This window comes from Schistocerca piceifrons, chromosome 8, assembly GCF_021461385.2.
Source record: "Schistocerca piceifrons isolate TAMUIC-IGC-003096 chromosome 8, iqSchPice1.1, whole genome shotgun sequence".
Lineage (NCBI taxonomy): Eukaryota > Metazoa > Arthropoda > Insecta > Orthoptera > Acrididae > Schistocerca > Schistocerca piceifrons.
The window spans coordinates 312,330,811-312,472,728 of record NC_060145.1 but is presented as its reverse complement, the minus strand read 5'-3'; the positions used below and the strand labels follow the sequence as shown (position 1 = coordinate 312,472,728).

General features: G+C 41.4%; 1 protein-coding gene across 3 annotated transcripts; it reads left to right on the top strand.

Moving 5' to 3' along the window:
- The first annotated feature begins 34,418 nt into the window (after positions 1-34,418).
- LOC124711367 (tubulin gamma-1 chain) lies at positions 34,419-112,271 on the top strand. 3 transcript variants are annotated; one of them, XM_047241408.1, is made up of 11 exons: positions 34,447-34,606; positions 34,892-35,004; positions 37,850-37,988; positions 61,147-61,236; positions 61,918-62,064; positions 62,996-63,132; positions 70,386-70,580; positions 81,147-81,258; positions 89,382-89,513; positions 95,691-95,873; positions 111,262-112,271. In XM_047241408.1, exons 2-11 carry the CDS (start codon positions 34,928-34,930, stop codon positions 111,457-111,459), a joined length of 1,410 nt encoding a protein of 469 aa, XP_047097364.1. In that variant the 5' UTR covers positions 34,447-34,606; positions 34,892-34,927; the 3' UTR covers positions 111,460-112,271. The 3 variants fall into 3 exon arrangements, with proteins under 3 accessions (XP_047097365.1, XP_047097364.1, XP_047097366.1); XM_047241409.1 differs by lacking the exon at positions 37,850-37,988 and having other exon boundaries at positions 34,419-34,606; XM_047241410.1 differs by lacking the exons at positions 34,447-34,606; positions 34,892-35,004; positions 37,850-37,988 and adding an exon at positions 38,037-38,072.
- The last annotated feature ends 29,647 nt before the right edge of the window (positions 112,272-141,918 follow it).

Below are 141,918 nucleotides of genomic sequence, written 5' to 3'. Positions count from 1 at the left end.
CAGGAGGAATGTCAGTTCAGGGATTCTATGGAACTGTTTTGACAGATGGTTTCATTGGGATAATGTAGTGGCGTGGAAATTGTGGAAATTTATGAGACTCTTCCAAGGTATTGCAAAGTATGTTCAAGGAACATGAAAATAGATGAACAGGAAAGGAAGATTAGAACCCTTAAGGCTAAACTGAATAATACTACAGAGGAGCTGATGAGTTTAAAAGGAGAGAAAGGCGAATACAATTAGGAAGTGGTAGCATGGAACAGGGCCACTAAGAGAGAGCAGTATCTGACACAAAAATAGATTTGTCATGCTACCTCAGTTCAGTAAGGAAGAGGCCCAAGTAAACATAGTTGTAGTGAATACCCATCACACTTTCATTAGGAAACCAACTATTTAAGAAAAGGAACAAAGTAAGAGCAAAGTTGTGTTGCTGGAGTTTACCCATGGAATAGATGTGGGCCAGATTTCGCAGGAAAAATTACGTTATAGGTACCAGGTCACAAACTTTCTCAATCCCAATGCATACTCTGCCTATCCTCAGTTCCATAAATCAAGCGGCAAAGTTAGGGTCATATGCTGGAGCACGTTCAAACCACCTGAAACGTAAAAACACCTTTAAATGTTAGTATTGTAGAATCAACACCCAGAGTCTATCACCGACACATCCGAATATCACAGATTATCACTGGCAGGTCTGCCTTCTTCCAGAACGAACATCCATGTGTCCAGAATCTCTTACATGAGCTCTTCACTCGACACATCCCAGTCTCCTCTTGACTCCCGTAGTGTTCCACTACTGACTGCTTTTCCATTGTCTGTTGGACGTCCCCTAAAAACTTCATCATTCTTAAGTTGCACAGACAAGATTTTACTCAACTTGATCACTTCCCAAACTAAACTAATATCTTACAACAATATTTAAATAAAGAAATGTTATAGAAGTTTGGTCACACTCAGATCATTCACAATAATTACAAATAAACCTTTGTTCATAAATAAATAAGATAGTGTTTTTATACAAGTGCACTCATATCAAATATCAATGAACTGTCGTTAAATATTGTTTAAACAGTTATGTATGCTTTTTTGATAGAAGCGTCTTTTGGTTCTTTATTCAATTGTGGTGTCTGCTAACACATCTGAGTGACCGCTTTTAAATTATTACAGTCGTTTAATAGTGCATGCAGTCAACATTTAAATAAAGTTACTGTTCATTAAATAACTGCACAAGCATTAAAATATGTATAGTATTCATGCTTTATTCCTTTGCTGTATAACTGGAGAATGCAATGTTCTGACAAGCATCTGCCTAATAAAAAGATAGAAAAGACGTTATAAGTCAACAAATAGAAGAGATACAGGTAAGTGGCTTCCAGAGTTGATAGCTATTGTGCAATGCTGTGATTTAAGATATCGTTTTTTGAAATCCCATGAAGTGTTTAAAAGTTCTTAATTAAGAGGTTCATTGTGAAAATGTTTACTCCTAGTGAAATATTAACTTCTGTAGTTTTAAAGATACAAAAAATTATTGTGTCAATGGATGCACCCCATTTTTCTGTGGTCGCAAATGTATTCAGATTTGCTTTAATACTTGACTGTGGATTACTATAGATCTCAAAGAACTCTGCAAAGCCATCTTTCAGTTCGTCTGACACTTCGCCATTTTTGATGCATCTTCTGCACAATGGCCATGAGGGCAACAGCTGTCCAAATTTTCAGCTTTGGGATTTGCCCATTTCCAATGATAGTGCTCGTCTTTGTACCTGTACACAACTGCACTGGTCACCTAGCCAGACCTGTCATGGCCCTCCCTGAGCCCTGGGCTTGTTAGCATTTAGCTGTACAACAATATCAGCTCCCCTCATACCACCTCCAGGAGGCCAAATCGCTCACTTACATAAACATAACGTTACACACCTCTACTTAATGTGGCACATTAGCTCGTTAACTTGCCACATTACGTCACACCAAATTTGACATACTTATGTAACATAATAAACAGACACATAATAAATAGAATACCCTGCTTGAGTGTCAGAAGAACACTGTAAGTCCCTTTTGGTGGTGTATGGAACAGCAATTATGTCCTAGGATATGTCATAACATCTATTAAGAGCATTAATTTACTAAATCTAACACAAATTATAAAAATTATGGCATGTTAATTAAATGCCCAACTAAACATAAATCACATAAATTTATAGAAAAATTCGAGTCAACTCAAGTTTTACTCATTTGAAATCACATTATGCTTTGAGCTCTTTTTGTAGTACTTCACTAAGTCAAACACTGCTCACAATCAGTGTTCTGCCATCGAAGTTCATATCGCTAACATGCCAGCCACCTCTGCAAAATTCCATGATCGCCTAGGCCATGTACTGCACCGAACATGCATCAATTTGCAGTCACCGCCGGTGCTGAAGGACGATAGCTGTCGAAATATGACTATGGTGGAGTTACCAGTAATCATATAACTTCCTGAATCCCTATAGATCAGGCACTCAACGCCCTTCCCAGTGAAATTTATGGATTCACAAAAACGATAGTAAAGAAAAACTGATTTTATATCATAGGCAAAACACTTGATTCAGCTCGACATTTTAAATGGTATGTTCATGTTCGCACTAGGAAACGCGGCTCTGGTGCTATGAAATTTGTTTAACACCATAAATTAATTAACATTTTGTCAGTTCTCTAAAATTTTACCGCAACTAAGTGGATACTTTAAAACTAATACTACCTTACGCAGAAATCACCCATTTAACTTTCTTTTGAATTTAGCAGATAACTGCATTCTAAATCCACCAATATCCTGATTGCATAACAAAACACTTATCTCTAGGATAATTCTCTCAAACGTAGTAGGAAGTTGTCCCCAAAATTTTACACCAAATCTATTCAAAACCCTTCCAAAATAACACACATCATAGAATTAAACAATGTAATATACCCACAGAACTAAGTTCATACTTAGCATGTAACTACATGTTTTATCCTCAGAAGCAATTAAAATTTTAATGAGATCTGACGACCCAATGCACCAAATTTTGTGCGAACAACGATTACAAGTAAACTTCACATATTACACAAGAAACCCATCCAAAATGCTACAAGTAACACATTTAACCCCTTGAAATTTGTCCCCAAATCTTAATGCACAGTATGATTTATATTTCACTCTCTCATAAATTAAGAAATTAATTATGTTCTGCCGACCTCTGTGCACCAAGAGTTGTGTGGTAAAATATATATACCCCCTTCCTGCACTAAATTGTGCTTCCTTAGTTGACCACATACATCTTATGTTCACCAACTTACTCCTTACATTAAACAGAAATGCCCCCAAGATTCTTAAATCTACAAAAGAAAATACAATTATTTGTACACTTATACTGTCATGTAGAAGAATGTGTAATTAGAGAAATGACGAACATTAACTTCACTTACCGAAGGTCTATTCAGCACTTGCACATACAAGAATGCAGAGCAAGCTGCCTCCGGCCAGAACACATACAGTATATATACAGCTACACAACATTCCAGTACAACGATTCTTGACATTTATGGATACTTCTAGAATGTACTCGAACCGAATATAGACATTAAAATAGTACAGTCCACGTAAGTTTTAAACTTATGACACTCCGTGCTACAGTTTCGTATCATGACAACTACACCACGGTGCTACTGAGCTTCTGCTGCGACATTGTTTCTTCCTTAAGAAAACAGCGTCTCGGTGTTACGACTTCCTAGTCCGGTAACGAGTCACCGGTCCTGCTTACTCCGACTCCTGATAACTGATTCTCGCCCTGGCGGTGATCTTCTTAGAACTTCTTATGCCGCTAAGCTCTTCGTCACCTTTCCGCTTGTTGCCTGTCGCTGGGTTGCAGGATCCTTATAGGGCTTCATTCGAAGGAGGTGGACCGTATCTCTGATCTTTCGTCGTCTTGTGTTGGGTCGAAATCTTCAACTTCATAAGTAACATCAGACAACTGTCTTACAAACTTATAAGGTCCAAAGTAGTGCCTGAGGAGCTTCTCAGAGAGACCAACCTTCTGAACAGGAGTAAAGACCCAGACGAGGTCACCAGGCTGGTAGACAACCTTCGGCCATCGTTTTCTTGAGACTGTAGCGTGCGGAGTCGAGCTAACTGCCGAGCTTCATCAGCTCTGGTTAACACCTGGCCGATGTAGCCATCGTCCACGTCATCAGGATGTAACGGAAACACAGTGTCCATCGTCGTAGTCGCCTCACGTCCATGCACCAGGAAAAATGGCGTAAAGCCTGCGGTGTCTTTTCAGAATGAGATTTTTCACTCTGCAGGAGAGTGTGTGCTGATATGAAACTTCATGGCAGATTAAAACTGTGTGCCGGATGGAGACCTGAACTCGGGACTTTTGCCTGTCACGGGCAAGTGCTCTACCAACTGAGCTACCCAAGCTAGGAGATGAGGTACTGGCAGAAGTAAAGCTGTGAGGACGGGGCCTGAGTCGTGCTTGGGTATCTCAGTTGGTAGGGCACTTGCCCGCGAAAGGCAAAGGTCCCCAGTTCGAGTCTCGGTCCGGCATACAGTTTTAATCTGCCAGGAAGTTCCATGTCAGCGCACACTCCGCTGCAGAGTGAAAATCTCATTCTGGAAACACCCCCAGGCTGTGGCTATGCCATGTCTCCACAATATCCTTTCTTCCAGGAGTGCTAGTTCTGCAAGATTCGCAGGAGAGCTTCTGTAAACTTTGGAAGGTAAGAGACAAGGTACTGGCAGAAGTAAAGCTGTGAGGACGGAGCGTGAGTCGTACTGTGGTGTCTTGTTTGGCTGTGTTGTAGGCAAACGTCACGAATGGTAGCACCTCACCCCAGTTGCTCTGCTCAACATTGATGAACATTGATAGCATGTCGGCCAAGGTCTTATTAAGGCGTTCAATAAGCCCATTAGTTTGCGGATGTGGTAGGCAACCGTCATCTCTGTGACAAGACTCGAGTGAACAACTTCCACTCAATCTTAATTAACGATCTTGTGGCACCGTGTTTTAATACAATCTCTTCCACGATGAATTTGGCTACCTCGAATGCTTCGGCTGTTTTCGCGACTTTTGTAATGGCATAGCATGTCAAATAATCAGTGCACACAATAATCCATCTATTGGCACTAGCAGACGTTGGAAATCGTCCGAGGAGATCAATCTCAACGCGCTGGAAAGCCATTTCGGCTAGTGGAATTGGTTTGAGTCGGCCAGGTGGTTTCTGAGGAACTGCCTTTCTTCTCTGGCACTCTCGGCAGGGCGACACATAGTGACGGACACTCCTAAATAAACCTGGCCAGAAAAATCTCTTGCGGATTCTATCGAATGTCTTAATAAATCCTAAATGTCCAGCCTAAGTTGTGTCATGGAACTTCTATACTGTCGAAATTTGCACATGGCCCAGATCACAAAAAGTCATACTCTTTCTGTAGTTGAGTAGTTTCTCTCCAGTTTTGTAAGTGTCCTAGAAGCATAGGCTGTAACATTCTCTTTTCCTTCCGAAATTTACACCAGAACAGCACCTATCCTATACCTGATGGAATCTGTGTGTAGTTCTGTAGGTGCTCTCTCATCATACAGACAAAGTACAGGGTCAGTCGTCAGAGCTTTTCGCAGCACATCGAAAGAACCTTGTTAAGCACCACCCGAGATAAATTTAGCATCAGCTTTTAACAACTCTTGGAGTATCCTGGCTTTGATACAAAAGTCTTTGATAAAACGATGGTAATACGAACATAATATGGGGAAGCTTCTCACATCTCTAATACTTTTAGGAATAGGAAATTCCGTTATAGATCTCACCTTTTCTGGGTCTGGCCGCACACCTTCGTTTGACACGAGGTGTCCAAGTATTCTGATTTCTTTTGCTCCAAAGAGACACTTTCTTGGATTAAGTTTCAGTCTGCCTTGTTGGAGACACTTAAAAACAGCCCTCAGTCACTTTACATGTTCATCAAATGTCTCTGAGAACACTATAATGTCAGCTAAATAACAAAGACACACTGTCCACTTGAGGTGCCTTAGAAGATTATCCATCATCCGTTCAAAAGTTGCTGGTGCATTGCACAAACCAAACGGCATTACGTTAAACTCATAGAGGTCGTCAGGGGTGATGAATGCAGTTTTCTCACGATCAGCCTCATCTACTTCGATTTGCCTGTATCCCGCGTATATGTCCATGGTTGAGAAAAACGTAGCCCCCTTCAGACAATCTAGTCTATCGTCAATTCGTGGAAGAGGGTAAACGCCCTTTTTATTTATCTTATTAAGCTTCCTGTAATCAACACAAAAGCGCCAACTGACATCCTTTTTCCTGATGAGGACCGCTGGTGACGACCATGGGCTCTGCGAAGGCTGAATGATGTCATTCTTCATCATTTTCTCTAGCTCGTCGCGAATTATTCGACGTTCCGTTGCTGACACACGGTATGCTCTCTGGCTTATTGGCTGATGGTCTCCAGTACTAATCCGGTGCTTCACCATCGATTTGTCTAATTTGCTCTTCACCTGTGGATTGAAGCATTCAGAAAACTCTTGAAGAATGGCAAGTAGCTTCTTCTGTCGTTCCTTAGTGAGATCTGCTGATAGTCGAGCTAGAAGATCTTGTCTCGTAGTGGTAGCGCTAATTACGCCCACAGACTCGGCATGGGAGGTTTCTATGGTGCTCAGCTGCTCTTCAATTAACGGCCCAGCGTTTGCTATGCACATGCGTCTTTGAAAAATCTGCGGTTCTCAGTGACACTGAACTATGTGCAATTCACCGAATCCGTTGTTAAACGACACGACAGAGGCTGGGATGACCAAGTTGTTCTTCAGTGGTATGCTTCTCTTACATTCCACTAAAACATCCATGGGATGATGCGTGGCATGTCACATGACAGTTACCTTTCTAGCACTGACTGCAGGAATGATCACTTCATCCAGCACACATAGTCTCCACACATTCGGATGCACATCTTCCTGTCCACAGTATCTCATCTCGTCTAGCATAATCTTCGAGCGACCACAATCTATAATTGCCTGAGAAGCTTACAGAAAGTCCCATCAGAGAATGACGTCATGACTACAGTCTTGTAAGACGATGAATTCTAAGCGCTATGTATGACCACTTATACCCACACGAATGGCACATCTTCCTGTAGGTGTTACATGTTTCCTATTAGCTATCTTCAGCAGAGATGTTTTGCTGTCGACGAATACGGTTTTCTGCAACTGGCGACGGTACTTCTCCGAAATAAGTGAATATGATGCTCCACAGTCCACAAGAGCTTGGGCTGGTCGGCCATCCATGAGAATATCGACGTAGTTTCCTATCATTTTTGTAGTGATTGACGGAGGAGGATGTTTCTCTTCGGCAGCCACACCTCCAAGGAAGGTCGCACCCTTTAGTTTTCCATGTTGCGGCGGCTAGGTGACCTACGTCGTCCTGCACCCGCATCTTCTTGTTCATCTTCGTCGTCCCGGAGTGCGCGTCGGCTAAGATCGGTCTGCTGTCTTCTGGCGCGGGCGTCATCAAATATCCGTCGCCTTTCTCGACAATAGCGCACCACATGTCCCGGTCGTCAGCAGTGGAAACACACTGCTAGGTTACCCCAGGTCCTCCAGACGCCAGTCTTCCTTGATGCCCAAACAGGTTCCTCATGCGGCATTGTAGGAACATAACTCCGCCTGGGTCTCGACTTTTTCACCGTTTTAAAGGGAAATGAAGGACGAGAGATTAGGTTCAATGTCTGTTCCACTTCTTCCCTTATGACCTCTTGAAGCGTCTCGGTTTTTTGCTCGCCGTGCGATCCAAATGCTTTCTGAACTTCCTTTCTCACTATCTGACGAAGAACACTTGTGAAATCAGTTGCTTCCTCCAACGCAGGCATCGATACGATGTTTGGAAGGCATTAAAAGATCGTGCGTGTAACTCTTTTTTGATGCATTGTCTTGATATACTGGCACCATTTTCTGGACTCGTCTGCTGTCGAAACCTCCTTCAGGAGTAGGGCTTGATACATGTCCTCAGCAACACCCATCATGAGATGTGCAATCTTATCTTCCTCCTTCATTCTAGGATACACTATTTTACAGATCTCCAAGACGTCTTGGATGCTGTAGTTTCTCCTGGACGCTGTGCCCTGCACTTTAATTTATCTTCAGCGTTGCACTTCTGTCGTTGTGTGTCGCCGAAATACTTGCGCAGCTCCGCCTGGAATACTTACCAGCTTGTGAACTTCTCGTTGTTCTCATACCATTGCTTGGCAGTGCCCTCCACGTAGAAAAATACGTTACCAAACACACAGTGTTGTCCCGTTTGTTAAATTTGGCTATACGATCATATACCTTTAGCCACTTGTTTTGGCTATACGATCATATACCTTCAGCCACTTTTTTGGATCTTGGCCATCGTCACCAGAGAAGGATGTCTCGTGGTGGCACACAGATGCTGTCATCGTAGCGTCCTCTTCTTCTTCTGTCTCCGGTAGACTGCGATCTGTTGAATATGGCTCGAACTCGGGTTTCTCACCACATAAACGGCGGCTCTGTCGTGGCCTGATGGGAGCCACTGTGTCGTCGATAATGTGCTCTATCACAAGTTCCAATACCCAGCGTCTCCACCAGAATAATGTCACGTAGAAGAAGGTGTAATTAGATGAATGACGAACACTAACTTCACTTAACGAAGGGGTATTCAGCAGTTGGACAAATAAGAGTGCGGAGCGAACTGCCTCTGACCAGAACACATACAGTATATAAGCTACAAAACATTCCAGTACAATGATTGCTGAGATTTGTAGATACTTCTAGAATTTACTCGAACCGAATATAGAAATTAAAATTGTACAGTCCAGGTGAGTTTTGACCTCACGAGCCTCCATGCAACAGTTTAGTATCATAACCACTGCACCACAGAGCTACTCAGCTTCTTCGCTGACAATATTAATGATGTGTCGACAGAAGTGCCGACACAGTGTGGTTTGAGGAGACCGAAATGCACGCTATAAGCTCACGCAGGATGGCGTGAGGTCTGAAACCGGATACGTAATGAATGCTATAAAGAAAAGTACGTAGCTGCTGGAATACTTAACTTTAATCCATCATTTGTATACATCGTTCTTGATGAGACATGCTTCATACGATAACTATCAATTGCTATGGCGCCTTGCTAGGTCGTAGCCATTGACTTAGCTGAAGGCTATTCTAACTATCTTCTCTGCAAATAAACGAGGCTTCGTCAGTGTTGCATCGCTAGCTAAGTCGTCCGTACAACTGGGGCGAGTGCTAGTAAGTCTCTCGAGACCTGCCGTGTGGTGGCGCTCGGTCTGCGATCACTGACAGTGGCGACACGCGGGTCCGACATGTACTAATGGACCGCGGCCGATTTAAAGCTACCACCTAGCAAGTGTGGTGTCTGGCGGTGACACCACATTCCTCCCCCACAAATCGGCGAACGGTCGTATTATAAGGCTTCCGCCCGCCGTGGGGAGGACCCCATGTTGACGTAGGCGATGAGGTGGGGAGCCTAACAACAGGCGAGACTGTGCCACCCGCACCCGGTCATTCGGTCCGAGGGGAGCTAGGAAACGCCTGAAAACCTAGTCCAGGGTGCACGTCAACATGCGGTGTATGCGCCCGTAAGGAGACAAGAGGGGCCGAAGGGTCGACTTCCATTGCGTCGGGGTACCCGACGCGCGAAGACGCCATGTGGTCCAGAGCGGGCAAGAGTTCCATGGCGGAGGACATCTGGTCACGGGAAGCGATCGGCGGCGCGTGACCCAGGGAGGCGCCAGGCGGTTGCAGCGACGCGTCCACTGCGGGTGGCGCCGGCGGGAGAACAGGCGGCAGCGGCGGCGGCGGCGCGTCGCCATCGGGCAAAATGGAAGGCAGCGTCGGTAACACCTGGGGATGAGGCGAGCCAGTAGATGAGTCCCCAGGGCGCTGACCGGACGGCACCGTCACTGAAAGCAGACGGGGAGCGGCAGAACCCAGGCGACAACAGAGGCGCAGCTGATTGAGATGCCGACGCACCTCACCAGAGGCCCCCAAAACCAAATACATCGCGCGGCCGAGGCAGCGAAGAATGCGCCCTGCGAGCCAACGCCGTGAACCTCGATAGTTGCAATAGAATACAACGTCGCCTGGAGCAAAAGCAGGAGTCTGCCGCTGCACAGGAACCTGATGCGGCGGATGCAGCAAAGACATCAAGGTTCGATGAGGACGACCGTGGAGCAACTCAGCCGGCGAGCGACCATCTCGGGGCTGAGAGCGATACGAAGACAAAAAGAGCAACAACGCGTCCTCCTGAGAATGCGACTATTTCAACTTCAACATCTGTGACTTGAAAGTCCGGACCAATTGTTCAGCGGCACCGTTTGACTGAGGCGAAAACGGCGCGGACGTCAGATGTTGAATACCATTGGCCTTGCAGAATGACTGAAATTCTGCGGACATGAATTGTGGGCCATTGTCGGAAACAATAGTCTGCGGAAGACCTTCAATGCAAACGATAGCAGACAACGCTTGGATGGTGGCAGTTGACGTCGTGGAAGTCATCCGGACAACAAAAGGAAAATTACTGAAAGAATCCACCACAACCAACCATCGAGCATTCCAGAATGGACCAGCAAAATCGATGTGCAAGCGTTGCCAAGGGGAAGTGGCTTTGGGCCATGCAAAGAATTTCCGCGGCGGTGCGGATTGTTGTTCAGCACACGCCATGCAAGAAGAGCACATATTCGTAATCGCAGCATCGATTCCGAACCAAGTACAGTGCTGACGAGCAAGTTGTTTCGTTCGCACTATACCCCAATGTCCTTGGTGAAGAAGCCGTAAAACAGAGGACTGTAACGAACGTGGGACCACGACTCTGGACTGATCATTATCAGAACGCAACAACAAAACACCACGTCGTACAAAAAGTCTCTCCTTGTGAGCAAAAAATCGGCGAACCAGCGGATCCTCAATCCGTGACTTCGACAAGGGCCATTGAGTAGCAACAAAACGCAAAACGGTAGCAAGGACAGGGTCAGCAGCTGTGGCTGTAGCTACACGACGAAAATCAATCGGAAACGATTCGACCACGTCATCGGTTTCCGAATCAATGAACATGCAAGCAAGTTCGGAAGAATCGAATGCTCTATCCTCACATAGACGAGAAACACTGTCTGAAGGCACAGTCTGGTTCACTGATAGTACCTGATTGACTATAGACAAGTTAAACAACTGAAATAAATCTAAACCAAACAAGTTCACTGCAGAAGAAGAACGAAGGACGTAAAATGACACAAGTTTTGTTTGTCCCTTGTATGTTGCACGAAAGCTGCACTGTCCTAACACAGGGATATGCTGTCCTGAATATGTAGTTAGCGTAACATTTGCGGCACCCAACGGAGGAGTGCCCAGTTGGTTGTACATGTCTTTATTGATCAGAGAAACCGCAGCTCCGGTATCGAGCTGGAATGGGATCACGTTGCCATTAATGTCCAAGTCTACAAAAAGTTTATTGTCCTGCTGACGATAAGAGCAACTGTCTCGTGCAACGCGAACTGATACTGGTACAGAAGCACTCGTGACTTGACGGGATTTCCGGGGACGTCGACGCACACTAGTTGTGGGACGAACACAGGCTCTGTTAGAGGAAGTGGCACTGGACGGAGTGGAAGTAACTACATGAATGTCCATGGGCGAAGGTTCACGAGCCTGAGTATTCTTGGTTCGATTCCGGCGCGAAGCAAAGAGCCTGGAAAGGTTGTGATTGTCTGATCTGAGCTTTTTCTGGCAAACACTTTGAACATGTCCTTTCTTATTAGAGAAAAAGCAAATAACTTGGCATGATGGGCAATTGTCACGCGAATGTCTAGTTGCACACTGCGGACATTATTTCACTGCATTGGCGTGCTTGCGTGGCACACCTGGTTGAGAGCGTAGCGGCAGCTGCGCGGACGTGCGCGAGGGCTGTTTACCGTTCCGTGCAGCGCGCCCGGCGGGCCGGTTAATGTGACACACGGCTGGCGAAGTTGCAAATGATTCCTGAGCAAAGTCAAGTGTGTCTTGCCTATCCAATATGTCTATCACTTGTGGAAGGGAGGGATTGACTAGTTTCAAAATCTGTTCCCGTATACGAACATCAGAAACGTTCTGTGCTATTGCATCACGTACCATTGTATCTGAATAAGGGAGGCCACATTCACACTCAAAAGCACAATCCCTAGTAAGGCCTTGCAATGTTGCAACCCACTCCCTATGAGTCTGACCGGCCGTACGTTTTGTACGAAAGAACGCATACCTTTTTGCAACGACATTGACTGTTTCTTTGAAATATGCATCTAATGCAGACAAAATTTCTTCGTAGGACAGAGTTGCTATGTCGCGTCGGGGAAACAATTTCACTATCACATGGTACGTCTGCACCCCTACACACACCAATAAATGAGGCTGCCGCTTGTTACCTTGAATTCTGTAGGCGGCGAGATGAAATCCAAATTGGCGTGACCACTCCGTCCAGATTTCCATCGCCACATCATACGGTCGAAATGGGGGTGCAACAGCATGTTGTGGCTGCGGTAGCGGTGAAGCGGCGGCTGCCGCATCGGTTTGCATTGCACGTTGACCCTGGACGAGCTGTCCAAGGGCATCCAATAACGCCTGCGTCTGCTGATTCTGCAAGCGATAAAATTCGGACAGTACATCTGGAGATTGTGGATAAGCCATGACACAAGTAAATTAGAGCAATACGAACGCGAAATCCTCTTTTAAGCCTCGTCGCCAATATGATGTGTCGACAGAAGTGCCGACACAGTGTGGTTTGAGGAGACCGAAATGCACACTATAAGCTCACGCAGGATGGCGTGAGGTCTGAAACCGGATACGCAATGAATGCTATAAAGAAAAGTACGTAGCTGCTGGAATACTTAACTTTAATCCATCATTTGTATACATCGTTCTTGATGAGACATGCTTCATACGATAACTATCAATTGCTATGGCGCCTTGCTAGGTCGTAGCCATTGACTTAGCTGAAGGCTATTCTAACTATCTTCTCTGCAAATAAACGAGGCTTCGTCAGTGTTGCGTCGCTAGCTAAGTCGTCCATACAACTGGGGCGAGTGCTAGTAAGTCTCTCGAGACCTGCCGTGTGGTGGCGCTCGGTCTGCGATCACTGACAGTGGCGACACGTGGGTCCGACATGTACTAATGGACCGCGGCCGATTTAAAGCTACCACCTAGCAAGTGTGGTGTCTGGCGGTGACACCACAATTAATAGCATTGCCATTCTTCTTTTACAAGGTGGGACTCTGTTCCAATTGCATCATACATTTATCTCACCAGTGAGAACATCTCTTGAATGTCACTTTTTTCTATGTTTTGACCTGCTCAAATTTGAGCTCTCTTTCCTCATTCACCAATGAACTCTTATGTTTACATAGAAAATTTGTGAATACTGTTGGAACAGCATTTTTAAATTCGAGAAATGCACACTATCTTTGTTCATCATCATCGATCATCTCATTTATAGGCTGCACATTTTTAATTTCACCTCTCTCCTAACACTGCTGCCTCAAAAGATCGTCCCTTCTTTTTTCGTCGATATTTATGGTACACACTGCAATTTCAGTACAGCCCTCAATCTCATTATCCATTGCTAGATTCTCTGATCTTCGCTTCCACAAAATGAATTCTCCAGCCCCATATCAGCGTTGCCAAATACCTCTACACATTTTAACATATTTCTTGCTCCCTCTTAATGGTTCTGGTGCTAAAAATTATTCTACATTTTATTTTACTTCTTATAGTCTCCTTCCCCAAATTTTTTAAAGAATAAACATTCATTTGATTGTATATTGTTGCATTTTCATTCTGTACTATCTAGATTTCGGTTTTTATGCCATTATCGAGTACAATGCTAAAAGTTCTTAGGCCATAAACAAGTCATATTGGAGAAGTTAGTATAAAGCACCTGTTTCCATGCCTCTCACGATCGAAGATTACTTGGAATGCCTCCTACCTGCTGAGAATTCTTCTTCTTCTCCACATATGGTACACCAAGTAAGCAGTCGATTATGAGACCATGATGTGCATACTGTCTCGCATCTTAAAATTGACCTCTCATGTCATGTCTCTTCTGTACTCACACTATTTGCTTAAGTGACTGAGTGCGTGAATGGAGTATTTACACTGAAGTTCCACTGAAACTGGTATAGGCGTGTGTATTCAAATACAAATATATGTAAACAGGCAGAATACGGCGCAACAGTCAGCATCGCCTATATAAGACAAAAAGTGTTTGGCGCAGTTCTTAGATTGGTTACTGCTTCCACAATGGCAGGTTATCAAGATTAAAGGGAGTTTCAACACAGTGTTATAGCCGGCGCACGAGAGATGGGACACAGCATCTCTGATGTATCGATGAAGTGGGGATTTTCCCATACGAGTATTTCACGAGTATACCATGAATATCAGGAATTCGGTAAAACATCAAATCTCTGACAGTGTTGCAGCCAGAAAATGATCCTACAAGAATGGGACCAACAACAACTGAATGTAACCCTTATGCAAATTGCTGCAGATTTCAATACTGGGCCATCAACAAGTGTCAGCGTGTGAACCATACAACGAAACGTCATAGATATGAGCTTTCAGAGCCGAAGGCCCACTCATGTACACTTGATGACTGCATGACACAAAGATTTATGCATCGCCTGGGTCTGTCAACACCGACATTGGACTGGTGATGACTGAAAACATGTTGCTTGGTCGGACGAGTCTCATTTCAAATTGTATCGAGTGGATGGACATGTACGGGTAAGGAGACACCCTCATGAATCCATGGATCCTGCATATCAGTGGGGAACTGTTCAAGCTGATGGAGGCTCTGTAATGGTGTGAGGTGTGTGCAGTTGTAATGATATGGGATGCCTGATATGTCTAGATACAACTCTGATAGGTGACACATACATAAGCATCCATTCTGATCACCGGTATCCATTCATGTCCATTGTGCATTCCGACGGCCTTGGGCAATTCCAGCAGGACAATGTGACCCCCCACACGTCCAGAACTGCTACAGAGTGGCTCCAGGAACACTCTTCTGAGTTTAAACACTTCCACTGGCCACCAAACTCCATAAACATGAACATTATTTAGCATATCTGGGATGCTTTGCAACGTGGTGCTCAGAAGAGATCTCCATCCCCTCTTACTCTTACGGATTTATGTACAGCCCTGCATGATTCATGGTGTCAATTCCCTCCAGCTCTATTTCAGACATTAGTCGAGTCCATGCCATGTCATGTTGCGGCTCTTCTGCGTGCTCGTGGCGGTCCTACATGATATTAGGCAGGTGTACCAGTTTCTTCAGCTCTTCAGTGTATGTGTAAATAGTTGGTGTGTACGCAAGTGTGTGTGGAATAGTTGCCTGAATCATTTGTCATAGTTACGTAAACAGGTGCATATATTTTTGGGTGTACGAGGTTTGACGCACATTGTGTGTGCATGTAAAAATGACATATAATCTGAGCATACTATGTACATGGATGACTGTGTGCATATGTGTATATACTGCATATATAGTTATTTCTTCACCTGCAGCTAACATTCCAATATTATTAATATACACTCCTGGAAATGGAAAAAAGAACACATTGACACCGGTGTGTCAGACCCACCATACTTGCTCCGGACACTGCGAGAGGGCTGTACAAGCAATGATCACACGCACGGCACAGCGAACACACCAGGAACCGCGGTGTTGGCCGTCGAATGGCGCTAGCTGCGCAACATTTGTGCACCGCCGCCGTCAGTGTCAGCCAGTTTGCCGTGGCATACGGAGCTCCATCGCAGTCTTTAACACTGGTAGCATGCCGCGACAGCGTGGACGTGAACCGTATGTGCAGTTGACGGACTTTGAGCGAGGGCGTATAGTGGGCATGCGGGAGGCCGGGTGGACGTACCGCCGAAGTGCTCAACACGTGGGGCGTGAGGTCTCCACAGTACATCGATGTTGTCGCCAGTGGTCGGCGGAAGGTGCACGTGCCCGTCGACCTGGGACCGGACCGCAGCGACGCACGGATGCACGCCAAGACCGTAGGATCCTACGCAGTGCCGTAGGGGGCCGGACCGCCACTTCCCAGCAAATTAGGGACACTGTTGCTCCTGGGGTATCGGCGAGGACCATTCGCAACCGTCTCCATAAAGCTGGGCTACGGTCCCGCACACCGTTAGGCCGTCTTCCGCTCACGCCCCAACATCGTGCAGCCCGCCTCCAGTGGTGTCGCGACAGGCGTGAATGGAGGGACGAATGGAGACGTGTCGTCTTCAGCGATGAGAGTCGCTTCTGCCTTGGTGCCAATGATGGTCGTATGCGTGTTTGGCGCCGTGCAGGTGAGCGCCACAATCAGGACTGCATACGACCGAGGCACACAGGGCCAACACCCGGCATCATGGTGTGGGGAGCGATCTCCTACACTGGCCGTACACCACTGGTGATCGTCGAGGGGACACTGAATTGTGCACGGTACATCCAAACCGTCATCGAAACCATCGTTCTACCATTCCTAGACCGGCAAGGGAACTTGCTGTTCCAACAGGACAATGTACGTCCGCATGTATCCCGTGCCACCCAACGTGCTCTAGAAGGTGTAAGTCAACTACCCTGGCCAGCAAGATCTCCGGATCTGTCCCCCATTGAGCATGTTTGGGACTGGATGAAGCGTCGTCTCACGCAGTCTGCACGTCCAGCACGAACGCTGGTCCAACTGAGACGCCAGGTGGAAATGGCATGGCAAGCCGTTCCACAGGACTACATCCAGCATCTCTACGATCGTCTCCATGGGAGAATAGCAGCCTGCATTGCTGCGAAAGGTGGATATGCACTGTACTAGTGCCGACATTGTGCATGCTCTGTTGCCTGTGTCTATGTGCCTGTGGTTCTGTCAGTGTGATCATGTGATGTATCTGACCCCAGGAATGTGTCAATAAAGTTTCCCCTTCCTGGGACAATGAATTCACGGTGTTCTTATTTCAATTTCCAGGAGTGTATATTCTGTTTTACTTGTCTCCCTGGTCAAAGACGATAGATACATCCCAAGGAATCACTAATATTGCATCAAAACATTCTCTCTAATATTGTGAAAGACAGTAACTGCAGTACAATAAGAATCTCTAATATTTTATCAAAAAGATGTGACTGCTGTGGGACACATAGTAGTAATTTCTAGTCATGTAAAATGTATCTCTTTAATATCTACTCATTAAGAAATATGTATACAGTCAACGAGGCATCTACCAAAGAGAAATGTATCTCTGTAATTGCTAGTCAATGCTATGTATTTCTCTCCACCTAAGAATTATTGTACATCTAGTGAAGAAACCAGAAAAAATTGTCAAACATGTAACTCTCACTTGATATTTTTATTTACAAAAGACCTATCACATATTTTCGGTACTTCAAGTGCATGTAAAATGCATAGCTATTATCTAGCTTAGAGTCACTTGGTAATGTAGACACACCCATTTTTCCCCATAGTGCAACTACACATTGCTGACTGCGTTACAACAGCACTGCACCCTTGCTTGATATAAGGTACAAATAATTTTTTACAGTGCATTTACTTTCTCTTTAAATTTTGGATATCATTGTGGAGAATGTAAACATATTTGAGAATGCACACATTTCTTTATCTGCATCAAATAATGATGATGCACCATTCATTAGTCAGCTCTGGAAGAGCATACTAAACATTGCCAAAACATCTATATACATAATTCCACCAACAAACTCTGTCATTTACTGCCCACTGAAATGCTGAACTGGTGTACACCAAGTCTGAATGTCACCACTTGTAAATGTGTGTACTTTAACATATTCTCATCACTGATAATATTAACAGTTTTTGGTTAGCCACTAACACACAGAATGACAAGCTAATAACACAGGGGGTAGAGCTTCATCGTTGAAGAGAGAAGCTGCCTTTGAAAAATTCTCACATAACTGCCACCATTTGTATGATGAAAACATAACATTCTTACCACTAAGCTGAGGATTTTCAAACGCTGTTAACTCACGACCAGAGGACATCACACACCTATACATTTGATATCACTCTCATTTAGCTGTACATAAATGTGAATACAAACATGTTAATGCATGTGTTATGTCACTGTGACCACATGGATGGTGTTACTGATGTAGCTGATACTGGTAACTCATGATCATGGAAGAACAGTTCTTTTACATCGAACAGTGATATGCCAGTAGGGGAACACTGTTGCTGTGTTACAGGCTAAAAGATGGATGAAACAGATGGTGGGAATCTAAAGTCCATAAAACCAGGTAAGTGCAGTGGAAAACCATTTGATTTATATATATCATGCTAGTTGACTGCGTTACCATCAGGCGTTCGCTGCACTGTAAGACAAAGAAATTATTAGTAAATGACAATAATAATAATAACGAGAAACAGTGGAGGAATGAAACAGTTTTCTTCTTTTTATCCTCCTCGGGGTTGGTGAATGATCTCTGATGCTTCATGGTGTTATTGAATTGAGGTACATATTAAGAATTGCAGTTTCAGGATACAGGGGACACTAAGGGACTGTGGGGATGGAGATGGGGGAAGGGCTAATAGAAGCACAGTAGTGGTTGGAGATGGGAGACCCCATTTTTTGGTAAAAAATTACTATCATTAAAATGACAATTACCAGTTTAAGCTAAGATCACTCAAAAACCTGGGTAAACATGAAATTGGGCTACTATCGTATGTTTGGTGTTTATTCTTTCAGACTGCGGGCCTATGGGGTATCGTCTCAGTTGAGCGACTGGATTCGTGATTTACTGTCAGATTTACTGTCAGGAAGGTCGCAGTTCGTAGTAATAGATGGTAAATCATCGAGTAAAACTTAAGTGATATCAGGTGTTCCCCAGGGAAGCGTCCTGGGACCTCTGCTGTTCCTGATCTATATAAATGACCTGGGTGACAATCTGAGCAGTTCTCTTAGGTTGTTCGCAGATGATGCTGTAATTTACCGTCTAGTAAGGTCATTCGAAGACCAGTATCAGTTGCAAAGCGATTTAGAAAAGATTGCTGTATGGTGTGGCAGGTGGCAGTTGACGCTAAATAACGAAAAGTGTAAGGTGATCCACATGAGTTCTAAAGAAATCCGTTGGAATTCGATTACTCAGTAAATAGTACATTTCTCAAGGCTGTCAATTCAACTAAGTACCTGGGTGTTAAAATTACGAACAACTTCAGTTGGAAAGACCACATAGAAAATATTGTGGGGAAGGCGAGCCAAAGGTTGCGTTTCATTGGTAGGACACTTAGAAGATGCAACAAGTCCACTAAAGAGACAGCTTACACTACACTCGTTCGTCCTCTGTTAGAATATTCCTGTGTGGTGTGGGATCCTTACCAGGATGGATTGACAGAGGACATCGAAAGGGTACAAAAAAGAGCAGCTCGTTTTGTATTATCACGTAATAGGGGAGAGAGTGTGGCAGATATGATACGCGAGTTGGGATGAAAGTCATTAAAGCAAAGACGTTTTTCGTCGCGGCGAGATCTATTTACGAAATTTCAGTCACCAACTTTCTCTTCCGATTGCGAAAATATTTTGTTGAGCCCAACCTACATAGGTAGTAATGATCATCAAAATAAAATAAGAGAAATCAGAGCTCGAACAGAAAAGTTTAGGTGTTCGTTTTTCCCGCGCACTGCTCGGGAGTGGAATGGTAGAGAGATAGTATGATTGTGGTTCGAAGAAACCTCTGCCAAGCACTTAAATGTGAATTGCAGAGTAATCATGTAGATGTAGATGTAGATAATTCGATCGTGCAATAGCGCGCACCAAACATTCACCTTTGGACTGTCTCTGGTGCACTCCATGACCTCGGCAGGGGGTTGTGAACCCCAAATGCGCACATTATGGCGATTCACTACTCCACTGACAAAAAAGGTCGCGGAAAAGGCAATTCGTCTGAGATAATCATCATCGTCCTCAATACATGATAGCATTTCTACCGCCAAGTCATATCGACGTGTACTGTCATTGGGCAACAAGACCTGAACGATTTGCACTTTGTATGCACGAAACAATAAGCGTTTGTGTAAAATGTCATGGAGAGAGCTTTTTGGCATCTGTAATTCACATGATGCCCTGCGCACCGATTTTTTCGGTCTTCGCAGAAAAGACTGCCATACAGCTTCCACCCTGTCTGCTGAGGTTCTTGGTCGACCAGACCTCAGAAGGTCAGCAACCGATCCTGTTTTCTTGAACTTCTCGTACCAGGCTTTAATGCTCTTGACATCAGGTGGATTACTTCCAAATGTTGTCTGGAAGTGTCTCTGCATTGTGGTTGGTGATCGTGTTTCATGGTACCATTAGACAAACTGTGCCTTCTCCTGATTTGTTAGCATGGCTTCTTGGGCACTACACCTCATCCACTTCTTATGTACTGCGAACCTAAAACAGAAAAAAGCTTTGATAGTTGTAAACAACTCAACACAAGTTTCATATTTGTATCTTTCTTCTAGCCTGAGTTATCAATTTATGTAATCAGGGAAAGTCTTTTAAGACACCCTGTATAATAAATCTCATTGTAATATTTAATCCGCATATCATTTCGCAGATATAGGCAGAATCCCATTTCCTGTTGCTTATTATAATAAAGTTCTCTTTTTTGAGTAGATTAAGATTTTTATTAAACTATTGTGAGTGTGCACTCCTTATTTTAACAACTAGCAGGGTCCACCGTCATTCCCTTCTGTTACCGTTGTGTGCATAATTAATTAGTTGCTAGATAAGGAGAGGGTCGAGTGCATGTCTCGTTTTCAAGCAAAATTCGTCTGAATTAAAGAGGTACAAACTCTTCTCCACTCCAGCACATCGCAACAGCACATGACATCTTGTTCAGTAAGCGCTATATCTGAACTGACACTGTCGATAAGGTCGGGCCTGTTTATAGCTACAAGGTCTAAAACATTTCCACTGTTTGTGAGCATTCAAACTAGCTGCTCAAGACAGTTTTCGGAAAATGTGCTCGAAAGTACTTCGCAGGACTGCCTGTCCATACCACATACAACGAATACAATCTATACTCGGTAGGTAAAGTTCACTCCAACTACTAATGCATGTTCTGGGTATTTATAGACTACTACTTTCCTTGAATGAGTCTAAAAATGTCATGGCGGAATTGGCCTGTAAAAAATTCGATAATTAACTTGATTTCACCTAGACCTGTTACACATATCCAGCTAACTTCACATTCAGACTCAACTTCGACCTCGATAAAAAAAATACATTTGTGAACTACATTGAAGACTCCCCTCTTATGGCGTCTATTCTGTCTTTTCACTATACATTCCATGCCTCGCTAAATATTTCAGAGCTTCTTACATAGTGTTTTGCCCAGCTCTCATTTACGAGTATATTTTGTGCATGACAGCTTTCCTTGAGGGCAGTAAATTCAGGACTTTTTTTACAAATATTTCCACAACTTATTGTTAACACTTGACTGTCAAAATGTCCTTACTTTGTACATGGTCTGAGTTCGCTCTCTGATTTCGCTCTCTCTGTATCAACTGATGAGTGTTCATCAGAGAGCCTTAAGCTACCACCTAACATAAAAATCTCCATGTGCACTCCACAAGTACTGTGGTACATGATTAGCTGCTTCCTTTGTGTAGTGCACCCCTGATTTGTCAAGGTGAGGCCTATAATTCTCCACCTAATAGCGTCGGTCCAGAAAACTGCAGACTGTCACAGAAGTGGTGGAGCCTTTGATTGAGACCCTACACTTGGCACCAAATCAAAGAGCCTTGATCAGTTCTGGAAACGACGCTGCAAATAGTGAACTCTAGTTTTACCATGCACATGAGTCCAGCAGTCTTCACCACTTTCGCAGCCAACTGTAAGAACTGAGGATGGCTCCAGCATCCATTTGACAGATGTCATTGGCGCTGTCTTTAGCCACAAATTACAGATGATTGCATCCTGTATGCTCGATAGTCACAACAGGGACTCCTTCATATCTTGGATGAGGTCCCCAACAGTCATACCAAATCCATATTGGATTTCTTTCTGCCCTGGTGACTATTTCTCTGAAGTGTTCCATAATATACCTAACGTTGGAGATCCTGATGACTCACACACTCTTCCTCCTGTGTAGTTGTTCAAACCCTGCTGAATGAGCAACCTACTGTTCACTCACAGGGTAAATGGGTGAGGCCAGAGGGGAAGTCTCCACATTGGCTCTCCACCATGAGCAATTCGAATGCAAATGCTTTACATCCACCATTCACCTTGTGGTGAGGCTGGATGCAGCACATTTGTGAGGTAGCATGGCAGCAAAGCCTGTGGGGGAAACATGTGACACCTGAGGTGTCCCATGCAAAGTATGAGAATCTCCACCACTGCTATTCCTCGAGGTATCACCCTGAAGATGGCTGCCCATGGTCAAAAATGTCTTCAGCTGTTTACGAACGGCTGCCAGCCCCTTCTGCATCAGCACGTAGCAACACAATTTCTAACCACTACTAACTTAAAAATTAACTATAAAAATACACAGAGGAAGCTAACTATGTAACGTGCTGCAGTCCTGATATGTCACCTATGGAGGCTGAAACCTTACCAGGTTGTGCAACTGGCCATCCGAAAGAACTGACAACAGTGCAACAGACTGCACAAATCTACACTTTACAGTTACTAAAACGGGAGATTAGACCTCTTAAACAGCAAAATACAAGGAATTTTAGAACTAATCTATGGAAAAAAACACAGAAAAAGCTAAATATGTAACTTTCTGCTGTGTTTGGGTGATACAGGAGGCAGCTGGAACCTTGACTAGGCTGAGACGAATTGTCACTGGGCATTCAAAACAAACACATGACGACTGCACTACAGACTGCGCGAAACTACACTTTACAGTTACTTAAATGCGACATTATACTCTTAAATACAAACACACATAAGGAATTTAAGAATTAAACTATGAGAAAACACAGTAAAAGTTAAATATGTAACTTGCTTCTGTGGTGATGTGATGCAGGAGGCATCTGGAACTTGACTAGACTGAGACGAATGATCACTCACTGTTCAAAAGATACAAATGAAAACTGCGATACAGATTGTACGAAACTGAAGATAAAGGTAAAAGAGTGAAGGTAACAGGGAAGTGTCCTGTCTCTCTCAATTATCATCGGTCAAATAGGCTCTGTGGAGTCTGATGAGTGCCACGTGTAGCTTTGGATATTTGTTGAAACTAATGTACACCAAAGGAACTGGAGGATATAGGACGTCAAGAATATACCATGTTTTTACAAGATTAGCTTGCTGTTTATTTGCTGGTGTACCAACCTCTACCAGAGTCGTGTTGTGTTACTGCAAAGTGTTATCAGGTCATATAAAAGGGATTGCCGAGTATGAATGACTATATAGCACGTGAGAGCCGATAATGTTAACAGGTCGAATATACATGGATGAACTTCGAGTGCACAGTGTGCTGCTAGAGTCCGAACTTTATACAGTATCTAATTAAGAAATATCGACACAAACATGTAACCAAAATAGGTGAAACATTTAAATAAATATGTTACGAAGCAGTTACATATAAAATCCAAAATTTTTCTTTTTTTCCTAGAAAAATAAGTTCACAGGTAGGCTAGTCAAAGATCTTTATTAATTCTTAATCAGTTAACTTCTGAGTACGGAAGTGCAAGTGTCTCCAATTGAAGCACTTAAGTCAGACTTGAACAGAATGCACAATTAATTATAATACATTTTTCCAAATGTTCAGTTGCTGTGCACAGTCTTCTGTCTCACAACATGTTTTTATGGACTGAGAAAGATCGCTCACTTCACAAGAGACCTATGGTGCTGATTTGTGCAAAGGGATTGTGCTAGGAATAATATTCTCAGGGGCTTCTACAATTTCACCATTAAATAAGATAGACAAAATAACAAGCTTCGAATATACAGGGTTCTTATTCAGTATAGATTGCAGTTTATTGGAAACTATACCGCCCACTTCACCTGATACAACACTAACCTTCCGAACTGCCTCTGACATTATTCCTACAGCCTCTTGGAGAGGCATACTTGAAGTCTCCAGCCTTGATACTGATGGGAAGCGACTTGCGATATATGAAACAAAACTGAGCACTTTATAACTCTCGAAAGCTGACAAGGATTTACCCACGGGCACTCCAGGATCAGAAGAAAAGTTCTCCATCGCTGACATCACAATTTAAAGTGCTTACCATAGAAATACACGCCCACCTTGTTCTCACTGGCTCTGCAGGCAGAAGAACATCAGGTAGCTACTCCTTGTAGCGTTGCACACATAAGGACATTCCATGAAAACAATCCTCATTGCTGATATCGGTGTATTTACTTATGAGAACTGATGTCTGACTGTCTCTATCACTTGTTGCAATGCATGAGCTGTACATACAACATGCCCTATGTTTGGATGAAATACAGTAAATGATTTCCCCTATTTCAATATGTGTGGAGCTGCATCTGTATAAGGCAGTAGGATCCTACCTTCTTTTATGCCATCTGGCCATAGTACTTGAAGTCCAACATTAATTAATCTAGCACAACGGTCGTCAAACTGAAGCCTGCATGCGGCCTGAATCAAGTATTCATGTGGCCTGCAGTTCTCAGCTGTGTTTTATGATAATGTGTATCTAGGAACTAACAGCAGAATCAAAAAATGTTAGCTTTAAGAGGTTCTTAAGACTGTATTTTTGATGCTGCGTTAAACAGACTTTGCCACTTAGGGTGAATCTGGGTGCAGTGGCAGAGAGATTTGGAGATTTGTCATTGCAGTTGAGAGGACATGATAGGGAGAATGTTTTCTTGTTCTCCTTCCAGTGCTCATAACTCAGGGTCATGTGTGCCTCATAGCAATCAGCACCATGGTACAAATTTCAATCGTAAGTAAGACAGGTTCATAAATGTACATTATAGAGATGGTCATCTTCAAATACCATGCATATTTGTAACAAGGAATATCAAATTAAATTAAGATGTTTTAATACAAAGCAATGAGTAGAAGGAAAATGAAATTCCAACATTTAGTAAACATTTATGATCCTATCCCATATTACATAATGGATTTAATGGATTTAAATGTAAGTACAATTAGTATTACTAAACAATTAATCATCCACTCACAGAGATAACACAATAACACTTCATCAGGCAATTACATAGTCATAATTTTGGTGTCGCTGAAGGTGGCAACAACCTGAGAGAGGTGAAAGGAAGTGTTTCAAAGAATTCCAGCTTCTAAAAGCCACTACTTGGATGGGAGCAGGCAACGTATTGCACTCTTACTATAGCTAGTCTACTGGGGACTCATTACATATCGATTTATGTAGGCTACCAATTAATGATAAGATCGCTACATATGAGGTCCCAGATGTCATCCCACAATGTCAGTATTGGCTCTTGAACAAAAGAATTTTATGATCACTGATCTAGGGATTATTGAACCTTTTGTCACCATGAAAGGTTTAAAATAAATTAAATACAGCTTAGACGCAGCCTCAGAGTCCAACTTGCCAACAATTAGATTAGGGATGACATGGCTTACAGCATCCATTGTCTCATCAGCAGAAATTTATATAGAAGGTTTGCCAATGTCAACCATGCCTATTTTTCTAATGTGTCAACATAGCAAGAATCCAGATAAGGCTTTCTTGAGAAAGGATTCATCAGGAATGTTGTATTGCAGAATTTCCATAACAAATGCATAGCACAATTCTCTGTAAAACGCACTATTAGTTTATGTAGGCTGTCCCTGCAACTGTGTTAGTAGAACCTGTTTCTTTGAAGAAATCCATCGTTCATTCCTAATATGAAGAGTTTTTTGTTCTTTGTAAAGTTCGTCCGCCAGCCAGTGTGGCCGAGCGGTTCTAGGTGCTTCAGTCTGGAACCGCGCATGACCGCTACAATCGCAGGTTCGAATCCTGCATTGGGCATGGATGTGTGTGATGTCCTTAGGTTGATTAGGCTTAAGTAGTCCTAAGTTATAGGGGACTGATGACCTCAAATGTTAAGTCCTATAGTGCTCAGAGCCATATGAACCATTTAAAGTTCGTCCAGTTTGAGACTTTATCCAACATCCTATATCTTTATCACAAATTTGGCAGAGAACTATTTTATTGTCAGTGGTTAAAGCACTGTCAATAGAAATCTATATTTTAACCTTGATGACAACGAAGACATAACTGGTACCTTGGGTAGCTTAAATGCAGTTGACTGTTACACACTGTGAATCATCTGAGAACAAGAAAACAATGTGTTTAAAATGACTCATTGTTGTCTGCATTAAACTTTTCCATTTTAGCTTTAATTGTATCAAGATTGGCGACCTTATGAGAAACACAATAGTAAAAATTTGATTTTTCTCTTTTATTGCTATGTAACGAAAATATATGGGACTTACAAAAATGCATATTAATACTGCAGTAATATCACATTACCTCAAATTATGTGTATAGTGTGAAATATATATTATACTTCAAAATATGCCGAAATGTGTAATTTAAAATTTTGAAATAAGGATCTCTGTAATGTAATTATAACTCCATATAAAGGAACAGAATATGTAATTACACAAAATCTAGACTCTAGTTATCACTCAGTTATGCATCCCTGTTAATCCTCCAATTGTTGTATCAGGCAATTTGTTCTGACCTCTGTTGCATGAGTGGTTTTTCACCATTTAATTTCTCTTCAGGTAAATTAATGAACTAAGTGTTTATGGATAACCCTTCTGTGAAGAGACAATATAACAGTTCTTATTGTGAGCATCATACATAAATGCCAATAAATTCGTGGGTAGGAATTTAAACTGTTCCAGCTACATAAACAGAAACAAGTAAGACATATTTTGACTAACACATTAAAAATAGAAAATCTCAAAACTTAAAATAAAGATGACAATATGGATGTACAAAAAGAGTCGTTAGATTATCTGCAAGTACTCATCAAGCCTACACAAGCACTTTTCCATATATTTAAATCAAGCAAAACATTAATGCGAACTCTTATATCCCATGGAAGAAAATTGAATTTTCTGGCAGAATAATGTACAACTTTTTGTGCAAGGCTTAGATGTTTTAGATACCCATGTTAATAATTTAGACTTTGTATTGTAATACAATATGTGATATTAGATACAAGAAGAGAATTATTATTAGAGAAAAAACCATCAAAGAAAATAACTATGGGAATATAAAGAAAAATCAAGACACGTTCATAGGATTTATCGATCTGGAAAAATCGTTCGACAATGTAAAAATGCGCAACATGTACGAAATTCAGAAAAAACTAGGGGTAAGGTATAGGGAGAGACAGGTCATATACAATATGTACAACAGCCAAGAGGGAATAATAAGAGTGGACGACCAAAAACGAAGTGTTCATATTAAAATGGGTGTGAGACAAGGATGTAGCCTTTTGCCCCTACTGTTCAATCTGTACATCGAGGGAGCAACGAGGGAAATGAAAGATTCAGGAGTGGAATTAAAATTCAAGGTGAAAGGATACCAATGATACAATTCGCTGATGACATTGATATCTTGAGGGAAAGTGAAGAAGAATTACATGGTCTGCTAAACATAATGGTCTAATGAGTACAAAATACGTAGTGAGAGTAAATCAAAGAAAGTCAAAGGTAATGAGAAGTAGTAGAAATGAGAACAGCGAGAAACTTAAAATGAGGATTGATGGTTACAAAGTAGATGAAGTTAAGGAATTCTGCTACCTAGGCAGTAAACTAAGCAATGATGGATGGAGCAAGGAGGACGTCAAAAGCAGACTAGCAATGGCAAAAAGGGCATTCTCGGCCAAGAGAAGTCTAAAAAAATGGCTCTGAGCACTATGGGACTTAACTTCTGAGGTCATCAGCTGAAGTAAAGCTGTGAGTACTGGGCGTGAGTCGTGCTTCGGTAGCTCAGATGGTAGAGCACTTGCCCGCGAAAGGCAAAGGTCCCGAGTTCGAGTCTCGGTCGGGCACACAGTTTCAATCTGCCAGGAAGTTTCATATCAGCGCACACTCCGCTGCAGAGTGAAAATATTATTCTGGAAACATCCCCCAGGCTGTGGCTAAGCCATGTCTCCGCAGTATCCTTTCTTTCAGGAGTGCTAGTTCTGCAAGATTCGCAGGAGAGCTTCTGTAAAGTTTGGAAAGTAGGAGACAAGATACTGGCAGAAGTAAAGCTGTGAGTACTGGACGTGAGTCGTGCTTCGGTAGCTCAGATGGTAGAGCACTTGCCTGCGAAAGGCAAAGGTCCCGAGTTCGAGTCTCAGTGGGGCACACAGTTTTAATATGCCAGGAAGTTTCATGGCTGAGTGTTCTCACTCACTTCAATTTCTGTCATTGGTTTTGTCGACTGCACTTTTATTCAGACTGTTAGCATAAAAATTGGTTCAATCAGGGCTTTTTAATATTTGCTGTGTGTGATAACTACAAATTACACTGTTTTCCTACTAGTGCTAATGTTGATGGCATCGTTTCAGTTACATGATAACGAGTAAGTTTTCTTCTATGAAAGAACTTTTTAAAAAAGACGCTTTGAAATGGTTAATTTATATTTTTATACTTGTGCCATCAACAAACACTCTGATGTGAATTCGTCAGCAGCGTAATTTGCTGGCAGTATCTTACTGAAACTGTAAGATTTATTGCACACATTAACACATCAAACACAGTTACACAAACTGTTGTATTATACACTCAACAGGAGAAAGAATGATAGTTCAAATGGTTCAAATGGCTCTGAGCACAATGGCACTTAACTTCTAAGGTCATCAGTCCCCTATAACTTAGAACTACTTAAACCTAACTAACCTAAGGAAATCACACACATCCATGCCCGAGGCAGTATTCGAGCCTGCAACTGTAGCGGTCACGCGGGTCCAAACTGAAGCACCTAGAACCACACGGTCACACTGGCCAGCAAAGAATGATAGTGTCCATGGCAAAGCAAAATATATATATACGCAGTCTAGGCATAGATTACTAATTCTCACACTCTACTAGAATCATGCCTACAAAAAAAATCACATTTTCAGTCCAAATTCTTCTAGCAACATATGATGGCGGTACTTTGACACAAGTTATCCCATCATGTATGCCAGCATTTGGTCTGAAGACATGTGCTCCACAGTGACTTGGGTGACTCAATTTTTCTCTTATAAAGTGGTGTCTTGCGTCTGTATGTTTGGTTCCACTCTTGTAGCCACTAGGCTTAGATAAGTCGGCTGCTACTTTGTTTTCACATAATAATTTGATAGGCTCCTTCTTGGGATCTGGAGATATTTCATTGTCTGACTTTTGAAGCCACAGAGCCTTCTGACATGCTGAGGTCAGGGATATATATTCGGCCTCAGTTGTGGATAAGGCTACAGTTGGACATTTTTTACTCTGCTAGGATGTTACTGTCCCTTGAGATTTAAAGAGATATCCAGTTGTTGACTTTCCATCTCCGGAATCTCCATCCCAGTCTGCATCACAATAACCCATTATGCTCCATTCCTCTGCTTTACAAAACAGTATTCTTGGTCTCTTTTAGAAATCAAAGATTCTTTTGACTGTTTGCCAGTGTTGCATGCCTGTATTTTTACAAAAACGACTTACAATTCCGACCGAATAGCGTAGGTCTGGCCTTAATCCTAAACTGAGCATACATTAAACTTCCTCCTGCTTCACGATAGGATGTGTTCTATATAGTTCTTTGTTCCGATTCTGTTCTGAGACTCACGTCATGAGTGAGCATCTGGTTACTGTCCAGTGGCGTGGATATTAGGTTACGCTCTTTCATATTAAATCTGTTGAGAGTCTGTTCAACATAGTGTGTCTGGTCTATCGATAGATAACCTTCATTGCGCTTCCTAGTATTTCGGATACCGACACAATTTGTCGATTCACCAAGACCTTTCAGCTTAAATTTTTCTCTGAAACTGTTTTTCAATCCTTCTTTCTGTTGTAGCATATAATCTACATAAACAGCAACTATTAAAATGTCTGAACCCTGATTTTTTGTAATAGACACAAGAGTCATTGCTGATCTCTTGAAGTTTAGATTTGACAGTATGCTGTCTAATGTCAAGTCTCAGCATCAAACACCTTCCTTTAATTCATATACTGCCATTTTTTAAACTTTTAAAACCAGGATCTACTTCTGGAATTTTCATGTAAAGCTCTTCATGTCAGTTACGTCGTAACAAAGCCATGACAACATGTAGATGATCAACGTGAAGATCATGTTTAGCAGCAATACCAAATAAATAGCTTAATGAGTTACTCATATAACTCATAACTTGTGCATATGTTTCATTATAATGCAGGCCTTGCTTTTCAGCACAAGCTTTTATTCTTGGCCATGCTTTACAGTCTACAATGTGTCCCTTATTATCTTTCTTTCTTTCTTTTAAACCTCTATTTCACATTTTTTGATTTCTTATCAGAAGGTGAAACAGCAGACTCCGATGTGTGGTTCTCTCTGTGCGATTGTACCTCTTCTTGTATTGCATTCAGCCAGTTTTCAGCATTGCCTGACATTATTGCTTCTTCCAGTGACAAAGGATTGGAATTGGATGACTGTTTAGACCGATAAGGTACAAAGTCATGTAGTCTCTTTGGCTTCAGATATCTGGATGACTTTCGTATTGACTCAGGTTGCTGCAGTTGCTCTTCATTATTATTTGCATTATCTGGGTTTGGTTCCTACTATTATTTAATTTGATAGTCTCACATTTGGGTTCAGATGTTTCGACTTCAGTCATTATTTCACTTTGCTTATTTTCCATCAATGGGAAGAACAATCGATCTGGTTGCTGCAACTCAGTTTCTTCTTTATAGTGTTTAGAAGTACTTTCATCAAAAATAAAGTCCCTCGTTTGTGTAAGTCTCTGGCAGTTAGGTTCAAAAAGCCTGTAAGCTTTTGATTCTTCACGTTATCCTACCAAGATACACTGAATATTTTTCTGTTCCATTTTCATCGGTTGGCTTTCGAAATGTGAACATAGGCCTTGCTTCCAAATATTCCGAGATATCGAAGATCTGGCTGCTTGTTTGTCCAAGCTTCTTCTTCAGTCTTCCTTCTTAGTGTCTTAGGCGGAGATCTGTTAATTAAATAGATAGCAGTGGAGACTGCTTCTGCCCAGAATTTATTTGGCAAATTTGCTTCGAAGAAAAGGCGACTTGCATTTTCTACTATTGTATGAATATAATGCTCAGCTACTGCGTTTTGTTCTTGTGTACATTGTGCTGTGGTCTGATATCAGATCCCTACTTGACTGAAAAAATTTATCAGTTTATCATGCACATATTTTGTGCCATAGAGAGCAGATCCTTGTTCCAGTGTGCCTTTCAACTAGATTTTTAAAGTCGCCAATCAGCTGTGGTACATGATTTTTATTTCTGAAAGTATTATAAGGAGGTTGTTTGTGTTGTTGCCCCAGATGATAATTAGACGAAATATTTGACAGAATCTGTAAGCTGTGGGTCCTTGAGGTATGGCAATACGCGAAAACCGAGAAGTAAGTTCAAACAGTTTTATTGACAAACACTGATTATAAAACTAGCACACTACATACACCCATCATCACTGTGCCTGTCATCCTAATTGCGGTCGTATCGAAAGGCTCCATGGTGAGCTAAGAAAAAGAGACATCTTTGCTATGGACGGCGGCCAGTGGCTTACTCCTGCGTCGCACTACGGGCGCACACATGTGTAAAGAAAATTGTCAGCATTCCAGACAGGTCAGCTGGCTAGTGCGTGTTATGTACTGTACGGCTGCATGCAGCCCTTAGACCCTTACAGTATATACAAATAGTCTCTTGGGATAGTCATCTATTAAGTAAGGAAGTATTTGACTACTCCAAATGACAAATTTTGCATCAGCCCACACGATCTGAGTGAACTAGCTCTAGAATTTGGTTGGTTCTTGAGCGAAATCGTGAAAAAGGGAGTCTCGTTTGTTTGCCCTTTAAGCAGATAGCACAAGAAGTAGTAACTGCTCTCTCAAATGAAATTCCAGTAGCCAGGCATTTGCGAAGTGCATGCATAGTTTCAAAATGCAAATGACTTAGTCTTTTAACCCACAAGTCTACACTGTGTGACTGTAGTAGTGATTTTGATTCATAAATTAGATTATTTGGTTGGTCTAGTCGGTACATACCGTTTGCCAATGACGCTCTATCAATCACATTTTTGGATGTGTCGTAGATATGATAACATTGTTTGTTAAATAAAACAAAATGACCTTTTTCTAGTGTTTTACTAACAGGTAGTTGATGTGTGCTCAGCTCAGGCACATACAGTATTTCCTCTGCTTTAATCTTGCCATTCTTTTTGTCTGTGAGAATATACACAAATGATCCTAGATTAGATTACATTAGATTAGTTTTTCGTTCCATAGATCCGTGCTGAGGAGATTCTCGTGGATGTGGAACATGTCATTTTTTTCCTATTCCTTTTACAGGTAAATTATCATTATTTGCTATTACAACTTGCAAGCCTATCGCTGTTTTACATTTAATTTCGTCACATGGATTTTTACACATGTGCGTTGACTCGCCGCAGTCTACATACCAATCTCTCCGTGCATCTTTAGGTGGAGCTGCGTTTGAAAAGAACGTCTGGTAGCTCACTGTCTTGACCAAAGTTTTTCATTCGTTTTAGCTCTTGCTGCGACAGTTTTTCGCCAGATGCCCATATTTGTGTTAGTTGTAGAACCTTCGACCTTTTTGCAACGTAGCATTACTCTTTCTCTTGCTGACAGCGTCCTTGACGATGGTTTATAACAGGTATCGTATATTTCTTGCAGTAGTTAATTTTTTATGTAGTTTCCTATGATTTGCAAGTTTAAATTTTCTAAACTTATAGTTATAGCTTTATATTCGTCCGGTAACCCTGCAAGCAGAATACACTCAGTCCAATTTAAAATTCAAAGCTCATTTAATTTTTATAACGTGGAAATTATCTTTGACGCCTATTCTTCGGCTAACGAACAGTTTTTTAGTCTGGTTGTCAACAGTGTCTTTAGTAAACATATTCGTAGGAGAGACCAGAATCTTTGTAGACTTGCTTTACCTTGCCCCACGCTTTCTTAGCTGTGGACGTATCTTGCAAATGAACATATATTGACGAATGAACGGAGAGTATAATTTTGGCTCTTGCTGTGCAAACTCTAGTGTTTGTATTCTAGATACGTTCGCATACAGAAATAGCACATGCTATAGTTCCTCTTTCCATCAATTTCTTAATCGGAAACAGTGTCTTTGTATTTACAAATCTCATTGTATTAGCTATTACATGGTTCCTGCTGCTAATTTCCCCTATCCAGTGTTCTGGTATATATATATATATATATATTTTAATATTACGCTGAATTGTATAGACTGGGCGTATAACCTGTTGGCACAGTAGTTTGCTGACGGTATTTTATTGATACAGTAAGATTTATGTATTATGCAGTCCACAGAATAAATAATAACAGTGTCCATAACAACACCAAAGATACCTATATACTCAGTCAAAGTTTAGATTCTAAATTCTCTCAGAATTAAATGCATAGTCATTTCATCCACCATTAAATTTATCACGTCTCCGGAATAAAAATAACTAGTAAACCACATCATTCACTTACCTGCGGTTGGTCCAGTTTGACCCATCTATGTTTTGATTTCATGCTACGTTACATGGGGCAAACCTTTTCAAACGCATATTGCCCACCCCAGAAAATAAATGTATAGTTTTAGAGGTTTGTGCATTCTAAAACTGCAAAATATACACACCACTTCAGTAACTGATGAATCTACCACCATAAATGCTACGGTCTTGTTGTTACAACATCTAATTTAGTGTCACTGACTTTGATACTTAAGTCTGAATCAGAGAAGCTGAAGGCTGAATGACGATTCGCACTTATTTCTGCTGACTTATTCCTTTTTTTCAGTTTTGGTTAAAAGATTACCAGTATCCTTATAATTTTGTAATGCTGCAGCTGTTTCTTCATTTTAATGAAGCATTGGTATACCTTCCAAATTTGCTATGTTATGCGCCTTCCATGGAAATATTGGTTGTGCAGCCGTTTTTATGTGGTGTTTCTTTGTGCAACATTTATGAATTTCAGAATGCCAAGGATGAAATATTGTGGAGTCTTCTGAGCTCGCCGGCGTTTTGTTCGCGAAATCGCACCAGTCTCAAAATTACAATACACCCGATGTGTTTATGTGTCGACTATTGTAATGAAACGTAATACGTGTCCTTTAATGTTTCTCGTCAACTATTCAAGTCGGGAAGTATACTGAAACTCACGCATTGCGCAAAATGGCTGGAATACTTAATAAAAGCCAAATGCCTAACTTTTCGTTTTGCGATTTCGTTTTGGCAGAACCGTGATACCAAGGGAATGCATCCAATATACATTTCTGCGTGTGGTAACACTGCTGTCATCAAACTGGAGGGAAATGGGCGGATAGTATTGAAGTAATAGTTTATATTGTAAGCGTGGAAAAAGAATTAATTGTGCCAAAATGCCTTCTGAAATGATCACATTGCAATTGGGACAATGTGGAAATCAAAGTAAGTAATAAGCGTGTTTCTTCTATTGTGTGCTGTGCTAAAGTGTCAGTGAAGTTACTATTAAAAAGAAAAAAAAAAAAAAAAAAAAAAAAAAAAAAAAACAGACGCTACTACTTGTCAGTAAATCATGAAAATTGATTCTGACGGAGGTTGCATGTATTTATGTTAAAGGTATACGAGTGTGTGTTAAGGATACGTAAAGTAATTGTACATTTACATTATTTCTGCAGTTTTATGCAAACTATTGTAGAGTCTGAAATTTAGTGGTGTATGCGTGTGTTCTAGTTGGTTTTGAATTCTGGAAACGCCTTTGTGCTGAACATGGTATTAGCCCCGAAGGAATTCTGGAACCCTTTGCTACTGAAGGAAACGATAGGAAAGATGTTTTCTTCTACCAGGTAAGCACTTGAAGGCTCAGCTCACGCACACTCTACATCTTGTAACAGAACTACTTGTTGTAGCCGCGCGGGATTAGCCGAGCGGTCTCGGGCACTGAAGTCAGGGACTGTGCGGCTAGTCCCGGCGGAGGTTCGAGTCCTCCCTCGGTGTGTGTGTGTGTGTGTGTGTGTGTGTGTGTGTGTGTGTGTGTGCCCTTAGGATAATTTAGGTTAAGTAGTGTGTAAGCTTAGGGACTGATGACCTTAGCAATTAAGTCCCATAAGATTTCACACACATTTGATTTTTACGTGTTGTTAAGCTCAGTGTTTATAAAATAAACACGTTTTATCGTGTTTAATTCAATATTAAACTACTGCGCCATGTGCTTTATCAATGTGTTGACTTAGTAAGTAGCCGTAACTGTTTTTTTAGACAGTTAAGATCAGACAATGAATGTACTTACTGTGGTGTTGAATGTACTTACTGTGGTGTATAATTTTCCTCTGTGTAAGAGGCATGCCATTTGTTGCTAGTTGAGGTCAGGTAGTAGTGCTGAATGAAGGCAAGAGATCAATTTGTGAGTGAGTTACTTTTTGGTGGTGTTCTGTGAGAACAGTTTTGTCTGTACTTCTGAAATAATCATCTGTATTGGTAAATGAAATCTTTTGCCTATACTTTGGCACGTTAGGTGCAAATTTCATATTTTACTGTGATAAGTAATATTGATTCTAACTGATATGAAATACAAATTTCTTTTTCGGCTGCAAGTTTAATCATTGCCGACGTGACACCTGTGTCGTCATCCATGTCCAACTGTATAAAAGTATTTTCATGCATTTCACACACCTGTCTACAGCCTTGATGAATACCTGGCGTGCAGTTCAGATGATTGTTTATATACATTTATAGTGTCATTTTTATTTTATGTTTTGAGGCTTTTTATTTTTGATGTGTTAGTCATATTGGGTTTTGTTTCTGTTGGGCAATTGCAACAGTTTAAATTCCCTCCCATGAATTTATTGGCATTTATACATGACACTAGCAGTAAAGCCTGCCGTAATCGGCACTTCACAAGACTGATATGTAATTGAAGAAGAATAATTGTATTTGAACATCGATAATGTCTTGCGTTGGAGTAGATGAAGTGTAGCCGATTATATCTTCGAAATTAGTCTATAAGCCTAATATATTATTTTATATATTTATTTTTTCAACCTGTTCAATAAGGCCTCTAGTTAATTGAACAGGTGAAGGTGCCTTTATCTTATACTTTGAAGGGAATGTCCTCTCAGAAAAAGTTAGTCATGGCATAGAGGTATGATGTGAATGCTTACGTCCTATCACCCGTGAAGTGCTTCCAATGTTTATGCTTTGGTTATGTGTCATCCTGCTGCGCAGTGGACCCAGAATGTGGCAACTGTGGACGATCACTCTGTGAATATAGTCTTTGTGAACAACCGCCTTGTGTGTCGGTTCCACTGAAATCCACCCTCCACGTTCGCCAGTTTTACCATTCTTCAAGAAGCAAAAGAAAATACTGAAATTAAATCTATTCCCCAGCCGTCATTTTCTGAGGGAAAAAAAAAATTATGACACTGCCCCCCTCGTGGTGGTTTCTGTGCCATTGTCCTCACTTCGTGCACCTAGTTGGAGCAGCAGCTTCGTCTTCCGGCGTCTAACATGACACTTCTCTCTCTCTCTCTCTCTCTCTCTCTCTCTCTCTCTCTCTTTTTTCTCCCCCTCCATCTCTCTGGAACCCTTTCTGTAGTGACTTACAGATCAGAGGCCTGATGCCAATAGCTGAAAGGACTGTGGCTGGCCTGTGGGTCCCAGGGCTGCCTACCTCATTGTAAGTAGGCTCTTGCAAGAATCCCGGCCACCAGAGGCTGTCAAGGACAAGGAGGAGAATCCAGACAAGGCTAATCTGTTGACCCCGAAGGTGCCAGATCCCCCCACACTGTCAGATTCTGACTCGATGCTCATTGAGGTGTTTCCTTCCCCATTGGAGGTACGAAGTGATCCAGGTGTGTGGCCGGTCCTCCTGGCCCCTTCATGCATAACCTGCAGTCCTGCAACATGACCATTCGATGGAGATGTCCGTAATCTGATCATTCAGTGGAAACATAATGGATATATTATCACGTGCTGGAACTAAAATACCTTATTTCTTCCTCTTCTGGAACTAACTTTGCTCTATAACAAATGCACTCCACCAATGACTACTTCCAGCCCTGAGAGGTCATCTAGAGGGGTCTGTACATTGGTTCACACAGATCTTATCAGTGAGTAGATTCCCTTTCCTACCATGCTGGTCTGGGTTGAAACAGCAGCAATTGCCATTGGCAAAATTTATTTACCTACAGACAGGCCACTTGACAGTGAGGTGACCACTTCACTCAAACAGCCCCTCCCCATTTTTGTCATACATGGGGATTTCACTGCACAGCGCCCGAAGTGGAAAGGAGGGGGAGGGGGAGGGGGGGGGGGGCACACCACTTCATCTGGTAGGGACCTTGCACTTGACCAGCTTCTTACTGACCCTGATCTGTGTCCCCTCACTAATGGTACTCCTACCCTCTTCAATGCCACCCATAGAACGTTTTCAGCTATCAACTTAATGAGCTCTTCCCTCAATACTGTGGCTTCACTACATAGGTCACTTTGTGCCAATCTTTGTGTCAGTGACTACTCGCCAGTGCTCCTGTTGCTTCCTTGCCACTGCCACAAAGGGACTACCAGAGGCAACTGGCAGCTGTATGCTTCTGCTTTTACCTTCACCCCCGGTTAGTCATATTCCATACATAAGGCTATGCAAGAAGTCTGCAACGTGAGCACCCACTGGAACATGTATTCCTCTTTTTACAGGTTCTCCCATCGCCAGCCAGTGCCATGGTGGACCAAAGACAGTGCAGTAGCTGTTCAGGATAACAGAAGAACTTTGCAGCGTTTCAGGCAACATCCTTCGCAGACCAAAGTTATCACTTTTGAGCGACTTTATGCTAAGGTTCACTGTCTAATTAAACACAGTAAGAAGGAATGTTAGGAGTGCTACATCTTCTCCCAGGAAATGTGTGCCTCTTCATCCCAGGTGTGGGCCAAGCTTCATAGTCTTCCGGACTGCCAAAGGTCCGTAGCTGTACTTCCTTCATGATGGCTTCTGTACTGATGTGTCAGCTCTAGCTGAGCACATTGCAACCTACTTTATAGCGTCCTCTTCTTACATGACTGCTTCCGGATTCTGAAGTGACGTTGGTGGCATCCCTCTCACCTTCACCCCTTGGCATATTGAATTATATAACAAACCTTTCACTGACTTGAAACTGCTTCAAGCTCTTGCATCCTCCCACAATACAGTCCTCGGGCCTGATTCCATTCACAGCGAGATGATGCTACATTTTAATGTTGCTCAAAGACAGCTTCTACTCAGAAGCTTTAACTGTATTTGGCTCAATCTTGTCTTCCTTTAGCAGTGGCAAGACAGCATCATAATTCTGAACCTTGAGCTAGGTAAAAATCGAAGTCCATTGACAGTTATCAGCCGATTAGCCTTGCCAACATGCTCTGTGTATTGCTTGAAAGGATGGTTGCCTACCGATTATGCTGGGTTCCTGAATCTTCGGACATTTTGACCTCATCGGTGTATTTTCCAGAAGGGACTGTCCCCAACCAACCAAGTGTTTAGATTGGAAACAGCAATCCAACAGGCTTTTTCTCAATGCCAACACCTTATTGGTCTGTTTTGGCATAATGAATATAACACCACCCGGGACTGTCACATTTTACTTATTCACCATGACTGGTACTGTCGATTTTCTCTACCAATTTTTGTTCACCAGTTTTTATCCTACTGCTTGTTCCAGGTTCGAGTTGGTACTTCACTCGGGGCTAGGGGACTCCCTCGGGCCACTGGCCATCCCTGCACTATATGTCGGTGACTTCCACATTTGATGCATTTCCACTCCGTAACCTTGACTGAATGCCAGCTCTAAAGTGCCATGTGACAGGCCTCTGCTTTGGACACGTTCCCATTGTTTCCCATCTTCTCCAATACGGACCATCCCAACTGCAGCTGTATTTGAGTACCCAGAGTTTGTACGTTTTTGCGCAGTCCTGCATTTTGGGACTCCTCTTTGACAAAAAGCAGACTTGGTGGCTCCATATTTGACATTTATGACTAGCTTAATGTGAAAGCTTAATGCTCCCTGCTTCCTTGTTCACACTTCTTTGGGTGCAAATCGGAGTACTCTCTCTATCTACTGGGCTCTTGTCCAATCCCACTTCCACTACCATTGTCAGGTTTATGACTCGGCAGTGCTTTCAGCTTTGAAATTGTCAGACTCAGTTCATAATTGTGGAGTTTGACTGGCCACTGGTACCTTCTGGACTAGTTAGGAAGACAGCCCTCTTGCCAAAGTGGGGATCATCATCTTCAGTTCAGAGGGTACCAACTACTGCTCACCTATGCAGTCGCCATTTGACAGTTACCTGATAATCGGACACTCTCCCTGTTTTCTTGCGTACACCCTGGAGTTGCTACCTGGCTACGAATTAGGTCTGGTATATCTCACAGTTGCCCCCCATGATCCATTGTCATCTGTACCTTTGTTTTTCAGCACTGTCAGTGTGCTACCGCCTTTTACACTGGTTATGCTTTTAAAACATCCACAGATGAGGAACACCATTCATTGCAGGGAACCTGTAGTATTTTATGGTGGAGCTGATTGTCATTAATAGAACCCTCTGTTTTATTAAGTGTGCCACCCTTGACTGCATTTCAGTGTGTAATGAGACAGTGAACTGTCTTCAGACCATTCATCCATGTTACTCCTGTCACCCTGTACTACCTACCATTCATGGCCTTCTCTCTGGGTCTAATCATACTGTATGCTCTGTTGTATTTCTCTGGTTCCCAATTCATGTGGGTATCCCAGGGAATAGATGGCAGGCCATTTGGCTAGCAAAACGATTACTCACCCCATATTAGCTTTCATCCTTTGCAGGTGCAACTAACAAGGGAACCTCCCCACGGCACCCCCCTCAGATTTAGTTATAAGTTGGCACAGTGGATAAGCCTTGAAAAACTGAACACAGATCAATCGAGAAAACAGGAAGAAGTTGTGTGGAACCGTGATAAAAATTAGTAAGATATACAAACTGAGTAGTCCATGTGCAAGATAGGCAATATCAAGGAAAATGTGAGCTCAGGAGCGCCGTGGTCCCCTGGGCTAGCATGAGTAGCTGCAGAACTACAGGTCCTTGGTTCAAGTTTTCCCTCGACTGAAAATTTTACTTTCTTTATTTTCGCAAAGTTGTGATCTGTCCGTTCGTTCATTGACATCTCTGTTCACTGCAATAAGTTTAGTGTCTGTGTTTTGCTACCGCACCGCAAAACCGTGCGATTAGTAGACGAAAGGACGTGCCTCTCTAATGGGAACCGAAAACATTTGATCGCAAGGTCATAGGTCAACTGATTCCTCCACAGGAAAACACGTCTGATATATTCTATAAGACACTGCTGACGGCATGTGCGTCACATGGCAGGAATATGTTGTCGACCCACCTAACTTGTACACTTGGTGAATGGGTAAAAAGATTCTTCTACCTTGCCCGATTTAGGTTTTCTTGTCGATGTGACAATCACTCCCAAAACCGTCATTCGGGAGGACGACGGTTCAATCCCGTCTCCGGCCATCCTGATTTAGGTTTTCCGTGATTTCCCTAAATCGCTTCAGGCAAATGCCGAGATGGTTCCTTTGAAAGGGCACGGCCGACTTCCTTCCCCATCCTTCCTTCATCCGAGCTTGCGCTCCGTCTCTAATGACCTCGTTGTCGACGGGACGTTAAACACTAATCTCTTCCTCCCAAAACAGTGATGAAAACATAAGAGTTTGTCACATAAACTGAAAATAAAAAATTAAACTTTTCACTCGAGGGAAGACTTGAACCTAGGAACTCTCGTTCCGTAGCTGCTCTCGCCAACCACGGGACCACGGCGCTCCTTGGCTCCCAGTCTTCTTGATGTTGCCTATCTTAGCATCGAGTACTCAGTTTGCATATTTTACTAATTTTTTTCATAGCTCCACACAACTTCTTCCTGTTTTATCGATTGATCTGTGTTCAGTTTTTCAAGGCCTATCCACTGTGCCAACTTATAACTAAATCTGAGGGGGGTACGATGGGAGGTTCCCTTGTAAGGTGTCTGTTCACTTGTAGATGGAACAACATGGTGGGCTACAGCCCCATCTAATAACCTCCACAGTATCAAGGAGACTACTGCTGTCACTCCCAGAAAGAATCCACTGTTGTATACTGCGTTTGTGTTGGCCATATCAGACTGACCTATGGTTGAAATTTATGGTACTGAGCCACTCCCACATTGTGTTTGTTGAGCCTTACTGACAGTTGCTCTTATCCTGACGGAATGCCTGCTCCTTCTGGCTTTCCATGCTAAGTATGGTCATCAAATTCGTTGCCTCTCATGTTGCCAGATGACTCGCGGACAATTTTACAGTTCTCTCAGTGAAAGTGACCTTTATTCTCAAACATAACGTTTTAACCTACCTTCGGGGCAGGATAATTGGGATAGGAGCTTTTCCTGCTGCGTGATGGGTTGGGGGACTCTCAACACTGCCTCTTTTGCCTGTTGCCTGTGTCATCCCTCTTTTCCTCTGTTTTAATTGCTTTTACGAGGTCTGCCTCTTTTTTTCTGTTACACCCTTTTTCCTGTTTTAGGAGTTGCTCTCTGTTAATTAATTGGTGCTATGCTCGTCTTTAATACTGTGCCCCTAATTGGTCGTGTCAGTAGAGCTTTAGGGGTCCTGCCCCCTTCGCATGCGGAGTCCTGGCGGATGCCCATGTGCTCCCGTAACTATTTCTCTCATCTTGTTGTATTATTGACAGCCCAACTGATGTCAGTTACATTTTCAGCCTTTTCCCTTTGAGTGTTCTGGGTCTTTAGATTAGAAGGCATCCTTTGTTTTGCAGCTGTCTTTGCCCTCAGGCGCATTGACAGGTGTTAGGTGCGAGAGGGGTCTTTCTTGACACAGCTGAGCTCTGGGATACCACATGTCTGCTCTAACCTATGTACCTATCTAATCCATGTTCTTATACATACATTGTTTTTTCAACTCTTGCATCAATATTTCCTTCACTGCCCCATTTTTATCACACTCACATACTTTCCTCATCTGAGCACATTCCTGGTGGACATTCCTATCTCCAGATGAATGAATCCTTGCCAGAGGGACTAATGACCTCGCTGTTTCATCTCATACCCCAAATGACCATCCAACCATCAAACTTTGCAGAGGATTTATAACATGTGATTATTGATTACCAATTCAAGCTCTGATCAATATGCATACCCAGAAATTTTGAACTATCAGTTCTACAAATATACTGCAGCTTCCCAAGGTAAACTGCACAACTGCTGTGCCAAATATGGGCTTGGAGCATAGGCAGACACTTGTTGCAGTTGATGTAGTGGCATGAAACAGCAAAAGTGCAAGTTAATGCACAAATGGGTTATTCATTCACTATAAAAAGACATATCATAGTGGTTTCTGTGGCGCCTCTTTCATAATTTAACACTGAATTTGGATATTAACATTTTTAATAATGATTAATTTTAGGTAAATAATTTTGGTGAAATTTAGTATTGGAGGGCAGCGTGGAGGGTAAAAATCGTAGAGGGAGACCAAGAGATGAATACACTAAGCAGATTCAGAAGGATGTAGGTTGCAGTAGGTACTGGGAGATGAAAAAGCTTGCACAGGATAGAGTAGCATGGAGAGCTGCATCAAACCAGTCTCAGGACTGAAGACCACAACAACAACAACAATTTTGGTGACCAAAGTATTTCAGTATTGTCAAAGGCAGCATATAATTTGGAGCTAGTAGTTGTGTAACTTGTCCATTTTATCGCAACTAGTAGATCAACATAGTGATGGCAAGCTGGGGACTAGTGTGTTAACACAAGGGGAAATTTTGAAAAAATTGTCAGTTTTTTACATAGTGTAGCTCAAAGAATAAGAGTTGTAAGCTCATGTATTGCTCACCATCTTTTAGCAGAGCCTTTCAGAACAGTTTGATGTATGAACCACAGATTTTGGTCTCTCACTTTTTTCTGAATTGTATTTTGTATTGCAAGTGAAATAAAGCACAATACCTGTTTCAGTTGAACATAATGCTTGTTTCTCTACTTACCCTGAGTTACACTACTGCATCCTAGGTCCGTATTCCTTGTTTCTGATGTTTCATTTTTCCTTTTTCTAGTATTACTTCTTTTTCTTGCCCCTTTGGTGGATTCTGGCAGTTTCCGGTGATTAATTGTGGCAGTGTGGTATTGGTGTGCAAGACTCACACTCCCCCTTGGCTGTCGAACTTACTTGGAGTTACTTCGCCAATCTTCTTTCAGGATAGTCGGCTGAGATATTCTACCCAGCTTCTTCTCTGAAGAATAGATGCTACACTGGAGGAATATATTCTTAAATAACTCGTGCACTCGAGAGTACTTTGAATTCAATCTCGCTATATTTCATAACATGCAACAGTTTTCATACACTAAACATTTCCCATAAGCTCGACACCTTCCGGTCTGACAGAACCTATTACAGTCCTCTATAAGACAAATGTCCCGACTTTACAGCAGTAAATGAGAGAGTGAATGAATAAGTCTCTTCTTTTCTTTCAACAACCTTCAAATGTTTGCACCAATAATGTTTTATATCTCACAGAATACGATGAATTTACTCCATGGGTGGGATGTGTAACTTCTTAGGCAGGCTCGGTGACTACCTGTTCACGCCATCGTACGTCCGATACATGTCCGTCCTGTACACTCATAATTGTGGGGCAGTAGACATAGTTCTGCTTTACCACACTTATCCCTAAAATAACGTGTGTTCGAGACGGTGGAATTAAGAGTGTCTCTAGAACTTACCCTGAACTCTCGAGGCACTACAGGGTTCCAACACTGATTTCTCTTCTGAGAATTCTCTGCAGTTGATGACAAAGATCTGTGTGTATTAGTCCAGCAGGCACTTCCATTAATTCCATAACCTTAAACCTTGACACTGCACCATCATTGGAACATAGCAGAGCATCAATCACACCTATTTTCAAGCATTTGGTGCTACCAGAACAAGTTTTGGTATCCAGTTCTGTATGCAGTAGTTAACTTTCTTTGTTCAGAAAACTACAGAGAACAAAAATTAAAAACTCGATTTTTTGACAGTTACTCATGTACTAGCCCCTTAAGATTGTTCATTTTGTAGAGGCTGGGAATAGATGAACTATCCAGTTAGTGGTGGAACTGGGTTGCCAGTGGTCAGGAAGCCAGTAACTCACTAACCTGGACAGGGGTGCAGTGGAGTGGCAGGTAGGTTTGTCTTTGTTGTCTGATGATTTGTCATGAAAGCAGCATTGTTAAACATCCATTTTATTGCTTAGCAAACTCCAACAGTTTTTCGATGGGGTGTGTTTTCCTACCAGTGGCCCACCCAATCCACTGGTAGGTGGAAATGTAGAGGTCGAAGGGTCCATTGCGGTCCCACGAGCAGCTGGGGAACTAAAGGTCCGCTCAGACAGAGCCCCGCGTGCCTGAGTAAGCCTTATACAACTGGGGTGCGGCAGGTGCTCCAGAGGTTGCCCACTTGCGACTGTTCCACCCCAACAGCCATGCATCTCATAGGCGCGGAGCACACCGTAAGATTGAGGGGTTTTTATAGAGGTTGGCCTTCCTCACAATCCAGGCGGTCAAGCCAAGATTACCATTCCCCGCAGCACACAACATTCCACCGCCGCGCCATACGGTGGTCGCTGAAGCATGTCCGGGGGTTACGGTGACAGGAGACTGGCGGCGCAGACCAGTCCCCAGCTCAGGACCCCGGGGTCGCCAAGCTCGTACTCAGCAAATGGGGGGAGTGGGTTACAGTTCGAGCCCAGGTTATACAACTGCTCAGACACCTTCGCCTGTGCGCCAATCTCTGTTTTCTGCAAAGCATGAGCTGTACTCAGCTAGCGAAGAGGTGCTTAGGTAGGCAAGTGGTCTGTTGCCACCAAAAGTGTCCAGTGTTGCGTGGCCAGGGAACCAATCAAGTCAGTGAGTCGCTAAGACTGCTGACTCGAAGATCATACAGTGGCTCATGCCTGCATCCATACAGACTAGGCGCGGCCACACAGCTCAGGGCAGGGTATGCCGAAGCCTACAGAATCGCACCAAGGACACAGTGTGGATAGGACGGTTCACAGCAGCAGTGTCCACTCATTCAAACGGAAGCAGAAAACAGAGATTGGCGCACAGGCGAAGGTGTCTGAGCAGTTGTATAGCCTGGGCTCGAACTGTAACCCACTCCCCCCATTTGCTGAGTACGGGCTTGGCGACCCCGGGGTCCTGAGCTGGGGACTAGTCTGCGCCGCCAGTCTCCTGTCACCATAACCCCCGGACATGCTTCAGCGACCACCGTATGGCGCGGCGGTGGAATGTGTGTGCTGCGGGGAATGGTAATCTTGGCTTGACCGCCTGGATTGTGAGGAAGGCCAACCTCTATAAAAACCCCTCAATCTTACGGTGTGCTCCGCGCCTATGAGATGCATGGCTGTTGGGGTGGAACAGTCGCAAGTGGGCAACCTCTGGGGCACCTGCCGCACCCCAGTTGTATAAGGCTTACTCAAGCACGCGGGGCTCTGTCTGAGCGGACCTTTAGTTCCCTAGCTGCTCGTGGGACCGCAATGGTCCCTTCGACCTCTACATTTCCCCCTACCATTGGATTGGGTGGGCCACTGGTAGGAAAACACACCCCATCGAAAAAGCGACTTTGTGCTGCGAGTCCTCCAGCTCCTGGTGTTGCTAGAGATTTATCAGACTGTCGTAACAGAGCACATGCTGATAATCAGAATGTATTTTTGATTATTAAACGGAAGGAGGGTAGCTTTGAGAGGGTTTCTCCCTTTTACATCCACAAGGGTCTTGAGGGTATTGCAGGAACACTGAAATCTGTGAAGCGACTGCGCAATGGGACTCTGTTAGTTGAGACTTCTAGTTCCCATCAAGTCGCTTCTCTTCGGAAAGCAACCTGTCTCGGAGAGTACGTTATCGAGACCCGAGATCCACTCCACTTTGAATTATAGTAAGGGTGTTGTGACATGTTGGGACTTGGTGGATATCTCCACAAAAGAGTTAAAATCTGAGTGGGCTGACGAAGGTATTGTTGACGTGCAGCATATTATGAAACGAGTCGATGGGGACCTCGTCAAATCCGACTTGTTTATTCTCACGTTCAGTTGCCCGAGACTCCCAGAGCATGTTAAAGCGGGGTTCTTACGTTTGCCAGTACGGCCATATTTCCCAACCCAATGCGCTGTTTTAACTGTCAGCGCTTTGGGCATACTACGTTGGGGTGCAATGGGATAGCCACTTGCGGTAAATGTGGTCAGCCTGCCCATGAAGGAGCCGATTGTTCATCACCTGTGAAGTGCGTGAATTGCTCTGGGAGTCACCCTGTCTGGAGCCGGGTCTGCCCCATCTATCTCGAAGAACGGAAGATAAAGGAGATCAAAACATCTAAGAGCATCCCCTATGGTGAGGCCAAGAAGCTCTTTAAGGCCATGCAACCTCCTGTGTTTACATCTTTCGCTTCCGCTCTGAAAAAACCGGTACAAATGGCCACTGTTGCTATGGAAACGGAGGTTGCTAGTGTTAGCACTAATACCTGCGTTTGCCAGTGCACTTGTGCTGCTGCGGTTGTTTTGAAACCTGCGGCTCTCTCCGCAACGTCGGACAAGGCCGTGGTTGCTGACATTGGGGTACTTCCTACCTCTTCTCCTATGGCACCTTCTGCCCAGGCGAGTAAAGCTCCAACTGCTGACAAGGCTCTACATTCTAAGCCCCCCCCCAAGACAAAGACGCCGAAGGCGAAGGTTTTGCCACCTGAGGAGACTGGTCAGGGTTGGTCCGATGACGAGGCCATCGTACTGTCTGACATCTCCCGTGGGTCGTCATCGGAGCTGATGGACATTGATGTCGACCGGGGGCGATCTTCTCGCTCCAGGAATAAATCTCCGGCCAGTACGGGCTTTCCTCCAAAACACAGAGGCAGGGTGAAAGTTCAGCCACCCTGATCACTGGCTCCCATATTACAGTGGAACCTGAATGGGTTCAGGACGCATGTGGCCGAATTACAACTCCTTGTACGAGAGTGCCCTTTGTGCTTATGTCTCCAGGAGACACATTTTCGGGCCACTGATGCTCCTTCTTTACGGGGCTATACCGTATATCGGAAAGATGATCTGACAGGGGAAAGGGCAAAGGGTGGTGTTGCGGTTTTTGTCCATGACATGCACCCCTCATCTGAGCTCCCTGTCGTTACAGACTTGCAAGCAGTTGCAGTTGACCTTCTTGTGGGTCGGAGGCTCACAGTCTGTTCACTTTACTTACCACCTCAGGATGCACTAGACTCTGAGGCTCTCACAGACCTTATTAGCCAACTCCCCCACCCCTTTCTTCTTCTGGGGGACTTCAATGCTTATAATGTCTTATGGGGCTCTTCGACTACTTGCCCCAGGGGTCTCATTCTGGAAAACCACATGATGTCTGAAGAACTGTGCATCCTCAACTCTGGTGCTCCCACTCATTTCTGTACTGCTTCTGGGTCGTCATCAGCTATTGACCTTTCCTTTTGCTCTCCAGCACTCGCGGATTCTGCCCTGTGGGAGGTTGCTGCTGACCTCCATTCTAGTGACCACTTCCCCCTTTGGATTCGCCTCCTGGATGGGGCTATGACATTACCAGTGCCGCCCCGGTGGCGCCTCTGCAGAGCTGACTGGCCACTTTTCAGCCAACTGGCTGTTTTGGAACACCGTGCCAGCGTCCACAAATGGGTAGACCATGTTACAGCCGTGATCTCCCATGCTGCTGAATTGTCAATCCCATGATCATCCGGTCTTTCCAAGAGGCGTCCTGTCCCTTGGTGGACCACTGAGTGCCGCTCAGCCATCCGAGCCCGCCGTGCAGCTCTGCGCCGCTTCAAGTGCCGTCCCTCAGCTGACAATCTTGCGGCCTTTCGGGTGGCAAGGGCCAAAGCGCGGCGAGTGATTAAAGAGAGCAAACGACGGTCATGGCAATCGTTCTTGAGCTCCATCTCCCGCTCCACTAGTTCTACGAAAGTATGGGAAGCCATCAGGAGGATTTCCGGAAAACTCGGCCAGCTACCTGTCACGGCATTGCTGCATCAGGGAAGTCTTCTCATGGCGCCGAGAGACATTGCCCAGACACTGGCCATGCATTTTGCGGCATCTACCACCACTGTTAACTGTGATCCAGATTTCTGCCGCTACCGCACTGCCATCGAGAGGGGTCACTTGGACTTCTGGTTTCCAAATTCTGAACTCTACAATTGCCCCTTCACAATGTGGGAACTGGATTCTGTGCAGTCTGTGGCTCATGATACTGCGCCTGGGCATGATCAAATCCGGTACAGCATGCTGCAGCACTTGTTACTGCCTTCCAAGGAAGTTCTCCTGAATTGTTTTAATATGATATGGTTATCCGGCACGTACCCTGACTCGTGGAGGGAGGCGATTTTGATTCCCCTCCTCAAACCGGGGAAGGACCAAACGCATCCCAGTAGTTATCGGAGTATTGCTTTGACGAGCTGTGTCGGGAAGACGTTGTAACGCATGGTCAACCGTCGCCTGGTTTGGCTGCTCGAGACCAGGCAGCTCCTTAGCCCCTCTCAGTGTGGCTTTCAGAGATGTCGTTCCACTGTAGACAACTTGACCCTGCTTGAGGCGGCCATCCAGCAGGCCTTCCGACCTACCCAGCATTGTCTAGGTGTATTCTTTGATATTAATAAGGCGTATGACACTACTTGGCACCGCCTTATCCTCAATCAGCTCCATGAGTGGGGCTTTCGTGGCCGTCTCCCCACCTTCATTCGGTCCTTTCTTTCCCACCGCCTCTTTCGATATCGGGTTGGTACTGTTTTTTTCTGATTTGTACGTGCAGTAGGAAGGTGTTCCTCAGGGAAGTGTTTTAAGTGTCACCCTCTTTGCCGTCGCCATTAACAGTATCACGTCCACTATCCGGAGTCCTGCCCAATGCTCCTTGTTTGTGGACGATTTTGCTGTTTTCTGTTCTTCCTCTAGTCTTTTCACTGCTAGTCGACAGTTGCAGCTTATGATAAAGCGATTAGAGGCATGGACTGCGCAGACGGGTTTTACCTTTTCTGCAGACAAATGTGTGTGTGTTCATTTTAATCGTTCTCGACGTCTTTTTACCTCCCCTGGATTGCGTCTGAGGGACACCATTCTTCCTTTTAGAGACACTGTGAGGTTCCTGGGCATCACTTTTGATTCCAAGTTGTCGTGGTTGCCTCACCTTAAAGACCTCAAGGTGCGGGCCCTGAAGGCACTGAATATTTTGAAGTGTCTGAGCCATCGGTCCTGGGGAGCAGATCGGGCGCGTCTGCTGCAATTTTATAGGGCTTTCGTCCGATCGCGTCTTGACTATGGTTGCACCGTATATGGGTCAGCAAGGCCTTCGTATCTGAAGATTCTTGACGCAGTACACCATGAGGGTATCAGGCTGACCACTGGTGCCTTCCGTACCAGTCCCATCCCCAGCCTGTGTGCTGAGGCAGGGGAACCGCCGCTCGCCATCCGGCGGAAACTACTCATGGTGCGACGGGTGTGTCAATTCCTTGCCTGTCCTACCTCCCCTGCGTACCCTAGCATTGCCCGACCGCCTATGGAACGTCTCTTTTCCAGTCTTCCCAGGACAACGAGACCATTTGGGATTCGTGCCAAGCATTTGCTTGAGTCCCTTGGTGTGGAGCATGTGGCCCCCCCAACGACAAGGTTTTACCTGCCTGCCTCCCTGGTTGCTCCAGAGGCCCAGCGTCCTTTTAGACTTGTCGGAGTACCAGAGGAGCTGCACTCCTGCGTTTGTTTTTACCTCCTTATTTTCCGATATTTTACACCAGCATCCCGACCATGTACCAGTATTTACGGATGGCTCTTAACAGGGGGACTCTGTTGGTTGTGCTGTTGTTTTCCCTGATCACGTCGTCAAGTTGAGACTTCCTGCGGCGTTTACCATCTTTGATGCCAAATTGTTTGCGATCTTGCGGGCTTTGGAGCAGATGAGATGTGTTCCCAGTCTTAAGTTCCTCATCTGTTCTGACTCCCTGAGTGCCCTTCAGACCATGCAACACTTGTACCCAGCGGATACGGTCGTCCAGAACATCCATGATGCCCTACTCCACCTGCAACGGCAGGGGAAGGTGGTTTCTTTCTGCTGGGTGCCGGAGCACGTGGGTATTAGGGGAAACGAACTGGCGGATGTGGCTGTCAAAGATGCATGTTCCCTCCCTCACGTTGTTGAATGTGCTGTCCCCCTCCATGCTGTTACCTCCCTTTTGCGTTTTCGTGTTATGCGTCAATGGGAAGAGGAGTGGCTGGCAGTCGGTGACAATAAGCTGCGTCTGGTCAAGGCCACCACACGGCCATGGCGTACGTCCTACCAGTCATGCAGGCGGGATGAGGTTCTCCTCACTCGCCTCCGCATCGGGCACAGCCCCGTAACACATGGTTTTTTACTCCGGCGGGAGGACCCCCCAATCTGCAGTGCTTGTGGCGTCCAGATTACTGTCTGTCACATTTTACTTGACTGTCTTTTATTCTCTGACCAGAGGGCGGTGGTTTCCTTGCCACCGGATTTGCCCTCTATTTTGCAAGACGACGCAACGACTGTGGTTAAGGTCTTACGGTTTTGTCCTGTCCAATTTGCTGCCTCGGATTTTAGGGAGAGGGTTTTAATGTGCTGCTGGGTGACTGGCTCATCCAGATTTTAGGTAAGAGGTCCGCCAGTCACTATTACCTCCTTCTTCCCCTTCGGTTTCTGTTCTCTCTTCCTTGTGTTTCCTTTCATTTTTTTGTGCGTTTCTTCTCCTTTTGTTTTGCTTCTGTCTGTGAGAATGTGGAACTGCGTCAGGTCTGTGTCTTTTAGCCGTTCTCCTTGTTTGCTGTCCGTCTTAGTCCCTTCACTGCCTCTGTTCCTGTTTTTATGCATTTGGGCGCTGATGACCACGCTGTTTAGCGCCCGTAAACCTCAACACACACACACACACACACACACACACACACACACACACACACACACACACACACACACACTCTGTAACCCACTAGGGTAGGAGACTGGTAGTGACTAGAAGTGAGCCTACTGGAAGTCCAGTGGTGGCAGCTTGACTCATGCTGACTTGAAGACTGGTGTAGATCTCTACTCAAAGCTGGCAGCTATCAGACTGCATACATCTGTCTACAGATAAGTAGTGTTTATATGGGCTTGGCTCATCCCTGTTTTGCCGAGGCATCAATTGCCGTCATGTAAGTCACAACAGAGCCACAGCGGCTGTGCGTTTCTACTGAGTTGCTGGTATTAAGACTCTGACCTTCCTACTGGGCCGGGATATGTACTAACTGCCCCAACATTGCAGAGACGTTACTTCCTAGATCAGTAAGTAGCCCCTGATGTAACCACCCGCAGCTGGCCCCAATGTGATGCACTTATATAGTCCTCATGCTTTAAATGTGGGCAGCATTTTTATTATACTTGTCCACACCAAATAGAATAGCTATGGCAAAACAGTTTATTTGAAGCTATTGGTAACATAAAAGGAAGCAGTATGATTTAACTGCTGGAAAGTAATTTGATCTAACTGCAGTGTCATTATTATTCAGGAAAAAGTAATATCTTGATGTTGTGGTTTTCTAATAGTAATTTGTGCCATATTATGCTGCTGTTAGGTTTTGGAATCAAGAGGTCATTACAGTTCTATAATATTAATCTTTTTATTGTTATGTATTAAAAGTATTGCATGGAGTTCTTTTAGACATGTATCCTTCTAGGTATTACAGTTCGAAAATGTTGTTGCAGCGTCCTTCCAACTTCTGTAAAACACTTGTTAGGTATCAGTGCTTGAAGCACTGATAATGATATTTTCTTCAGCCATTCGTCATTTTGTTGTGAATGGTAACATAATGTGGTTCGAGGGCTCTAACTTTTTTTATTAGAACTTACGTTATTGGTTTATGATGTGTGGTTTTATGATGATATTCTCATAACAAACAGTAATTTTGCTTTCATAGTGATTAACTTTGTCTTGTTTTTCTGTGAATAATTGATAATGCAAACAGCATTAAATTTCTATGGTAATATTTAACTCTGGAACCTGAAAATGAATGTCATTTCTGTATTCTCTGATATAATGTGAAGTTGGTAACAACCTCTCACAAGGGAACCTCCCCATCGCACCCCCCTCAGATTTAGTTATAAGTTGGCACAGTGGATAGGCCTTGAAAAACTGAACACAGATCAATTGAGAAAACAGGAAGAAGTTGTGTGGAACTACGAAAAAAATAAGCAAAATATACAAACTGAGTAGTCGTTGCGCAAGATAGGCAACATTAAGGATACTCTGAGCTCAGGAGTGCCGTGGTCCCGTGGTTAGCATGAGTAGCTGCGGAACATGAGGTCCTTGGTTCAAGTCTTCCATCGACTGGAAAATTTATTTTCGCAAAGTTATGATCTGTCCGTTCGTTCATTGACGTTTCTGTTCACTGTAATAAGTTTAGTGTCTGTGTTTTGCGACCGCACCGCAAAACCGTGCGATTAGTAGACGAAAGGGCGTGCCTCTCCAATGGGAATCGAAAACATTTGATCTCAAGGTCATAGGTCAACCGATTCCTCCACAGGAAAACACGTCTGATATATTCTATACGACACTGGTAACGGCATGTGCGTCACATGACAGGAATATGTTGTCGACCCACCTAACTTGTACACTTGGCGAATGGGTTTTACCTTGCCCGATTTAGGTTTTCTTGTGCGTGTGATAATCACTCCCAAAAAAGGGATGAAAACGTAAGAGTGTGTCACATAAACTGCAACAAATGAATGCAACAGTTTCACAGTCGCATAGTTTTCCCTGTGCTCTGTCAAAGCATATGTTTTTAACGGTTTCTAACGTTTTCTAATTTTTCCTTGTGTAGACCGTCAAGTCCTGCGTATGTCCAAACAAATCTGAACATGTCCTGGAATTTTGGAGACCGAAGTTGATTATGTGTGAGTGCCTGAACTTTTATAATTGTCTGAAAATAAAAAAATTAAACTCCGCAGCTCCTGATGCTAACCACGGGACCACGGCGCTCCTGAGCTCACACGTGTCCTTGATGTTGCATATCTTGCACATGGACTACTCAGTTTATATATTTTGCTTATTTTTTTCATAGTTCCACACAATTTCTTCCTGTTTTCTCGATTGATCTGTGTTCAGTTTTTCAAGGCCTATCGACTGTGCCAACTTAAAACTAAATCTGACGGGGGTGCGATGGGGAGGTTCCCTTGTCAGGATCTTGCAATCTAGACTATCTCTTTTCTACTTAAAATTTAACGGTTTGTATATGTCCTCAATAGAATATACTCACATGATAGTTCACTATTAATTTAGTATTATATTTTGGTTTCACTCCTTAGGGAGCACACCACCATTTAATTTTATTTTGCTCCTTCTCTAGCTACGAGATAAATAACAGCTTTGAATAGTGGTAGGTATAACAGATTTAAGATTTAAAGAAGAATAAGTAAAGACAGTTGTGTTACTGCACTTGTTCTGTAAACTTTTTTATTCAATGCTGCCATTGTATGTATAATGTAATTATGAAGTCCATGCTCAAACAATCCAGGATGGAATGTAACAACAGTGTGGCTTCAGTTGCCTGAGACTTTCGATGAAGGCCTTGCTGGCTGAAAGCCTATTTGTGACAGTCTTTTTGTTGTGCCTATCTGCAACTCAGCATCTCCACTCTATGGTGATTAGCCACTTTCCTTTCATAGTATTGTTATAAAGTCCATGAAACATTTAAAAGAAGCAGTGTAGACAGACGGCCAGAAAAGCACAATAAATGTAACAGTATGTGACAGACAAACTCTGAAAGTGTTTATGAATGTTCTGTGCATTGATACTTTGTCAAAACTGATGTGATTCAGTGTTGCACGTCTTTGAGGTTCTGGGGTAGAGGTGGAACATACACACTGTCCTTGATGTAACACCCCAAGAAAGGCATCAGGTCTGGTGATTGTGGTGGCAACTCGAGTAACTCCAAGTCAGTGGTCGCAACACTACCTGTCTACAGCATTCAGGTTATATCATACACAATTGTGGAGATGTGGAGGAGCATGCTGAAAGTTGAAATGTGCCCCCCCCCCCCTCTGTTTCATGTTGTGGCCTGAGCCACAATTGCAGCATGTTGAGATAGGGGATAGTATTTACAGTTCTCAGTGAAGGAGGGGGTCCATAGACTGTCTTCTTGGACACAGTGCAGGGCATTTTAACTTCCTTGGAATCCCGGATGTGTTACACAGTTGCATGTGGATTTTCTGTGCTTGTGTGTGTGTGTGTGTGTGTGTGTGTGTGTGTGTGTGTGTGTGTGTGTGTGTTTTGTCAGTTGACAGTTGACATTTCCCGAAACATGAAAAAAAAATGCCTTTGTGGATTAATTTGCTTGCTAAGTTGTCATTTTCAATATAGTTCTACATATCAGTGTAGGTGGTATGATTTGCTGTCATGGCTTATGGCTTGCAGGAGCTGTGATTTGTGTGGCTTCAATCTTAATCGCTAACGAAGGATTTTCCAAATTGTTGACTAAGGGATGTTCAGTTCTCCACTAGATCAGTAGGTACATTCGGCAAAACAAAACTGCCTACATGTCTTGATACCCTCAATTAACTTTGGCTGTGTACAGCTTGCACCATTGGGAACACAACAAACACGGGCAGTGGTGGCAGCCAGCACCACGTGTAACTTTTAGCAGTGTATTTGTTCCCTTCTTATGGTAATGATTACCTGTAGATCTTTTAGAGTTTCTGTGATGGCATATGAATACTGCATATATACACACTATAAAGTCTATAACACTTGATTTTGTCTGTTCAAAATTCTCTTCTATATGTTAGAAGAGTAATAAGTGTGTAGTCGAGGTATGCCGAACATGGCAGCATACTGTGACACAGATGAGTATATGACAAACGGCCATTTGCAGTCAGGGTGCCTCAGCATATGCAGGCTATGAGAGAGAATGGGTAGCTTTGAGGGTTGAAGTAATGAAGGCAGCAGGTAAAAAGACGAAGGCTAGTAGAACTGCTTGGGTAACAGAAGAAATATTGAATTTAATTGATGGAAGGAGAAAATATAAAAATGCAGTAAATGAAGCAGGCAAAAAGGAATACAAACGTCTCAAAAATGAGATCGACAGGAAGTGCAAAATGGCTAAGCAGGAATGGCTAGAGGACAAATGTAAGGATGTAGAGGCTTATCTCACTAGGGGTAAGATAGATACTGCCTACAGGAAAATTAAAGAGACCTTTGGTGAAAGGAGAACCACTTGCATGAATATCAAGAGCTTTGATGGAAACTCAGTTCTAAGCAAAGAATGGAAAGCAGAAAGGTGGAAGGAGTATATAGAGGGTCTATACAAAGGCGATGTTCTTGAGGACAATATTATAGAAATGGAAGAGGATGTAGGTGAAGATGAAATGGGAGATCTGATACTACGTGAAGAGTTTGACAGAGCACTGAAAGATCTGAGTCGAAACAAGGCCCTGGGAGTAGACAACATTCCATTAGAACTACTGACAGCCTTGGGAGAGCCAGTCCTGACAAAACTCTACCATCTGGTGAGTAAGATGTATGAGACAGGTGAAATACCCTCAGCTTTCAAGAAGAATATAATAATTCCAATCCTAAAGAAAGAAGGTGTTGACAGATGTGAAAATTACTGAACAATCAGTTTAATAAGCCACAGCTGCAAAATACTAACGCGAATTCTTTACAGACGAATGGAAAAACTAGTAGAAGCCGACCTTGGGGAAGATCAGTTTGGATTCCGTAGAAATATTGGAAAACGTGAGGCAATACTGACCCTACGACTTACCTGAGAAGCTAGATTAAGGAAAGGCAAACCTACGTTTCTAGCATTTGTAGACTTACGAGAAAGCTTTTGACAATGTTGACTGGAATACTCTCTTTCAAATTCTGACTGTGGCAGGGGTAAAATACAGGGAGCGAAAGGCTATTTACAATTTGTACAGAAACCAGATGGCAGTTATAAGAGTCGAGGGACATGAAAGGGAAGCAGTGGTTGGGAAGGGAGTGAGACAGGGTTGTAGCCTTTCCCTGGTGTTATTGAATCTTTGTATTGATCAAGCAGTGAAAGGAACAAAAGAAAAATTCGGAAGAGGTATTAAAATCCATGGAGAAGTAATAAAAACTTTGAGGTTTGCTGATGACATTGTAATTCTGTCAGAAACAGCAAAGGACTTGAAAGAGCAGTTGAACGGAATGGATAGTGTCTTGAAAGGGGGATATAAGATGAACATCAACAAAAGCAAAACGAGGATAATGGAATGTAGTCGAATTAAGTCGGGTGATGCTGAGGGAATTAGATTAGGAAATGGGACACTCAAAATAGTGAAGGAGTTTTGCTATGTGGGGAGCAAAATAACTGATGATGGTCGAAGTAGAGAGGATATAAAATGTAGACTGGCAATGGCAAGGAAAGCGTTTCTGAAGAAGAGAAATTTGTTAACATCCAGTATTGATTTAAGTGTCAGGAAGTCATTTCTGAAAGTATTTGTATGGAGTGTAGCCGTGTATGGAAGTGAAACATGGACAATAAACAGTTTAGACAAGAAGAGAATAGAAGCTTTCGAAATGTGGTGCTACAGAAGAATGCTGAAGATTAGATGGGTAGATCATGTAACTAATGACGAGGTATTGAATAGGATTGCGGAGAAGAGAAGTTTGTGGCACAACTTGACTAGAAGAAGGGATCGGTTGGTAGGACATGTTCTGAGGCATCAAGGGATCACCAATTTAGTATTGGAGGGTAGTGTGGAGGGTAAAAATCATAGAGAGAGACCAAGGGATGAATGCACTAAGCAGATTCAAAAGGATGTAGGTTGCAGTAGGTGCTGGGAGATGAAGAAGCTTGCACAGGATAGAGTAGCATGGAGAGCTGCATCAAACCAGTCTCAGGACTGAAGACCACAACAACAAGAGATAGTGTGTTGGCATTCATCCAGTATGATGGTTTCAGCATGTGTGAAGTAGCAGCCAAGTGCAGCCTTCAACCTTGCTACGCCCGGAAGGGGATAGTGTTGGCACGAGATGGGCAATTTGCCAGCTTTGAGAGTTGGGCTCAGGAACAGTGTTGACACCTGAACAAGACAATGTGTTAGTTGACACATGTATGGAACACCCATTTTTAAGCGCCATTTCAACTCATTCTGAGACCAACTTTCCTATATGCTCACAAACCATTCACAACAGCTTACGGGCAGCTGGGCTTATAGCCCATGTGGCTGCTAATAAAGAGGTCATATCTAATGATCACAAACTTTATAGACTTGCTTTCGCTAAATTTAATGTAGACTGTGACTGGCACATCATCTTTTCTGATGACTCGGTATTCAGCTCAGCGAATGGGGCTCTGGTGATGGTCTGAAAGCCACAGGAAGCACATTTTGACCTACAGTATGTGGTGCAACATTCACTTGTTGGTCACATCAGTCTCATGCTGGGGGCGGATGTCATTGGATGGAATACGGATACTTCATTGAAATTATGGTCACTTCACCTCAAATCAGTATGTGTGCATCATAAAACACACAGTTGAACTGAGTGTGAGGATGCAGTAACCCAGTGGAGTGATCCAGTTCCAGCAGGACCACTTAACTGATTCTCACAAGTCAAATCACTGAGCAATAGTTTTTGTAACAGGCTGACATCGACCTGATCATCTGACCTGTTGGATACATGGGAGTGTGTCTCCAGATGGTGAGATATATTTCCAGATGGTGACTGCTTCCATGCTTCAACAAATGAGGCAGTAATTGATGGCAGTGATGGGTGGTCCTCATACTAGCCTTATTGCTGATGCGAAACTTTCCTTACTTCACATTCCTTCACTTTATATTACAGCTTTTGATATAACGGTATGTTTGTTAATTGGACATCTATCTGAAATAATTGACCTTTAAATTCTATTTATTGAATGTGTGCTATGTAACACTTAGTACATGTAAATTTGAAAACTAGAGCACAAACAAATCTATTCAAAAGAATTGCAGTCAGGGCATGCACCAAGGGTATTGTTCCTTGCACTGTGCCAATTTCTCTATGATATCTCTTCAGAGAAAGAACCACTGCAGAACATGCATTCACCTTCTTCAGATTGCATCTTAGAAGCATTGTCCTCAATCAAATCTGTATCAGACTCCGAATGACTGGAAGATTGTGTTTCCTCAGCTTTTATCTTTTTCATTTTCAACAGCAAAACATTCTCTTGTATGTCCTATGATTCTGATGCGGCTTTCTTCTGTTTGACTTGTTTCAAACGTTCCCCGCATAGAGACAAAGTTTGCTAATTAACAGATTTGGAACCTGCTGTTTATACCAGAGCTCTGGTGGCTGTTGATGTTGCTTGCTTATTTTGGTTGCTGGCTAGATATCATTTGGACGCACATTTACTCCGTTGGTTGCATCTTGTATGCTGAACTGCTGTATTGCAAAGTCATAGTCTCTAAGTACAAGCCTGTTACGTTGGAAGAGACCTGTTTTCCAGAGAATGTTTTTAGCTATTTTCAATGCTGCTGCTATCAAATAACCTTGTAATCTAAAATAAAGTTGCTACTTGACAGGGTTACTGCCCACCAGGTTTTTATTTCTTGGAGATAATGCTTTTTAAACTTCTCGGGGATGGTGCATTTTAAGTAGTGCCATGAATTCCCCATCAGATGCTGCATTTTATGCATGGGATGGGGTGATAAACAGAAGATGTAGACACAGTTTTCTCTTGCTGCATCAGTCACAAAAATGTGATATGATGCCTGTCACAAAAATTGACAAAACTGTCAAACCACTCATTAAAAATAAGTCTGAATCCATCTACAACGGTGGCAAACTGAAGGTATCATAAGTTATATGAGATGCTGTATCCTAATATTTGATCCTGTCAAGTATTATGACATCCGTGGATATCCAGGAATGCGCCATCACACGCTAGAAACCTAGCCTAATAGTTCCGTTGTTCTGTTTGAAGGAAAATTCGTTTTAGCACATGGAAGAATGTGTTGTAAAGAATATAATAATATGCATATTGTTGCAACAGGTACTAGACTTAAGGTATAAAAGCTCTAAAAGTACATACACTCAAAAAACGTGAAATCCAACACTTCTAAAATAATCCTTTTCTCAAGTTAAATTCTAATTGCAGTAAGGCAGTGAGAGATGATTACCATCATCTGGCATCTGTCGTTACGAACCCACAGCTGACTGACATTATTGAGTTTTATTTTCCTTAAATTATGGAAAAAAGCCATACTTTTGTGTTAGAAAACCGTACTCTATGCTTATCCTGTGAATTTGAAGGTCGTTAGTTTCATGTCTGCTTCTCTCTCTTGGATCATTATACTCATCCAGCTGAATTTTAATAAATAATGTCTGACACAATTTCAACATTTTATCCAGACCCATTAAATGGAATAGTTGAACTTATTTTTCTCAACATATTTGTAATTTTACTTAGAGGCTAATGTTTATGAACTCGTTAAACATTTATTTCTATTACTAAATTGCATCTTAATGATTGCCACATCTGCTTTCCCATTCTGACTGCTACTTCTACGACTAGTTTTATGCATACAGCCGAACTTCACTTCGGCAAGTTAATTTGGACCTGATTGTTTCTGAAATTGCAAGTAATAGTGAATTTTAGGGTTCACAAATAGAAGGACATAGGAATTGTTGTTGAGCTTGGCACTTTGTTTCAGTGCTTAATTTGGAAAAAAAGGGTTTATGATTACCAGTGTCTCATTACCAGTTTTGTTTGCACCAAAGAATTGAGTAATTTTCAGTTAGTTACTCTCTTCTACATTTGAAATCTAAGTTTCATAAAGGATAAAATTTTGATATAAAATCGTTTACTTTCAGCATAATCATGTTCCCTCTCCCTTACAAAACAAAAGATTTTAAAATAATTGAGATCAGTGTTGTTTCAAATTTTTGTGAATTTTTTGATACATTTGTTTTTGACTTGTACTTCAATAGTTCTCGTAAGGACAACAAATAACATGCATCATTGTTGTACTCAAGACAAGAGAAGCTACCACTGAAAGGCCGTTGGCACCTACTGTGAAGGAACATAAAAAACTTTGCCAAATGCCATAACCAAAAAAATGGCTCTGAGCACTATGGGACTTAACATCTATGGTCATCAGTCCCCTAGAACTTAGAACTACTTAAACCTAACTAACCTAAGGACATCACACACACCCATGCCCGAGGCAGGATTCGAACCTGCGACCGTAGCAGTCACGCAGCTCCGGACTGAGCGCCTAGAACTGCTAGACCACCGCGGCCGGCGCCATAACCAAACTCAGGTTCAACTGGTGACAGCCAGGCTTTTTGACCATTAGTTGATTGCACTGTGATACTAATACTTCCTTTGGACCACATGTAGCACTACCAATCAAGTAACTGCATATCATATGGCTGTCTTGGCTTGCTTTGCTGCCATTTCCAGCCACTACACTTGATGGCTCCCCTGTGAACAGTTTTCAAAATGAACATGGCCACGTCACATTCAAAGTTTTGTGGGTTTGTCTCGCAATCTTTCACATGATATATCATTTGCTAAATTGTTTTTAGCAATTTACATGTACTGATTATAAAAAAAATTTTCATGGGCTTTATAACTAACCTTTATTTTCATGTCACATTATGATCACCTACCATACGATTTTCTCCTCTTCTATTAGATCTGAATCTGATGATGACATGTAACTATGGTTGAAACTTGTAATCTGAATAAACATAAGATGTTTCCCAGATGGCGTTCCTCTTTTTCATTATATCCCACATAGTATTGAGCATTATCATTTGAAGTAACTTGTAACAATCAAAAGTTTTTGTTATACCTACGTTATAGTTAATAGTGTGTCATTGTTTTGCCATGCTTGTTTCTTTTATCAAGGATGTTTTTTTCTTCCTTTTTATATGAAGCACATTCAACAAAATTAACTTCTTTCTCCAAATTTTGTTTAGGCCGATGATGAGCATTACATTCCACGTGCAGTGTTACTGGATTTGGAGCCAAGGGTCATTCATACAATAATGAATTCTCCATATGCAAAGGTGTGTACTTTTTGGAAAAATTAGTGTGATGGTTTGTAACATCCGCATTCTAATACTCAAGCTAGATGGTACAGAACAATAATCAGTCTGTTTTTGCAAATTAACTGTCTTTAGTGTTGTTTAGTGTTTCATAAATGTGTGCTGTGAATTTTTCTGTTAAAGTTTATGTTACAAAGTCAAGAAATGAAAGTTCAGTTATGAAGGCCAAAGAAAGCAACTTCATTTCTGGAAAAATACGAAAATCTGCAATCTAGAAGAATATAAGAAGTTGTTTTGCTCCCTTCCCACATATCCTGTTCATCTGTTTTTGTCCCCATGTAAGGTGTGACCTTTTCCCCACTTTTTGGTTACATCTTTCATACAAATCCTTTTTTTATCCTGATATCTGATTCTCATTTTCAGTAATCCAAGGTTCTCATTCTTTTTGGCAGTGCACTCATTTTTTTAATTGCTGTATGTGAATAAAGGCCTTTCATCTGCTTTTATAGATTGTTGTAGTCACTTACAGGTAATAGATTTGCGTGGCAACACTAGTGACTGGTACATCAGAGTCAATGCTGAGGGTGAAACTGTGAGCTGTATAATTAATAATGTTTGTTGGAATAATTTTATTGCTTAGCACACAATGTTAATATTGTAATTCCATCATATTTTGTAGCAGATGTAATTTTCGTCTTTCAGTTATACAATCCAGAGAACATTTACTTATCAAAGCATGGAGGAGGTGCAGGCAATAACTGGGCATCAGGGTACAGTCAAGGAGACAAATTACAGGAGGAAATATTTGATATAATTGACAGAGAAGCTGATGGAAGTGACAGTTTGGAGGTAAGAGTAATTGTTTTCTCTGCATGCGAGGTTTTCTCTGCATGTGAGCAGTTTTATTTATGTTTATCAAGAGAAATTTGTGATTTTTTAACAGAATTAATTTTTAGTTCGTAGGGGAAGAGAATTAGTTGTTACTAACTTCACCCTTTCTATTTTCTGCATTACTAAATGTGTCCCAGTTGCCCTTCCTCTCAATTTAAAGCTAAATACATGGGGAAATAAAAAAAAAATAATGATGTGGAAGACCTCTAAAATGAAACAAATAATGTAGTGTAGAAAAACTGGAACAATAATAATATGAGATATTACAGCAACTGTCAAATACTACTTAGATCTTCGGGACCAACTGGATAAAAATACCTAAGAGATATTGAGTGCAAAAGGGGGGGAGGGGGGAGAATTACATTCCATCAGGACGATGCAAAGTACACAAAAGTGCTACAGGAAATGGGAAACCTGAAGAATTTGATATATGAGTTGTTGGGACATCCATCTTGATTAAGAGCTTTGATGTTCTGACATATTCTGTATGAAAAATAATTAGTAGCTAGAAAACTCTCATGAAGTTGTGGCAGCTGTTTTTCTGGGCATTTCTTTGACCTTCCGGATACAGACTAGAGAGAGCGGGTGGAAAGGACAGGGGTTTAATGTAGCTGTTTACAGCATATTCATCATTGCTGTATTGAGTTTCTCTATTACAGCTTCTGTACTAAATTAAGTCTGCACATGAGGACCTGAGTGCTAAAACTAGAAAGATGGAAGCTCAGAAATTGATGAGCTTATTCAGTCTTCAAGTGTTGTTTATTTGCTGCCACCAGTTATTTGCAGATGTTTGGTTGCCTATGCACATTTTTGTACATTTTAACTTCAAAATGTGAATTTTTTTATGTATCATTTTTGTTAAGAAATAGTTCATTAATTTTTGTTACAGGGTTTTGTCTTGTGTCATTCCATAGCTGGAGGAACTGGCTCTGGAATGGGCTCCAATCTGCTGGAAAAATTAACAGATCGTTACCCAAAGAAACTTATACAAACATATAGTGTGTTTCCAAACCAAGATGAAATCAGGTAATTTACACAAACATTTTATTGTTTGAATCACTTCAGTACTCTAAAATCAGATTTTTAAAAACAGTATTTCTTCATTGTATATACATCAAAAGGAAAGTTTGTTGGAAAAAAACTATGAAAAAATTGCTCCCCACTAGTTACTTTCAGTACATATGTCAGTTCTGCTGATACACCTTTTTCTCTAATTTTTTATTGCATTATTCAGTTCTCTTCCTCTTACTCCAGTTTCTACTACTCATCTCTATACTGAAACTGGCACAGGGCTTACAGTAAACTATTTTGGACCAACTACTCTCTTTCATACCCCCCCCCCCCCCCTACACACACACACACACACACACACACACACACACACACACACACACACACACACACACACTCACTCACTCTCTCTCTCTCTCTCTCTCTCTCTCTCTCTCTCTCTCTCTCTCTCTTTTTCATTTTTGCCTCCTCTCGTCCACACAATGTGTGGGTAACACTTCCTTTCCCTTTTTACTGTTCCCAGTCTATCCCTCTCCTATCTCTGAGTGAGGTACTATTAGTTCCAGGCATTAAGATAGTACATGTACTTTTATATGCTTGTCAACAGCATTGACATTTATTCTGAGGGTTAATGATGGGCAGTAATTCTGTCTTCTTTTATAGGTTTCTTGAGAGAATTTTCCTACGTACCTGCACAGACCCCTGCCCACACCGCACGCACAAAGAGTGGGCAGTAATTCTGTCTTCTTTTATAGGTTTCTTGAGAGAATTTTCCTACGTACCTGCACAGACCCCTGCCCACACCGCACGCACAGAGTTTCGACCTATTTGTGATTTGTATTTAGCAGTTAAAGTGGAGGAGTCAGGAAATGGCATGCACAATTACAGTTTTATTATTTTTCTGTATTGTTCAATTAAAAGAAGTTTGTGTATGAAACTTCGGTTTTTTTCCTAATCTGTCATACTACCATGGCTTATTCTCAGACTGCATGTGATGAATGTTGCCTCTTCTATAAAAATACATAAAAACATAGCATCACATTAGTTTCAAGATTCTGTTCTGTCTCCCCCCCCCCCCCCTCCCGTCTTCCCCTTTTTCTAGTTAAACACTTCTTACAATACCATTACTTTGTAAAGTCGTTGAATGTCATTTTTGCAAGACAGAAGCTGAGAGCTTTTGAAAGGTGAAATAAATGATACATAATTTAAGAAAAATGATTGTGTTTAAACATTAATAATGCTTTGCTTTGGAGTAGACAAAGTGTAGCTGTTTATAGTAACCACCTAAGCCTTAAAAGGTAGTAAAACAGGGCGAGAAGAGATTATGTGTGATGTACAGCATGTGAGGCCAAGCCAGGGATATTTGATATGTACACTGAAATCTCATTAGTACATTTTTGAAAGGACACAGGTTTTGAATGTCATAAGCAGGAAATCCTACTGCCAAAAAAATACCTAATTTGGTAATGACTTGATTTTTTCGGTGGTGAAAATGTGTAGCACTTTTTTGTGTAGTTAAAAATAGCACATTTGAGGCAATATATGATCTAGTAATGCAACACTTCGTGACATGCTATATAAATAAATTGTTATTCTGAATGTGCCTTTTCGAGACTACATTCAGATTATCACACCCAGAAACTCAAAATTATGCATGTTTTAAATATAGTGACATTGGTGACATCCAAGCTGCCGGACATGCACACTTAAGCCAATAGCCAGTCAGAATGCAGGTACATCATGTGACACGAGAGGATGGCATCCTATCTCCTAAATATGAACCCATATTATAGGAACGTGTCTAAAAGACTCAGATATCAACATTTAATTTCAGTCTGAGTCAATTTTTTATATGTCAGTATACTGCATACACAGTATATGTTAATCACATTAACATCAAATTTCAGTTTTACTGTAGGTAACACTATCAATACCCGTATGTAACTCGTAAAACATAACATTATGTATAAGTAAAGTAACTGTTTAATAGAGGGATATCATCACCCAAAAGAATTTGAATAAATAAAAAATCAGCACAAACCTGGCATTTGATGATTGTATTTATTCACAAAGCGAGGCAGAGTTTACACAGATGCTCTTAATAGAAATGAACATCGTTCATTTTCCTTATTTTCCATAAGTGAATCACTACTATTGTTAATATATATTGTCATTGCTAAAACTAATGATATACTATAGGTATTAATCGAACTACACTACATTACACTGCATAGTCCTGTCTTCTCTGACATTTAAAGAACATGTCAGTTGTTACTTCTTTGATAAACTTCAAAACTTAACACATAACATTTGTGTCCATGGCTTCAGTAGCTCTCATTATTGTAGGAACTGGCGAAGGTTCTTTTTCACCCTAGTCTTCATTTTATTTTTTCTCTGCCATCTGCTCCAACAACACTTCATCAGTTGTCATGGTCTGACAAGACAGCAACACCTTCATCATACTCAACATAATTATCAGGCTAAGGCTTGTGGTATTTTCATCTTGCCCCATTATTGGTTGCCATTGTTCAGCTGCAATTTCATTGTTTTGTGACGTGGTATCTTCTGCAATTTCATCTTTTCTGACGTGGTCTTTTCAGTAAGTGGCAGAATCCGATTAAATCCAGCCTTCTGAAAACAGTTTGATGTTATGCTTTCTTGCAAAGAATCCCACGTGTTTCTCATAAAATGCATAGCATCCAAGATCATCACTTTTCTTCTTGTACTATGAAGACAGGCACAGCCTCTTCTGTGCAAGAATTTTTCTGTATTCTTGTTTCAGATATTTTATATTGCCTTAGTAGAGTGGCTGAAGGCAGCTTGTACAATTGGCAGGATAAAACACTACATTTATGTTAAGAAGGTATGTAGTATCTTGAGGATGTGCTGCACCTAGGACAACAAAGAAGATGATATTCGTGTTTGACACCCAACCTCACATCCCAAGCACACAAATATTCTTTAAATATACTTGTCATAACCCATGCTTTCATATTAAATGTATATGTGCAAGGGGAAAGTGAAACATCATGGACTTTTTGCCTTGCCAATTACTAGGGGCACCAACTTTTCTGTTCCACTTGCGTTGCAACTTAACATAATATATCTGCCTCTCTTTGCTGAATTTTCTGCTGTGGCTTTTCTCTCCTCTGAACTCAAGGATTCTGTCAAGCGGAAAGTGAATAAATAGACCAGTTTCATCTGCATTAAAAATCATTGGGACTATACCTCTCAATGATAGATGGAAGAGTTTTCCATGACTCATCAGTTTCAATATTCACACTTCCAGCACTATATTCTTATCCATGGAGTTTCGGTACATGTTTTGACCCAGAAATTAAATCACACCCTGTGAGTTAAATGCAGAAGTCAACACTATACTGTACACAAACAAAGAAAAACCAGCAGTTGAGTAACACATACTTTATCATTTATGTCTGACCTTTACAACATCACTCTTGCCCCAGATCGGCACTTGTTGATTGGTCACAAGTCATCTGAGCTTCAGCCAACCTACACAAACTACAGTACTGTACTGTACTGTACTGTACTTTCATGTGTCAAATTGGTCATTTTTTTATGACGATCACAGTTGCCAGCACTTAAAACTGCTGCCAAGTTTGAGCACACTAAGGCGGGAGGAGAAAATTCAAATGATTTGTGTTAATGTGCATTTCATGCAGTTGGAATTAGGACTCCTAAAAATGGACATACTACACAGGAAAACATGATAATGAGGAATGTGCTTACGAGATTCCACTGTGTATCATATGCAACCCAGTAAAATGTAGACTTTCACGGTCGGAAATATCATGTCCATTATGTCAGTAGCGAGCCAGTGGGTGTGTTGGACCTTCCATCGACCTACGGATCCCCTTGAAGATGTGTCCCGCAGTCAGAGACGAAACGTTGGGAATTGGGACAAAATTCATCAACCGACCACGGCATAACAGCCCAGATAATTATAATGGACACAACCCAGTAAAAGTTAAATTGGTTTTAGTGTGTTCGTAGAGGTGGAATCTGTAGCTGGTGTGTGTCATGTATGTGTATGGCGAAAATATTTGTTCACTGTAACACATCTCCCCATGTTGTCCTTTCTTTCTAGCATGTAAATTTTATTTGGATAAACTTTTTCCTCGCACTTTCAGGTTAATTTAACTTAGTTAATGATAATTACTGTTTGCCCATGATAGGAAGATCCTTATTACAATTGTTGCCAGTAGCCAAGAAGATTGACACTAGTTGGAAGATATTCATTTGTCTCTGAGCACTGCCAAAGTCAACTAATGAACACATTCTTTTGACAGAATTGCAACATTTTCTTGCTATACTGTGTTGTGTTTGTGTGACTTTGTGTTTTATTCACCAGTATTATATCGTAAAATGAGTCTAAATGCTGTCTCTGGTACATCAAGGGGACCTTCTGGTTTTCCTTCAACTCCAAAACTGAAGAAATACTTTTTAATTCACTGACAAATGTTGGGAAATACATTAGATCACTGCAACGAAGAAAAACAATAGGAAGGACCCACTCATTCCTCTTACACAGCCTAAATTAAGAGCTGCCACATACACAGGAGAGAGTGTCTAGAGTTTCAAAAGTCTGAGGATGTTTACAGACCTCAGTTAGGTGATTCACCTAGTATCTCTTGAAAGAAAAGGATGTAATTACAGTTTTTCATCATTTTGCCATTTCGTCAGTATCTTCAAATGTGTGCTTATTAGGCCGAAATTAGTAAGAACTATGTATTAATCATGTATTATCATTAATGTGTGTATTAAATTACTGCTCAACCATTTTGTGTAGCTCAGTTGCATGTGCTGAGGATTGCTATATGTGCAGTGTTTTGGCGCAATGTGTGGTGTCCAGAATGAATGTATGGGAGTCCCCCTATTCATACACACTCCGAATTCTTCATACAAAGTGTCCAAAGTGCAGTGTGTGGTTAGCTCCATTAAATCTTTACTTTCGAAATACTATCCAGCAATCTGGTAAATATCTTTTTTCTTTTACGTAGGATGAGACACAGTGATACCTTGCCTAAAATGGATGGGCCATTCCCAACACTGTAGATGAGCTCTACATTGTTAATAATTGCTCCCAGTTTCTGGAAGCCTTAGCCAGCTTTACAGGGAGAAGACTGCATGGAGATGGGGATGTACCTCTCTGGCAAAAGTTTTAAAATAGTAGTTTTTATTTTGTGACGAGCACACAATAAACTGTATTGCCGGAGTATCCTGTCTGTGTATTGTGGTGTATTTGCTCCTTGTGTAGATGAAGACCATCAGGGAAGGTGTCTTAATTTGGAAGAGTGGTGGAATGGCAACACAATGTTCGGTAAATGCTGAGAAGCAGGTGATGGTAATGGGTGTTACTTCTTGGGGTAGCACTTCAGAGAGATTAATTGTTGTAAGCATAAGGTGCAAGAATGGATTTGCCAAGGAAGTGATGTCAGCCGAGAGTGATTACCACAGACACATTAACTCGACAAATTTTGTGAAGTGATTTTCAGATATGGTACTTCCAACTGTTCCACTAGATTCCGTATTGTAATGAAAATGCACCATACCACAGCAGGCAGGTCAACAGAATGTCTACTATGTGTTACCTAAAGATAACAATGTTAAAAGTGATTGTGAAGCGAGAGAATAGACTCTGGACTATTCATTGAAGGATGAACTGTACTCTAGCAAACTAGCAGAGATGATGTATGTTGTGGACAAAATTGATGACTGCAGTGACCACAAAATAGGCCATTAACCTCTGTGTAATTGTGATCTGAACCCCTATAGAATTGGCATGGGCTAAAATAAATTTCAGTGAGTGCAATGTCACAGGTGGCATGTCAAAGGAAATACTGCAGAATCTTGCTCATTCTGCTTTCTTCTGTTACTGCACAGGACTGGAAGGTTGCTGTAGGAAAATACATCACTAGTGCACTGATACTGGAAGTGAGATGGAGTAATGTAAATGGCCATCAGTACCATGACCTTGGGTGATGATGACGATGATGGTCGATGGCAGCAGTGATCTTGAGTGATCAATTGTAAGCATTCTTTGTCATACTTAATTATTCATTTCAATCATTACTGCTGTGCTTTGTGGAATAAATCCGACATTTCAATAAAGTCCAAAAATCAGTCTTCGACCTTCAATTCACAATGTTGCATGTTTTACCTCCATCTACTTTTTCTCATTCTTTCTCGTAAATAAATAACTCGCAGCTTGTAGGAAAAAGTATCTTTCTTTGACAAGCTAACAGAAAAGGTGATTTCTGTTTTGATACACAAACCATTTAAGTTGACAATATTTTGTTGTATGTCACATCTGCTTCTGTATAAGCAAAAACATGGGTAATGTTGCATGTACTGAGGAGTTGGCACTGCTCCACTCACGTGGAAGTCCTGGTGCAGAGGCAAGGCAAGCCTCCTGCCATTCTGGACAGCCACTGCACAAAGAGTCTTCTTGTCATGGCCAAACAGAACTTATCATTTACTGGTGTGCATCTTACATAAATGATTGTACTGCTCGTTCCATAGTTTTTATTTCGTGCAGAATTAGCTGTTGCCATGATTAAAAGCAGTTACAGTGTTAGTCATTCCAGCCATTTGTCTAATTTAGTGTTGTATATCTTTTTTCTCGCAGCCTCTAAACTATATTAATACAGTTTTGTGTGGTTATTCTCAAGGTTTCTTTTTGTAACTAAAAATAAAATTACATTTACTATTTTGATTTTTAGAATCAAATTTTCACATCTATGCTAAAATTTTTAGAGAAAATACAAACCAAAGTTGTATAGGTTAATTACCGTCTATAGCAACTGTAATAATAGTCTTATTCAGACCAGACCAGACGTGTTTCACTTTATTGTAAGCATCGTCAGTCATCAGGATTTTTGTTGTATATTCCATTATTCTTCATTTCCTAAAGTATGTGTACAATATTTGTGTTTGCACACAGCACTTTCACTGCAATACGCAAAATGATGAGAGGATAGTGCACAGAATTGTAAATGTGTTAAGTGCAGTGGAATAAACAACAAAAAGTTTGACCACTGAAGACAATAAAGCAAAATGCGTCTGGTCTGGTCTGGTCTGGTCTGAATAAGACTCTTATTACAGTTGCTAAAGATGGCAATTAACCTATATGTGCAACTGTGAAAAAAGAGGCCAAAAAAGCAAAGAAATACAAACCATTTATTGTGCATGGTGACAGACTTTTTTCTGTTGTAGTGCTCTTGCATAGTGATGTTCTGCTGTTGCAGTGATGTGGTGGTTCAGCCGTACAACTCGCTGTTGACACTGAAAAGACTGACTCAGAATGCAGACTGTGTTGTTGTGTTGGACAACACAGCTCTTAACCGCATTGCTACTGACAGATTGCATATACAGAATCCCTCATTTGCACAGATTAACACACTTGTTTCAACCATCATGTCTGTTTCTACTACAACACTCAGGTCAGTATCTTATATTGCAGATCAGATTATGCGTGAAAGAACAGAATGTCTCTGTATGGCACAGTAATTGTGTTGATATCAATGATGTTTTGTTAATATTACATTGGTACATATTGCACATTAACATAAGTCAATTAAACTTCAAGAGAGTTTTGCTCTTAAGACTTTTCAAAATAAGTTTGTTGTGTTTTTAAATCAAACAGGTAAAGTTGAGCATTTTGTTATTTTTATGTTCTTTTCCTCGACCATTGATAGTGAAACCAATGTTGAAGAATGTATCTATGGAGTATGCACGTTCATTTACAAAAATTAAGAAATGGGCACTGTGGGCACCAATTAAAATGTATTTATACTTTTGAAGATGGTCCATCTGAAGAGTGTCCCAAACCTGCAACCAATGATCAAAACACTGAGAAAGTGCACACTATAGTACTGGACATTCAGTGATTAAATTTGCATTAAATAGCTGATGCCAACAGCATACCAGAAGAGTACAAGTACACTACATTCCATGTGAAGAGTCAACTGTAGGATAATATTGTATGAATACCATATTTGCCAAATACTGGCCAAATTCAAGTTTTGGAGGTGGGGGTGGCAATAATTCAGTTGTTTTAAAAATAATATAACGGTATTTGTCCACTGATATGTTGCCTTAGTTAAGACGCGAATCCAGCACTTCAAACCAATCACTTGGAGGCTTTAAACCAATGGTCCTGGAGCAAAAATTGCGAATCTAGTCACACCAGCTAGAAAAGTTATGGCTACTGTTTTCTGAGTTGCAAAAGATATTCTTTTTATTGATTATTTTGCAAATAGACTATCAGTAACAGGCAAATAATATGGAAGTTTCCTCAACCAACTGGGTGGAAAAAGTATGAGAAAAGCCACAGATTACAAAAAAATATGATCTTATTTTACCATGTGGACAATATACTTGCCACCTGCCGAAGGAGCAGCTTTATCACTGGCAAAACTGAATTATTGAAATGCTTCTCCTCTTCACCAGACTCAACACTCTCCAACTGGCATCTATTCCTAGTCTTAAAGAAATTTGTGGCTGGAAAACAATTTGAGCCCAATGAAGGGGGAATGATAGTCCTATATAGGTATTTTGCAGGCCTTAAATAATTACTCTTAAGTGTGTGATTTAGTCAAAGAAAAAACTGCTGGACACAGTGCAGTGACCCAACACACGAGTATCGTGTATATTTCACTTAATATACATTGTGTCAGTGCCAGGCCAAGAATTCTTTTTCTGCTCCTCAAAAATTTATTGGTTTTTGAATAACGCTTCAAAATTATGGGCTAGTAATTTAATTTATGGTCACACTGCAGTAAAGTAAGCAAAATGGCTGATTAGTTTACTTGTTTATAAGTAAAGATGATATTGGTAACACACAGACTTGTTAGAATGTTTTGTAAAAGTAGGTGTAACTACGTTGTTAGGAAGAAAGAGAAAGTCATGGAGAGGAGAAAGCGTTGGAACAATATCTTTAGATAAAAATATGAAGAGGAACATAATAATAATAATAATAATAATAATAATAATAATAATAATAATAATAATAATAATATTATTATTATTTTTTATTTTTTTGCGTAGGCAATGATGATGATGACAAAACAGGGAATTTAACCCAGACCCCCTGCATGGCAGTCAGCCACAGTGACCACTCAGCTACGGAGGAATAAAGATGTTAAAAAACATGTTTTAGTCTACTATGTGTGACGTATGGCGGGTCAAAGGCTGAGCAACACTACTTTTATTTTAAGAAAAACAAAGACAAATAATAAGAACTTCAACAAATTTTACATCATTTCCCAATGTGCCTAGTCACAAAATGTCCACAAATGCTTCACACCTAATAGCGGCCAAAACATGTTTTTCAACATCTTTATTCCTCTGTAGCTGAGTGGTCACTGTGGCTGACTGCCATGCAGGGGTTCTGGGTTAAATTCCCAGTTTTGTCGTGTTCATCATCATCAACAACAACATAAAAGTTGCCAAAGTGACATCAAATAAAAAAACTTGCACGAAGGTGGCCGAACAGCCCATGTTGGGGTCTCCTGGCCAGTAATGCCATTTGATCACTTCATCTCTGAGCTGGTTTGCCACAAAAATGAAACAAACTTTTCCTGCTCAAACAAAATTAGCCTTTTTCTGTGGTGCAAAGAAAAATCGAATTCGAGATGACCGTTTTGAGATACAGCCTTTCAAAAATCAGACAAAAATAGGTGAAGGAATTTTTTGAATTGATTTTAATCTTTGATAGCTCAGTAATTATTTGAGTAATCAAGGTGCCACTTTCACGGTCTTATGACGTGCTGGCTGGTTGCAAATGAGGAAAGAAAAACAGCATAGACAGCCAGTCTATCTTACTGAACAAGTAGTCGAAACATGACCCAAATTTGTCAAAGTAAGATTTATGGGCTACTTTGACAGCAAATTGTGATAAATCTGCTGTACACGGGGTACATGTCCAACAACTAGACCGTTGTACCAAAAACGTTGAGCAGAGTTACAGAGTTCCAGCATGGGAGTCCCTGTAGATCAGCAGCAACAGTAAAGCTAACTTTGTGATTTATTCATATCCATTGTGATATGGAAAAAGTGGTTTTCACATAAGCATGGCTAGTGAGTATGCCAGAGTACTTATCAAGCTGTAATTTGGCGTGCTTTTACGTAAGAGCTATATGTAGATCTTGGAAAATGTTTTGTCAAAATCGGAGACAATCAAGTGGGAACCTTGTTTCGGGCCACTTGACACGGAAGGACCTGGAAGCAACCTAATTCACTTGAAGAAAGGAATATGAAGGAATCCAAGATAATGGATAGAGTAGTTTGTGTGAATTGTTATGTTTGATTGTTGGAACTGTTCTCTTCAGTTGAAAAAGTCTTGAATAGAACCTAGAAATTGTGTTGCATAATAAGTTGTTAATAGTGCTTGTGTTTACCTGTGTCCATTTTTATGTTTGTAACCTGAAGACAACGATGCAGATCCAGGTAGCTAAACATTTTTCACAAATAGCACTCTTTTGTTCACGTATTGTTTTGGTAAGTACTTTTCTGCTAGCGGTACAAATGAATAAAGAGGAAAGGCTGCCACTACCTATAGCAGTTTGATGAACCCTGCTGCTATGGTGACACCGGTTCGGATTACTCAGACCAACATGAGTGAGAGAAGAGAGGTGGTATGACAACAGGAGGGGCCGGGGTTAGTGATGTGTGTGGGAAGCTACTGGGGACATAAGAATGGGATGCAGCTGGCTCTCAGTGATGGTAGCAAAATGAGGCTGAAAAGCTGATGTTGGAAAAAAGAGGGATGGTTTGGAAGAACATGGACAGTGGAAGTAAAAGCTTTGGATAAGGGAGGAGTGGTGGTAAGGTACTTCAGAGATGTGCTCAAGTGGCAAATTACCATACATATTTGTTTCTGAACTTAAGAAGTGTCAGACTTTCCCTTAGTCTACTGCCAGTCAAATATATAACGCTAAGGACCAACATCTAACTTGTGTGTGATTTTCAGGTGCTACTTTTCAACATCCTACTCATTTAAGAATACTACTGGTTGGTTCCTTTTGGTACATCATACACACAGTATTGAAACAGTTTAACATTCACAGAACACAGGTCATTCACTTGTGACAAGCAAATAGTCAACTTGATGAGAAGCCACAGCAGGATGTGAAAGAATAAACTGATTTCCTCTAGTTGATCTAATAATCACACACAACTTCTGACTCAAGACAATAATTACAACACTGTTTTATATTTGGGAGTGACTGAAATCTACAATCATGTCAACATCTATGAAAGTAGGGGAGAGCTTAAAAATAAATGTTGGTGGATTGCCATGTATCTGTTGGTCCTTAAGCCTAATATAGGCTTACGTACCTTCACAGCAGTTGTTTTCTCTGACAGCAAGATTTCTTCTAACTGAGGCCAACAGCTGCTGTGACTTAGTATGTATTGATGTCAGATAGTTTAGAGCCTGAAAATATTGAAAATTATGCTGTACATAAGTTCATAAATTCCAGCAACTCTTAAATTGAGCCCCCTGCGAGTTCGGGGGTAAGAATAGGCCCGCGGTATTCCTGCCTGTCGTAAGAGGCGACTAAAAGGAGTCTCAAACGTTTCGGCCTTCTGTGATGGTCCCCTCTTGTGTTTGACCTCCTTTTTTCTTCCAAATTTCCGTCGTCAGTGCGTGCCATTTGGGGAAGGACACCTTACGTGGTGTTTTTGTATTGGTCCATCATGCTCCACCATCTTGCATGTTACCTATTGTCGTGTGGGGGGGGACTACGCCCAACATCTTCTGGGTGGTCTCCTTCTCGCCTTGTGCGCACTCTTCTTCTTAGCGCCTACGACAACTGTGGACCCTTTAAACACCTAAAATCCAGCACGGTAGCCAGTCCGTTGTGGTGGGGTTGTCATGTACCCTCTTGGTGGTAGCCCCCTGACCACACAGGGATCGCACTACAGATGCCAGAGCTGTTTCCTCCCCATGCATGCCAAGGAGTATGTGCCCATCTTGTCTGGGGCACGGGGACTCCGGGCAACGGGATATCGGCCAGGTACCCGTTGCTTTGGCTGGGTGGCGCCCTTGGGGAGAGCCCTCGTTCGGAGTAGGTGGCATCTGGGCGGATGTGGCGCAATGAAGCGCAATAAATCACACCAAGCTGGTGGTCGCACGGCCACCAGCGTCTCTAAGCGAGGTAGAGTCGACTTCGATGCTGCGCAATATGACCGTCAGACGTTCCCCTCGTTGGCTGCGCCATGGGAGGGACGCCGATCTAGTGCCAAGCGGGAGCCTTATGTACCGCAATACCTTGTCTGCAGCAGGACTGATGGTGACTCCTTTCTTCCGACGAAGCCTATGTTTTTTATGGAACACCTGGAGGATAAGTTTGGGGAAGTGGCAGGGTTGTCAAAAATGAGGAATGGGTCCATCCTCCTCAAGACGTCCTCCCCAGCCCAGTCACGAGCGTTGCTCTTGTGTGATAAGCTGGGTGACGTCCCTGTTACCATCACTCCCCACAGTAGCTTAAATATGGTCCAGGAGATTATTTACCATCGGGACCTCTTGTTACAATCCGATGACGAGCTGAGAGCCGACTTGGAACGGCGTGGTGTGCATTTTGTCCGTCGTGTCCATCGAGGACCCAAGACGAACAGGGTGGCCACCGGTGCCTTTATCTTGGCCTTCAAGGGTGATGTCTTGCCCGAGAAGGTCAAGGTAATGGTTTACCGTTGCGACGTGAAGCCATACGTCCCTCCCCCGATGCGGTGCTTCCAGTGCTGGAAGTTTGGGCATATGTCCTCCCGTTGCCCATCCAGCGCTACATGTCGAGATTGCGGACGCCCCTCTCATCCTGATTCTCCATGTGCGCCCCCGCCTGTATGTGTCAACTGTGGGGAGCACCACTCTCCATGCTCGCCGGATTGCCCCGTTCTTCATAAGGAGCGGAAGATCATGGAATTTAAGACCCTGGACCGGCTTACTTATCGAGAGGCTAAACAGAAATATGAAAGGTTGTATCCTGCTTCCCTTCGAACATCTTATGCTGCAGCCACGTTATCGTCGCCCGCGCGAGCGACGGTTGTCGCTTCATCTGTGCCGCCTTCAGTGGGCCCTCGGGGCCATGTATCTCTGTCTGCCCCCCTCGTGCCTGGGGGCAAGCCTTCCTCTATTGCCCCCTTAGCAGTTGGGGGCAAACCCTCTTCTGTCGCTCCCCCCAAGCTTACTTCAGGAGTGACATCTGCTCCACAACCGGGAGGCTCGATTCCTCCCCCTCCTTCTCCGGTGGCGTTGCCTCCGCCGGTTCCTCTCTCGCGGAAGGGGTCCCTCGGGGCTCTCCCTTCCTCCGTTTCTTCTCCTTCCCAGCCAGATGTCAGCCAGTGGCTGAAGGTTCCGCCACCTGCTGATCGTAGGGCTTCTGCGTCGTCGTCAGCCTCCGACGCTCCTTCAGAGAAGCTCTCCCAGCCCTCTCACCCTAAGGGCAGACGCGAGAAGAAGGAACGGAATGTGTCCAAGAAGAAGGACGTTCCGGCGGCTTCAGCACCGCCTGCTGTACATAGTCCTGGCTCCGGGGATGAGGTGGAGATCCTCGCCTCTGCCGCGGATCTCGCCCTCACGGAACCCTTGGGGGCCTCTCCTATGGACTCAGCTGACTTTCCCCCAGTGGCGGCGGTTGGCTCTGAAGCGCTGTCTGCCTCTTAGTCGCATTCACGCCCTCCCAATCCCTTCCTGCTTCCATTCTCCAATGGAATTGCGGCGGTTATTTCCGCCACCTGCCAGAGCTCCGGATGCTTCTGAGTGATTCCCCTGTTCTCTGCATTGCTCTGCAGGAAACTTGGTTTCCTGCACTGCGGACCCCCGCCCTTCGCGGTTATCGGGGATACTATAAGAACCGTGCTGCCTGTCAACGAGCGTCAGGTGGGGTTTGCCTCTTTGTTCACCACTCTGTCTGTAGCTCGCCAGTACCCCTTCAGACGCCTTTAGAGGCAGTTGCTGCCAGGGTTGAGCTCTCGCCGGCTATTACTGTTTGCTCTGTTTACATTCCTCCGGATGGGGAGCTCCCCCGCCATGTCTTGGCTGTGCTGCTGGCTCAACTCCCGCCACCATTGCTGCTTCTGGGCGATTTCAATGCCCACAACCCTCTATGGGGTGGGACTGCCTCTGATGACCGCGGTCGGGCCGTGGAGCATGTGTTGGCTCAGCTCGACCTTAGCCTCTTGAACACCGGTGCTCCCACGCATTTCAGTGTTGCCCATGGCTCGTTCTCGGCCATCGATCTCTCTCTTTGCAGCCCCGGACTTGTCCCATCCCTTCACTGGAGGGTGCACCCTGACCTGTGCGGTAGTGACCATTTTCCCATCTATTTGTCACTACCCCAGAGTCGTTCTTCTGGGCGCCTGCCCCGCTGGGCTCTCCACAGGGCAGACTGGCCGGCTTTTACTTCTGCTGCTGCCTTTGCGTCTCCCCCACAGGGTGACATTGACGAGGTGGTCCGTGTTTTAACCACATCCATAATTTCAGCGGCCGAGGCTGCCATCCCCCGATCTTCTGGCCTCCCTCGGAGGAAGGCTGTACCCTGGTGGTCGCCGGAGATTGCTGAGGCTATTCGCGACCGTCGGCGGGCTCTCCAGCGGCATCGGCGGCACCCGTCTCTCGAGACCCTCATCGCCTTTAAGAGGCTCCGTGCCCTGGCCCGTCGTCTTATTGCACGGCGTAAGCAGGAGTGCTGGGAGAGGTATGTCATCCTTGGGCTCCCATGTCTCCCCCTCACTCGTGTGCTCCCGGATCCGGCGGATTTATGGATACCAGACCCCTATGGGTGTCCCTGGGCTCTCCTTGGACGGCGCTGTCTGCACGGACGCTGCCGCCATTGCTGAACGGCTTGCCGCGCACTTTGCTCAGAGCTCTGCGACTGCCTCCTATCCCCCCGCCTTTCGCTCTCTAAAGGAGCGAGCCGAGCGGACGCCGTTCTCATTCCACACGCGTCGTTCTGAAACATACAATGCTCCTTTCAGCGAGAGGGAATTCCTTGCTGCCCTCGCCGATTGCCCTGATACGGCACCAGGCCCAGACTGCATCCACGCGCAGATGCTGAAGCATCTCTCCAGGGACTGCCAGAGACACCTTCTCGCGATATTTAATCGCATTTGGAGCGAAGGCGTGTTCCCGTCGCAATGGCGAGAGGGTGTTATTGTCCCCATCTTGAAGCCTGGTGCGGACCCACTGGCGGTGGACAGCTATCGTCCCATTACCCTCACCAACGTTTTGTGCAAATTGCTCGAACGTATGGTGGGGCGGCGTTTGTGTTGGGTCCTTGAGTCATGCGGTCTCCTCGCTCCATCCCAGGGTGGCTTCCGTCGGGGCCGGTCTGCAGTGGACAATTTGGTGCGGCTGGAATCTGCTGTCCGTACGGCTTTCGCCCGACGTCAGCATCTCGTTGCTGTATTTTTCGATCTGCGGAAGGCGTATGACACCACATGGAGGCATCACATCCTCGCCACGTTGCATGGGTGGGGTCTTCGTGGTCGGCTCCCGGCTTTTCTTCAAAACTTTTTATTGCGCCGCTCTTTCCGGGTGCAAGTCGGTGCCACCTCTAGTTCCTCTTATATACAGGAAAATGGGGTCCCGCAGGGCTCGGTGTTGAGCGTCTCCTTATTTTTAGTGGCCATTAATGGTCTGGCAGCAGCAGTGGGGTCGTCGGTGTCTCCTTCTTTGTATGCCGACGACTTCTGCATCTCATTTAGCTCCACGACTACGGGAGTCGCCGAACGCAGGCTGCAAGTCGCCGTTCGCAAGGCAGCATCATGGGCTCTGACTCATGGCTTTCAGTTCTCTGCTGCCAAGACTCGAGTAATGCACTTCTGCAGGCGTCGGACGGTCCACCCTCATCCTGCACTTTACCTCGACGGCCACCTGCTTGAAGTGGTGGACACTTGCCGCTTCTTGGGACTCGTGTTTGATGCCCGGCTCACATGGGTTCCTCATGTTACTCAGCTGAAGCAAAAATGCTGGCGGCACCTCAACGCCCTCCGCTGCCTTAGCCACACGTCTTGGGGTGCAGATCGCTGCACGCTGCTGCGGTTGTACCGAGCCCTTGTGCAGTCCCGGCTTGATTATGGGAGGCTGGCCTATGGGTCTGCGTCCCCCTCAGTGTTGAAGTTGTTAGACCCCATACACCACTGTGGGGTTAGGCTTGCCACTGGCGCTTTTCGCACCAGCCCCGTGGATAGTCTACTGGTGGAGGCCGGGGTTCCCCCGCTGCGGATTCGCCGCCATCGTCTGCTCGTCGACTATGCTGTCCACGTTCATTGCTCGCCAGATCATCCCAATCGTCGCCTGCTTTTCCCTGCTATGGTCCTCCATCTGCCCGAACGGCGACCTAGGTCTGGGCTTTCCGTCGCTGTCCGCGTTCAGTCCCTGCTGTCAGAATTGGGTTCATTCCCTCTTCCGCCTCCCTTCCGGGTCCGTGCACCTACGCCTCCCTGGTGTTTGTCCCGGCCGTCCGTCCGTCTGGACTTGGCACAGGGACCCAAGGACTCGGTTCCGCCCGTGGCCCTCCGTCGCCGTTTTCTTGCTCTCCTCGCCTCATTTTCGGACTGTGAGCCTGTCTACACTGATGGTTCCCTGGTTGATGGTCGCACTGCCTACTCTTTTGCTCATGCTGCTCATGTTGAGCAGCGCTCCTTGCCGGCTGGCTGCAGTATTTTTACTGCAGAGCTGGTGGCCATATTGCGCGCTCTTGACCATATGCGTTTCTGCTCAGGTAGGTCCGTCGTGATCTGCAGTGACTCCCTGAGCAGCCTTCAGGCCATCGACCGCTGCTATCCCTCCTCTCCTCTGGTGTCCTCCATTCAGGAGACTGTTTCCGCCATTGCCCGTTCTGGTCATTCGGTGGTCCTGGTTTGGACGCCCGGTCATGTTGGCATCCCAGGGAACGAACGTGTAGACAGGCTGGCCAAAGGGGCGATAGACGCCCCGGCTTTGGAGGTCGGCCTTACGGCTCGCGACCAGCAGATGGTGTTGCGCCGTAAGCTGATTGGGATGTGGGCTGCTGAGTGGCGTGGCATGACAGCCCCGAATAAACTGCGGGCTGTCAAGGGGACGACCGATGTGTGGCGTTCCTCCCTGCGGGCTTCTCGCAGGGACTCGGTAGTCCTGTGTAGGCTGCGCATCGGCCATACATACCTGACGCACGGCCATCTGTTGCGTCAGGAGGATCCCCCCTTGTGTCGGTGTGGGTCCCGGCTGACGGTCGGCCACATTTTGCTGGCGTGTCCTCGACTGCGCACACTCCAGCAATCTTTTAATCTCCCGGGCACTTTGGCTTTGGTTTTATCCGACGATGCCTCCATGGCTGACAATGTTTTACATTTTATCCGTAGTAGTCGTTTTTATGGTTCGATTTAGGGAGGTCCTGCGCCTTTCCCTTTCTGTGTCTTTTGTCCTTGTGTCTGTTGCTGTTCTGGTTTGCCGTCAGATGGTTGACTCTTTCCTCTTTTTTTTTCTCATGGTCAGTCAACCAGTCTCCGGCCATCCTCCTTTCTCCTGTTTCTGTCTGTCTGGTGTTCCTCTGTCCTGTTCTGGTCTGTAGTGTTTGTTGCTGCATTTGTGTTCTTTTAGCGCCTGGGGGGACGTCTCCTCCCTCTTTGGTTTTTATCTGCTCCATAGATTTTCGGCTCGCCTGATTTTGGAATGGGGGACTGATGACCTTCGCTGTTTAGTCCCCCTTAAACATCCCAACAACCACCACCATCTTAAATTGAACACTAAAGACAAAACTAAAAGCAACCTGCATAATAAAATAAATGAAAGCCCAACTTAAGTCATGTTAATTAGTGGTAACACCAAATGGAATCAGAGATGAGTGCTAAGTAATCACAAGTTTTGGTTCACCACACTGCTGAGGACAAAATTGGTTTTAGAATATGATTTGGTGAGTGTAAAGGATAGTACTAATAATTTTATTATATAACTTTGCATTGTTCAGTATACATAATAGGTTTGTGAATGAAGAATTTAAAACTGCTGCATCTTTTTTGTTCAGGTATCCATCCTACATGAACAACGATCTTATTGGCCTCATAGCTCCGTTAATTCCAACACCACGTCTTCATTTTCTGATGACAGGCTATACACCACTTACAACAGACCAAGAGGTAACTATAAAACAATATCTTGGATTTGTAATATTAAGAAACACACACACACACACACACACACACACACACACACACACACTCTTTTTGCATGTACACCTAAGTACAAGTGGCACTCCATTATTTCTTTCTTCCAACTTTTTATTACATTTTTCTCAGGAAAACTGTGTAAAATGGATAGGAATATATTCATATACTTTAATTCAACTCATAACATATTAGGTGTGAGATTGCAGAGATCTCTTCTTTGCCCAACTTCCTGCCATGTGATTGATGGGCAGCCAAGTCCCCTTTTTACAATGTGGAGTTGATGTTGATTCATAGTTATAAATACTTACTCTTCTAAAGGAAATATAAAATGCAGGCTAGTCAAATTTCTGACTAGCCTGCATGTTATTGGCAGTATTTTAGTGAACTAGCACAAAAATATACATAACAGTTGTTCACTGCAACAGTTGTCATTCTATTTTGTTACATTCAAGAAATAAAAAGGAATTTACATTGGGATCATATCAAACCCAGTGGTGGTACGACCAGTAAGACATCATCTGTGGCAAGAAACCCTGAAAATAGGTTCAAAAATAAGCAGGATGTAATATTTTCTATGTTGGAGGTGTTTCATATATCAGCTGTTCACCATAACAGTCATCATTCTATTTTCATAAATGTTTCAGTCAAGATACAAACAAACAGTTTAAATTGGGGTTATACAGACACAAATGGTATTCACAAGAAGAGGTCCCCAGGAGTGGGATCAAACTATTGAAACCATGTACATCATGGTGCAGGTGAAGGTCCCAGTTAGACACCCTGAAGCCATTTTACTGTGGTAGGCCCCACTCCCATTTGTGAGTAATCGATGAAGAAAAATGTTTCAAAATTTGATGTGCTGCTCTACAACTTAAAAAAAAAAGAAGCTTTAAGTAGACTGGTTGCGAAGCGTAATGGTCATAGTACAAGTCTCGTGTGCAAGAGGTCATGAGTTTGAATCTCCTGAAAAGTTCTTTGAAATTTTTAAATCTTTATTGAAATGACTTTGATCATTATTTTTATTCAATTAATTGATTTAAATACATTTTTAAATTTCTATTTGTTTGTCAATTTGTTTTAATCACTATACTAACATTTTCAGGTGCTATCATTTTTTCTTCCTATAATTCCTTTGCCACAAACTCTTTGTACATGTGATTTCCATGTACTAGCATCAGTTTAATTTCTTCAGTTTCATCATCTCTTTTGTTTAAAATTTAATCTTTCTTATTTTGTCCATAGTGCAATATGAGTCTGTGTTTTGAATGTTTATATGACAGTTACCAACCAAAGAAATGAAAATCTTGTAGCAAAAATTTCATTTATTGCACCATCGCACAGTCAATATAAAGAGACTATTTCATATTTTGTTTTTAACCAACAGATTAACATTTTTCAAATGTTTAAATATTATGATAAATAAAATTAATTAAGTTCACAAGCACAAAGATTCAAACTGGAAAAAGAAATATAGGAAGAAAAAAAGAGAGCAACTGAAAACGTTAATACAGTGACAAAAATGGATCAGTCATTTCAGTATTGATGAGATTTAAACCTACAACCTTTTGCATAAGCAGTTGGTACTATAGCCATGATGCTACCTGACTGGTCTGTGTAATTTTTCCTTTTTAAAGTTGTAGAGGATTATGTTAAATTCCGAAATTTCATTTTGTCAATTACTTGCAAACGAGGACCCACCAGGGTGTGATACCTGGGACCTTAAACTACCGTATCGCATAGATGATTTCTAAAAGTCAGCCTGTCCCACTTCCCCTAAAACCATGAATAAATTTTAATGTGTTTTTAACATAAAAATGAACAAAGCATCATTGATACATTTGAATAAATAAATCATAATTGTGAAAATAATAGTTTTGAAATCAAGGGAGGTACATATTTTCAGTGTGCTTATGGGTCATATTGACCTCAGTGGTACTAGGAGGGTTAAACCAGTATACTAAGCCAATGTTTCAGCAAAAGTTTAGTTTATTTGCAGGATTAAAAATTTTAGGGAACATGGTACTTCAGAATCTTAAACATTAATTTGTTCTAGAAAAAGGGGGGGGGGGGGGGGTCAACGAAACTAACTGCACCATAGAAATCAGTAGAAGAATTTAGAAAACATAGCCAGTAAAGTGGTGTCCAAAAATAATTTGCAAATTTATTTATTCCATGAAAGATATCGAAACAGGTACAAATACCCCACTTTGTTACATTTGAAACTGCTGATGTAAACCTGAAGACTCACATGATATTAGTTGTGGACACACACCTATCATGATGTCAGACTGCTGGAACTGTGTAATTCTGAAACACCAACAAGCACTTGTACGATCTGTGTATTCGGCAGTAATCCATCTGTAAAAAAGTTTGAAATTCAGGAAATTTAAATACACGAGTAACCAAGTTTTTCCACAACTGACATAGAATAAATACTGTTATTTGGTTATAGAAAATGTCACTGCAGCTCTTTAGAAATATTCAGTTTTGGATGGTGCAGGCACCAAGGTTAACAACACAAGACGCTCGGCAAAGGATTCGAGAAAATAACAAGTCAGCGATCAGCACGGCATGTAACAACAACATGCATTGTAGCCAAAGTGTTGATTCTGTGTGTTATAATTTGAATCATCAATAATTTGAATGTAATGACTCTGAAATAACCTTGGAGTTTCGGAGTTAACAAATGCTATCGTGCAAATTCTCTTCAGAGTTCTAATGAGTTTTTTCATTGAATATATACTTACTCATTGTGCACGAATTGATTATATGAACTTAGTATTTCAGGCAGTTTCTAGAATTTGTGGCATTCAAGAAATAAATACCGTTAAACTTCATTTATACATTTTTCTGACTTTTACGTTTTTTTGTGCCCCGGCGAAATATCCACAGTGTGCACAAGTTATGATGCAGTGCTTCAGAGTGGGTTGCTGGGAAGTGGATTGGTAAGGACAACATTAGACTATAACAAAATTTGATAGTGTAATAAGGAAATTTGTCAAAGTTAGGCATTGGTCAAATTTTCTTTGATCAAATCCAGCACCTAGCCTTAGATTTGATCAAAGGAAGCATTCATCTTATGTTTACTGCATGGAGAAAGCAACCGCTTGGAGCACTAGCATTGCTGCAGCTGTCTGTTACACAGTGTTATCAGTATGACTTCCAAATTGACATGGTGCGTCGCATATATAACGAAATTGATAGAAATATTTGAGACAGGTGAAGCACTGTGTAGCTTAAGACATCCATAATACAAAAACAGAATAAAAAGTGAGAGCTATAAAAAAAAAAGTTGAAGATGCTATTAGCCATGAAGTATGGCCAGGATATACCCCCAAGAATATAAAGGAGAAAATTTATAGCTTCTGAAGAAATAAAAATTTTTCATGACTGCAGTACGTATTAAATTTATTTGCCTTCACATATTCCTCCTTCAGTGCTTCAAATGTTTCTGGTATTATTTTCGTCAATGTGCACTGCAGCATTAGAAAGCCATACCAATACTGCAAACCAGAGTAGCTAGAAATGACAGTATTACGATAAGTCTGTCTTTTGTGGATGTAGTATTTGTGAGGAATGTGTTCAGATTCATAATATGAGGAGCCCTTTTCTTGAGCACATATTGAAATGTACTCTTGTCCATTCCCAAAGGGATTTTAATGCGACTTTGTGTCCTTGACTTGCAGCTATCGTAGCAAATTTTGTTTTATGTTTCACATCTCGCCGTAAAGTTCACGGCTCCACCCAAGCGTGTTTCCTTTTCTTCTGCTTCTCTTGCAAATGCAATTGCAGTGCGCGTGACTGCAGACCAGGTATAATTTTACTTACAACATCGGTGGCGTAGTGTGTTGATGTTGGCAACAACCATTCGTTGCTGGGAAGTAAATAATTAAATCTGTTCTTGCTCTGTGGTTGACAGATTCTTGTATGTACCCTTGTCCGCTCAGTAAATTAGTTATACTCGTAAAATGAACATTTCATAACAAAACATTTGCATTATATGAAGATGAAGATGGTGTTGCCAACATCAGCTCACTACACTGCTGTTGCCATAAGTAAAATTGAACTGCAGAGAATAGTATTAAGTCATTGTCGGCCATTATGAAGGAACTTTGGTGAAATATTTGATAACAGTGTAATACCCAGTGGTGGCCGCTGAGGCATTCCATTGGTGGTGCCAAAAGAGCTTTGTTGGTAGCATCGAACGTATTGCGGAATTTATATCAAACAAAAATATAGAGAAACGGAAATAAACACTTTTTAAAATAGTGTCCTTCTTATGATAGCAAGTGTTTGTATGTGTGTGTGTGTGTGTGAGAGAGAGAGAGAGAGAGAGAGAGAGAGAGAGAGAGAGAGGGAGGTTGCTTTAGCTATCTTTTTCGCATGGCTGCATGAGATATAAAAAATAACACTAACTCCAAACACTCTCTCTCGCATACACAAATACACACATCAACAGCTCAATTCTTCACTCTTAACAGGGTATGTTCTGTCACTTTAACATGGCAGTTGTTAGCAGGGGGTGTTTTGATGTATACTTGTTTAAGGTACCAGTGGATATTGGGCCTGAACTACCACATAACGACACCACCCACCTCAGCTAACAATTGCGCTCTAGCTGTTACCAAATGATTTGTGTGTTCCGCTTTGCTTTGAGTTGTGCTTGCTGGTTGTTTCCTTTTCTTATACTGAAATGAGTGCAGAGAGCAATTTTGCTTTGTCACAGGGTTAGAGTATGATTCTCTCAACATCAGATGGAATCTGTGATCTATATGTACATTATTACATTGGTTCTGCCTACCCAGGAGCACAGAACACAGATGTAGGCTGCCAGCCTTGCGAGAGGGAGGTGCAGCTTGTCCCCCCACTCTGCTCTTCTCCCCTCGACAGCCAGAACTCCTCGTTAGTTTATGTTCATGCCGAGTACCAGAAAAGTGTCCACTACAACATGAGTGCCTGTACGAGAAATAATAGAGCCTGTATAAATTATTCAAACTTATAATCTAGATTTTGCGAAGCAAATTTAATCAAACTACCAAAATTTAAAACTAAAAGCATTGTACTCGCCAACAGCAGAAACTTCAATGAACTGAAAACGTAATTTTATTTCAGAAAGGATGGCATCGCACACTTGCAAAGCATCTCTTCTTTTTATGCCCATCAAGAATCCGTGGATTCTTGGCAAGCATCATTTCATCATTTTTGAAACTAATCTTGTTAAGGGTGGAGCCAATGGCATCTCTGATGTTTTGCATTACCGCTTCAGTATTCTGATGTCTTACGTTGCTGTGGTCAGTTCAGTTACCTTCTTCTGAACCTGATTAAAAAATACATCTGCATGATGCATTATGTTATAGAAAAATTATAGGCAGAAAAGACTTCATTATCTTGCAGTCTTTTTTTGTATGAACCAGATTTTTCAATAGTAGGAGATAGTTTTATACTCTCACTTGATTCAGTGCCTTCATAACAGTAATACAATTTTTCTCTGTTTCTTAAAACATCTTTTACTACTCGCGAATGGTAATTCTATCTTGTCACACAAATGGGACAAGATTTTTTGTATAATGCCATGCAAAACTTTTGATCTCTGTGGCGAGTTATAAAAGAAAATAATTATCTGAAAAGCATGCATAAAAGACACGAGCTTTGTGATTAACAGAGGCTGCCGTAGACATAAAGTTGAACTGATGCACATAACAATGGATGTAGTTTGCATTTGGTTATTTATCTTCGATTTCTGAACCCCATTTGACTAGCCACTCATAATATTTTCACCATTGTAACTCTGAGCTATTAGTTATGCTCGATCGTTGCCAATTAATGGTTCAATTTCTTTCAGAATACTCTCAGCTATAGAATAAGCATGCTGACTTTCTGGATTAACAAAGTTCCAAAATCTTTCAACAGTTGTTCCCTTAACAACATAATGCAAAACAATAACCAATTGAAATTCACAAGACACAGCTGTGCTTTCATCCGCAATTATTGCAACATAATCGTCACATTTTATTTCTTTACGAACTTCATCACGGTGTGCTTGCAATGTGCATTGCAGTAGTTCGTTCTGAACAGTCTTAGAAATGTCTTTGAACACTGATGCTTGAATGAGAGAAACTTGAAGATGTTAATGCAGTTCCGCACTGAACTGAATTACCTCACAAAAAACCACCTTATTTTGAGAGGCATCAGATTCAGCGTGGCCCCTGATAGCCAGTTCCAAAGGACCACAGAACCGAATATATGTATATTCTTTTCTACACATTTGTTGTGGCTGTCAGTTGTTTGTCTATAGTGTGAATCTGATTTCTGCTGAATGTTGGTTTTCTCTAGAAATGAAAGACTAAGCACATTATTCATGTGTCACTTTGACATTTCATGAACTTTCATTTTAGACCATATAAGCCTAATATCAGTTATTCTGGTCTTACACCAATTAATATCTCCTCCCCCCCCCCCTTACCCCCACCCCAAATAACACACAAGGAAAACAAAAAACAGTGTTGCTTTCTTCACAGCCACAAATCCATTTCTTCTTTTGGTAAATTTCTGGATTGAACTTAGGGCATCGAATTTTTGTTTGCTGCTAGAGATTCAAATTTGGGAGTGGCCTACCTAGTGTTTTTTATCTGCGAGTCCTGTCACTAAATGGCATTTATAATAGCTCATTTACTTTGTTCATGTTTGCTATTTTCACAGTCAACTGAATTTCCCCTTACAGATAACACTGTACAGTGCAGGCAGCTATATATGGTCAATTACCTGGCCTTGCAATAACTACAATGTGTTTGTACAGAACTATAATACACAAATGTAACGAGTATAAACAGAAATACTACACCTTTGTTTGGAAAAGAAATGCTCAACCGGTGGTGAATTTTTTTTCTCTGTAGCAGTAGCCCAGCTGTTGTGAAATACACCAATATTGAAATAATGGCTCTTAGTTTCAAAATCTAAGGGCATAATTATATTCAAATTACATATAGCTATTTATAATGATATTTAAGTGCATCATTTCTGTATTTGAATTTATTAAGCATTAATTAGCATTTAGGAATGCATTAGCATTAACTAGCATAAAGATTGTAAAACTGGATTACAAGAAATCTGTGTCCCGATGTATTCTAACATGCTCGCTAGATGGCAGATTGTGCTTTTACAGGTCCTACACTTTACTGCTCTCTGGCGGAAAGAGCGTGAAGCTTCGAGCCATACTAGCTGTGGCACTACCTCCCATTATAAGAAGTGTGCAGAAACAAACAGCTGAGCCTTTCACACGGCCCTTATGAGGGAAGATGGTGCCAATGTGCAGTTGGCTCCAAGCTTCAGAAAACTACTGCAAGAGCGTGCGCGGTAAAACATTCCTCTTCAAATCAGAAAATACATACTCCAAAACAATGTTTTATGCGCAGTTCGCATAAATTTCTCTTTTATACAAGTGGTGCCATGGCACAGTGGCACTACCTCAGAAGTCGCCCCTGGTAATAACCGGGGTTTACATTTTTCTTTATACCTTTGTTAAGTATGGTACCTAGTAAGCCTATGTAACGTTTGGAGAATGTAACTTTTTATTTACTGGATTTTTCAATTGTCTTTACCAATTAATTTGATAGTATGGTGCTATTTTTCATATATACGTTTTTCATACTTATGCCCCTCCCGCCCCGCCCCCCCCGCCCTCTCCCACCTGTAATCCGTTGAAAAAGTATAAATGAAGTTTTACTGTATGTTGGTGCTTGTTGTAATTGCATGGAAACTTAAATATATATGCAGTCGGTGTGACTGTATCAATATTCTGATTCTGAAAACAGGATTAAAATATAGAGCAATGACCTAGTTGTAGTCCCTTTTTCAATGCATCCTGTGGTAATATTTTAACACCGACCCTCCATGTTTGTAAGGAGTAGCTGCTGACAAAGATTTGGTGGCAGCAAGGCACACGTTATTTGAAATCGGCAGCTGCTCTGAAAGGTGTGTGTGTGTGTGTGTGTGTGTGTGTGTGTGTTTGTTTGTAAGTAATAATTTCCATTGTAAAATCATTGAAATAAAGTATCCTAGTATTTTAATAATAATGAGTCATCAATTGGTTTTAGGCAGCATCTGTTAGGAAAACTACTGTATTAGATGTTATGAGGCGTCTTCTTCAACCAAAAAACATGATGGTATCAACTGTCCATGACCGTACTTCAGCACATTGCTACATCTCTATACTGAATATCATACAGGTTGGTATTTGGCTGCTGTGGCTCCTTGTTTATTAATGTAATTTTTTACATAATGTGTCTAATTGTTTAACTTTGGGAAGTACTTTGTTCTTTTCAAAATTAACAGTGGGACTCCACATTGTCAAAGAGTTCCATGAAGGTTGATTTTGATATACGAGGGCAGTTCAATAAGTAATGCAACACGTTTTTTTTCTCGGCCAATTTTGGTTGAAAAAACCGGAAATTTCTTGTGGAATATTTTCAAACATTCCCGCTTCATCTCGTATAGTTTCATTGACTTCCGACAGGTGGCAGCGCTGTACGGAACTGTTAAAATGGCGTCTGTAATGGATGTGCGTTGCAAACAACGGGCAGTGATCGAGTTTCTTTTGGCGGAAAACCAGGGCATCTCAGATATTCATAGGCGCTTGCAGAATGTCTACGGTGATCTGGCAGTGGACAAAAGCACGGTGAGTCGTTGGGCAAAGCGTGTGTCATCATCGCCGCAAGGTCAAGCTAGACTGTCTGATCTCCCGCATGCGGGCCGGCCGTGCACAGCTGTGACTCCTGCAATGGCGGAGCGTGCGAACACACTCGTTCGAGATGATCGACGGATCACCATCAAACAACTCAGTGCTCAACTTGACATCTCTGTTGGTAGTGCTGTCACAATTGTTCACCAGTTGGGATATTCAAAGGTTTGTTCCCGCTGGGTCCCTCGTTGTCTAACCGAACACCATAAAGAGCAAAGGAGAACCATCTGTGCGGAATTGCTTGCTCGTCATGTGGCTGAGGGTGACAATTTCTTGTCAAAGATTGTTACAGGCGATGAAACATGGGTTCATCACTTCGAACCTGAAACAAAACGGCAATCAATGGAGTGGCGCCACACCCACTCCCCTACCAAGAAAAAGTTTAAAGCCATACCCTCAGCCGGTAAAGTCATGGTTACAGTCTTCTGGGACGCTGAAGGCGTAATTCTGTTCGATGTCCTTCCCCATGGTCAAAACGATCAACTCTGAAGTGTATTGTGCTACTCTTCAGAAATTGAAGAAACGACTTCAGCGTGTTCGTAGGCACAAAAATCTGAACGAACTTCTCCTTCTTCATGACAACGCAAGACCTCACACAAGTCTTCGCACCCGAGAGGAGCTCACAAAACTTCAGTGGACTGTTCTTCCTCATGCACCCTACAGCCCCAATCTCGCACCGTCGGATTTCCATATGTTTGGCCCAATGAAGGACGCAATCCGTGGGAGGCACTACGCGGATGATGAAGAAGTTATTGATGCAGTACGACGTTGGCTCCGACATCGACCAGTGGAATGGTACCGCGCAGGCATACAGGCCCTCATTTCAAGGTGCCGTAAGGCCGTAGCATTGAATGGAGATTACATTGAAAAATAGTGTTGTGTAGCTAAAAGATTGGGGAATAACCTGGTGTATTTCAATGCTGAATAAAACAACCCCTGTTTCAGAAAAAAGAATGTGTTGCATTACTTATTGAACTGCCCTCGTATTTACATGTGTTACATCCAGAGGAAAAACTGATATGTAAGGAAGAACAACAACTTACATGTAGAAAATCAGATACACACACAAAAAAAGGTACAGATAACTTTAGTTGTACCTTCAAACTTTTATTTATTTCAAAGTACACATACAGAGGCATCATTTCCTCTCATGCTGAAGTCTGACTGGGCAGAGAGGACAGGGGGACTGCATTCGCATGCAGGCGCTTTAACATGTGTTGCAGGTAACATAATTGCATTCCAAAAGAAGTTTTTTGACACAGTCAAATGACTTTAGGTGAAAAGAGATTAACTATTTAAATAAAAATCAGTTTGTAATATACAATGGAAAATCCAAGGTGCAATAATGACGATATTACGAGGAGGGGACATTGCTACTCACCATATAATTGAGATGTTGAGCCACAGACAGGCACAATGCAAAGACTGCTTAACAGTGAGCTTTTGACCAAAAGGCCTTCTTCTGAAGTACACACACACATTCATGCAAGTACAATTCACAAATACATGACCAATGTCTCTGTCTGCTGAGGCTGGGCTGCAAGCAACTGCCCATGTTGGGAGAAACAATCTGAGTGATGGGAGTAAGGAGGAGGCTTGGGCAGGGAGATGCATAGCAGTCGGGGTGGGGTACAGTAAATTACTGCTTGTGGGAGCATACTGAGATGTGGTGGGGACAGGGTAGGCCGGGGGAGGGGAGGGGGATTAAGGATGTGGCAAAGGAGAGAAATAAAGAGACTGTGGGTGCTTTTGTAGAATATAAGGCTGTGTAGGGGATAGGTGGGTGGACAGTTACAAAGGTTTAAGTCAGGGGGGTTACGGGAATGTAGGATGTATTGCAGGTAGAGTTTCCACCTGCACAATACCACGGTCTCCTTCTTACCCCATCAACCAGATTGATTGTCTATCGTGCACAGTTTCTCGCACTCCGGCCTTGCTGGCCAGAGACAATGGTTGTTATTTAGCGGTCTTTTTGCTATACCTGCCTGCGACTCAGCATTGCCACTATGTGGTAAGTAGCAATCTATTCTTTTTATAGTGTCAATTTGTAATAGACCACATTTTTAAATGGGGAATAAAAACTGTATAATTTCTTCTAGTCCAATACAAATTCCTAACTTCATACATATAGTCCTGAAAAAGTGTGACTGTGGATTTTTTATAGATGTGGAAATACTTGTAAGATATATGACAAAAGATTTGGGGCACATGAAATGGATAATAGTAAGGAGGTGAACTATTCATTCATAAATAATGGAAATGCCGTGTGGCTAGGGCCTCCCGTCGGGCAGATCATTCGCCTGGTGCAAGTCTTTAGAGTTGTCGCCACTTCGGCGACTTGCATGTCGATGGGGATGAAATGATCATGAAAGACACACAACACCCAGTCATCACAAGATCATTTATGTATTGCATGTACCCCATGTTTTTCATTTCAAATCGTACAAATATTTTGAAAGCTACTGAAAATTCATAACCACAAATTTTCAGGATTACCTGTATGGAGTGAGGAGAAATTGTTTTCTACCTCTTAGTCTGATTTAAAAAGATGGTGTATTAAAGCTTACTTTTTGTTTAAATAATTATTCTCTGCTCTGTGTGTGTGTGTGTGTGTGTGTGTGTGTGTGTGTGTGTGTGTGTGTGTGTGTGTGTGTGTGGCGCACAGAGATTTTGAACATTTTGATGAGTACAACGGAAATGTGGTAAATTTCAGGTTTATTTCAGTTTCTCTTCACCTAAGTCAACCAATATAATGCATGCATCTCGTGAAAAGGTCTTGAAGGTAAAAATTAGAGTGACTGGAGCTGACGTGGGGGATTGCCAGCAGTTATTCTTCTCATGAACCGTTTACAACTGGAATAGGAAAACAACAGTTGTACATAACCTAACATTCCCCACACACCAACAGAGAAATGAGTTAATATTGCATTTATTAAAATGTTAAAGGGTGTTAAATTTAGCACATCCAAATAAATTTTGCAGTGAATTATTGGGCAAGAGGTATTAAAGGGGTTTGGTTTTGAACATTTTGATGCTTCTTGAGATCTGGAATGTTAATGAAAGCAGAAGTGTAATCAAGATAGAAAGATTAGCTTTCAAAAGCTGTGTGTGGAATATGAGGTATGTCTCGCTAAGCGATGAAAATATTATCTACCAAAGAAATCCTGATTTATGTTGTCTGTTCTTTTCTTAAATTTTTGCAACCTAAAGGCTGGATAAGATTTTATAGAACTATTCCTTTCTTGAGTTGTGTGATCTTACACAAATATCACCCATTAACTTGATTGAATCTTAAAAGGAATCAAGGATGTAATATAATCGGGTGTATGGGGGTTAGAAAGTAGAAGAGGCACTACTGCACAGTAGACAGGTCCATAAAAGATATGATGATGTGCCAACACACCCAGTGTTGCCTCCTAACTGTGGCACTTAAGTGAGAAAAATATTGATCTCGATCAGAGTAGGTGGTGGAGATATGGAAGAGGTGTAGTGCTATGTGTAAACACATACAGAAGACATAGGTGGCAGCTATACAGGATAATTAGGGATAGGGTAGGAGTTTATTAGTAATGTTGTGAAAAATGGTATATGGGAAGGTGGAAGATAAAAGAGAAAGGGAGGAAGAAAATACAGATGAACTAAGGTGAAGTTGTGTCCCACCTTTCCATTTCTGAAATAGCTGATACTGGGCAAGGATTGGGAGTTGGACGACACAGATATTGAAGCATGCATTGAACTCTACATCTGCACTTCAGTGAGCCTCCTTACAGTGTTTGGTGGAAAGTATTTCATGCTGCATTATTATTGTGTCCTGCTGTGTTCCATTATAAATGGTGCACAGAAAGAATGACTCATTAATTCTCCGTATGAAGTCTCCCATCTCAGTTATACTATTACATGATTTCCCTTTCTTATTTCAACTCCTTCAGTTCCCCCTTTATGCTATTTCTTCTTGCAGTCACCTTCTCTGTAACCATGCTATCAAGGAGCAGGCCATGCACATTCTTAACACTGAAACGGAGTTGGCATAATCTGTTCTGAATTATGAGACATTTTTGGTAAAACAATATGGAAATGATGGATTGCTACTCACTACATAGAGATGGCACTGAGTTGTAGAAAGGCACAGTGAAAAAGAATGCTAGAAATATTCAGCTTTCGGACTAAGTCCTTTGTCAGAAGTAGAAAAACTCGCATATGTTAACACAAGCACAACTCTCACACATATGGCCACTGATACCACCTCTAAAAGGTAAGTCTATTCTTTCCACACTGTTGTTATTCCATCTTCGACTTCCCACTGTTTTTGTTCCTCTGTATATTGTAGAAATTTTTAAACAAGCTTCCATATGCTTACTTCACGCAAATGACAAGTGTGGCTCCCAGTCATGTGGTCTTAATGCATGTCTTACTTACATTTATCCCCTTCATCCACCAAGCTGTTGTAGATCTTATTGACAGAGTTGTAGCGTATAGGTAGAATTGTCATAGTACAAAGAAAAGATGAGTAGTTGGTTAGTAATGTACATGTCAGTCTAATTCCCAGCAGTGGGAAAACAAAAAATTGTGATATCCAACAATTCAAAAATAATCAGGGCTTTTCTTCCTCTATTTCTGTTTTCCTGGCAGTTTCTTACAGTTAGTATACTTTAATCTTGGGCTTAAGAAATATCATAAGTACTGTGGAAGAGACCCATTGTCTATTACAGTAGCATTACAAAATTTTAAAGACATGTATCATAACATAGTTATCAAGAGTCTTTATTTTGAGCAATTAGTGTAACACTGTAGTCTAATTATGTAAAATAAGAAATTGAGATTGAGAAAAACATTAAAATTATGTGGACACAGAGAGATTAGCAAGTACTTACCTTTATAAGGTGCAGTTCCCAGTACTATTCCTTAATCTTTACTTAGTGTCTTGTTTTCAATTATTATCCATCTTAACTTACAGCCGAAACAATCTGCCTCTCCTTTTCAACGTGCTGCCAATCACTTGGTGTGTGTTAATGTTATTATTGCCCGTATGGGTACTTGTTGCTTGTGAAATTAGTAGTGGCCAGTTTTTCTGTCTCTCTTATTTCAATAGATATTTTAAAATAGAACGTGAATATAAATAATAGAAGGCACGAAGTTAACAAATCGGTGTATAGTTACGGCATTGAGTCATCTGTAGGCAAGACTTTAGAAAGTTCATTGGGTTACCTTCCATAAGGAAAGTGGATGCACTCAGCGATTGTTGTGTGATTTATAAATTATTGCACAAATCCAGCTTTCATCTAGTGCCTAGCCGCTATCAATGCACTATTTTCTAATGTTGATGCGTGTGATATTCGTGTTGTTCGGGCGTCAGTCACAGTTCTTTGAATACTACACTCGAAAGTTGCTTACCTTGTGGATGGAAGCTTTCATTTATCATATTTGCCATGTGATTGCCTTGTGTCCTTTGTTCTTGGTTGTTGTCCTGACCTGACCTGTAGAACGATTCATTCAAAAGAGCTATCCTCTCAGTTGTTGATAGACACACAAACTGCTGTACTCCTTCAGTTATTTCTATTCCACCAAGAACATTCTTTCCATATTTATGAATGTATTGTTAAACATGTACCGAATCTTCTTTCCAGTAGTTATTTTCATAGCAATTGAAAAGTATAATTATTTTCAGGGAGAAGTAGATCCAACCCAAGTACATAAGTCACTACAACGTATCAGAGAGCGAAAGTTGGCAAATTTCATTCCATGGGGCCCTGCGAGTATACAGGTCGCTCTTTCCAGGAAGTCTCCTTATATTCAAAGTGCACATCGTGTGTCTGGTCTCATGTTAGCTAACCACACAAATATTTCATCAGTAAGTATGTTGTTGTTTCTTCACTAGTTGAAATGTGAGTAAGGTAAAAGTTTTAGTTATTGCATGCTTTGTTACGTAGTTCAGATGCATTACTTCTTTCATTTTTAAGTTCTTCTTCTTCTGCTTCTTCTTCAGTGTGGGAACTGTTGCAAGTTATTTAAAAACGTTTGTTGTTGCATCCCTTTGTTTAACTTATTCATGGCACCTACCCCATTTTGTAGTAATGGTTAACGTGGTCAAAGGCTGAAAGCCAAAAGTGAACATCAGTAGTATATGAACAGTGATTGAGCAAATCACACAGCACAATAATACTGTAGAGCGTTTGAAATTACTACTTTGCTTCCGTTACACAGAAAATGAGCTATAATTTGAGTGCAGTAGGGACAGTCATGCCACTGGGCCCCTAAATTTGCAAAAAGTAGAACAATAAATCGCATAAAAATCTCTCTCTCTCTCTCTCTCAAAAATATTGTTCAACAATAGTTGATTAACCATAACTTTATTATTGACAACTTGGTTATTAATATTACTGTATTAACCTTAATGAAGCAACCTATAAAGCAGCTCTGTACATTGTCAGTCAGGCAAATAGGACAAGAAAATCAAATGTTCTTTTACATATTATTAATCTGTGATAGTATAATTGTAATGCCCTAGAAACTTAACATGATATGCTGATGCAACATGGAGTACATAATGCGCCTTTTTCCCGTATTTGTAAATTATGTATTGTGCTGTCAGTGGGTTAGACATATTTCTTATTTTAAACTTTCAGTTTTAATAACTAGGTGCAAAACTTAGACAAAATCTTCATTTGCATGCCATTGTAAAGAATCTGTTATAAACAACTTCAAATCAAATCTGGTAATACTCCCATTAGTGTAATTTAACAGATTCTTAGTTGAATCCTTATTATATTTTGGTCTGATTGTTCTGCCTCGTGGCTCAATGTGTTGACCATCTTCAATTTGGAGGATTAATTAGGGTGAAAGATGAGAGGATAAGAAACAGTTTCTGTAAACAATTTTCCAGTTCTTATGAACCACTTAAGAGAATTCTCCCAGTTTTTATAAAGCTTTGAAAGAATAATGAAATCCAAATATGGGGCTTTAGCTCTGGTACAGCCACAAACCCATGTTCTGAAATTTAGTGATGAGGTGAATACTAATTGCAGTCTTCTTATGTTCGTCACAAGATTTTCAAGCAATGAATAGTTTTCACTATCCACCTTGCATGGCAGGGATGTACTCCATAAAATGGTGCTCTGATAAGTGATCAGCTAATTCCAAAACTTCAGTATAATCTTCTCTTGGGTTCTGTTCTCTCAAAGCATCTTAAACAAAAGTGAATTGATCAAAATGTTCCCTGACCTTTCTGTGCTGAATGCCAGAGTGGAGTTACCATTGATTGCAGAACAAGTGTTTTGAAACCTGAAATTTATAACTGAGATTTTTGGGGAAAATTTAAGTATAATCGAAGGTATAGGCAGATGGGAAAGGGTAATTTCATGTGAAGTCACCCAGTGGCTGTTGCCCTTATGTCACGGATTTTTCTGAAAATTTTGTCTAAGAATGTACGTAATGAGTTAGGGTTAAAATATTTTATCTGGAATTTTTTGACCAGAATTTTAATTAGGAGACCATTTTAAAATGTGGGCCCCTTCTACCAACTGGTGTTGAGAAACGAAGTGCCTCGTAAGTTTGTAACCACTATAACTTTTTTATTTATGAATCAATTTTATTCAATTTGGTGTCATTGAAAAGTAAAAGACTAGAACTATAACATACAAATTATTAAAGTGCTGTGTCTAAGCAACAAATGTTTGAAAATTTGTAATTAATGCAATTTCTCACCATTTTTTATTATTTATTTATTTATTTTTTTTGCAAACGTCGGGATTTTTTTCCAGAAGAATCACACGTTTCACCATCTGAATTTTTGTTTCAAATAATTCCTACTGCCATACTTTTCAACATAAAAAAAATCAGAAGGGTGTTTGTCCTCTATTGTTAGAACTTATACTTTTTAAATAATGCCCGAATAATTAATTGCTTGAGATAGCTAAATGAACAATACATGAAACAACAATGAAGAATTCAGTCTAACAGCAACTCACATGCAACACAGGCTGTGTGTGTTACGATTTTGTGTGTTTGCGCACTTTATATATCTGAAGGACTTTTTTGTCTTGATTTTGTGCTTCTTACATAAGCAGCCATTCTGTCTGGTAAGTTAGTTGAAAGTACAGTTAAATCCCTCAATATGATAACGTTTGGGTAGCCCCTCAATATGAGATAGTGAAAAGGAACTATTGAAATTAAAAAGGGAAAGAAGTCATGTAATCCATGCATAGTTGCGCAGTAATGTATAACCAGGGGGACTTAATTTAACTTCCATAAGTGCAATGGGTTGCATTTTTTCAATGTATTACAGTGCCCTCTGATGTATAATTTTTATGAAGCGATGCTAGACCACCCAATGATATTATAATCTGCAAACAGTTGTTGCAGTATATGCTTTGTTTAACTGTGGCTTGTTATCAGATGTTTTAGTGAATTCAAATATTATAATGAGTGAAAAAAGATCATGTATTTTATTTAATGTTGTTTTCTTCACGTGTTTTTTAAATCAATTATCATTAGAAATAACGATATATTCATATATATATTATTATTATTTATTAATAATAAATAAATTTGTTTCATACAAAATTGTATTCTGATCGATGATAATTCATTTAAAAATACATTAAATTAAAATTGTCACATTTATAACTCCATTTTGAAGGGTTTTTATAATTAGTTATTACTCTTTAAATTATTATTTATTCACTATATGATATCATCAATTTAATTATAAATTTAAAAATCGAGATTTGTATATTAATTTATTTATTAAATGAAATTTATATACTTGAAATATATATTACCTTCAAACCAATCGTTAATCCATTCAGTTTTAACAATATATAACCAAGTATTAAATAAATAATTATTAATTGTTTTTGTCATTGATTTTGTTATTGACAGTTGAAAGTTAAGTTTTAGGTATTTCATTTTAAAGGCTGTTAAGACATTCAATACTACATTTTTAAGGTTATAAGTGTTTTACATATTTTCACAGAATTTAAACAAAAAATATTTTCTTTATTTATGTAAAATTTATTACTTATATACGATAATTCAAATAAAATAAATGAAACAAATGGGTTTTAGAATATCATATTGAAGGGTTTTACATATTGAGGGGTTCGACTGTAATACAAAGTTGTTCCATAATGTGAATATTGGAGATCACTTAATAAAGTGGTCATTAACTCTTTCTCATTTCCACTTATAGATTCTTCATAGTGCATTCTTGACTAATTGGGGAACAAGAAAAAGTTTCAAACCATTCAGTTCTTTTCTGCAACATATACAGTTGATTAAAAATCACAATGGAAAACAAATGTTCTTTAGGTTTTGTGTCAGCAGTTGTGTGTCAGAAGAAAAGTAGTAGCAGTGAAGAGCTTGATTTAATAAGTATTTCAAGCCTGAATCAAGCTGATATTGAATTATTGTAGCTAAGAAGCACCTGTGAAAATATTGAGTGTGTTTGTTCTTCTCACAAAAGGCGCTATTTGGGAACATTTGAAGACAGACAAAAAATTTGCTGTGACCCTTTTAAGAAGCATGGTGAAAAGACTGCTAAGAAATCTTTCAAAGCTATTTCTTTAACCATGACAAGGAAATATAATACCCTTGGACTTATCCTAGGTACCAAGCTGTGCATAAAGGACATTTTGTCTCCTATGGGGGATAACCTTCCAGGGATGGATGATTGTGAAGTTGAAGATCAAGAATATTCACCAGATCCCTCTACAGCTCTTCAAAAAGTTAATGGAAGTTGTGAATTACTTGAAATTTCACCATTTAAGGTTACCAAGAGAGCACAGGACAGGTGTCCAGAATACATTCGATCCAAGTCTCGTTGCTTAGCTTTAAAATTCCAGCAAACAGCATCAGATGTACTGCCTGTTCCAGTGAAAAATGTGTCTGAAGAAATTGGCAGTGCTGAATGTGCAGACTGAAATATTTTTATGCAAAAAATTAAAGAGCAATTCGGCAGAAGTTCTGTTAAAGAAAAGCTACAAATACTTACCTTAGCACCAGCTTCATGGAGTAAAGGAAAATCCAAATGTTTTTTAACACTAACGAATACATGGTAAAGAAATTGAGGGTATTGCTAAAAGAAGATGGTATTTTGTCGAAAGGGAGTTATAAAGTGGGAAACAGAATAGGTAAGGATGTGGAAAAACGTGTCCAGAATTGTTACTGTGAAGATGATATAAGTCGCATTTCTGCTAATAAAAAAAGACTGTCTGTCCCTTCAGAAAATGGCAAAAGAGTGTATAAGACAAAGACTAATTTTACATAATCTGAAAGATGTATACTTAGCTTTCATAGAAAAGTTCCCCGAAGATAAAATTGGTTTTACTAAATTTTGTGAACTTAGGCCAAAAAGTGTGTGTTACTGTAAACAGTCGTGGAATGCGTAACATATGTGTATACATGTATCACCAAAACGTAAAACTGTTAATGCATGCTACATACTTGAAAGAACCGCACACTGAACTTCTACAGAAACTTGTGTGCAATCTGGAAAACAAGGAGTGCATGCTGCTTCGCTATTCTTGGTGTCCTGACGAATATGAACTGCGCAGTTTTTTAATGGAGCTGGAGTTCTTACAAGATTGTGAAAATGTTGTATTCAGACAATGGATGCAAACTGATCGACCTACACTGGAGACATTAATGAAGACGACCAATGAATTTGTTGAGTATCTCATGCACAAACTTCAAAACTTAACACATCATTATATATCAAAATCTCAGTCACCACTTCAGATCAAGCAAAGAAACCCTCCCCGATACTATATGCATCATTATAGTGGATTTTGCAGAGAACTATACCTGTTTGCTTCAGGATGCTGCACAAGGATTTCACTGGCAGAACATTCAAGTCACCTTTCATCCTTTTGTGGTGTACTTTAAAACAGATCAGTGCATTAAGTCAATGTCATTGTGCTGTATAAGTGACTGTTTGCAGCATGATACAAACACATTCTATGTTTTCCAGAAAACTGCTCTCATATACTGGAACAATTACCACACATCCAGCATGTTATGTATTTCAGTGATGACAGTTTGCACAGTATAAAACTTTAAGAACTTTTTAAATTTGTGCTATCACAAGCAAGATCATGGAGTAACTGCAGAATGGAGTTTTTTTGGCTCTGTCGTGGCAAAAATGCATGTGATGGAGTTGGTGGTACTATTAAACGTTTAGCAACAAGAGCAAGTTTACAGCTTCCATATGACAGTCACGTTTTAAGTCCAAAAGCTCTGCTTACATTTGCCAAAACTCATGTTCCAGGAATAGAAACCTTTTATGTTGCAACAGAGGAGATAATAAAGATCACAAACTTGTTACAAAAACGATATGAGACTTTTTACACTTCCTGGGACGAGAGAATCATTTTTTCAAACCACTGAATGAAAACAAGTTGCTGATAAAGCATGTTTCATCATCTGAAAAAATTCTAGAGTTAAGTGAAGAAGATGCAAAAGTCAAGTTCATGAGTCCAAGTGACCCTTCCTCAAGTTATTCATGGCCACTTCACACTGATGTTTGCTGGATACCTTATAAAAACATTTTAATTACTTTGCCTGCTCCAACTGCAAGCACAAGTACTGATAGTTTATATACTTTTGAATCAGACATAATATTGTCCATTGAAAACTTGTTTGAAAGAATGAATGCTTTTTAGAATTTTATGAATGTGCTTTATGAATGTGCTTTATGAGAACTGATCATCATTTGTGACCACTAGGTAAGAGTCACAAAGTGAAACGTGTATATTATTATTTATATTTTTTCTGTTTTAAATGATTAAACAGAACACCCTCCCTTCTGATTTTTTTTCTTTTCTTTTTTATGTTGAAATGTATGACAATAGGAATTCTTGGAGTCAAAATTAAAAATGGTGAAGCTTGTGATTTTGTCAAAAAAATTCATGAATTAAAAAATTTTTTTTTGTTTTGTTTGAAAAATGACTTTAATTACAGATTTGCACATATGTATATGTACAGTTGCAGCATATTTATAGTTTAGTGATGTAGTTGGTCCTTTTTATCTTTCTAATGACACCAAATTGAATAAAATTGATTTATAAATAAGGGAGTTACGGTAGTTAAAAACTTTCAACCTACCTTTCGTACTGACGTCAGATGGAGAAAATGATAGACATTTCAAAATGGCCCCCTGACTACAGTTTTGATCTAAAAAATCTGAAAAAATTATTTTGTCACTTTCTATTTATGTACTTTCTTACACCAAATTTTCACCAATATCATGTTTAAAAGAATAGTTGACCATGTACACAGTAGAACAGTTCATAATGGGAGAGAAACCTCCATGGTATACAGTCACTGTAAAGAAAAAGATTACTGCATAATAGGTGTAAAATGAAGTGTATGGCTATAGATAGAAAGATACTGAATGCAACACATTTGGCTGTCAAGAGAACAATGTGTGATGCATTCAGTGACTTCTGTAACAGAAAATTGTCAAGTGATGTTTCACAAAACCCATAGAACTTGTGGTCATATATAAAGATTGTTATTGGCACCTAGTTAGGGTCCAGTCCCTAGTGAATGAATGAGACAGGAACTGAAATTGAGGATAGCAAAGCAAAAGCCACCCGGGAGAATTGTCATAATTTAATCTGTGTACCAGTGAAAAGATGAATGAAATGAGTATTAGTGTCAGTGGTGTTGAGAAATAGCTGAAATAGTTAAAACTGAACAAAGCTTCAGGGCCTGATGGAATTCCTGTCAATTTCTGTACTAACTGAATTAGCCCCTCCTCTGACTATAATGTACCGTAGACCCCTCAAACAAAAACCCATGTTCAGTTCTTGGAAAACAGTGTAACTCACATCTATCTACAAAAAGGATAGTAGAAGTGAACTAGTATCCATGACATCAATTTGTTGTAAAATCTTGGAACATATACTGAGCTCAAACATAATGAGGTATCTTGAACAGAATGACCACCTAAATCCCAACCAGCATGGACTGTGAAAATATTGATCGTGTCAAACCGAACTCGCACTTTTCTCACAGCTTTGGATCATGGCAGTCAGGTAGATGGAGTGTGTTATATCCACGGATTAACACACATTTGCGAATAAAAAAGTTTTTATTAGGTGGAGCAAGGCCACCGCTTAATTTCACAAAAAGATGAACTTCCTTCGAAAACAAAAAGCTTCTTCTGCCAAAATTTTATAACAAGCCAAAGAATTATGCCACCTTATTGAATTGAAATGTTGGCAACTGAACTGAATTTACGTTCCTTTGTCGGGTTTTCTCTCGATGCTTTCCGGCGGATGCCGAGGATGTAGACGGGTGCAGAGTGCGGGGTTGTTGGCCGGCGTAGCGAAGACGTGGCACCTGTATGTTCCGGCTGCGTTGAAGTCTCTTCCAGGTGGCAGTCCGCGGCTGGTCGAAGGACACCTGCTTTCCTTTCTTCCGGCTATTTAACACGACGGCTCCAGTCTTCCTCCGCTGATTCCGGAGTGATGAGTGGCGGTCGTTGGCGATCCCTGATTGGCGGATGGTGATATCATGGTGTGACCATCCGTGCCAGAAAAAAGAGGCTCGTGTGTGTGCGTAGTTCGCGGCTGATTGAATGTTTGGCGGGAACGCCTCTAGCGCCGGCTGGCAGAATGTGCTGGTACTAAGTTGGAGGCGCCACTTAACTCTGCCGCGGTAGCCGACCGTTGCATTTGTGTGGCTGTGCACGCCACGGCAGAGTATTTCTTGATTTCTGACTCGGTACCACACCTATGTTTGTCAAAAGTACAATCATATGGGCCTATGAAGTAAAATTTGTAACTAGATAGAGAACCTTTTGGTACGGAGGTTGCAGCATGTTATCTTGGATGGAGAGTCGTCGTCAGGTGTAGAAGTAAGTTCAGGTGCACGCCCCAGGGAAGATTTTTGGGACTCTCAGTGTTTATGTTGTATATTAATGAACTCAACAGACAATATTAATAGTAACCTCAAGACTTCGTTCAGACAATGCAGTTATCTGTAATGAAGTACTGTGTGAAAGAAGCAGCATAAATATTGTCAGACCTTGATAAGATTTCAAAATGGTGCAAACATTGGCAACTTGCTTTAAATGTTCAGAATTGTGAAACTGTGCTCTTCATAAAAATACGTAGTTTTAAATACCTGGGTGTAACACTCTGTACAGATAAGAAATGGATTGAGCACATAGGCTCAGTCATGGATAAAGCAGGTGCTAGATTTTGGGGGGTGTGCAATTAGTCTAAAGAAGATTGCATACAAATCACTTGTGCAACAAGTTCTAGAATATTCCTCAAGTATGTCGGATCTCTACCAAATAGGACTGACAGGGGATAGTGAACATATACAGAAAAGGGCAGCACAAACTATCACAAGTTTGTTTGATCGGTGGGAGAACGTCACAGAGATACTGAAGGAACTCAACTGGAAGACTTTTGGGGATAGTTTACATCTATCCTGAGAAAGTCTTATCTATTAACAAAGTTTCAAAAACTAGCTTTAAATGATGACTAGAAATGTACTACAACCATCTGCCTATTGCTCACATAGGTATCTTGAGGATAAGATTAATTACTGCATGCACAGAGGCATTCAATCAATCATTCTTCCCATGTTCAATTTGTGAATGGCACAGGACGAAAACCTAATAACTGGTACAGTGGGACATACTCTCTGCCATGCACTTCACAGTTGTGTACAGAGAATAGGTGTAGATGTAAATAATTGGATATGTGTGTCTACATCTTGTCTTTCTCCCAAAAATGCTTAACAGGATGATTTCATATATCTGATGCTTTCAAGAGTAAGAATGGGAAGTGGTTTTCTCTTTTTCCTTATTTTCAAATGCATTTTTATGTAAAAATCAAACATTGGAAAATCCAGGATGGAATGTAACAACATTAGAGAAAGAAAGTTGCTAATCGCCATATAGCGGAGATGCTGAGTCGCGATAGCCACAAGAAGAAGATTCACACAATTATAGCTTTCGGCCATTAAGGCCTGTGTCAGCAACACACACACACACACACACACACACACACACACACACACACACACACACGGCTATTGTTATTTCCAGGCACTAATAACCAGGTATGGCTGCATCTTAGGTGAATGATGCTCGTTGCTGGGCTGTGTTGTGGGGGGTACAGGAGAGGTATAGGATGAGGAGGAGAAGGTAGGAGTGGGGAAGATTCCAGTGCTGCCTGTGGGAGTGTGCAGGGATGGGTGGGGTCTCAATAGTGGGCTGCTAATTGCAACGTCAGGAGGTTGTATTTGGAGGACAGGAGAGGGCAAAAGTATGAGGGTGGTGGTGGTGGTGGTGGTGGTGGTAGTAGTAGTAGTAGTAGTAGTAGTAGTAGTATGGGAATTGTGTAGGTGCACTGGTGGGATCGAAGGCGTGTGTAGGTCTGAAGTTGAAGCAAGGAAGCTGAAAGGCAGTTAAAGGACACAGATTAGCATAGGTGGAAGCAAAGGTTCCACCACTGGTTATAAACCATAGGATTGCCTGGCGGAGCACTCTACATCTGTCAGATGCATCCACCTAAAAGATCTGCCAATGAGCCCATACCACAAATGCAGCAGGACCTCCAGTCCCTTCTCAAATCTCTAGGCCCATGCTAGAACCTCTCACCCGAATTTATGTCCCTCGTCACCCCACCACTTACTACACTCCTACATTATAGATGCTTTCTAAACTGCATTAACACAACCACACTGGACACCCTATCAAGTCCGGTTGCTGCCTCACGGAATGAATCTCTGCCCTTATATATCAACTACTTAAGCCTATTACCCAAAATGTACTCTCCGATATACGAGGGTTGTTTTTTAAGTAAGGGCCGTTCGCGCGTATAGTCCCGTAGTTCGCGCGGACGCCACAACAAGCCACCGCGCCACTTGCCGGCATCCTTCCCGTTCACACTGATGCAAGTTGCAACTCTGTAGCTGACATGTACGCATCGCTGTGCTACTTTATAATGTTTACGATTATTGAATCGCCCGCTGCGTGTGAGATACGGTCAGTGATACGGTTTTTGACCGCGAGAAGCGTATCAGCTGCAGAAATTCATCGTCAGTTAACAGAAGTTTATGGCTTGAATGCAATGAGTGAAGGTAAAGTGCGTCAATGGATTAGAGAGTTTAAAAATGGCCGTCAAAACGTCCATGACGAAGAATGCTCAAGCCGGCCCTCTGTGATCACTGATGATTTGGTGGCTGCAGTCAAAACAAAGATTCGTGAGGACAGAAGATTCACAATTTCCACTCTTTCTTTGGAATTTCCACAAGTTTCAAGATCGGTTTTGTACAAAATTGTGTCTGAAAACCTAAACTTTAAGAAACTGTGTTCTCGGTGGGTACCCAGACTCCTCACAGAGGACCACAAAGGGAAGAGATTTGCCACTTCATTGGACTTTTTGATTCGTTGCGAGGAAGAAGGGGATGACATGTTGAGTCAAATTGTCTCTGGAGATGAAACATGGGTATCCCATATCACTCCCGAAAGCAAGCGACAATCGATGGAATGGTGACACACCTCACCCGTCAAGGTCAAAGCCAAACAGACGCTGTCAAAGCACAAGATTATGGCAACTGTGTTCTGGGACCGGCGCGGTGTTTTGCTAGTGGACTTTATGCCACGAGGAACGACAATCGACTCGGATGCCTACTGTGCAACTCTAAAGAAGCTCCGCAGAGCAATTCAAAACAAAAGGCGTGGCATGCTGACAAAAGGAGTTTTGCTCCTGCACGATAACGCTAGGCCTCACATCTCTCAAAAGACTCGGGATTTGATTGATTCTTTTGGCTGGGAAGTTTTGGACCATGCACCATACAGCCCCGACCTTGCTCCTAGCGATTTTCACCTTTTCCGGTACCTGTAACACCATCTTTGCGGGCAGCGCTTCAATGACGATGATGAAGTGAAAGCGACCGTGAACTCTTGGCTGTCGGAGCAGGCGGCCGAATTCTTTGAAGAGGGAACTAAAAACTTTGTTGTACGGTATGACAAGTGCTAAAATAAACAAGGCAACTATGTAGAAAAATAGGTAAAAGCGTGTAGAATCAGAAAATAAAAGTTTTTTTTACAAAAGTATTTGTATCTTTTTTAAAAATAAAAACGGCCCTTACTTAAAAAACATCCCTCGTAAAAGACACTGACCATTTTCTCTACGGACTCTCCACAGTTGTTGTTCCCTTACCACGCTGATCATCACTGTTGATGCCTCATCTCTTTGCACTAACTTCCCCAATGTCCATGGCCTTACTGCCATTGAACTCTACCTTTCCCAACAACTGACTGACTGACTGACTGTATCCTAGCCCACAGTGATTTCTCCTTTGAAGACATCACCTACAAACGAATCCATAGCACACAGTGGGTACCTGAATCACACCAGTTTTGCCAGCCTCACCTAATTACCCAGATTCCCAAACCTCTTACCTCATTCATAGTCAGTGATGTCATTTTCATGTTCTGGACAGAAGGTGAGGACATTCTATCCACATTCCTCCAGAACCTCAACAGCTTCTCCTCCATTCACTTGGGTCCTACTCAACCCAACAGGCAGCCTTCCTCAATGTTGACCCCCACCACAAAGATAGCTACATCAATACCTCCACGTGGACAGTTGCCACCCTTTTCACACCAAGAAGTCTCTTTCACACAGCCCAGACACCTGTGGCTGTGACATCCATAGTGGTGAGCAGCTTCTCTCCAGATATTCCATGGTTCTTTCTGAGGATTTCACAGACAGAAAGTACCTTTCTCACTACATCCAGAAACATTTCTCCAGTGCCTTGTCTTCCCAGTCACCTACCATCCAAGGAACCCCACTGTGCTTTGGTACAATCCACAACAGGAGTGGAGCAATTGAATTTTCTGCCAGGTTTTGGACTACTTTTTGTGCCCTGAAATGAGAAATACATTTTCCACCCCTCTCACAATAAGATTCCATTCCCCACCCAACCTCTGCAAGTCCTTCGCTGTCCCTCTTCCATCCATGCTCCCAATCCCTTGCCCCATGGTTCATATCCCTGCGACGGAACTGGATGCAACATCTGTCCTATTCATCCTCTCATCATCACCACTACCACCTACTACACTCCTGTCACAGGTAGGTCCACCTATCAACACAGCCATGTGATCTGTCAGCTGATCTGCAACTACTGTGCTGCATTCTACATGGGCATAACCATTAACAAGCTGGCTGTCTTCATGAATGGCCACTGCCAAAATGTGGCCAAGAAACAACTCAACCACCCAATTGCTGAGCATACCGCCTAACTTGACGAGCTCAACTTCAACTACTGCTTTACCATGCTGCCACTCGAGCCCTACAAATAAATGTCTTCAATCCTGCCAGTGCACCAGCACAGTCTTATCCTCTTCTCTGCTTCTCTCCTCTTACCTTTGCCCTAGCCCCCCACCCCCACCCCTCCCCCTGCATTTTCCCGGAGGCAGCACATGAATATTCCCTCCCCACCCCTTGCTATCTCTCCACTGCCCCATCCCTCACTCCAGCAAAGATTGTTGCTCATCCCAGATACAGCTGCAGTCAGGCATTAGTGTCTGGAGGTGACTCTTGTTCATTTTTAAAATAATAGCCCTCCAACAGGCTATCATATTTTTGTAGTTGCCCTCGTTGTAGGTACAAAGTTTCTTATTTTGATATCTATGTCTACATCCATACTCCACAAGCCACCTGGCAGTGTGTGGCGGAGGGTACTTTGAGTACCTCTATCGGTTCTCCCTTCTATTCCACTCTCGTATTGTTCGTGGAAAGAAAGATTGTCGGTATGCCTTTGTGTGGGCTCTAATCTCTCTGATTTTATCCTCATGGTCTCTTCGCAAGATATACATAGGAGGGAGCAATATACTGCTTGACTCCTCGGTGAAGGTATTTTCTCGAAACTTCATCAAAAGCCCATACCGAGCTACTAAGCATCTCTCCTGCAAAGTCTTCCACTGGAGTTTATCTATTATCTCTGTAACGCTTTCGCGATTACCAAATAATCCTGTAACGAAGTGTGCTGCTCTCCGTTGGATCTTCTCTATCAACCCTATCTGGTACGGATCCCACACTGATGAGCAATATTCAAGCAGTTAGCGAACAAGTGTACTGTAACCTACTTCCTTTGTTTTCAGATTGCATTTCCTTAGGACTCTTCCAATGAATCTCAGTCTGACATCTGCTTTACTGACGGTCAACATTATATGATCATTCCATTTTAAATCACTCCTAATGCCTACTCCCAGATAATTTATGGAATTAACTGCTTCCAGTTGCTGACCTACTATATTGTAGCTAAATGATAAAGGATCTTTCTTTCTATCTATTCGAAGCACATTACACTTGTCTACATTGAGATTCAATTGCCATTCCCTGCACCATGCGTCAATTCGCTGCAGATCCTCCTGCATTTCAGTACGATTTTCCATTGTTACAACCTCTCGATACACCACAGCATCATCTGCAAAAAGCCTCAGTGAACTTCCGATGTTATCCACAAGGTCATTTATGTATATTGTGAATAGCAACGGTCCTACGACACTCCCCTGCGGCACACCCGACATCACTCTCACTTCGGAAATCATCTCTCCATTGAGAATGACATGCTGCATTCTGTTATCTAGAAACTCTTCAATCCAATCACAAAATTGGTCTGATAGTCGATATGCTCTTACTTTGTTCATTAGACGACTGGGGGGAACTGTATCGAATGTCTTGCGGAAGTCAAGGAACACGGCATCTACTTGGGAACCCGTGTCTCTGGCCTTCTGAGTCTCGTGGACGAATAGCGCGAGCTGGGTTTCACACGATCGTCTTTTTTGAAACCCATGTTGATTCCTACAGAGTTGATTTCTAGTGTCCAGAAAAAGTCATTATACTCGAACGTAATACGTGTTCCAAAATTCTACACCTGATCGACGTCAGAGATATAGGTCTATAGTGCTGCACATCTGTTCGACGTCCCTTCTTGAAATCAGGGATAACCTGTGCCCTTTCCCAATCCTTTGGAACGCTACGCTCTTCTACAGACCTACGGTACACCGCTACAAGAAGGGGGGCAAGTTCCTTCGCATACTCTGTGTAAAATCGAACTGGTATTCCATCAGGTCCAGCGGCCTTTCCTCTTTTGAGTGATTTTAATTGTTTCTCTATCCCTCTGTCATCTATTTCTATATCTACCGTTTTGTCATCTATGCGACAGTCTAGAGAGGGAACTACAGTGCAGTCTTCCTCTGTGAAACAGCTTTGGAAAAAGACATTTAGTATTTCGGCCTTTAGCCTGTCATCCTCTGTTTCTGTACCGTTTTGGTCACAGAGTGTCTGGATATTTTGTTTTGATCCACCTATCGCTTTGACATAAGACCAAAATTTCTTAGGATTTTCTGCCAAGTCAGTACATAGAACTTTACTTTCGAATTCATTGAACGCTTCTCGCATAGCCCTCCTCACATTACATTTCGCTTTACGTAATTTTTGTTTGTCTGCAGGGCTTTGGCTATGTTTGTTTGCTGTGAAGTTCCCTTTGCTTCCGCAGCAGTTTTCTAACTCGGTTGTTGTACCACGGGGGCTCTTTTGCATCTCGTACGATCTTGCTCGGCACATACTCATCTAATGCATATTGTATGATGGTTTTGAACTTTGTCCACTGATCCTCAACACTATCTATACTTCAGACAAAACTTTTGTGTTGAGCCGTCAAGTACTCTGAAATCTGCAATATGAAATTTCTCATGTCCTGTGTCAGAATTCACACTTTTGCCCCCATAGGTAACGTGGCACTTCCATGCACTGTTAATTTACGTACTTATGGAGTGCAAAGGAAAAGATTAACATTTGTTTGACAGATGGCAGATTTCCTGATGAATGCAGAGTTTGAAGTAATTTCTTTCCTGTAATTTATGAAGTTTTCTCGGTGGATAGAACATTCCATCATCTTTTGAGCTTGAATCCAGGACAGCAGATGATGAGGGAATCAATTCCATATCTGCTATTTTCAGTGACTTGTGAATGTTTTTGGCATTGTTGCCTATTTCCCCTTTCGTTAATTTATTCCTTGTTTGTATATGCTTAGGATCTTCTTATTTCTGCATGTGGTACATGGATGGTTTTGTCTTACAATTTGTAAAAAGAAAATCAAATATCTTTTTCCGTCATGAATTTAACATTATATATTCATAAAGATAATTTGGATTTTACTTGTGTCTGTCCTATTTGTGAATTAATAATGTTCCATTCTTATAGCTATTTGAACGAGCCCTGCAGCAATACGACAAACTTCGCAAGCGTGAAGCGTTCTTGGAGCAATTTCGCAAGGAACCTATGTTCCAGGACTCACTGGAAGAGTTAGATCTGTCTCGGCAAACTGTACAGGATCTAGTTGAAGAATATAAGGCGGCAACACGCCCTGACTACTTGACTTGGGGAGCTTCATCAGAATAATTGAAAATTAATGAATATGTGCGTTACATTTAAGCATTATTAAATAAAAAGCTTAAATGTGATGCACTCAACTTTGTGTATATTATTTGTACATAAAAGCCATACTGTACTGAAGGAAGTCCATACTGTATCAAAGAAAGTAAAATGTTCAAATGTTATGGTAACATAGTTCACATTAGTGTCTTGTGCTCTGTTACTGGTTTTGGAAGAGACTTGTATTATTTTTACCTATCATAGGGCACTATTGTGTTGTTCGTCTGTGATTAGTGTCTATTAATTCACTGTGTGTGTGCGTGTGCACACGCATGTGTACATTTATTTTCTGCATGTTTGTAAACTTTTTGACCAATTATTTGTTTGAGAAAGAACCCTTTTTATGTTTTGTGGAAGTAAAATAGTACACACAGCTGTCATGTGAAGCTTTTTTGCAAAAAAATAAAAAAAAAATTGTTTATGAGTGCGTAACAAAAGTGATATTATAGTGCAGCTCATAGTTCCATTCATACTTCATTGCTGCCTGTAAATTTAATATTGAACTCGCATACACAAATAGTCGTCAATACTTTATTTATTATTTTTAAATCTGTAGGGAGTGATCCTTGCATTCTCTTTTGAAGCATAAGCAAGAGTAATTTCCTGTGTGTCATTTATTTTTACCCATATTGAAGAGAAACTTCCATTTGTTAATTTTTGATATAAAATATATTAACTGAATTGCGAAACCCTCCATTAAATAAGTTGCATTTAATGTGTACAGCTTTTCTAGTCTTGTATTACTACTTGAATAATAAAGTAGATCTCTTGTAAGTAAACCAGTCCACTTTTACATCACCTATCTCGATAGTAAATACCTGAATCTTCTTTCTTTCTTTTTTTTAATTCTACACACACATAAGATAACAGGACTAGGAAAAGGTCAATTAGCAAAAGCAGAATCTGATGATTTGTTAAACTTTTGGAGGTGTGTGTGTGTGTGTGTGTGTGTGTGTGTGAGAGAGAGAGAGAGAGAGAGAGAGAGAGAGAGAGAGAGAGAGAGAGATGTTTTAGGTTTGTCGTCACGCTGATAGAGAAGTGGGGAGGTGAAATTCAGTCCCAAAGCATAGCCTATTCATCTTTAATATCACAACCCCCTCCCCCTCCCTCCCTCCCACACACACACACACACACACACACACACACTCTCTCTCTCTCTCTCTCTCTCTCTCTCTCTCTCTCTCTCTCTCTCTCTCTCTCTCTCTCTCTCTGAGTCATGTTGGCACCTGTGGGAGAGCCACAAGTCTGAGTGGTGACATGGCAGACCAGTCATACAGGGAATCAAGCAAAACCATGCTGGTAGCTGTAGGGCCACAGCTGTCTCATCAGTATGAGTGACTTATCTTCATGCTGAAGGATATGACCCAAATATGTGCCTCAGGTTGGGATCCGTCACTAGGACTGGCAGTGAATCCTCAAATACCAAGTATTTATTTCTTGTGGAGGAAACTGAAGGCTAGTATAACTAGTTCAGTTCAGTAAACATACGGAACTTACCGGTACCGAAAAAGATGTTGCCTTCCGCACATATGCGGATAGGTGGTGACCAGCGAGCACATGGCATCAGGTGTAAGGGTCTGCTGTGGGTGCCAGCAGTCACATTGGAGTCAATGTATTAAAAGTTTCTCTCACTCAGTCACAAGCATTGTTTCAATGTAAAAAAGTTTGTGACATCCCTGTCAGAATTGCCCCCATTCCCCAAATATCACTAAAGAACTTCAATAGTATTGAGGTTATATAGTCTTCCAGTAGACCTTGTACTTCAAATGGACTAGAAATTATGTGCAAATTTGGGACTATGTAGTGTCCTTTTTAATCCATTACATTCTACGGGGGCCTAAAGATGAAGTAGGCACCAGAGCATTTGTCTTAAATTTCCATGGTGACTTATTGTTGGAAAAAGTTAAAATAATGGTTTACTGGTGTAATATAAAGCCCGTTGTACCACTCACCATAGAATGTATAAGATTCGTTCACACACAATCTACTTCTAGAAATGAGTATCTCTGTAGAGTATATGGAAGGGCTCCTACATGAAGCTGCCCACCCTTCATGTAAAACTCCCTCACTGCACCAATTTCAGGGAGGCTTGCACCCCCACCTACCAACCGCACCCCAATTGCCAACTTGCCACATTGCAGGAAGAGGATGTGAGATCCAAGAGTTAAAGATCTTTGTTCAGCCAGCCACCCGGGAACAAATATGACAGTGTTTACCCTGTCCAGATGAGGGTAAGCTGTTCCCAAAAAGAAAGTCTTCTGTCACTTACAAGGCAAGGATGGATATTCCCTTTCCTTCCTTGTCACAGGTCCCTACCTCACATAATCTGTTCATATGATGGAAGGACACCTCACCGCCCCTCCCTTAACTCTATATCTGCAATTATGACCTCTGCCCCCTCCAGTCATATATGAGGTATGTCCACAAAGTAAGTTTCGCTTGGTTATATAAAACAAACTTGTACAGATACAGAAAAAATATTTATTGTACAAAAATCTACAACTGTTAAACTACTTTTCTACATAGCTTCCGAAATTTTGTAGACACTTGTCATAGCGTGGCACAAGTTTTTGTATGCCTCCTTCATAGCCTGTGTGGCTGGTAACACATCCTGTCCTTTCAGCTCGTCATCATCGTTGAAGTGGTGACCACCAAGGACAGATTTTAGGTGTAATAAGAGATGCAAGTCGCTAGGAGCAAGGTGTGAAGGATGATCAAAACACGTCCCAGTGAAATTACCGTAGGAATTGTTTGGTCACATTCATCGTGTGAGGTCAGGCATTATCATGGAAAAAACCACCTTTTGACAGTAATCCTTGGTGCTAGTTCTGTATGACGCATTTTCTTAATGGTCACACAGTAACCATGTGCATTGATTGTTTGACCTCATGCTAAGAAATCAATTGGCAAAATGCCTTTTGTGTTCCAAAAAAGGGTGCACATGACTTCTCGAGGTGTCAAGATTTGCTTAGGCTTAACCTTCGTTGGTGGGTGAAGTGTGCCTCCATTCCACTGATTGCCATTTTGTTTCAGGGGTGTCGTACGATACCCAAGTTTCATCCCCCGTGACTATCCGAGAAAGAAAACCATCACCTCCTTCATTGTAGCATGTCAAAAACTGAAGTGCTCTGCCCATCTGTTGTTTTTTGTGTTGTTCAGTAATAATTTTGGATACCCAGCAAAGAGCAAAGTTTTCGAAATTTCAGTTTTTCAGTGACAATTTCATAAATTAGTGAGCATGAGATCTGCGGAACTTCCATAGCAACGGCACTAAGTGTAAACTTACTGTTGTGCTTAATCTTCTCTTCAGTTGTGTGAACCAGTTCCTCAGTAACCACAGATGGGCATCCTTTTCGTCCTCCATTGAACAGTCTGACCCACCTCCTAACCATTGAATCACTCATAGCATTTTGTCTGTAAACTTCGCAGATTTGCCAATGAATTTCCTTTGGTTTAACTTTCTTTGCATTTAGAAAATGAATCACAGATCTGATTTCACACATGATGACATTTTCAATTACGACAGACATTATAAAGAAGCACTACAAAGCACGTCGGCAGCAGCAATCTGAAAATGGCGTACATTTCTTCTCCTCTAGTTAGAGGAACTGCCGCACATGCTCGGAACTGTGATCGTAATGCTGCTACGAATAGAAATAGAAATGGAACTTACTTTGTGGACGACCCTCGTAATAAGGCCACCTCCAAGTGAATAGTTCTTTCTTCCTGATCCTGTTACTGGTAACTACCACATCCCTGTGCCCTTATGGCAGTAAGCAGCTGCAAGAGCCACAAAACAGTGTTCTCCTTACCTGCACCAGACGTGTTTCTGGATACTACTGAATCCAAATCTCAGAAGGAGAAACCAAAAATGAAGGCTGATCTGAAGGCTCTGAATCTGTCCCCATTTCACCACTATGTTAGTTGTTCAGGTAGGTGACAAATGACCCAAACCAAATCGTGAAGAGTTCGGCAGAAGATAGTGCCAACCCTCAATATTTTACAAGGCATAGTCTGATTATGTTATCTGATGTGTTGTTGAATGTATCACATGCTACATGAAAGTTATGTCTTCTATATAAATTGTTTTGTCATATTGTATTTATATTCTTGTCTTTGGAACTGAAACACTGGTACCGAGAAGAGAGGACGGAAAGGATTAGTTTGTTATAGTGTGTGACTAATTAAGAGGTGATGGAAGAAGACTGTTGGAAGTCAGAAGAAAAGGAAAGAATTGGCATACAAAGAGACCATATAGCAATCTGATTTTTATATTTTCTGATACTTATGCTACATGAAGTTCAGAACTCAAATAACCAAAGCAGTTTGACACAACTTTAAAAAATTCTCCAGAAAATTGATTTTGAAGTTTTCCAAGCATCTTTAACAATTAAAGTAAGAACATTTCTTCAACAGGCAGTGCAGCTCTGTGGTAGGGTACTCGCCTGTCGTGGGGAATGTTAGATTCCCAATTGGTGCAAATTTTTTTAACAAAGATGCCTGTTGCATTTCCAAGACAGGTAAAGTACATAAAATTAATTTGCAATTTTTTGTTTAAAAAAATTCAAACAATCTTATCGTTTATAAAAGATGGGTAACTAAGAATTTATATGCACAATGAAAATTATTTTTTGTGCGGTATGTAATTACAAATAAGACAACAGGCATTTTTCATAATAATAAGGTAATTAGCACATGTTTGATGAAATTTATTTTTAAATGATGTAGGTAATCAAACTTACTGGGAAAAAATGACTGAAATAAGACTTGAACCAGCAATCACTCTGGACCACTACCATGGACTTTTTTTCTTTCTTTCCCCCAAAATACTTGCACTGGGGAATTGAAATCAGTCGGCTCACATGAAAGGCGAATACTGTACCACAAAGCAACACAGCCAGTCAAAAAATGAAACTTACTTTCATGTATTAAAGACTTGCGGAAAACTTCAAACTCTATTTTCTCAGAAATTTTTTTTGAGTTGCATGAATGCCTCTTGGGAATTGATATTTGAGTTCTGATAGTCTTGAGGAGAGGTTGGTGGATGCTGATGTAATGCAACACATGCTATGTAGGATTCAAATCAGAAGTGCAAGCAAGCCTCATCATGCGTGCAATATCTTCTGTTTCTGAGAAAACATCAACCATGCGTATTCTGAGGGTGAGTATTATTGTCCTTCAATATGAAGTCTGGGCCGACGGCACCTCACAACAACTGCACATGAAGTGTTGAGATACTGTCAATATACATGACTGCATTAAACGTTGCCAATTTTCATGAAGAGCTGTTCGAGTGGTCAGCATAATCCCTCCCCACACCATTATGGATGTTCCTCGAGATCAGTCTCTCTCCGCAATGTTTGAGTCCTGAAATCATGTGAATCTGTGGAGACTTGCTCCCCAGACCAATTTGTGGCTCATCTGTGAGAAGAATACTGGCCCACCGTTCATGGTGTAGGTGGCATGTTGACTCCACTCTATAGACGTTTCCTTGTGTGAAGACGCATCAGAGGCATACATATAACAAGTCTCCGATGGCAAATGCCACTCTGCTGAAGCTGTCTGTACACCGTTTACCTCAATGCAACACGTCCAGTGGATACTGTGAGGTCAGATGCCAGTTGCTGTGCAGGACTAAGGCAGTTCTGTTGTGCCCTTACAGCCAAATAATGGTCTCCTGATGTCACACATGGTCGGCGCTGCCCCGGAATTTGGGATACAGTTTTGGTCTGTATGAACTATCGCCACAACCAAGAAACAATTATTCACTCTTAAGCCATTGTGTCACATCAGTTTGCGACTGTCCTGCATCTGTTTTTCCTTTGGCTCTTCATTGCACAGTGTCTGATTGGTGTCTTCTGTGTACCATATTGCATCTGTGACTGTGTACACAGCAAGTGTGGGTGTGGGACTACCCGACAAATATTACCTCTTTTGATGGGTGCCGTGACGTAATCACTGGCATTGTTATCCTTTAACCAGAATGCCATCTTCTGTGTGGAACACGATCATATGGACATCTGTTGACAGTTTGTATGATTATATCGGTACTTAGACACAGGATGAGAAAATAGCGGTTTGTTGCTTTAATTTTGGACACCAGTGTAATTCTAAATACACTCTTGTAAGTTAGCCCTTCCTTCTGCTGCTCTCTTCAGTTCCTTCCCTTTTGCACTGACACTGGACTAAATGTAATCTGTATTTTCATTACCTTGCTGGTCAGTATGTGCTCACACGTTACTCATTGGCTTGCCTTGTGTAGCTCCTCAGGAAACTTGATTCTCTACAACATACCGATATTAATCCGTTTTCCTTGGTTATTAAGCTAATTAGAAGAACCAAATTGACCTCAAAAAGAGTCTGGAGGTGTGAACATCAGTCATCAGGACCACGTCTAGTGATGAAATACCAGATTGGTAATTATGACGGCATGCATCCAAACAAATAGAGAATTCGCCCTTTGCAACATCTCTCCCCTTGTTGAGGAAGAGATGACATTTTGAGATATCATCAGTTGGACCTCCCAGTAACCTCCACCCTTCCTTTTACTGGGAGACTTTAATGCTCAGAACCCTTTATGGGGCAGTCTAAGGCCACTTAACATGGTAACTTCTTGAATCAGGCGTTCTTAATCTCGATTCTGTATAGTGAGTAATGGCTCCCATACTCACATTATTACAGCACAGGTATCCTTTTCAGATATCAACCTAATGATTTGTAGCCCTAGTTTTTACCCTTTTATTCAATGGAAGGTTCACTACCTGGTTGTTTTATCCTTCCCATGGCAGTACTCATATAGACATCAGTCGTCGTCGTCCACGTCTCCACCCCCACCCTCCGTGTACTATTCTTAAGAGAGTTGACTGGTGCATTTTGAGCAGTTCTCCAACACTTGGTACAGCTCCCCTGGCACTACTGAAGAGACTTTCAGATACACAATCACCAAAATCTTACACTCACTAGAACAAATGATGCCGCTGATCATACAATCGAAGGTCAGTTCCATGGCGGGTGCCATGGTCATTAAATGCCACAGGATGGCAAACGACATGTGTCAGTCATGAAAGGATGTTGTTAACATCTTTCAATGTGTCAGAGTCAGAACCTGCTTCCTTATAGAAAGACCAAAAAATAAGAAATTTTTATCCATCATAACAACTTCTACCTCTTACTTCACCCAATGTTTGAAAGTCTGTAACACACCTTTTTTCTGAGCAGGAACTTCTCAGCACACTGACATGTTGCCTGGCCCTGATTGAAGACATAATCAAGTGTTACACTATCTGTCTGTAAAATGCAAGTGCAAGGAAGAGAGCCCCAAAAAGGGAAAGTGCAATCATCCCACTTTTGGAATCTGGAAAAAATCTCCCAGGGAGTGGATAGCTACTGACTGATCTGCCTTACCAATGTTTTTTGCAAGTGATTTTGAGTGCATAGTAAACTAATGACTGTGCTGGTCCCTCAAGATGAAAGGTCCTTCTAATCAGTGGAAACTGAAATGTCAAACTTTGTAAAAATCATATTCCATTAACATGAAGTTGCAGTACTATTGATGAGCAAAAATGGCAGTTTGTGTTTGATGTGTCACATTGAATATATTTTATATCTGCCTATATGGATGTAGATTTGATTTGATTACCTGGTAGAGATGTAGAGACTTACTGAAGTTATCTGACAACTTGTCTGTGCTCTTGAAGCCCGACTATGGGCTGTTAGCCGGCCGCAGTGGTCTAGCGGTTCTAGGCGCTCAGTCCGGAACCGCGCGACTGCTACGGGCGCAGGTTCGAATCCTGCCTCGGGCATGGATGTGTGTGATGTCCTTAGGTTAGTTAGGTTTAAGTAGTTCTAAGTTCTAGGGGACTGATGATCCAGATGTTAAGTCCCATAGTGCTCAGAGCCATTTGAACCATTTTATGGGCTGTTATCCTCGATGATATTATATTGTTGCTATTTTTAAGTGCGTGTCTGAGAGAGAGAGCGAGAGCACTAGGTAGTGTCGCTTGAATCATTAAATATACTTTACTCCCGTTTGAATAGGATAGAAAGTTTTTTCAGATAAAAGCATTAAGAGTTCATTAAATAGGAGTTTGGAAAAGGAGATTTTTTTCCCAACAGCATTCTATATGGCAGACTAGGAGGTGAGGGACAAATACAGTACATGGTTAACAATGAAAAGTCCGAGAAGCAAGTAGTATGCTATAAAAGTAGTACAGGAAAGACATGACAACTAAAGATCTGAAAGTATTTTGAGTATTACATGAGACAAATAGTGTATGGGAATTTGGTTACCCTGGTAACAGTCATTAATCCATATATATTATAGAAATGGAAGTATGTTAGCTCCACATCTCCTAAACCCTATCAGGGGGGTGAGGGTGAAAAAGCAGTGTAGCCCATGACACGTGAATCCCATTATTTTATTCATCCAGTATTTGAGAATGAGACCACTTAGTAATTTGCAACAAACTTTACACGTAATTTCAAACCTACATGAAATTTTATCTTGGTGACAACAGTCACAAATTGATGAAAGGAAGAAAGTGTATCTCATTTTTTTATGTTCATGCAGTAAAAGTGCTACATGAAGCCTGACATTTTAATTTATTACTTCTTTACTACAAATTGTATTCATATATATCACTGAATGTACCAGTAAAATTATATCATTGTATGGCATGTTGTTCAGGAGACTGACTTCATAAACACTGAGATGCAAGAAAAACTGCATGATGTTTAAATTTATTACTTCTTTGCTATGAACTCTATTTGCAGCACATTTCGCAGACAATGCTCATGTATCTGCTGTATGTACCTACAATAATACAGGGTGATTCAAAAAGAATACCACAACTTTAAAAATGTGTATTTAATGAAAGAAACATAATATAACCTTATGTTATACATCATTACAAAGAGTATTTAAAAAGTTTTTTTTTCTCTCAAAAACAAGTTCAGAGATGTTCAATATGGCCCCCTCCAGACACTGGAGCAATATCAACCCGATACTCCAACTCGTTCCACACTCTCTGGAGATGTTAGAGAATTGGCTGTTCCCTCAGCTCGAACAAGAAGCACAACAATTCATATTTCAGCAGGATGGAGCGCCACCACATTGGCACTTATCTGTCCGTAACTACCTGAACGTCAACTACCCGAGGCGATGGATCGGCCGCCAGGCAGCCCGTGACAGAGCACTTCTTCACTGGCCTCCAAGAAGCCCTGATCTTACCCCCTGCGATTTTTTTCTTATGGGGGTATGTTAAGGATATGGTGTTTCGGCCACTTCTCCCAGCCACCATTGATGATTTGAAACGAGAAATAACAGCAGCTATCCAAACTGTTACGCCTGATATGCTACAGAGAGTGTGGAACGAGTTGATATTGCTCGAGTGTCTGGAGGGGGCCATATTGAACATCTCTGAACTTGTTTTTGAGTGAAAAAAACGTTTTTAAATACTCTTTGTAATGATGTATAACAGAAGGTTATATTATGTTTCCTTCATTAAATACACATTTTTAAAGTTGTGGTATTCTTTTTGAATCACCCTGTATATGATTGTGTGGTACACAGTTCAGGAAATATGTCATAAACATTGAGCTGCTTGCAAGCAAAACTACTGGGTGAAAGTAGCTAGGGACTGGTGGATACATATGGGGGGCACCTCCCGCCAGTTAGCCTGCACACCATTCGCTTGTTTCTCTCGTCAATCAACTCAACTGAATCGAGTTATCGAGTAGTAGTACTTCCCTATGTAGCACGCATATTTTATATGTTTCTGTCTGGCACATAGCTAGCTAACACATACCTATTAGAAAAGTCGCAGCCATTCTAGTGATCTCGATATGTTATTCTGTCTGGCATTTGTTCGAGAAAAGTTTAGAATATTCTACTGTTTTATTGTACAGAGAACCTTTGATACATAGCATGATAAATATGGACTATTCGATGAACAGGAAGCTAGTTTACATTCAGAAGCAGAAGGGTTAAGACTGAAGAATGAATAAGTAAAAAGTCCTAGTTGTAGCAAGTGCAAGTGTGAAGATTAGTCAAGAGTGAGACCCGACGATGTAATTAATCAATTTGCCAGAAAGTATAGGTGCGTAGAATTCATCATTTAAGGAAGAGAACCACAATTGTAACTTTTTTATATCATAAGATGGCAATGTCTTGTATATGTGTATAATCAGTTTAAATAAAGCTTTCTTAAACTTTGTATGTGACTTGATTGTTTTTTATTACTGTAAAATAAAAGGTAGCTCAATATATCTTTAGTGCCCCCCCCCCCCCCCCCCCTTGAGGTTTTTCTGTATCTGCCACTGGCTAGAGGTACAGGTGAAATATATGTAACATGTTCATTTGTGGGCAACTCTGAGGTAAAAAGCTGCTTCTAAACCCGTCGATTGAGTTCAGTCGAACACGGTACATTATTACTTACTATCTGGAAAGAAATACTGTAAGGGTAATAACCAACAACCTCATATTGGGATGGGGATGATAACATGGCTAGAGAATGGGAGAGGAAGAGGTGGTCAGACGGAGGGGGGTAGGGGAAGGGATGGATACAGATATGGGATAGTGTGAATATCCAGGGTAACAAGGGACAGTTACAACATTTGTGGATCAGGAGAGGATGCAACATCTCTATTACATCCTTCCCCCCACCAAGTCAGTGCATACATCGAGGTAAGAAGGAGTGCAACATCATACTAATAAGCGCACTCGTACTCCCAAGATCTTTGTAAATTTCACTCAGTTTTGTAATTGCTGAAATAACATCACACCTCCTCTGAACTTGCAAAATAGTTTCTCTCCTCCTCCTCCCCCCCCCCCACCTCCCACCCCTCCCCTTCTGGGTGCTTCACATCTTTTTCAGCCAGTGGAGTTGGTTACTTTAGAAAATCTTATACATACACGGGATAGGCAAAATAATGTGAAAAGTGGTAGTATTTGGATAGTTGTGTTTGACAGTCAACAACGTACATAAGGCACGTGTTGCACTGGACTGTGTGTGTTCAGTGCAACTAGGCATCAGTGCAGCTTGTTTACGAGTAGTACACACTTCATATTTGGATTCAGAGGCCGAGGTCAACATTCAATGAAAGACGTAACAGAGTTCAAAAAAGGGCAGATTGTGGCGGCACTGTTCACCAAGGACTCCACAAAGGGAATATTCATGGACGAGCTACTCTACTGAAACCATCAGTGACGACAACCAACGCAAAGAAGTGTAAATCATAGTGTCAGGAGCATAAATCTGGTACTGCTGGTCAGTGGAAATGCGCCATATGGTCCAACGAGTCAACATTTTCGTTATTTCCAACACTGGGCTGGATTTACGTCTGGAGAACCTCAAAATAAGCCTACAATCCTGATTGCTTGATTCCAATGATTAAGCATGGGGGTGGAAGTGTGATAGTGTGGGCAGCCATATCATGGTATTCTGCTGGTCCAATCATTACTTTCAAAGGCCGTGTTACAGCCAATGACTGTGTGAACATTTTAGGTGATCAAGTGCACCCCATGATTCAAATGTTGTTCCCCAACGATGATGCCATATTTCAGGACAATAAAGCACCCATTCATACAGCCAGTGGCAAGGCGCCCTAGACCACACGGCTACCCCGCGTGGCTGGAAAAATGTCAGGACCTTTCACAATTTCCCAAAACATTAAAATATGATTATAAACAACCTAAATACTTAAAAACACTTGATATGATTCCCCTCTTTAAAAAGGAATAAAACTTTATCTTTAATAAGAAGGCTTTTCAGTTTTGTTGTCTCATTTCAGGTAAATTGTGCTAAACAGTGTTAGTCTTACTTTGTGTATCTTCATCTTATTACTTCACATCCTGTGTGATGCAAGACATTGTCCTGTAATGACCAGTATTTCTATGTAGCAAGATATCACTTTATTATATATGTTCACTGTGATCCAATTTAAATATGAGGAGCATGCAACTGAACTGCTGCGTCTTCTCTGGCCAGCACTGTCCCAGGACTTGAAAATTATCGAACCATTGTGGGTGGTATTGGAGTGCAGAACCTGGAGCAGATTTCCACCTCCCTTGTCACTGCAGGAGTTAGAAGAGGTTCTGGTCGAAGAATAGCAAAACATTCCACTGGAGACTATACAGTCATTATATACCAGTATTCCACGAAGAATCGCAGCTGTATATTGTGCAAATGGGGTCCAATGCCTTCTTAATAAACCATTCCCAAGTAAGTACAGGTGTTCATATTATTTTGCCTTTCCCCTGTATATGGTGCACAGGTCTGAAGCACATTTCATCCTAAAGCCAGTGATTGTGCTCAGGCATGGTGTCAGATGAGCGTTTAAAATGGACGTTCAAGTAATTCTGAGTTATTTTTCAGAAAGAGGTTTCTCCATGTTTGCTATTGAGTAGAAAACTGTATTGCTGGATAGGTCAGTGGAGCAGTATACATAAGAAATGCTATGCCATTTGCACAGCTATAGCTGACTAGGTCCACAAGAACTATGGACCTTGCCGAGGCTGGATGGAAGCTTCAATTGTTAGAGAAAAATTCTTCCTTTCAGGTTGGGTGGCTTGCAAGTCTCAGTGACACAGCATACTTTTAAGTGCAACCACAATGGAGGGGTACTTGTGAAGAGGTCAGGTTAACATGTGGTTTCTGAAAAGAGACAGCAGCCTTTCAAAGCAGTTCTAGGGGCAACAGTCTAGATAACTGAGTGACCTAGCATTATAACATTAGCTGACATGGCCTTGCTATGTTGGTACTGTGAATAACTGACACCAAAAGGAGACTACAGCCATTATTTTTCATGAGGACATGCTACAGTATGGTTTGGGTAAAATATTCCAGAGGCAGAATACTCCCCCAACCATGATCTCCAGGTGGGGCTACTCAGAAGAATATTGTTGTCAGGAAAAACAAAACTGGCATTCCACCTGTTGGGGTGTGGAACATTGGACCCCTTCACTGGCTAAGTAGATTAGAGAATTTAAAAAAGAAAATGAATGAGTTTAAAGTAGATGTGGAATTAGTGGAGTTCTCTGGCAGGAAGAATAGAACCTCCGGTCAGGTGAGTACAGAGTTATAGCTACGAAGTCAAATAGAGGTAACACGAATAGGTCGAATAATAAATAAGTAAATAGGAAGATGGATAAGCTACTATGTCAGGCATAGTGCATGTATTATTGTAGCAGAGATAGACATGAAGTGAACACCTGTCACACTTTTACAAGCTTATATGCCTACTAGCTCCATGCATGATGAAGTCATTGAAAGAATGAATGACAAGATAAAGAAGTTATTCTGATAGGTAAGGAAGACAAATATTAAATCGGAACTAGGTGTACTCATCACTATGGTTTGTCTGTGATCCTTATTTATAAGACATTGGCCAAGTATGCTGAAACTGGACAGTTTTGTACAATTATTACATACTTGATTGGAGGGGGACTGGAATTTGATAGTAGGAAGGAAAACAGCAGGAGAACATGAACGGGGGGAAAAGAATGTAAGAGGAAGTTGCCTGTAGAATTTTGGAGATAGTGCTATTTGATCATGAAAGACAGTTGCAAACATAGAAGACATCTGAAGACACAAGATTTCAGACATCATATTATGTTGAGCCTGAGACTTCAAAAAAAAAATAATTTTAAAGTGTAAAATGTTTCCAGATGCAGATGTTGACTCTGGCCATAATTTATTGGTTATGAACTGAGATTAAAACTGAAGAAATTGCGTAAAGATAAATTATGACAATGGACTCTGGACAAACAGAAAGCATTAGGTAACAATTTGTGAAATGGGAAAGAAGACAATAGAAGATGAAAGGATGGCTTCGGGTGATGAAATATTGAAGGCAACAGAGGATGAAAGAGGCGAAAAAAGGCACTGTAGAAATCCTTGGATAATATGGGAGATAATGAATTGACAAAAGGAGGAAATAAACATTTCTAAAATATGAAACTGACAAAGTGCAAACAAGGTTGTTGAAGCATGCGTGACTAGGGGGACAGGTAGACGCCACCTACGGGAAAATTAAAGATACCTTACGAGAAAAGGAAATTAGCTGTATGAGTGTAAAGAGTTGTGGTGGTAAGCCAGAAATAAACAAAGAAAGGAGAGGTTTGAGGAATATATGGAAGGGGAATAAGATTGAAAAAATACTATAGAAAGTGAAGAGGAAGTTGATGAGATGGGATACACGATACTGCAAGAAGATTTTACAGACCACTAACACCTGAGATGAAACAAAGTCACTGTAGTAACCAACATTCCCTCAGAATTGTGAGATTTTTCAAAGAGCAGCCATGACAATACTATTCTATCTAATGTGCCAGATATAAAGGATGGCAATGTATCTTTACAGCCTTCTGCATGCCAGGAATGTCTCTTAACCACTACATTAAGCCACCGCTCTGCATAGCACTACTATATTTTACGCTCCAGTACAATGTTCTATAACCTTTTATTACTCAGTACACCCAGATGGGCCTAGACTCAACACCACACACCAAAATGTCTGCCTCCTCAAAATCGTGTGAATCTTAATATATTTAAAAATTATTACCTACATCATTATGTAAGACACATGCTTTTATTAACAGCTTATTAATTTTAATTCACTGTAGAAAATAGACATATCCGATATGAATTTTAAGGTAAATAACTCCTCTTGCACCTTTAATGCGATAACTGAGCCTGCTTAGCTGCAAACGGTTGATTTGTAGCAGAATCATTGACAAAACAAGCCTCATTTCTTCAACAATGGATTTGAGAGTCTCTCTCTCTCTCTCTCTCTCTCTCTCTCTCTCTCTCTCTCTCTTTGATGCTTTAATTTCAGGAAATGTCAAGAAGCCCAGTTCACACAATTATGTAGCTGAAAATGGTAATAACACATTAATTGCCATCTCTGAGATAGATGGGTATTTGCTGCTTATTGACAACCAAAATGTATCCAAAGATTTCAGTGTTTTTTTTCTGATTTCAAATACGCCAGTTCCTCTTGTAAGACTAAACCTAAATTATTTGGAAGATGTTTCAAATCCATGAATGGATCATGAACACATCAAAATCTTCAACACACTTCCCAGAACATGTTTAGAAAGTCTACTGCAAGAGCACTAATTGTTCTTTAATTAAGTCCACTAACACCTTATTACTATCAGTAAGTGGCCATACAGTTGGGAACATCTTGCAAGATCCATTTTCAATTGTCTGTATCCACAAAATTAACGTATTAATAAATCCTGGAATATTATCAATATTACTCAGAATATCTTCATTTCTGTCTTGCATTTTTCTGTTTAGTTCATTTATGTGTACATAAACATCGAAAATATATACTAACTATACATAATATATACATATATACTATGGTACCAAACTGCTAGGGTTATGAGTCCCTAAGCTGACACGACACTTAACCTAACTTAAACTAACTTAGGCTAGAGCCAACACACACACACCCACACCCAAGGGAGGACTCAAACCTCCATCGGGGGTAGCCGCGCGAACTGTGGCAAGGCGCCCTAGACCATACGGCTACCCCACGTGGCTGGAAAAATGTCAGGACCTTTCACAATTTCCCAAAACATTAAAATATGATTATAAACAACCTAAATACTTAAAAACACTTGATATGATTCCCTTCTTTAAAAAGGAATAAAACTTTATTTTTAATAAGAAGGCTTTTCAGTTTTGTTGTCTCATTTTAGGTAAATTGTGCTAAACAGTGTTAGTCCTGTAATGACCAGTATTTCTATGTAGCAAGATATCACTTTATTATATATATTCACTGTGATCCAATTTAAATAAACTTCAACTTACTTGTGGTTTTTATATTTATTTAATGATGCACTGCTTTCAAGCCTGCAGACTCAAAAGTTTCTTGTTTACTTCTCGTATATGTACATAGTTAGTTACTATTTACTCTTTCCCACATTATTACTATCTGAGGAATTGCTTGGCAGGTATGTGCCTACTATTCAGTCTATAGAGTCAAATCTTAGTACAGCCCCCAGTCAATAAGTGTGGAACATTTCTGCTCCAACCATTGTTGTCTCTACTATCAGATAAGTCTATTCTATTATAGAACTAGTTTGGAGAAAACTTTCATTCATGACCACCAGTCATTATACAGCTTCATACTTATGTATTCCTGCAATTACACTCCTCGTATGTGCAGTCACTGTGTCAAACCTTTATACCATGATAGATGTGGGGTGTACCTTTATTTCCCTAAAAAAAATATGGTACAGGTCACTCCCTTAATTGATTCACCTGACCATGATATAGATTACAACTTCTGGGGGTTTGTCTAATCTCCTACACATCATCCGCTATTTGGATATGCGTCATCTTAACTTCATCAGCAAATGCAGCTACTAGTCCCCTCTTACCGTCTTTTATCATTCTGAAAGATAAGTTTCTCCCATAATTACTTTTTGCTGTCATTACCTGATTGCTCTCTATCTAAATACCACAAGTTTATCAAGACACTGTTGGTCCTGATTCTCCAACTCCTCAACGGCAATTCGGTGTAGATCCCTCAGAGTGGTTGGTGGGTCACGTCGTCCATAAACAGCCCTTTCCAATCTATTCCAGGCATGTTCAATAGGGTTCCTGTCTGAAGAACATGCTGGCCACTCTAGTCCAGCAATGTCATTATCCTGAAGGAAGTCATTCACAAAATGTGCACAAATTGTCATCCATGAAGACAAATGCCTTGCCAATATGCTGCCATTATGGTTGCACTATAAGTCAGAGGATGGCATTCATGTATCGTACAGACATTACAGTGCATTTCATAACCACCAGCGGCGTACGTATGGCCCCACATAATGCCACCCCAAAACAGCAGGGAACGTCCACTTTGCTGCACTCACTGGACAGTGTGTCTAAGGCATTCAGCCTGACCGGGTTGCTTCCAAACATGTCTCCGAAGATTGTCTGGTTGAAAGCATATGCAACACTCATTGGTGAAGAGAACGTGATGCTAGTCCTGAGCTGTTCATTCGGCATTGTCGTTGGGCCCATCCGTACCACGCTGCATGGTGTCGTGATTGCAAAGATGGACCTCACTGTGGATGTCGGGAGTGAAGTTGTGCATCACTCAGCATATTGTGCACAGTTTGAGTCGTAACACGACGTCCTGTGGTTGCACGAAAAGCATTCAACATGGTGGCATTGCTGTCAGGGTTCCTCCGAGCCATAATCCGTAGGTAGCAGTCATCCACTGCAGTAGTAGCCCTTGGGCAGCCTGAGCAAGGCATGTCATTGACAGTTTCTGTCTCTCTGTATCTCCTCCAATGTTCGAACAACTTCGCTTTGGTTCACTCCAAGATGCCTGGTCACTTCTCTTGTTGAGAGTCCTTCCTGCCACAAAGTAACAATGCGGACACAATCAAACTGCGGTATTGACCGTCTAGGCATGGTTGAACTACAGACAATACAAGCCGTGTACCTTCTTCCTGGTGGAATGACTGGAACTGATTGGCTTTTAGACTCCCTCCATCTAATAGGCACAGCTCATGCATGGTTGTTTACATCTTTGGGTGGGTTCAATGAAATCTCCAAACAGTCAAAGGGACTGTCTCTTTGATACAGTATCCACAGCCAGTGTCTATCTTCAGGAATTCTGGGAGCCGGGGTGATGCACAACTTTTTTTTGTGTGTGTGTAATTACTAGTTTTAAACAATACAAAATATCTTATTCCTAGTATTTCTTGTTAGCTCTTTGTATCTTGTTATTAAAATTTATTCCTCATGGACTTACTCCTTGTTGAATTCTAATTAGCAAACCCTCTCATTCACTTGTTAACTCTTAAGATCTTGCCTCTTATTTGGCTACCATGTTAGCATGCCATCAATTTGTCTTGCCTTCCATCTCCTACCTGGACTCTTCTCCCCTACAGTGTGTGTCACGATTAATATGTTTCACTTACCTAACCTAACAAAAATCCTGTTTATCTATTGCCATTGTCATTCAAAAAATACTCACCACTGCAATCCCACCGTTGTAGGTTGTAAAGTCTACTGTATACAATATAAAAAGAAGAGATCCTGTGATACAAACTTAGCATGTGGCCAAAGGAAAGACAGATTTGGTACACCCAACAGAGAAGTAAGAAAGGAAAGAGAGAGATAGGCATGTTAGGATCGAAGAAGAAAAGAAGACAGTACCCCATAGACGGTTTCCCTTACCACCCCATACCCCAGGGACCCCATCTGCTGAGGTACTTCTCCGTGGCACTGTTGTTCAGCATTTCCTACAGAACTGACTTGCCATGGCTTCCCCATTGCAGACTCTGAAAGCTGATCCTAACAAACCTGTATAAAATGCAATGGAATGGGCAAGCATATTCACATAAGTCATTGTCTATGATCAGTATAATTTCTGTGGTTGTTCCATTTGTCAGTAAATATTTGTTAGTGGTGCTATCACTATCAATGATTAACCTCCCTTAAAGAAAAAATTCAAATGTAACTCCAACCAGTCCATTCTTCTTTCTTTTAAGTTTGAAAATGTACAAAACTAGTAACTTCTTATTCTAAATTCCAGAATATTTAACTTACTGTGTTTGTGGCCTATGCAAAGACCTAGTCAGTTAAAGATTTCTCCACAAGTGTCATAGTTCTATAACGTTCCCACATAATAAAGCTAAAATTTTTCTTATTCTTATCTTAAGAATTTTCCTTAAAATGTTAATTTATAGTTAAGTTTATTAACTAAGCTCATAGCTGTCTTCATAAACGTTGTTGTGGTCTTCAATCCTGAGACTGGTTTGATGCAGCTCTCCATACCAATGCAATTATTATTGAATATATATATATATATATATATATATATATATATATATATATATATATATATATATATATAATAGAGGGAAACATTCCACGTAGGAAATATATATCTAAAAACAAAGATGATGTGACTTACCAAATGAAAGTGCTGGCAGGTCGACAGACACACAAACAAACACAAACATACACACAAAATTCAAGCTTTCGCAACAAACTGTTGCCTCATCAGGAAAGAGGGAAGGAGAGGGAAAGACGAAAGGATGTGGGTTTTAAGGGAGAGGGTAAGGAGTCACTCCAATCCCGGGAGCGGAAAGACTTACCTTAGGGGGAAAAAAGGACGGGTATACACTCGCGCACACACACACATATCCATCCACACATATACAGACACAAGCAGACATATTTAAAGACCAATATGTCTGCTTGTGTCTGTATATGTGTGGATGGATATGTGTGTGTGTGCGAGTGTATACCCGTCCTTTTTTCCCCCTAAGGTAAGTCTTTCCGCTCCCGGGATTGGAATGACTCCTTACCCTCTCCCTTAAAACCCACATCCTTTCGTCTTTCCCTCTCCTTCCCTCTTTCCTGATGAGGCAACAGTTTGTTGCGAAAGCTTGAATTTTGTGTGTATGTTTGTGTGCCTGTCGACCTGCCAGCACTTTCATTTGGTAAGTCACATCATCTTTGTTTATATATATATATATATATATATATATATATATATATATCTTCCTTATACACAAATATTCCGCACGTCCAGGGCCTCGCTGCGATGGAGCACTTCCTTTCACGCCGATCACCTGCCACCCTACCTAAAACCTCTTTCCTCATTACCTTGGCCAGCTTCATCCTGACCCACAACTTCTTCATTTTTGAAGGTCAGACATACCAACAATTAAAGGGAACAGCCATGGGTACCAGGATGGCCCCCTAGTACGCCAACCTATTCATGGGTTGCTTAGAGGAAGCCTTCTTGGTTACCCAGGCCTGCCAACCCAAAGTTTGGTACAGATTTATTGATGACATCTTCATGATCCGGACTCACAGTGAAGAAGAACTCCAGAATTTCCTCTCCAACCTCAACTCCTTTGGTTCCATCAGATTCACCTGGTTCTACTATAAATCCCATGCCACTTTCCTTGACGTTGACCTCCATCTGTCCAATCGCCAGCTTCACACGTCCGTCCACATCAAACCCACCAACAAGCAACAGTACCTCCATTATGACAGCTGCTACCCATTCCACATGAAACGGTCCCTTCCCTGCAGCCTAGGTCTTCGTGGCAAATGAATCTGCTCGAGTTCGGAATCCCTGAACCATTACACCAACAACCTGAAAACAGCTTTCACATCCCGCAACTACCCTCCCGACCTGGTACAGAGGCAAATAACGAGAGCCACTTCCTCATCCCTTCAAACCCAGAACCTCCCACAGAAGAACCCCAAAAGTGCCCCACTTGTGACAGGATACTTTCTGGGACTGGATCAGACTCTGAATGTGGCTCTCCAGCAGGGATACGACTTCCTCAAATCCTGCCCTGAAATGAGATCCATTCTTCATGAAATCCTCCCCACTCCACCATGAGTGTCTTTCCGCCGTCCACCTAACCTTCGTAACCTCTTAGTTCATCCCTGTGAAATCCCCAAGCCACCTTCCCTACCCTCTGGCTCCTACCCTTGCAACCGCCCCCAGTGTAAAACCTGTCCCATGCACCCTCCCACCACCACCTACTCCAGTCCTGTAACCCGGAAGGTGTACACGATCAAAGGCAGAGCCACGTGTGAAAGCACCCACGTGATCTACCAACTGACCTGCCTACACTGTGACGCATTCTATGTGGGAATGACCAGCAACAAACTGTCCATTCGCATGAATGGACACAGGCAGACAGTGTTTGTTGGTGCACGGCCAGCACATCTTGGCACAGTGTTCCACCGTTCGGGTTATCTGGATACTTCCCACTAACACCAACCTGTCAGAACTCCGGAGATGGGAACTTGCCCTTCAGTATATCCTCTCTTCTCGTTATCCGCCAGGCCTCAACCTCCGCTAATTTCAAGTTGCCGCCACTCATACCTGACTTGTCTTTCAACAACATCTTTGCCTCTTTACTTCCGCCTCGACTGACATCTCTGCCCAAACTCTTTGCCTTTACAAATGTCTGCTTGTGTCTGTGTATGTGCGGATGGATATGTGTATGTGTGTGCGAGTGTATACCTGTCCTTTTTTTCCCCCTAAGGTAAGTCTTTCCGTTCCCGGGATTGGAATGACTCCTTACCCTCTCCCTTAAAACCCACATCCTTTCGTCTTTCCCTCTCCTTCCCTCTTTCCTGATGAAGCAAACGTTTGTTGCGAAAGCTTGAATTTTGTGTGTATGTTTGTGTGTCTATCGACCTGCCAGCGCCTTTGTTTGGTAAGTCTCATCATCTTTGTTTTTAGATATATATATTTTTTAATTCTGTTTCTGGAAGAAGTGGTAATAGAAGGTATAATATTAATAAAAGATAATGGAAGAGTCCCCAGTTGTCATCAATCCACTAAGGATGCAAACACTCCTCGGGCCTCAAATCTTTCAGTCATATCTATATTATATAATCCTTTATCTTGCCCTGCATAAGGGTCTTTTAGATATACTGCTTTTGGGTGTGGTATATTCTAAAATTTACAACGACCACCGTAACAGTGAAAAAATTTGCTCCTTTCCTTCTTTAAGTTCAAGCTGTGATGAAAGTCACGTGCTAATATGAAATCTTTTATTTGAAAGTTTGGTACAACAGCCACATCGTTTAAAGTTCTGACTTTTTTGTGGCTATGTAATCAGATTCACTTGTACCTTCTCTTGCAACTTTTCCAAGTCAATCTCTGGGGAATTTGGCCACGTAAGCAATTTCAACAAGGGCTCTCCTATACAGGTTTTATTCACAATTTCTATAGGAGCTAATCCTGTTGACGTATGCAATTGTGCCAAGGTAGTGTGCCTCCTAGAACAGCACATTTTACACAATCGTCCTAATTTCTTTATAAAATGTTCACAAAGATTAGTTTGTGGACTATTTTTGGACAAAGTGACATCCCACCACTTTCTAAGCCAAGAATTTCTTAAAATTGTGGCTAATAAATTATGGGTGATTATCAATTAATAGATGATGTGATATACCCACATCTTGAAAATGTCTCATTAATTCTTTTTCGGTTTCTTCAGAAATAGAGTTAGTATTAAGTGAGTGTACTTTATTTTGTACGGTAGGATTTACAAATTCATGTAATCATTCCTCCAAATTAGATAGCATTTCAGGTGTGTTAACTATTTCTCTAAGTATTTTACACTATTCTAATACAGTTAACATGCTCTTTCATCTCTCAGATTTGTTCTTTAACTTGTTTCAACTCTTTAATGGTAAATTGACCTACTTTGTTAAAATTACCATGTAATTCTTGGAATTGCTCTTTTACTTCCTCATGAACTAAATTGCATTGGTTATTGATCTCATCCTTCAACTCCTGAGGCAACTGTGTCAAAGTATTTGCACTATTAGTTAATTTAACTTCTATTTCCTGTTTGACATGTTCTGTTATTTCTAATTTTAGTTGTTCTTTTTTATTTTCTACCGTTACAGACAGCTCATTACTTTTAGACTCAACTTTGTCAGGTAGTTCCTTCCTAGTGCCAGGTAACTCATACCTAGTATCACACAGTTTCTTATTTGTTGAATCCACTTTGTCAGATAATTTCTTAAAATTAGAATTCATTTCATCAGACACCTGTTGTAATAAACCATTAAACAATTCTGGAGCCTCTGCGACCATTTTTCTACTAATGACTGCCATAGAGCACAAATATTCTCTATTTGTGACCCATATTACACTAATAAATGTTTACTGCAGTTTTCTTACAATGTGATAACACTGATATGCTGTGCCACTGTCTAGGCAAAAAAGTTTCCAAAATGGATTTCTGTTATTTTCTGAACAGCTCATCCTTTCCAATGAACTGCACGCTCTTGTCATATAGCCAACGCAACTGCGTGTACATGGTGATGTACCATGATGATCTGCCCTGCTAGGCACAGCTGATGTCTCGAACATAACAATAGGTGGACTGCACTGTGTCGTACAGCAGCAACCCTGCAGTGTTGCTCAGCTACTACTGCATCCCAGCCGATGTCAGGATTCGAAATCTTCTCCAGACCCGCTGAGAAAATACTGTCATATTTAAAATAATCTTTTATTTTTATGTCAACATACATAAACTTAATTGAAGTTGCCGTAATACTTATACCACAACTGTATGTGTATGGTTTTTCTTCAGATTTCGTGACTTTTTCTGATACTTCCTTTTGCTTTCTTCTTAACGTATTGGTATTGAGTTCAGACACTATAGTTATGTCTGTACTCTTATAGTTTCTCCTTTTCTTTAATCCTTGTTCCTCTTCATTTAATTTCAGGATTTTGTAAATTTATAGCTCTTTATTTTCTTCATTTTGCTCCAATGCTCCACATCCTGTTGCTGTTGCCAAATGAAGTGTTTTTCTTGTTGGTTTAGGGTTTTATGTAGCTGCTGGCTCGCTCCTTGTAGTTGAAGCTGAGTCAGAACACTTCTTGAGATGTGTCACCTGACATAATATGTGACGTATTTATCTTTTTCTTTTAATCCGGTCACCTTAGTTGATTCTCTTGAAGTAGAGGTCCTGCTAATCAGTGCCTCTGAAATCCAGTGTGAAGCCAAGGAAAAGGATTGATGTCTTCACATTCTGCAGCTGTTATCAGAGCAAAAGAAGATAACTTCTCTTATATTACAAAAAAAATGCATCCACCACTTTCCTTATACACACACATATTTCCTTGAATGGGTGTAGAGATCATTAGAGTGACTCATGAATTAGAACAGAACACAACTTCTCATACTACACACACCCCGAAGGCTCAACATGATATTCCAGATTACAATATATTTTATCTATCACAAAACCATCTTGTCTTTTGTTTTCATTCTTGAAGAGTGTGGTTTCTCTTTGATGGCCGAGCCACCACCAAAACATAAAAGACCTCACCCACAGCAAGCGAAGCCATTTATTTGTTATCACACCTTGTCTTTCCCTAGTACTCCACACCTCCCGTTTAATGTCCACACATACAAAAAAAAAAAAGACACCTGTGCACAGCATATGTTCTGCATCTTACTCCCTGATTAATATTATTCTGTCATGGTCGTCTTTTGTTGTACTAAATAAAAAGTGTGGAATGTTGTTTGCCTAAAGTAGGTACATGTAGACCACATCGAAGATAAGTTTAAGTTTTGGAGAAATGTCTGAAATCTCAAAGCAATGATGACCTTACATGTTAGACTGAAGAAAGGCAAACCTACATCTATAGCATTTGTAGATTTAGAGAAAGCTTTTGATGAAGCTTACTGGAATAATCTATTCAAAATTCTGAACGTATAATGGGTAAAATAACGAGATCGAAAGGTTATCTACACCTTGCGCAGAAACCAAACTGCAATTATAAGAACCAATGTACATGAAAACGAAGCACTAACTGAGAAAGGAGTGGGTCAGGCTTGTAGCCTATCCTCAATGTTACCCAGTCTATATTGGAAAAGATACTAAATTTTAGGGAGAAGTGGTAAAAACTGAGGTTTGCTCATGTCATTGTAATTCTGTCAGCGATGGAAAGGACTCGGAAATGCAGATGAATGAAATGCACTGTTCTTAAAAAGAGTTTATAAGACGAATAACAATAAGATTAAAACAAGGCTATAGGAATGTAGTCAGATCTGGCAATGCTGAGTAAATTTGATTAGGAAATATGACAGTAAAAGTAGTAAGCGAGTTTTACTGTTTGTCCAACAATGAGACTGGATGTGGGTTTTAGGCAGTTCCCCACACACGACTCTAGTAGTAGTGGTGGTGGTGGTGGTGGTGGTGGTAGTACTAGTAGTAGTAGGAGGAGGAGGAGGAGGAGGAGATTAGTGTTTAATATCTCGTTGACAACAAGGTCATTAGAGACAGAGCACAAGCTCAAATTAGGGAAGGATTGGGAAGGAAATCTGCCATGCCTTTTTAAAAGACCCATCCCAGAATTTGCCTGATGTGATTTAAGGAAATCATGGAAAACCTAAATCAGGATGGCCAGAGACAGGTTTGAACAATCGTCCTCCCTAATGCAAGTCCAGTCTGATAACCACTGCGCCACCTCGCTTGGTTACGATTAGGCGAATACTGGGTTGCTACTCAAATCCCCCCTTAGTTACGGGATACGATTCCACAATGGAGGGAAAGAAATTGGGGTCTGGAAGCCATCATCCAGTGGATACTAACATCGCCAAATCCAATACAGATTGACAAATTTTGACTTTTTGTCTGGGGTTTGCATGAAAATATGAAGTTCTGACTAAATAGACTCCGTTGATCAGGAATCTGAAGCCTGCTTCTCTACAGCACATCGGTTTTTTGCACCCCCCCCCCCCCCTACTGTAATTGTCATTGTTAAAAAATGTACCCAGTGAAACTGAAAAGCACTTGCAGGACAGTGGAGGCAAAATAAAACAGTAAAATGGTCAAAAAAAGAATTGTGGATGGCATATGAATTACAAGAAGCAAATTTTATGGTGGACATTTTCCAGGTATTACTTCCGTTGACATTTGCCCATGAATGAAGACTTGATATCTGTCCCTTTGTGTGTCACTTCTCCTTTGTTACTACTGGCAGTAGTCAGACATCATGTTTATTCCCTGCTGACCTTGACAAGAATGCTTCAGAGTTTTAAGTTCCTGAAGGAACCATTCACCATGTTCCTCTGATGTGTCAGCCAAATTTTCTTGAAAACTGTTTAAGTGTGACATTCAAATATGTAGTTTTAGAGAGACCTTGCATCCTAACTGTTTAAATAGTTGTAGCAAATCTTCCACTATTTCCTTGTAATTAGGCTGCTTATTCTGGCCAAGGGAATGATTAACAACATTTTTTAATCTTCTCCAAAGTTGCTGTTCTATTTCTGTCATTGTATTTGCAAAGTGCTCATCAGACATCAACTTACATATATCTCGTCCAACAAATATCCCTTCTTTCAATTTTGCAGCCGACAGCTTTGGGAGTCAGCTATGCAGGTACTGGAAACAGTTTCCTGTATTGTCCTGTGCTTTCACACACTGCTTCAACAATCCCAGTTTGATGTGCAGTGGAGGCAGTAAAATCTGGATTTTGAAAAAGTTACCATCCCCAAACTGAAAGTTAGATACTGGCATATTCCAACAACAACAACAACAACAACAACAACTCAGGCTACTTGCAATGATCAGAAGTCGACAACATTAAGTTTTGACAGATACACCAGTTAAGTATAAACTAAGAATGCAACATTACTAATTTCAATAATAGTAACATCAATTGCAACATACTTCTTAGAGAAGCCGAAGCAAACACAGTGTGCAAAAAATTGAAAATTTCAGATTTAAATAGTTTATTATCACAACACGTTTAAGAACAGGATATGTTACAATGGTAAAGACAATTAGATCTTTTCTGGGAATTTAAAACATGGGCAGCAAATAGAGTTGCTGTGTACATTAAGCTATTAGACCAGATACTGGCACTGAGCATTAGATTTGTGTCTCCTATAGTCCAGAACAGAATGACACAGTGGAAAGGACTAATGTATCAGTTTGTGAGACGGTGCAGTGCACATTTGGTCTACCTGAGCAGTACTGAGCAGAGGCATGCAGTACAGCCATTTATATAAATAATCATGTTCCTGACACTGACTCCACAGGAGCTACGGAAGGCTAAAGTATCGTTTTCAAACCATTTTAAAGTGTTTTGTTGTTAAGGCTTTGTCCATATACCAGATCAAAATAGAACAAAGTGAGGTTCCAAGGATAAGGAACTTATTTGTAGGTTACAATAAAATGACAAAAGATTGCTGACTAATTGATTCACAAAACTCAAGAAAATTTTGAAAGGCAGGAATCTTATTTCTGGAGGATGAGTGCATGCAGGACAAGGCAGCGGAAGTAGTGGTTGTCAACAGTGCTATGAGTGACAGTGCAGGCATAGGTCAAGACACAGACTGCATCCTGTATGCTGAGTCGGTGGTAAACATGAAAAGCTTCTGATGGACACTTGTACTCTAGAAGATAACCAGTCAGTAAGGAGGTCAGACTGTGTACCCAAACCCAAGAAGTACCTGCATTATGTCATCTATTTGCTAGTCTTTCCAGAAGAATGGTGTATGGGAACTTGTGGACTCGCCAGAGAGCAAAAGCATCATAGTTTACAAAATGAGTATTTAAAAGAATGGAGCAGCACCCTATCATGTTAGACTTATTGCTATGGTATTCACTTTTATGTCTTTCATAATTAAAGTGTAATGAAGGACAAGTTATATCTATTTTTTATTTATTTTGGTCACAAGAATTTTATGTTGTTCTATGTACAAGAGATGTAGGACAAGTAATATACATAGACATTCAAAACTGTGACACGAAATATGATAGGGTAATAATAATAAAATTATATAGCAAAGCTCAACAAAAATTATGTAACTTACGTGTCAGGCTTATATATTACAATTTAGTAACACTGTCACATTCAAAGTAATATAAATTGTAATACTAACAATAAGTAAAATAAATTTGAGCACATCTTGGATACTAAATGTTAACATAGATTTACATCTCATTTTCATAATTTACATGTTTAATTTAGTAATGGACAAAATGTTTCTTAAAATTAATGTGAATGGTAATAATAATATAACTTGTTGCTCATTTCTAGCTTTGCTCTATGTTCCCTCAAATCTGCAAATGCAAATGAATTTCTGGTTTTTCAAATGTAGTGTTTAAAATGTTTCATAGATGAATGTAGACAGTGAGGTACTATCTGAGCATCTTGAAGTTAAATATCTAGGAGAAACAATGTCATGTCTAGGCATGTGTATAACTATAAGGGGCGTTCAAAAAGAAACGATACGGAGTCTGGAATTTGCAAACCTGTGACAGGAGAGTAATATCGCGGTGCATGTAATGAGGTGTGGTTCCAACCAGAACGTTCAAGTTCACAGCCCGTCGCTAGAGAGCATACGTGCACATCACGTGACTATACACAGCTAGCAGCAGCATGCATCAATCATCCAATGCTGCCAGTCACATTGCAAACAGTGACATGGAGGTGTCAAAGAGCAAATGGGTGGTGTTCGTTTTCTGACAGCCAAGGGTCAGGGTGTGGCACAAGCACTTCATGGAACGGCGGGTGTCGTTAGCCGATGATGCATGGTCTGGAGCACCAAACTGAATTACCGATGACATTGTTCAGCTGGTAGATGCATTCATCACCCAGGACCGCTGAGTGACAGTGAAAGCCACAGCCGCTGTGTGGTCTGATTGAGTGTCGGAAGCGTTCACACCATCATGAAGGAACGACTGCACATGCACGAAGTGTGTGCCCAATGGGTGTCTCACTGTCTTCAACTACACCAGCACCAGGAAGCATGTTGAATGGCCCACTGTCTTGCTCATCTGCGGCGCTATGCTAAGGAAGGGAATGCGTTCCCAGGAATCGAAACGACAAAGTCTCCAGTGGAAGCATCCAGGGTCACCAGCACCAAAAATGCCAAGGCCATCCACACGAGTGCAGGGAATGTCATGCTGACATCCTTCTTTGACCAAGATGTGCCCCTTGTGATTCACTTCCTGCAGCACGGGACAACAGTGAATGCCCAACATTACTCGCAAACCTTGACCACCCATCACATAGAGATCAAATCAAAATGACCAGGCAGTCAAACTCGTGGGGTCATTCTGCTCCATGACAATACATAGCCTCATACAGCCAACACAGTCATGGCACTCCTGCAAAAATTCAAATGGGAGTGTCTCGACTACCCTCCATACAGTATGGACCTCTCTCCCTGTGATTACACCACTTTTGGTCCCCTTAAAAAGGCTACGAGGGACAAACGATTCACCTCTGACGACGACGTCCAGCTGTACGTGCGTAACTACACTAGTTAACATTGCAGCCCTGTGAATTTGATGAGACAGCCATTCATTCACTGCCTTGTGTCACAGTGGGACAAGGGTCAATACTTCTAACATACGGGTACTGGCTTCTGTAATTATGCCTCCGGCTCGTTTCTTTTTTAATGCCCCTTATACAAACTGGGAGGGAAATAAAATAAAACTCTACCAAAATAGTTATATTTCAGATGTGCTGAATGCTTTAATATGTTTGACTGTACTCCTGTAGGAAAATCAGTGGAGACTGGATTAGAGCTGTGGGACGTGCAGTGTGATTAGGCTCAAGTGGCTTAGAAATGACTTGTGGGATGTTCACCATCTATCACTGCTAACACAAGACTACACATAAATTAAGCAGCAAGTATTTTAAGCCAATATAATGGCAAGATCCACCCTATGCAAACCAGGGAACCTTGACAAAGTGGTATGGCTTGTATGCCCCAATGTTACATACAGCCATAACACAGGTATGGCCACGATAGAGGGGTATCTGTGGAGAAGTCAGACTAACCTATGATTCCTGAAGAGAGTCAGCTATCTTTTCAGTAGTTGTAATGGTAGGGTTGTAAAACTACAATAGACTATCATAAGTAAGCATAGACTACAGTAGTTTTTCTAGTAGCTTTGGTCACTTCATGTGCTACTCGCATTGCCTGTACATTAGATGTGTTTCATGTTAATCGGGCATTAACTCATAATGATCACTTTCTTTATGTGTGCGATCAATAGCTTACTAAAGCCCCTAGAAACCATAAGTGATGAACCATTTAGAAACTGAGTGAGGACATATAAAGGGCTGTGTAACTCAATTGTCCTCCAACAATGGAAAATCCAGGATGGAATGTAACAATATGAGAGAAAGAAAGTTGCTACCCACCATAGAGCGGAGATGCTAAGCAGTGATAGGCACAATAAAAAGATTCACACAATAATAGCTTTTGGCCATTATGGCCTTTGTCAGCAGTACACACACACACACACACACACACACACACACACACACAAACGCAAGTGCAACTTTCACACACATCTGCAGTCTCAGAGAGCTGAAACTGCACAGTGTAGTGTGTGCAAGTTGCGCTTGTGTGTGTGTGTGTGTGTGTGTGTGTGTGTGTGTGTGTGTGTGTGTCTACTGCTGACAAAGGCCTTAATGGCCGAAAGCTATGATTGTGTGAATCTTTTTATTGTGCCTATTGCGGCTCAGCATCTCTGCTATATGGTGAGTAGCAACTTTCCTTCTCTCGTATTGTTAGTTATCCTCCAGTCTGTTATATAAAAATAAACAGTGTTTGGAGCAAAATTGAAACTGCTGTTGTTTAGTTCCGGTTTTATTTGAAATTGTTGATTTGTAACGTGCAACAGAGGGATGTTGTACTAAGAATAAAGAAATCAATACAGATTGATCATATACCGCTAGAAAATACAATTTCCTCAAAAATAGGTAAAACAGAAAAAATACAAAATATATCAAACACCACATCAGTACTTTTTTGAAGGATCTAAAACACACAGTGAACTAACACTGAATGACATGCAGCTCTAATTACGCGCAAAAAAAAAAAAAAAAAAAAAAAAAAAAAAAAAAAAAAAAAAAAAAAAAAAAGAAGAA

What these genes read in the sequence shown, in the direction of transcription:
- LOC124711367 (XM_047241408.1), top strand. Translation starts at nt 34,928, where the DNA reads ATGGTATTAGCCCCGAAGGAATTCTGGAACCCTTTGCTACTGAAGGAA. An exon ending in GTTTCTACTACAACACTCAG is followed by an intron (nt 70,581 to 81,146) that starts GTCAGTATCTTA and finishes TTTTTTGTTCAG; the next exon opens with GTATCCATCCTACATGAACA. An exon ending in ACCACACAAATATTTCATCA is followed by an intron (nt 95,874 to 111,261) that starts GTAAGTATGTTG and finishes CCATTCTTATAG; the next exon opens with CTATTTGAACGAGCCCTGCA.